This window comes from Salmo salar, chromosome 28, assembly GCF_965601325.2.
Source record: "Salmo salar chromosome 28, fSalSal1, whole genome shotgun sequence".
Taxonomy (NCBI): Eukaryota; Metazoa; Chordata; class Actinopteri; order Salmoniformes; family Salmonidae; genus Salmo; species Salmo salar.
The window spans coordinates 17612636-17756814 of NC_138318.1; the positions used below are offsets into that span (position 1 = coordinate 17612636).

The 144179-nt window shown below is 42.9% G+C and overlaps 8 protein-coding genes, 1 long non-coding RNA gene, 1 other non-coding gene and 1 pseudogene across 14 annotated transcripts in view; 5 read left to right on the forward strand and 6 right to left on the reverse strand.

Annotated features, from left to right (window-relative positions):
• Positions 1-906: 906 nt before the first annotated feature.
• On the forward strand, positions 907-5144 carry zdhhc4 (zDHHC palmitoyltransferase 4). 3 transcript variants are annotated; one of them, XM_014178879.3, is made up of 7 exons: positions 907-1034; positions 1349-1479; positions 1609-1682; positions 3065-3243; positions 3472-3597; positions 3793-4037; positions 4712-5144. In XM_014178879.3, the coding sequence occupies exons 2-7, from the start codon at positions 1357-1359 to the stop codon at positions 5006-5008; spliced, it is 1044 nt and encodes a 347-aa protein (XP_014034354.1). In that variant the 5' UTR covers positions 907-1034; positions 1349-1356; the 3' UTR covers positions 5009-5144.
• Positions 5145-5486: 342 nt separating this feature from the next.
• Positions 5487-10609, reverse strand: LOC106589246 (uncharacterized). 3 transcript variants are annotated; one of them, XR_014383037.1, is made up of 7 exons: positions 10332-10609; positions 9816-10079; positions 6537-9558; positions 6162-6326; positions 5905-5945; positions 5709-5787; positions 5487-5606 (listed from the first exon to the last, which is right to left on the reverse strand). It is a non-coding gene; the product is annotated as an uncharacterized LOC106589246 (long non-coding RNA). The 3 variants fall into 3 exon arrangements; XR_001324812.3 differs by having other exon boundaries at positions 6520-9558; XR_001324813.3 differs by having other exon boundaries at positions 5487-5609; positions 6520-9558.
• Positions 10610-10748: 139 nt separating this feature from the next.
• pgp (phosphoglycolate phosphatase) lies at positions 10749-13368 on the forward strand. Its single transcript, NM_001141174.1, is given in 2 exon segments — positions 10749-11213; positions 12653-13368. Coding segments are annotated over 2 exon segments (264 nt in total). The 5' UTR covers positions 10749-10971; the 3' UTR covers positions 12675-13368.
• A 259-nt stretch (positions 13369-13627) lies between these two features.
• Positions 13628-18351, forward strand: bricd5 (BRICHOS domain containing 5). Its single transcript, XM_014179693.3, has 6 exons — positions 13628-13861; positions 14475-14606; positions 14817-14957; positions 15147-15254; positions 16922-17066; positions 17855-18351. The coding sequence occupies exons 1-6, from the start codon at positions 13805-13807 to the stop codon at positions 17947-17949; spliced, it is 678 nt and encodes a 225-aa protein (XP_014035168.1). The 5' UTR covers positions 13628-13804; the 3' UTR covers positions 17950-18351.
• Positions 18352-18515: 164 nt separating this feature from the next.
• Positions 18516-26415, reverse strand: mlst8 (MTOR associated protein, LST8 homolog (S. cerevisiae)). The gene is made up of 9 exons (XM_014179695.3): positions 26269-26415; positions 25604-25760; positions 25265-25316; positions 25014-25176; positions 24848-24923; positions 22160-22312; positions 19839-19963; positions 19553-19716; positions 18516-19179 (listed from the first exon to the last, which is right to left on the reverse strand). Exons 2-9 carry the CDS (start codon positions 25736-25738, stop codon positions 19061-19063), a joined length of 987 nt encoding a protein of 328 aa, XP_014035170.1. The 5' UTR covers positions 25739-25760; positions 26269-26415; the 3' UTR covers positions 18516-19060.
• Positions 26416-33825: 7410 nt separating this feature from the next.
• Positions 33826-47537, reverse strand: LOC106589206 (meiosis-specific with OB domain-containing protein-like; annotated as a pseudogene).
• Positions 47538-60411: 12874 nt separating this feature from the next.
• On the reverse strand, positions 60412-83502 carry LOC106589565 (heparan sulfate glucosamine 3-O-sulfotransferase 6). The gene is made up of 2 exons (XM_014179696.3): positions 82859-83502; positions 60412-61176 (listed from the first exon to the last, which is right to left on the reverse strand). The coding sequence occupies exons 1-2, from the start codon at positions 83362-83364 to the stop codon at positions 60558-60560; spliced, it is 1125 nt and encodes a 374-aa protein (XP_014035171.1). The 5' UTR covers positions 83365-83502; the 3' UTR covers positions 60412-60557.
• An 11771-nt stretch (positions 83503-95273) lies between these two features.
• trnaa-ugc (transfer RNA alanine (anticodon UGC)) lies at positions 95274-95349 on the forward strand. The gene has a single exon. It is a non-coding gene; the product is annotated as a tRNA-Ala (tRNA).
• An 8913-nt stretch (positions 95350-104262) lies between these two features.
• On the reverse strand, positions 104263-106306 carry msrb1b (methionine sulfoxide reductase B1b). The gene is made up of 4 exons (XM_045710302.2): positions 106136-106306; positions 105713-105855; positions 105427-105544; positions 104263-104982 (listed from the first exon to the last, which is right to left on the reverse strand). Exons 1-4 carry the CDS (start codon positions 106188-106190, stop codon positions 104972-104974), a joined length of 327 nt encoding a protein of 108 aa, XP_045566258.1. The 5' UTR covers positions 106191-106306; the 3' UTR covers positions 104263-104971.
• A 222-nt stretch (positions 106307-106528) lies between these two features.
• neurl2 (neuralized E3 ubiquitin protein ligase 2) lies at positions 106529-107982 on the reverse strand. The gene is made up of 2 exons (XM_014178966.3): positions 107025-107982; positions 106529-106890 (listed from the first exon to the last, which is right to left on the reverse strand). The coding sequence occupies exons 1-2, from the start codon at positions 107833-107835 to the stop codon at positions 106775-106777; spliced, it is 927 nt and encodes a 308-aa protein (XP_014034441.1). The 5' UTR covers positions 107836-107982; the 3' UTR covers positions 106529-106774.
• Positions 107983-126753: 18771 nt separating this feature from the next.
• tex2l (testis expressed 2, like) overlaps positions 126754-144179 on the forward strand; it is a 17794-nt gene continuing 368 nt past the window's right edge. Inside the window, exons 1-11 of the mRNA XM_082970498.1 lie at positions 126754-128238; positions 129284-129484; positions 129792-130119; positions 130644-130894; positions 130994-131143; positions 131322-131421; positions 133630-133780; positions 135188-135319; positions 139600-139815; positions 143498-143618; positions 143830-144179. The exon at positions 143830-144179 is cut by the window's right edge and continues 368 nt beyond it. Coding sequence (XP_082826624.1) covers positions 126781-128238; positions 129284-129484; positions 129792-130119; positions 130644-130894; positions 130994-131143; positions 131322-131421; positions 133630-133780; positions 135188-135319; positions 139600-139815; positions 143498-143618; positions 143830-144009 — 3288 coding nt within the window. The 5' untranslated portion in view covers positions 126754-126780 and the 3' untranslated portion in view covers positions 144010-144179. The remainder of the gene's footprint in view (positions 128239-129283; positions 129485-129791; positions 130120-130643; positions 130895-130993; positions 131144-131321; positions 131422-133629; positions 133781-135187; positions 135320-139599; positions 139816-143497; positions 143619-143829) is intronic.

Genomic DNA, 144179 nt, shown 5'->3' on the forward strand with positions numbered 1-144179 from the left:
ATTCCCGGTGTCTGTAACGCCCGCCATTTGGTGTCATGCAGACCCGGTGGAGAGCGTGGTGAAACAGAGAAGACACTGTCTGTCCTGTTAAGTTTTGATGCTGAGTCTTTACCCGACAAAGTCAAGTTAGGATGTGTCAGTTATCCCATTAGAGCTTTTGTCCTGAACCCATTATGGTGTTTTAGGTGCCAAGCTTATGGTCATGTTGCAGCAGTGTGTAGGAGGGAGATTCCTAGATGTGAGAAGTGTGCAGGAGGGCCTGAGACAAAGGAATGTGTAGTATCGGTGGAAAAGTTTGTGTGTGTTAACTGTAGGGGACCTATAGTGTTGGAGATTAGAAGTGTCTGGTGAGAGAAAGACAGGTTGGGGCTCCCAGGATCAGCTCAGTGCCATATGCTGAGGCAGTAAAGAGTGTAGTAGAGGAAGATGGGTCCAGGGCGAGGGATCCTAAGAGGCTCCCTGTGAGTAGGCCGAGGCTAATAGAGAGTGATAGGAATAACATGTGCTTCAGAAAGGTTGGTTTATTAAGGTTGGTTTCCTCCCAGGCAGCCGGGCTGGTGTAGGATCAGATAGGGCCAAGTAGTGGAATAGTGGTGAGGTTTTAATAGGTGTAGGGTTAGTTGATAGGGCAATTATTCTTCCCTTTTCACCGGCCTAACACTACAGTACAATAGGTGGCGGTATATGCACCTCTCGGATGCGATCTGCCAATTCAAATTTAAAGTAGTAGAAGAACAGCTGCGCTATAAAAAAAAATGTTAGAAACGTTAGCTACATGCTATGGAAGTTTTCCATTTTGTATCGCAAAGTATAATGGATTTATACTATAGTCCAGTTGGGAGCGGTAATGCGACATATTGGATGCCAACCGCTGTTAAACTCCACCGATGAAGAAGAAGAATGCTACGGAAGTGAAGACACCCACACCGTGCAAGAGAATGGTCCAAGGAAGTAAATTAAGTTTACTGCAACGCTAGTTAAGGCACACATTTCAATGATGAATTGTACTTCCCACAAAGAGGGTAAGCAACAAGGTGACTCGATTAACTCATGATTAGATAAGTAGTTAACTCTTAGCTACTGTTAAACTTGGCTAGTTATGTCAGTGAAATGTGAAAGGAAGCAAGCTAGCTGCTAAGCTAGCTAGTTAACCTGTCGTTGCTAACCAACCTGAGTACCTGCGTCTTTTAACATTAGCAAAGGTTTAGTGTTATTCGTCATCATCGACTAACACTAATCATCGTAGTGTAAGTAGATGTAATTATAAGTTAGCTAGCTAACGTTAGTTATTTCTAGTCAGTGCTTGACAGCCAGTTATCTAACAGTAGGCTGTTTCCTACTCTGACAGGTTAACAAATGGATTTCCTCACACTTTTTGCTATCTATGTGGTGGTTGTGCTGACCTGCATTGCCTTGGTTTGTAAATATTCTGGTCAGCAACAAACTCCTTTTGGTTTACTTTTCGACTCGGTGACAAAGGTAAGAGACTGTACCAGAGTACGGCACTTCTCGAAACGTACACAAAGTGGTGCTATAGCGCCATTGTAATTATAGCCATAACCATAGAGATGTTCATTTATGAAAGTATGCTCTTATTTTGTTTGACAGGTAATAGCACCTTGGACACCACTATGGCTTCAAAGCTTTACACAGAGGACCTTGCACATGCTATTTCATCAACGGTAAGTGAACAACCTGGAAATCACTACTTTTTTCTTTCTTTTAGGGCTGTCCCGACTAAAAAGTCATCTGTTCTTTCAACCAATTCAACCATTTCTACCGATCTGCGTGCCAGTTATGATTTTCACATTTTCGTGGAACAGTTTCATTTGTTTTAAAATAAAGTATTCGTATCGCAAAATCATTGTCATGTGATTAATAAAAATGCTATCTAAATGAAAATCAGGCTAAACAAATCTAAAAGTAACTTCTATTGACATTACATAGTTGGCAAAAAATAGCCTACATAAAAAGCCAACAAATTAAAACATTGCAGCTTGCAGGTAGAACATATCCTGAATTTTTTTTATTATAATTGTTTTTTAAAATTACATTGGTTAAGCATGGCCTTTCTGCAAGGAACTTAAAACATTGTATCAACTTGGTCCATTCAGCCCTGCTAACAAACTTGCAACATTGTATAAAATATGTTGGACCCTCAGTTTCCCACACCAGTGAGCTCCGGACAGACACAGTTGTAGGCTATTTGTACAAGGGATAATAATTTCAGGTAGGTCTATTTTATGACTTTTCCACCTGGTCAGAGAATTACATTTTCTTTCTCTTTTACACCAAGTGGTTATCGCAAGGGAGAGAGCTGGAAAGATTGAGGAACTATTGTCATTCTCAATGGATGTAAAAAATAAAATTGAGAACTTGCTGTTTTGAGTTGAAAATATGTATTTTTAGAAGCTCTACAGCTCATTAGTGGTGTTGAGTTAAGACAATCAGAAATACTATCAGATCCCCAAATGGGCACATTTAAGCCTACATTTGACAACTCGTAAATGGAATGAAACAAACCTAAACTGGTTTCTCACGAGTGTAGCCTACATGTCAACAGTATGTTTATTTTATATACACTACCGTTCAGAAGAAATGTCCTTGTTTTGCAGACAAAGTTGACAATAAGAATTGTAAAATAATGACATTAACAGAAATTACAGTAACTAAAACATTGTAGATTAGAAATGATGGGAATTAAAGGGAAATGTACTAATGGTGTGCCATCCCCGCAGCCTCTGCAATGGATTGGACATAAAGAGCTGTTGTGTTGAACACTGTGCCATGTTTAACAGTGAGAATGGCAGAATGGTGAACTTACTAAATGACAGAGTTTGACTGTGTGATATTAGGTTGCTTCTTGTGTAAATATTTTCCGTCTGGATTTTAATTTAATGACTTGGTAGAATTGTTGTTTTCTTTGCAACTTCCCGACTGAAAAAAATATTGGTTGAACAGCCTGTCGACTAAATGGGGTCAACCTTAATTTTGAAAATTGTTATATTGAATAGATTAAAAAAACAGTCCCTCTGGTTAACTGTTTGCCATTGTCGCCTCATAGGAACAGAATGTTTATCTATCTCCATATCTTACTGGAGGGGGCTGTGTACACAGAGTTCACCTATGAGGTGTTTGGATACTGCAGGGACATGGACACCACTCTCTCCAGCCTATCAGTCCCTTATGTTCTACTGGTGGTCAAATCCTGCTTCTTCTACCTCTGCATTACCAGGGAACCTGGTAAGTCAACTATAACCCAGACTAGGGCCTATTTAGTAGACAGAAAATCACATCAACATAATACATTACTATCTGAAGTGAACGTTCTGTAAAGTTTCCACCTGAGGAATATCATGACCTCTACTGAACAGGCTCCTGCTAGTCCTTTTATAAACTCTTATGGATGCACATTGTATTGTGCAGTACAATCCCACCATGAATATAATTAAGTACGCTCTTTCTCTGTAGGTACAGTTACAAAGAAGCGACATTCTGGTCAGCTCCAGGTATACCCATATGACAAGAGGATGTTCCAGCCAGGAGTCTGCTGTCCAACCTGTCAGCTGGTCAAACCTGCTCGTTCAAAACACTGTAGTAAGTAGTACAGATTGGCCTTTGGCTTTTAGTCACAGGCATTAGATCTAATACTGTACTTCTGAATGTCTACTATATAGGCATAGTACAGTCTAAACTATACTTCTCAGAACAGTGTATAACATCCTAAGATGCAACTGCTATTATTGTCTCTAAACTGTATTGAATAGCCAATGTTCCCCTTGTCTTGTCCAGGAGTCTGCAATAGGTGTGTGCAGCGCTTCGACCACCACTGTGTCTGGGTCAACAACTGCATCGGCGCTCAGAACACCCGGTACTTCCTTCTCTACCTGCTGAGTGTGTGTGCCATGGCAGCAGACATGGCACTACTGACGGTGGACATGTTACTGCACGCTGTGGTGAGGTCAGGCATCCTACAAGCCCGTTACATAGATGATGATGGGCAGCAGCAGCAGGCAGGGATGCTCTTTGTCATACAGGTGAAAGACTGGACATACACACACACACACAGAATGATATCGGTGCCTGATGTTTACATGGAGTTAGTATTTCCTTCTGCCTGTTTAAACCCAGCAAGTCTGATTTAATTAATTTAAATATGAATGTCATGAATTAAATCCTATGTAGTTTCATTAATGTGCCACAGAAAGCACCACACTGTCTCAGTTTAGATGTACTATTTATTTTGTATTATATTTGAATTTAAGTTCACTTCCCACATATAGCTTGTGTACAAAACATTAAGAACTCTACCCCACGCCCATTTTCCCCTCAGAATAACCTCAATTCGGCAGGGCATGGACTCTACTACAAGGTGTCGAAAGCATTCCACAGGGATGCTGGCCCATGTTGATGCCAATGCTTCCCACAGGTTGGCTGGATGTCCTTTGGGTGGTGGACCATTCTTGATACACATGGGAAACTGTTGAGTGTGGAAAAACCCAGCAGCACTGCCGTTCTTGACACAAACCGGTGCACCTGGCACCTACTAACGTACCCCATTCAAAGGCACTTAAAAATCCTTTAAGCTGTCTCCTCCCCTGCATCTACACTGATTTGAAGTGGACCATAGCTTTCACCTGGTCAGTCTCATGGAAAGAGCAGGCGTTAATGTTTTGTACACTCAGCGTATATTTCCTCCACCTCTCCCCAGCACCTGTTCCTGACCTTCCCCAGGATCGTGTTTATGCTGGGCTTCCTGGTCTTCGTCTTCCTGCTCCTGGCGGGCTACGCCATGTTCCACTTCTACCTAGCTCTGGTCAACCAGACCTCCAACGAGTGGTACAAGGGACGAGGGAATGTCTGCCAACACTGCCACCCCTCACCTGACCACCTCTGTGGTCTGCCAGCCTCTGACCAGTCCAAAAGGTGGTTCTATAGTAGAGGGGTGCTTAGAAACCTGGGGGAGATATTTTTCCCCCTCCGTCCCGTGCAGAAAAAAGATCATTGAGTACAACAGAGGCAGTTTATAGGCCCACTAGCTACAATACTGAATGTTTGTCATTTGTATTTATTTTTTAAAAGATGTTGGTATGTGGATTTAAAATATTTTTCTAACTGGCAATAAAGCTTCTGTTTACACCTTTTCCCTGTTCTGTTCCTTGAGATGAATTTGCCTATCAAGTTTAATTGTGTATTAGAGGAAGCAAGGATGCATATCATGCCTACAGGTAATTCATTTTCATTCAATGCTGGCTGTGTATACACAGACATGCATTTGGAGCTTTGCGCGCTGCTTGCACAACATACCCAGCCATCATCAACCATGTCTTAAGACTAAAACGAAGACGTCTTTAGACACGTCTTGGAAATGTCTTGACGTTTTATTAGTTCTAAATACTAATCACTCACTCCAGAACTCATGCACAGCCATAGCACAAATTGACCTGCACACCAAATCAAAGTAATCTACATTTATTGACAAGAGGCAGAAGCAACAACAGGGGTTGATAAAGGTGTTTATATAGAGCTCCAAACGACCATCTTCAAGTCTATACAGCCAGATCGTCATCTCTTGTTTGGGGATCTCAGAGCTTCTATTGCTTAATCTGCTGGAAAGTATGTAGTTATGTATCATAAATACAGCAACATCAATAACAATACTGCCTCTACCCTGCTATTTTCTTGTACCTTAATTCTGAATAGCTCACCTGAAGCAGAAAGCCCTATCATCCACAAGGGCTTAATGTTTGACACCAGATAGGACCCTAGTTTTATTCTATGTCCAGTCTGAAAATAGAATGAATCATTTAAGCACTGTTCTCATGGGAAGAAATTAACATTGCATGTATCTTGTTCATTTTTGGATGCACTGCTGTCACTTGTATTTGCTGGGTGACCGCTTACCTTTGAGTCGGAGTTGTTGACATGTATTCCATCTTTATATACTGACAGAGAAATAGGCCATGTTCATTACACAATAACTATTAAAGCAGATACAAGCATCCAGTCATCATTTACCTCAGCCGATCCATGCATAGAGGTCAGCACTCATAAATCCGATCTACTCAGCGATTATCAAAAAATCTAATCCACCAGCCATTTATTTTGGGCATATATTTCATGTAACATTTAGATGTATTCTCTATTAAATAAAACCTCACAGAAAAGACAAGCATTGCAGTCGGCTGTTAGAGTAGATCAGCTTTGTCTCAACATGTCTTGAAACATCTTTGTATAATCAGATGGTGATGACTGAGCTATCACCGAGGTTGAGACATTTGACATGATCCCTTCTCTTTCTGATCCCGCACGGACTTCCTGGGCAACTGGAAAAAAAGTAACATGCCTTTCAGAGATTTAACTAGCTAGCTAACACGTTTTTTTTATTACTATAATTGCTATGCTAGCTAATGACAGTTGTTAGCTACTAGATAGCTAACCAGAGTCTGCATAATATAAAACAGGATGTCATTAACATATTTCTTCACATGGACTAAATATTGTTTGGGCTAAACATACATTACATATTAAAATACTTTTGTAACAGTTTGTAAATCCTCCAGGTCGTTTTTGAGTCTTGCATCATCTGTCAGTTGACTGAAGAATGATCCACGAATTTGAAATGTTCAACATTCCAAAATAAAATGTCTCAAAACATAACACTATTTTGCGTCCCAGAGCTGATGGGTGGGTATGAAGTTGATCCGCAAGGAACCTAGGGGGTGTGTTCGTAAATTCAGAGCGTTGCCGGATTGTCTGTTCATAAATTCAGAGCGTTTCGCTCTCGGAGCGTTCAGAGCGCACACTGGACGCTCTGGCGGAGTAGGGTTGATCCGAGCGTTCTGACCACACAACGGCAGTCAAGCACCCAAGCTAAGTGGCTAACTTGATAGCTACTTCCAGACACAAATGAGAGAACACCTCACTCTGACCATTTTACTCGCTGTAGCAGAGCCGGTTAGGCTGTTTTCATGACATCCATATCGTTGGTGACTAACTGTGCTGCTGGCAACAATTTAATTACGTTTTTTGCCGACGTTTACAGACAACGGTCATATTCAACGTGTTGCACGTTTGTAAATGCATCAGTTATTGAGCGCTCTTGCACACAGACGAGAGTGCTCTGAAATCGTACATAGCCAAAGTTAATTTACGAACGCACCCTTAACCTGTATATTTTGAACCGAGCAAGGAACATGGAAGAGGGCACATGGATGCAGTGGCGGTTCTAGACCATTTCAAGGGGCCAAGCTGTACTGTTCGAGGGGCCAGTTACATTAGACGTTATTGTTGTCATATCGTTTTCTTCACTGCATTGCAGGCAAAAGACCATGTTCATAATCATTCAACAATTTATTTGCATTTCCATTATAATTTTCATTTGCATTACATATTCAGTATCAGGTCACATCAACTGTATTCTCCGGTGTCTGTGTTTTTTTGCAAAAAGATCAGCAAATTCATCTAGACTCAAGGCCTTTGCCCTCCTTGACTCAATACTTAATACACCTAAATTGCTTAATCTGTCATCTGACATTGTGGACCCGAGATACGTTTTCACCAGCTTTAGTGCAGAAAAACTCCGTTCACAAGAAGCAGTACCAACAGGGATTGAAACAGCTATCTTGCACAGTTTAAAGAGCTCAAAGAAAACTTATTTATAAGGCTCAATGAATAATGCCAGCTCTACTACACTGGAGGGTCTCTGCATGCCACTCTGTATTCTCCTTTCTAAAAGTCTTCTGAACTGATGTAGTTCATGCCCCAAGTCCTCAATATTTGATTCATACATTCTAGCAAATGGAAACAGGGACTTCTCTTTGAGAAACACATCACTTGTAGGGTTTAGAGTTTGGATGCCATTCATTATGTCACAGTTTTTGCTAGGGAACCTTCTGTTAATCTCATTGAGCATATGATCTAAAACAGGGTAGAAAAGGGTTGTACGAAAACTGCCTTTTTCTTGTTCTGAATCTGACCCCCTGTACTGAGTACAGTCTCCATTAAATTGAGAGCTTAGCCTTTTTGGTCGTTTTGCAGGGGGGTGTATTGCAGTACCACATTGCTCAGCTGTGTTCAACACTTCATTCCATAGGTCATCAAAAAATGACTCATCCCTGTAGTCATTCAAAGTTTGAACTAAGGCTTCAACTAAATCCACAGCCTTTGACAGGTCAAGTGATGAAGACTGTAGCATATCTGATAGACATTTTGCTTCTCCAAACACTTTATGGAGTGTAACAAGGCACACAATGAATTGTAAATCTATCTGTGCAAGCAGACCTCGTGCCTCAACAGATCTGTCACCATTGTGTTCTTGGACTATGTCTTTCAGGACTCGCTTAATGGCAGGTAATCTATCCATAATAGTATGTTGAGCCATATATCGACATGCCCAGCGAGTGTCACTTAGTCTCTGAAGCTCTCTAGCTGCACCTGGGTACATCTCTTTTTGTATGCTAAGCCATTTTTGATGCACATATGACCCAGATGTGAAGACGTAAAGTCTTTCTAGTAAGGAGAAGAACTGTCCTACCTCAGGGACAGCTTTGACTGTATCCACTAAAACTAAGTTTCGACAGTGTGCACTGCAGTGGATGTAAAAGGCATGCTTTGCTTGTTCTTTAATGCGTGCCTGGACGTCTGAATGCTTGCCACTCATAACGGAAGCACCGTCATATGCTTGGCCTACTAGGTTGTTTTCGTATTCAAGACCATGACTTTCTAATATGTGTATGATTTTGTCAGTAAGCGCTGCTGCATCTAGTCGATCAGCCGATTCAAAGTGGAGAAAGCTCTCATGGACAGCTCCTCTGAAATAGTACCTGAGTACTAGAGATATCTGCTCCTTTTTAAAAAAAAAAACATTTTTTGTTTTGTCTGCCATTATGCTAAAGACCTCACTGTCTTTCACTTCTTCTATACTTTTTGTTCGAACCATGTCTGCCAAACAACTCAGAACCTCATTCTGAATCCCTTTGCTTGTATATTTTGCATTATGAATGGAAGTCAACCTTTTTTTCACAGTTGTGTCATGCTTAGCTATTGTTTCTAGGATTGCCATGAAGTTCCCTTTGTTATTTGACTTTGCAGACTCATCATGTCCTCTTTGTGCAATGTTTTGTGTGGCTGAAAGTAGTAGTACTTCTGTTTTAATATAGTCCCGATTTTCTTGAACCTGTTTGTTGTGTTCCTTGTTTAGGGCATTTACCAGTGTTGCATTACTTTCTACAGCTTTCTGATAGTCTCTCCATGTAATCATTGCTTGTTTGTGCCGCTCAGACCTTGCATGAATTGCAAATCCTCCCTCTTTGTAAGTTGCCTTCTTCCAGTTGTTAAAATCCAATTGTGAATCAAATACAGTCTCTGAGACTTTGGGAGGGCTAAAATGCCTGCAGGCGTAACAAAACACAGAGTCTGATTTTTTTGAATATTCAAGCCAGGGGTGGATATGGTACCGCGCCGCCTTGACGCTCCTCCGCCGGTCCCCCATTAGAGTTCTTGGGTTTATGTTCATCATTGGCTGCACCGGTGGTTCCTCCCGGGATTTGCTGATATCTGCCAAATAAAATATATATATAAAATTAAAAGTATCTATTTGGGTCATTTTAGATATACCATTGCCATCAGGCAACTTCTGAAATCCATCTGATATCTATATCACAAGCCCAATAGCATGTTAAATAAGAATTCATTTCAATCACAAACTGACTCATTTCTATACACCATATAAACTGACTCATTTCTATACACTATATAAACTGACTAATTGCACTGCTTTACAAGTAACCACAGATTTATTCAACATCACCAACCTGATGGTCCACTGCTTGTGGACGCAAGAGGCGCCTCTGTTGGTGTCACTCTCAGCCTCTTCCTCAGCCTCTCCATCTGTCTCACTTTCCTGCTCTACTATGCCTTCACTCTCAGTCTTTCCAATGGACAGGTCTTCCTGCTCTCTCTCTGCAGGCTCTCTGCTCTCTCCACACCTGAACCATCTGGCTCTGTCTCACGGTCTGCCTTGTCTTTTCTTTGGAAGAAGGACATGATGTCCTTCTTTCTCTTCATTTTGGTGAAAACTAGAGCAAAAGCAATGGGGACCACGCTTATTAATTCATTTACTTAAAATAACTGACTTGCTAGGTAACTACCCTTTATGTCTAACCGTTTTACGTTACAATGCGTTCAGCACCATGAGTTTGTTGATCATATATTTTATCCTTTTTCATACTGCCACAAAGTAACAACCGGCCAGGTTAAGATAAGCTGATCTAACGTTACACTTCTGTAATGCATTTAATACAAATCAACATATTAACAGTTTTACTCACCTCTATATTTCCTTCTTTGTGCTTAAACTATAACATTCGTGCGGAATTTCTTACAACTTCTGAATAGAAAAAAACTTGCAGATGCATGTGGTACGATACTGTTGTGTTCCGCCTAAAGCCGTCCCTCTAGAAAATGTGTGGGTTAAATTAGTGTTCCGCGTTGCTACTGTCTAATAACGGATGTAAAAAAAGAGCGATAGCAAAAATTAGTTATGTAAAAATGATTTCATACTCCACATTTAGGGGGACCACAAGGGGTCCAAAATTGTTGTCACTGGGGAACTCCCCCCCCCCCCCAGAACCGCTAGTGCATGGATGCTCGTGTCACTTTAAACCGGTGCGGAAGTGTGTTACAGTATGGATTTGATGCAATGATATAAGGTCAGGAAACTTCGCAATAAATCGTTATTGAAGACACCAAATGATCCAACTGCAAGATCAAACGAAATAGTACTCGTGCTTAAATTGAATGTCATATTTCTTCGGGGAGATTGTTCTCGTACATTTTGCGCTAAACATCGTGGCTAGTCTGCAAGAAAGTGGTAGCGTTCAGTGACGTTAGCTAGCCAGTTCTTTTTGAACACTGACTGATCGAGGAACAAGAGATACCGGTAGCTGACAGTACGCACACCTTTTCCCAATGGCTGTGTCAAAATGCACCCGGCTGAACGGTCCCTTAATAAAGCAAATGTTAGATTCTGTGGACAGTGTCCTCTTCGACTGTGATGGTGTCATCTGGCGAGGGGATCAGGCAATCCCTGGCGCCCCTGACGTTATCAACCTGCTCAAGAAGAATGGAAAGAAAGTGTTTTTCGTCACCAACAACAGCACTAAAACTAGAAAGATGTATGCAGACAAACTGGCATTGATGGGATTCAACGCAGCTGAGGATGAGGTGTTTGGGACCGCGTACTGCTCTGCAATGTACCTAAAACATGTCTCCAGACTACAGGGCAAAGTGTATCTCATAGGAAGCAATGCAATGAGGCAGGAACTAGAAAAGGTTGGGATCCAGCAGACGGGTGTGGGGCCTGATCCGATATCAGGTGTCCAGATTGATTGGGCCAACGTGCCCCTGGACCCTGAGGTGAAGGCTGTGGTTGTTGGGTTTGATGAGCACTTCAGTTACATGAAACTGAACAGAGCCCTGCAGTACCTCAACAACCCTGACTGTCTACTGGTGGGAACCAACACTGACACCAGACTGCCCCTGGAAGGAGGCAAAGCTGTCCCAGGTAAGTAGGATGTTGTCTGTGCAGAGGCAAAGCTGTCCCAGGTAAGTAGGATGTTGTCTGTGCAGAGACAACAGCTGGAGTATGAACCAACAAGACTGTGGTTACCGTACACATGGAGTGCGCACCATCTGTGGCAGAGTCCGTAGTGCTCACATACAGGGAGGCTACATGAGTGCTGTGTTAATGATCTTTAGTAGCTTCACATAGCTTCACAGCCAGTGTGATGCAATAACATGAGGGGTTTTCCACTGCCCCAAGCCAGATCTTTCATCTCTTACTGTATGTTTAAGCATGTGTCAACAACACTGAATGTCTTCCCCTCTCTGTCTCCACCAGGGACGGGCTGTATCCTGAAGGCTGTGGAGACCGCAGCCCAGCGCCAGGCCCAGACGGTGGGAAAGCCCAACCACTTCATGTACGACTGTGTGGCCAGCCAGTTCGGCCTGGACCGCACCCGCTGCCTCATGGTGGGGGACCGGTTGGACACGGACATCCTGCTGGGGTCCAACTGTGGCCTGAAGACTCTGCTGACCCTGACCGGGGTGTCCACTGTGGCTGACGCTGAGGCCCATCAGGAGAGTGGCTGTCCGGAGCGGCTGGGGATGGTGCCTGACTACTACGTAGAGAGTATTGCAGAACTCCTGCCTGCTCTACAAGGATAACCAGTCAGGGCGTGGAAAAGATAAATAGGTTTTTATCTCAATGAGACTTTAGCCTTGATAGATGATAATTCGATTAATATTGATTAATTATAAAGGACCGTTAAGGACTGTGTGCGTCTGAAAACCCAGGCTTGTTTCCGGGTTACGGATGTGAAAATTCAGGAAGGTACAGAGAGTTAATCAACTGCTTCGATTATACTAAGACTGCAACAAAACAAACCTATATTAAAGTTATTTTAACTACAGTATGCTATGGCTGAATATATATTCAAGATATACAGCCGGTGTAGCCGAACTCCTCATGGAGAGCTACTGGGTGTGCAAGCCTTTGTTCCAGCCCTGCTGTAATGCACCACATAGATTCAGCAGCAAAAAAGGAAACAAATAGCAGGGCTGGAACAAAAGCCTGCCCAGCACACCCAGTAGCTCTCCAGGACGAGGGTTAGCCACTCCTGATTTCCAGTGTTGATAAATGGATTTCGATTTTCTTTTCAAATGAGTTGTTCATGAAATGGTAGAGAAGTATGTGTTGTGTGTTTGGGTGAAAAGGAAGAAGGGCTATGCAAGGCCTGTGTTCTTTGCTCAATATCCCTCTGTAGCAATGATCTCAAACACAGAGGAAATGTGTACACACTGCTTTTGGGTATTTCCCTCATCTGTGTGCATACATTTGAAATCACGTCACTCAATATTTATCTAAGGCAGAGAGCTATGCAGAAATACAGTAAACTGGAGTGCACTGACAATTCATCAGGAATTATATATCTTATGTTGTCCACTCTCATGTTCACTGTACCAATGCTGTGTTTATTGCCATTTACATTACCCATTCACGTGAGGAAGTATACATAAACTGGGTTATACTCTTATTGTATCCTGATGTATTGTAAATGTAAAAATAGAACTACCTTTTGTTCCCATTCAATTAGAAGTTTAGGGGTTTGCGCAATAATCAATGATCTTGTTAAGTGTGTTTTAATGTAACATAATGTCAGTCTTAGTAACTGTCTATAATATGTTAGATTGTCTGTACTGCCAATACAATAATCAAACTACTGTATCATCCTCTGTCCTTGACAACAGTATTCACCTTGACTCAAGTAAATCAAACACTGATAAAAAAATAAACATACCTTTTCCAAAATGTAAGGCTTCCCTGTGGATTGTGTTAACTTCAACACAGTGGGCTGTGCTGGACCCTGGTGTTATTATCACAGAAGCTCTTAAAGTCACCTTGGCCTTTCATCGACTGGACGGTCCTTCAGTCCATTCCTCATATCACCCTGCCATGGCCGATGACAGAGCCTGTCCACAGAGGTGAGTTTGTCTCACCCCTTTGTCCATTGTCTGGGGTGAGGGTAGCCGGCCAAAGGGTTTGGACTGTCACGTGTGTGTCTGTGAGGGGGAGGTAGGCGAGGAGAGGGGGAGACGGGTCTACAGAGAGCGAGAGAGAGAAGTTGGCCAGGTGTATCGCAGAGCGTCTCACTCAGTACTGGTCATGACCGCAGCTCGATGCAGATAGGTGAGAGAAGAAGGGTGAAGTCGGAGTGAGAGAAGAGAAGTCACCGGACGCAGGATGGTGAGGTGTTGGAAACGTTCAGAAACCACCGGGTTGGAGGATTCACAACGCATGGTAGGAGTGGGACTCATCTATACCTCGCTCAGTGGTGGTTCAAATGATCTGTGGCAAAAGTCAGATTTTTTTGTTGTTAGCCTCAATGATTTTGTTGCTCTTGGAAAAGTTATTTTCATATAGGTAGAAAGACTTTTGGTAATGTTATGGTAATGTTATTTGTGCAATACTGACAGAGCAGGGTCCCCAACTGGCGGCTTTATTTGGCCCCCCAAGCAAAAAATACCAGGAAATCAGCTCCAAGTGATTGACATTTTGGAAATCTGTTCCCAAGCATTATATAGAGACATGATCGTATAGAAATGTAAGCAAGGTTTGAAATGATTATGTTTTAGTTAAATATGATATCTGTTTGGGCTTGCGGTCAATTTGCAGTCTACAAATGATTTGTCATTATGTTCCGCCCCCCTGACCATCCGCTCAAGAAAACATCCTCCGTCGGCCGAATCCAGTTGAGGATCCCTGTCATAGGGTATAGTGTGTCATTCGATTTCAAGTTTGAACAAACTTGTTGTTGAAGTCAACAATGTTGTTGAATCCAGAAACAGTCAGACACTCACCCAGACAAGTGGCTATGTAGATTGTGATAAGCTGTTGTGTATGGTCTCCTCAGGACGAGGGTCCAACAGTGTCCTGCCAGTTCCCACACAAGGCATTCTGGGTGACCCTCAGTGCCACTCTCCTCCTGGTCATCATCGCCCTTGGCGTCAGGGGGCATCTATGGGTCAGACAGCCCGACGCACAGGTGGGAGACACAACTCTCACCTGATTCACCTGTCGGAAACACGTTGCTTTGTATTTGGCATTAAAACTGTGAGGTGTTGTAGCCCAATCTAGCATAGATGCACACATGACTGTGGTTGATGTACAAAATATTCGCTCACACTTGTACAATCACAATGTTGATGATGAGTTTACATTGAGTAAACTTATCCCTCTACTGTGGTCTTTACAGGTTGTTAGAATCACAGTTCCGGATCTGACTGGAACCCTGATCAACCAATCAGCATTGGTTGACAAGCACAACGACCTGGTGACCTATTCTGTGACCTCACCGGCCAACCACACAACCACCGTGCTCTTTGACATCAAACATGTAAGGAGCAGACCTGTTGAAAGTGTATTGAACTGAGGCAAGCTGCAGTGAACCTTTCTGTTTGTATGGCTGTTTCCTTATTCAACATTGTTGCATTGTAAAAGGCTGGTTGTCTAGAAACAGTTTCCCATGCTAGAACTGAGCTTCAATGGATGCTGAGCTGACATTGTGTTATGTTTGTTTGTGCAGGGTTTGATATGTTACAAACCTATGAACCAGGAGACTTGCTACCTGAGTAAGATGGAGAGATCTGACTATGAAAACATGCAGTCCCTTCTCCAGCAGTCAATGCAAAAGGTAAAGATGTTTCACCTTTCCAACATATAACAGTGTATGAAACATACTATTTTGGATTTCACTTTATATGAGCCTGTTACCATGCAAAGGAAATATGCCACATAGGGACTTATTGGCATGGCAACAACTAAAGAGTATGCAGAAACACCCTACTGTGTGTCAGCTGGCTCTCAGTTGAGGGTGCCCCGTTACCTTACACTGTTGCTAATGTGTGAGTTGGCAGTGGGGGTGGATCATTGTAAGTGACTGATAGCTTAGTGTCACCTCTGTCTCCCTCCATGGCCAGCCAGACCCTATTGGACTTAGGAGTGTTGATTTTAGCATCCCTCTCCTCTCCCTGTCCAGAGAACGAGTGGGAGGTAATAGACTGAACAAGGCCTTAAATGTTTATAGTGTAGTGTCTCTCCAGGACTGAATTCCTCAGGGCATCTGATCCTCCTAGACCTCTCTCTTCCCTGGATCCCCTTACAGGTTGGGACAGCAGTGGGGCTCAGATCTGCACAATGGCCACTCTGTTTGGGGACTACTGGGTTTGTTAAGGCTTCACTGGGCTGGAGAAAGTGGCGAGACTATGGTTGGTTAGCGAGGGAAGGGCCAGTCCTACAGTGGACATCTTTAATGAGGTGTGCTTTTTTTTTGCTATGTTTGGTCAATGTCAATGGTCATTGCAGAATGGACGGGTTGCTTTTCTGCTGTGGTACCGTGTATCTACAGGGCCATGGCGATATCTACCGTTGTCCTTGCTGGGTATTTGTTAGTTATTTTATTTTGAGGCCCATTAGCTTTTACTTTATGAGTCGATTACTTGCTCATATCAGATTGAATCATGGTTATCAGGGCCTAGGATAATTCATTTATTCACAAGAGCTGGTGTATGATTACTCATGTCATTAGTTAATTACCGGTTCATTACTCCATAGTTATGGACCATTGTGCAGCTGGACTCGTTCAATCATTAATTGGTTGTACAGACTTAAGTTGCATATAAACTCAAAAGAGAAATATGCCACGTATGCCAAAATCCCAAGTGTTTCATCCTTTTCTCATGCTATCTGATAGAAACATAGTCGTTTGTGTTTGCATTTGAGTTCTGACTCTCACGGTATCAAGTATCTCGTAGAACTATACTTCAGCACGAGAACCACCCACTGATTGTGGTCATTAAGTGTCTGATTTAATGGATAGACTTCATCCACATAGAAAAGGCTGGGCCTTTCTGAGAGCAAAATATCTCTTCTGCAGCATAATGCTCTTTAGAGTGGAGGGAATCGGGCTGTTAGAAGGCTCGCTCAGGCATAACGGCACTTTAAGTGGTCCCTATCGGACTCATCACCAGTGTAAATGGTGCAATTACTAAATGGCCATTGTGCCAAATGAGAGAGAGCAGAGTTCAGCTGAGAATGATGCAGGGTTGAGTGTTTAACCTGGCATAGACCACTGAAGTGATCTAATAGAGATACTGCTCTATAATGGCAGCTTGAGTTTCATGTCTGCCAAAGAACACTGTTCTATCCTTATATAGAATCTTAATTGACACTTGTATTTGTTGTTAGAAAAACCACTGAGGTGACCTCACAAGCAGTGCAATCATAATTCCTCTTTTGCTGTCCCTTTAGCTTGCTCTCATCATTCATAATCCTGAGAAAAATGTGTTCATCTTCTGCCAGGAGGTGTTGTTGGGGAATGAGACCCAGAGACAGACAGAGTTCCTGGGGGTGATGGGGGGCAGTCAGGTTGATGTGTCCACCCTGGAGGAGCCTTTACAGGCCCTGTGTCGACACAGCTCCATCCACTGGACCAGGAGACAAGACGGTGAGAGTACCCTTCTTCACATCATTATAGCTTCATGCTAAATACACATTCACTTGCCTTGGCATTTATACAATGACATACATTTATGTAACTGTGGACTGTTTTATTTTAATGTGGGTCCAATTTTATATTAAATTCTGGGATAAATCAATAGTCATACAAAGGAAAGACCAGGGGCTCTTTTGTAAAACAAGTTCCTCAGACTGAGGGAGAGCTTTCTCCCTGTGTCTTTGTGTGTTGGCAGCTCTTTCCAGAATAGGGCAGAGTGAGAAACATAATCCTAAACTACTGTGCTGTGTGACCTTTGCAGTGCCGCAGCAGTAAACTTTCAGACTTTTACTCAAGTAATATTTTACTGGGTGACTTTTACTTGCCATTTTCTATTAAGTTATCTTTACGTTTACTCAAGTATGACAATTGGGTACTTTTTTCATCACTGCAAAACCCCAAAGTATGCAAGTCAACTACAGTGTTAATGGAACCGTATTTCCAGTTTTACTCACTTGGTGATTCAGAGGAGCCATCCTCTCAAACAGTTAGCTATCAGTGCTTTCTGCTATAGTAAGGGTTAGATATTGCACTAGTGATCTAACAGCTACAGTTAGTTAGCATAATGCTAAACTGCGGTGCTGTGTGACCTTTACAGTGTGCCAGAAGTAAATAAGAAGCACAACCTTCAGGCTGAACTCACTGCTATTTATACTTAAGTACTTTACACCACTTGGGTTTTGTTGGTCTTCGCTACCAAACTGCTTGTTCAGTAACAAACCCTCTCACTTTCTCTGAAGGTCCAGGTAAACACCGTCTGGTCTACTTCTGCATTGACATCTGCTTCCCTAGTAACATCTGTGTGTCTGTCTGCTTCTACTACCTGCCGGAGTGACCTGCCATCATCAACTCTCAGGCAGCACATACCAGCGCTGATCAGGGAAACAGAGTGCTCCTTCTCATCCCTGCTAAGTCGCCGGCTGCAAAAAAAACAATTTGAATACAACCGGGGAACAGCAGCCAGCTTTGACTCAATACTGCAGCTACCTTAGTCCCTTCTAAGCTTTCGCCTCAGTCCTTTCCATTCCGAGGGACGGAAACAAGCTGTCAAGTTTATCTGCAGACTCCCCTCGTCACCCTCCCTTGATGTTTAATACCTTCCCTTGTGGCAGAGTTTTGGAGATTATAAGAGTCCGTTTTTTTTGTGCTTGTTATTTCCTGTACTGCAACCCACAGCTGATGAGTCATTGTGTGTGTAACCATTCCTGTTTACTGGAGTGTGTTAAAATGACTTGATCCCTCCAATAAAAAACAGTTGTGTAAAACACGGATTGTCTCTTTTACTATAGAGAAATGAAATAGAATCTTTCCAACACTTCATACCAAAAAACAAAGCCTTCTTTGTGGTAGTTCCTGGTATGATGTATTAAAACAGAGAATCAAGACAAAAGCACCACAGAGTAACTGTTACACACCAGTTAGTCTTTACTGGAATTCATCATATCCTGTACAGTCACACATGAGACTCAGTCCACATTTCAGTTTTTCAAAGACCTCACATTTCAGACTTTTCACCTTTGATTGAGCTACTGAACCTAAATACATTATTCTAGCTATGGCCCAGAGTTTTTCATGGTAAGGAAACTCCTCGCCCAAGCTATAAGACACAAACAAGCCCATAGACCTCCTTGTATCCCCAATCTGTCAAAATGTGTTCCTTATGAGAAATATAAAAACAGCCTCTCTCCTCTCTCTTATCCTGATAAATCAAAAGCTTTTGTGGAAGCAGAGACAGATGGGTGTGTGGATATATATATATATATACACACACACACACACACACACACACACACACACACACACACACACACACACACACACACACACACACACACACACACACACACACACACACACACACACACACACACACACACACACACACAGTCACAGAGCTTCGCTGTAGTGCAGCTCCTCATCCACTGGAGTCCACTGCTGCTGTCTCCTCAGCCCAGCACGCTGTCGTTAAAGGCCAGACACACCACAGCTTTCTGATGGCCGCTGTACTCCCTCTTGATCTCACCAGTCTCCACACACCACAGCCGTGCCAGGTTGTCAGAGGAGGCTGGAAGGAAATTCATCACATTTACTGATTGATCCGTTGGAGCACAAGTCAGAACTGCCCAAACGTGAGTTAACTAATGAGTTTGAGGCTCCATGCCGTCGCGGCTCAGGATTAATCATCACAATCTATAGCCACACTAGAAAGGACGGAAGTCAGTCACTTTCCAACAGCAAAAACCAATCCCTTACCCTAGATCAGGGCTCTCCAACCCTGTTCCTGGAGAGCTACCAGCTAATTGTTAAAGTCGGGTGCACTAGATTAGGGTTGGAGTGAAAACCTACAGGAACAGAGCTAGATAAAGTGTAAATACACATGAATCATTTAGTTGTTATCGTGCATAATAAAACACACGGGGAAGAAATATAACACTGACCTGTTACAATGTACTGTGAGTCTCCAGAGAAGGCACAGTCCCACATCCAGCCTCGGGACGTCTCTCCAGGGTTGTTACTCTTGATGCTCAGCTCCGTCATCAGAGAGAAGTTAGATGTTCTCCAGATCTTACACGTCTGGTCCGCCGAGCAGGTCGCCAGCAGACTGTGGGGAAAAGACACAGTTAAGTCACATATACAAGACATGCAATCAAAGCTTCCTACTTCTAAATAGTTGATGTTGGATTATGCACACATTCCTTAAAGAAATGTGTGTCGTGTACTCACGTGGAATCAGGACTAAATTTACAGCGGAGGGAGTAGCGCTTGTGAGCGGGGATCTTGGTTTTGGGGATGAGCTGTGTCACCTCGTCACCCATCCCTCCTGCCAGGTTCCACACGTAACAGTTTCCCTGTGAGAGATGGACAGTGATCACAATTTAAACTCAAATTAGCACTTTTTTTTTTTTATTGGTTAATTATTCTGATCAAGAATATAAACGCAACATGTAAAGTGTTGGTCCCATGTTTCATGAGCTGAAATAAAAAAGATCCCAGAAATGTTCAGTTTTCTATACGCACAAAAAGCTTATCTCTCTCAAATCTTGTGCACAAATGTGTTTACGTCCCTCTTAGTGAGAATTTCTCATTTGCCAAGATAATCCATCCACCTGACAGGTGTGGCATATCAAGAAGCTGATTAAAATCTCTACAGGATCGGTGTCCCCCCTGCGGAACGGTTGAGCTAACATGCGCTAATGTGATTAGCATGAGGTTGTAAGTAACAAGAACATTTCCTGGGACATAGACATATCTGATATGGGCAGAAAGCTTAAATTCGTGTTAATCTAACTGCACCGTCCAATTTACAGTAGCTATTACAGTGAAAGAATACCATGCTATTGTTTGAGTGCGCACAGTTATGAACTTGAAAATGTATTAATAAGCCAATTAGGCACATTTGGGCAGTCTTGATACAACATTTTGAACAGAAATGCAATGGTTCATTGGATCAGTCTACAACTTTGCACGTACACTGCTGCCATCTAGTGGCCAAAATCTAAATTGCGCCTAGATTACTAAGTCATATATTGGCCTCTCTCTTGCATTTCAAAGAAAGAACAAAAATACGAGCTAACAGATCTAATGTGATATATTCTGCTATATTAATTTCACATTTCTACAAACTTCAGTGTTTCCTTTCAAATGGTATCAAAAATATGCATATCCTTGACTGAGGTCCTGAGCTACAGGCCGTCTACCGGAGCTGTTAGATTTGGGTCCGATCCTTATTAAACAGCATGATCATTACACAGATTCACCTTGTGCTGAGGACAATAAAAGGCCACTCTAAAATGTGCAGTTATGTCACACAACGACACAGATTGCCACAAATTGGCATGCTGACTGCAGGAATGTCCACCGGAGCTGTTGCCAGAGAATTACTGATTGATCCGTTGGAGCACAAAGTCATTTTAGAACATTTGGAAGTATGTCCAACTGGCCTCACAACCGCAGACCACGTGTAACCACCTGCAGGATTGTCTGAGACCAGCCACCCAGACAGCTGATGAAACTGAGGAGTATTTGTCTGTAATAAAGCCCATGTGGGGAAAAACGTATTCTGATTGGCTGGGTCTGGCTCCCCAGTGGGTGGGCATATGCCCTCCCAGGACCATTCATGTCTGTGCCCCTGCCCAGTCAAGTGAAATCCATAGATTAGGGCCTAATTAATTTATTTCAATTGACTGATTTCCTTCTATGAACTGTAACTCAGTAAAATCTTTGAAATTTTGGCATTTATATCTTTGTTCAGTATAGTTTAGCAGCCAGATATCTAAACTTATCACGGTCGAAATGTTTAGAATTGCATGAAATTAGCTCTAAAACAGCTAATTTTCCTCTCCGACCAATTGCAAAATGAGTACAATTGATTGAAATTAGTTATAAAATTGCTAAATCTTCTCTCAGCCCCATGGCAAAATGTGTAGAATTGCCGCAAACATGCTTTAAAACATTTGCTCTACACCCCATGGAAAAATGTGTCGTATTAGACAAAATTAACTCTAAAACAGGGATGGTTAACCGGCCATTCTTGAAGGCCCTCAGTCGGGGTTTCAACTTACTGTTTCGAGTTCGAATAGACACGACAGAAGGTGACATTTTGAAATTCGCCTCTTGTTATGTCAGTCAGCTAGCTTTTTTAGATTGCCAAGTTAGCTGGGCGCTAAACTATCTAAACTTGTTATCAGTGTCGAATTACCGGCTGGGGGGCCCCCATTGATTTGGTTATTGAGTCTCACTCAGATATAATGTATTTTGATTTGTTTAAAAAAAATGGATTACTACATGATTCCATATGTGTTATTTCATAGTTTTGATGTCTTCACTATTAATCTACAATGTAGAAAATAGTAAAGATAAAGAAAAACCCTTGAATGAGTAGGTGTGTCCAAACTTTTGACTGGCACTATAGTTGCACAGACCCGTGAGAAACTGTGGCACCTCATGATGAGTTCAGATTTTTTTTGGCCCCAACCCCATCAAAGTTGCCCATCCCTGTACTAGAGTGTCCAGCATAACTAAATTATATTTTTCAGCATACTGACCGAGCTATTGACTGCTGCCATGTAGCTGGCGTCTGGGTCGATGTGGACTGAGTTGATGGACACTTCTGGTTCAGGAATAAGCTGCTCGTTGTGATCGGTCTTCAGATCCCAGATATGGATCACACCGCTCTGGTCCCCCACGATCAATTCAGCCTGGAAAATACACAAGCCTGATTGAGAATCAATTAGATACAATAAGAAGAATTTAAAAAAAGGGGCAATATGCAGTTGCTACATACATTTTTGGACTTATAATTCATTTATAAGTACCCATGAAGTTCAACTTCCATACCCCATCAAAACCCCAAATAAGCTTGTTTTACTCCTATGTCTGTAAACAAAGTAAATGTAAACAGACACTGTAGAGCCTCAGAACATGGCTAAAACTATAATTTTGTTATCATGGATAGTCAGTCCTTGCGTTTATAGCTCTGTCCATGAATTTCAGAGTGGTTACATTTCTCCAGCCCAATCCCTCAGCTATTTACCAAAACAGTGGCAGGGACCAGCTGGCTGGATTGTCTACGGACATAGTCTGCTGTTCCCACTTGCTTCAAGATGTCCACCATTGTTCCTGTTTCCAGGAAAGCAAAGGTAACTGAACTAAATGACTATCGCCCCGTAGCACTCACTACTGTTATCATGAAGTGCTTTGAGAGGCTAGTTAAGGTTAATATCACCTCTACTTTACCTGACATCCTAGACCCACTTCAATTTGCTTACCGCCCAATAGATCCACAGACGATGCAATCGTCATCGCACTGCACACTGCCCTATCCCATCTGGATAAAAGGAATACTTATGTAAGAATCCTGTTGATTGATTATAGCTCAGCATTCAACACCATAGCACCCTCTAAGCGCATCATTAAGCTTGAGGCCCTAAGTCTGAACTCCCCCTTGTGCAACTGGATCCTGGACTTTCTGACGGGCAGCCCCCAGGTGGTGAAGGTAGTAAACAACACCTCCACTTCGCTGATCCTCAAGGGTGCGTGCTCAGCCCCCTCCTGTACTCCCTGTTCATCCATGACTGCATGACCACGCACGCCTCCAACTCAATCATCAAGTTCAGAAGACACAACAGTAGTAGGCCTGATTACAAACAATGACGAGACAGCCTACAGGGAGGAGGTGAGGGCCCTGATGGAGTGGTGCCAGGAAAATAACATCTACCTCAACGTCAATAAAACAAAGGAGCGGATTGTGGACTTCAGGATACAGCAGAGGGAGCACACTCCCATCTACAACGACGAGACCACAGAGAAGGTGAAAAGCTTCAAGTTCCTCTGCATACACATCACTGACAAACTGAAATGGTCCACCCACACAGACCGTGTGGGGTACAAGGCGTAACAGCGCCTCTTCAACCTCAGGAGACTGAAGAAAATCGGCTTGGCCCCTAAGACCCTCACAAACTTTTACAGATGCACAATTGAGTGCATCCTGTCGGGCCGTATCACCGCCTGGTATGGCAACTGCACCGCCCGCAACCGCAGGGCTCTCCAGAAAGTGGTGCGGTCTTCCCAACGCATCACCGGGGGCACTGCCTGCCCTCCAGGACACCTACAGCACCCGATGTCACAGGAAGGCCAAAAAGATCATCAAGTACATCAACCACCCGAGCCACGGCCTGGTCACCCCTCTATCATCCAGAAGGTGAGGTCAGTACAGGTGCATCAAAGCTGGGACCGAGAGACTGAATAACAGCTTCTATCTCAAGGCGATGAGACTGTTAAATAGCCATCACTAGCCAGCTACCACCCCGTTACTCAACCCTGCACCTTAGAGGCTGCTGCCCTATATACATAGACTTGGAATCACTGGCCACTTTAATAATGGAACACTAGTCACTTTAATAATGTTTACATACTGCTTTACTCATCTCATATGTATATACTTTATTCTATTCTACTGTATTTTAGTCAATGCCACTCCGACATTGCTCGTCCTAATATTTATGTTTCTTAAACCCATTCTTTTAGATATGTGTATTGTTGTGAATTGTTAGATATTACTGCACTGTTGGAGCTAAGAACACAAGCTTTCGCTACACCCGCAATAATATCGGCATGTGACCAAAACGTTTGATTTTAGTACGCTTTGTTTTTGTTATAACTGCTGATTGCCGCGTTAAAGAAGGCAAGGATTAACAAAGGTGTTTATCATCAGTTACAGTACAACCACAGAGTTTCTGAACTCAGAGGCGCAACATCGCAAGACTTCCGGGAACACTTGCAAAACAAACCAGGCAGAGCAGGCAGGGACTTGGGGTTTGAGAAGTCAATGTTGTTCATTTTCTGTAAATATAAAGGGACAACCTAGATTTGAGCCAATGTCTTAAGTAATTGAACATGTTATTACTCCAACCTCGTGAAAGTGACAAACTGATGTTTTCATTTTCGTCAAAACAACTTTTATATTGAAGGAGTGCCTTTGATTTGATGGCCTGCACATGCGCAGTTCGGCGCAAGACGACAGTTAGACCCAATGACGTGTTTCTACGCATGAGCCTAGCTAGCCAACGTCGCTATGACATCGCCTACAAGTGTGATCAGGGATTTATTTTGGAGAAGCAGTTTTAGCCTACCTTCATACTGTATCTTCTTTGGTACAACTCACAGTACTGTATCAGTCACAGTGCTCCCTCTAGTGGTGGCATATTTCAATCGCTTTTGAGACACTGACTTACCTGGTTGGGATGAAGACATACACAGTTGATGGGAGCATTGACCTGAAAGATCCTCTGGCATTGCAGGTTCCTTGACCTAAGACCAGAGCAATATATGTAGCTTGGTGAGAATTCCATAGCAGGCAGACACAACAGGAAGCGACAGTCGCCATATTATCAAGAGTACCTCAGGTCCCAGATGCGAGCCATGCAGTCCTCTCCTCCTGTGTACATCCAGCGGCCGTCCTCATGGAAGCCCACTGACGTAATGTTCTTACTGACGCCATCATAGTTTATGACCGGGTTTGGGTTGTTGGAGTTTAGATCATACATACGGATGTGTTGATAACCTTTGGAATAGAAGAAAAGATACACAGTCAAGTACCATGTTAATGATTATGATGAGTATGGGTGTGAATATTTTATTTCTGCACAAACCTGCAGCAGCAATCATACTTCTGTCGGGAGTAACTTCAAGGGAGTTCACTTGCTGAAAGTATTGGTTAAGAAAATAATTAAAGGTAGCTAAGCTACAATGATTGTGCAATAACAGCCTTAGGATCAAAATACGTATTTTTGTTTGAAAATATGTTATCAACATATTGTGCTCACTAGGGGATGTTAATTTAAAAAAAGATCTCTAATCAAGGAGTTGGAGGCCTTTCTAAGTTGTTACAACCAACAATGACATGGGATCTTAGAAATGGAATAAAGGCAAAACCAGCAAGAAATGTCTTTCTTGATAGATTTGTGTGAAGCATGCGAAGGTAAGGATACTGAGTCCTGGTGCTGGACTGTCCTGGTGCAGATGCCGCTGTGGGCCTGCCAGAACCGCACTGTGTGGTCATATCCTGCGGTGGCCAGAATCACCGGGTCACTCCCCACTGTCCCCTGGCCCTGGTTCACGTTCATGCTCGAGTGCTGTATGTTGTCACTGCAAAACGAGCGGTAAAAGTGTCAAATATTGGAGGCATTGAAGAGCAATAATGTCAGTGAGTAATAATGTCAGTGATCAATAACTTTATATCACTGTTACTTAGCTATCAAGTATTTCTGACAGCACGTCAACAACTTGCCAGACGTAAGCCGAGCTATCCTTTAGTAGCTCTGGTCCATTCTCATGTGTTTGATATTGTGTCAACCAGAGCTACATTTAGTGTTCTCCAGCACAGTAGTAACATCTTTACTTTGGTGAGTTTCTAAAATATATTAAATTCAGTCAGTCATTAAAAAGATATTCAATCCTCTATGAAATAATCAATTTAACTTGCCAGAGAGCAAGGGCAACTCGTATTGTCATCGCGCGATGGACTAGAGCAAAGTTAGCTAGCTATGCTAGCTAGTCGCCTTGTCTATTTAGTTTGTTAAACCATTTGGTGACATGGATGACATCCAGACAAATCGTGTGCAAATGGCACTAGCTAAGAAAAATATTATCTTACCTCCAAGATATGTAATATTTTAATGACAAAAGTGATGCGAAAGCTGTAAATAGCCTTGCTTGTGTTTTTTCCGGAAATACTGTAGGGCGTCGGACTAATAGTTCCCCACCACAATAAGTGCTTTACGCTAGGTTCCGGTTTCTAACTGGTTCCGGTTAGCTTCTTCCCTACTGGTCTATTACCACCTGGCTTCATAGACGAAAATGTGTCTGATAGCTAGGTAACTATATATGTTTGTTTAGTTTTTTTTAAGTAACAATATAATATAGACAAAGGGTGCGTTCGTAAATTCAATTTGGAGTGCCAATTTGGAGTCCGCGTTTGTAAATTCAGAGCGTTTCGCTCTCAGAGCGTTCAGAGCGCACAACGGCAGTCAAGCACCCAAGCTAAGTGGCTAACTTGATACCTACTTCCAGACACAAATGAGAGAACACCTCACTCTGACCATTTTACTTGCCCTCGGAGAGCTGGTTAAGCTGTTTTCATGACATCCAGAGCGCTGGTGACTAACTGTGCTGCTGGCAACAATTTAATTGCTTTTTTTGCCGACGTTTACCGGCACAGGCCATACGGGTGTTGAGCATTCATAAATTCGTCAGTTATTCTGCGCTCTGTCACACTGACAAGGGCTCTGAAATTGGAATAGATGGCTAGAGTGAATTTACGAACGCATCCAAAATCAGGCAAGAATGCTTCACAAAAAAAACACAAATATAAATAAAATAACGGAGTATACTACCTGTATAGTGCCCTTAAAAAGACACTACAGTATTCAAAAGTTATAATAGCCTTAACCTAAAATCTGCTGTATTTTGGTAAATTAAAGGTCTGTGGTATATAAACATAGCATAAGAGGTAATGGTCCATGACGAGATAATACAAAACATATACAGGAGAAAGCATTTTGCTCAATGGCCCCAACACAAGGCAATATGCATCACAATATGTGAAAAAAATTAAGGCATCTGAATTTCCCTTGCGCACTTGTGAGTTTTTGTCCTTTTTGTCCTTGACCACCTCATCATCAGTGTACTCAGTGGGTTCCTCTCCAGGTTTCAGAAGTTTGCCAACATAGTCATACTTTTCTGTGAAAGGGAGGAAGAAGATGTTCCTGAGAGACATTAGCTAGACACAACATCACAACCCTTCTCAAGGACATTGTAATCACTGAGTGGAGAATAGCCTTCGCTTAAAAAGACTCCCTCCCATGTGTGGGTTTGAATTCACAGCACTACTCAATGTAATGACAGTCTGGGTTGAACTGAAAGTGTTAATTTGATGCAACATAGTGTTTACGCCATTATGTCCTAGTATGGTGCCATATTGAATATGCTGTAGCTGCTAACTCTTCTATCGTAGTCAAGCAAAACAACAAACACAGAAGTTGGCTAAAGCATAAACAGACTGGACCACCATACGGCTAGGTGCATCAACACCAGTGGAGGCTGCTGAGGGGAGGATGGCTCATAATAATAGCTGGAACGGAGTACATGGAATGGTATCAACCACATGGAAACCACGTGTTTGATGCCATTCCATTGACTCCATACCAGTTATTATTATGAGCCATCCTCCCCTCAGCAGCCTCCATCGATCAACACCTTGCACTGCATTTTGTTGAGTGGAGTGTGTGCATGTGATGTTGACCGCAAGAAGTCCAATTTGCTTGAGGTAGAAGTTGAAAATACAGTATCTGACCAAGTGTTTTCTAGCAACTTCTACCAACGCCACCATCAACTCACAGGTGAACTGGGTCTCCCATTTGTTAAGGGTCTCCTGTTGCATGGCGCTGAGACTCGAGAAGTCGTTGTGAGTGTCATTCAGGGCCTCCTTCTCCAGACAGAACATGGTCAGGCCCCTGGAGGCATCTTTACCAGCAAGCACTCCATAGGGACACACTGGAAAACATCACACACAGACAGAGTTTGATTTGAAATTCTGACAAGTATTTTCACAACTAAAATGTGATTGTGAATAGACACAGGACCTAACAAACTATTTGTCAAGGCTTATAAATGGGACAATGACAACCATTTAATGAAAGTAGTATTCACTGTTTCTTAAATATGGTGAAAATAAAGTTCAACTTCCACATGAAGGGAAAGAATAATAGTGAAAACATCAAAACTATGAAATAACACATATGGAATCATGTAGTAACCAAAAAGGTGTTAAACAAATCAAAATACATTTTAGATTTAAAAATATAATAAAAACTGAAAAGTGGTGCGTGCATATGTTTATTTTATTTTACCTTTATTTAACCAGGTAGGCTAGTTGAGAACAAGTTCTCATTTACAACTGTGACATGGCCAAGATAAAGCAAAGCAGTGTGACACAAACAACAACACAGAGTTACACATGGAATAAACAAACATACAGTCAATAATACAATAGAAAAAGTCTATATACAGTGTGTGCAAATGAGGTAGGATAAGGGAGGTAAGGCAATAAATAGGCCATAGTGGCGAAATAATTACAATATAGCAATTAAACACTGGAGTGATAGATGTGCAAGTAGAGATACTGGAGTGCAAAGGAGCAAAATAAATAAATAACAGTATGGGGATGAGGTAGTTGGATGGGATATTTACAGATGGGGTGTGTACAGGTGCAGTGATCTGTGAGCTGCTCTGACAGCTGGTGCTTAAAGTTAGTGAGGGAGATATGAGTCTCCAGCTTCAGTGATTTTTGCAGTTCGTTCTAGTCATTGGTAGCAGAGAACTGGAAGGAAAGGCGGCCTAAGGAGGAATTGGCTTTGGGGGTGACCAGTGAAATGTACCTGCTGGAGCGCATGCTACGGGTGCTGCTATGGTGACCAGTGAGCTGAGATAAGGCGGGGCTTTACCTAGCAAAGACTTATAGATGACCTGGAGCCAGTGGGTTTGGCGACGAATATGAAGCAAGGGCCAGCCAACGAGAGCATACAGGTCGCAGTGGTGGGTTGTATATGGGGCGTTGGTGACAAAACGGATGGAACTGTGATAGACTGCATCCATCCATGTATTCACCCCCTTTGCTATGAAGCCCCTAAATAAGATCTGGTGCAACCAATTACCTTCAGAAGTCACCTAAGTAGTTAAATAAATTCCATCTGTGTTCAATCTAAGTGTCACATGATCTCAGTATATATACACACCTGTTCTGAAAGGCCCCAGAGTTTGCAACACCACCAAGCAAACGGCACCATGAAGACCAAGGAGCGCTCCAAACAGGTCAGGGACAAACAAAGTTGTGGAGAAGTACAGATCAGGGTTGGGTTATAAAAAAATATGCGAAACTTTGAACATCCCACAGAGCACCATTAAATCCATTATTAAAACATTTAAAGAATATGGCACCACAACAAACCTGCCAAGTGAGGGCCGCCCACAAAAACTCACGGACCAGGCAAGGAGGGCATTAATCAGAGAGGCTACAAAGAGACCAAAGATAACCCTGAAGGAGTTGCAAAGCTCCACAGCGGAGATTGGAGTAACTGTCCATAGGACCGCTTTAAGCCGTACCCGCCACATAGCTGGGCTTTACGGAAGAGTGGCCAGAAAAAAAGCAATTTCTTGAAGAAATAAATAAGCATACACGTTTGGTGTTCGCCAAAAGGCATGTGAGAGACTCCTCAAACATATGGAAGAAGGTACTCTGGTCAGGTGAGACTAAAATGTTGCTTTTTGGCCATCAATGAAAACCGTATGTCTGGCGCAAACCCAACACCTCTCATCACCCCGAGAACACCATCCCCAGTGAAGCATGGTGGTGGCAGCATCATGCTGTGGGGATGTTTTTCATCGGCAGAGACTGGGAAACTGGTCAGAATTGAAGGAATGATGGATGGCACTAAATACAGGGAAATTCTTGAGGGAAACTTGTTTCAGTCTTCCAGAGATTTGAGACTGGGACAGAGGTTCACCTTCCAGCAGGACAATGACCCTAAGCATATTGCTAAAGCAACACTCAAGTGGTTTAAGGGGAAACATTTAAATGTCTTGAAATGGCCTAGTCAAAACCCAGACCTCAATCCAATTGAGAATCTGTGGTATGACTTAAAGATTGCTGTACACCAGAGGAACCCATCCAAAGGAGCTGGAGCAGTTTTGCCTTGAAAAATTGTCAAAAATCCCAGTAGCTAGATGTGCCAAGCTTATAGAGACATACCCCAAGAGACTTGCAGCTGTAATTGCTGCAAAAGTTGTCTCTACGAAGTATTGACTTTGGAGGGGTGAATAGTTATGCACGCTCAAATTCATTTTTTTTTGTCTTATTTCTTGTTTGTTTCACAAGAAAAAATATTTTGCATCTTCAAAGTGGTAGGCATGTTGTGTAAATCAAATGATACAACCCCCCAAAAAATCTATTTTAATTCCAGGTTGTAAGGCAACAAAATAGGAAAAATGCCAAGGGGGTGAATACTTTCGCAAGCCACTGTATATACAATACCAGTCAAAAGTTTGGACACCTACTCATTCCAAGGTTTTCCTTTATTTTTACTATTTTCTACATTGTAGAATAATTGTGAATACATCAAAACTATGAAATAACACATGGAATCATGTATTAACCAAAAAAGTGTTAAATCAAAAGGTATTTTATATTTGAGATTCTTCAAAGTAGCCACCCTTTGCCTTGACAGCTTTGCACAGTCTTGGCATTCCCTCAACCAGCTTCATGAGGTAGTCACCTGGAATACATTTCAATTAACAGGTGTGCCTTGTTAAAAGTTAATTTGTGGAACTTCTTTCCTTCTTAATGCGTTTGAGCCAATCAGTTGTGTTGTGACAAGGTAAGGGTGGTATACAGAAGATAGCCCTATTTGGTGAAGACCGAGTCCATATTATGGCAAGAACAGCTCAAATAAGCAAAGAAAAATGACAGTCCATCATTACTTTAAGACATGAAGGTCAGTCAATCCTGAAGATTAAGAACTTTAAAAGTTTCTTCAAGTGCAGTAGCAAAACCATCAAGCCCTCCGATGAAACTGTCTCTCATGAGGACCGACCCAGAGTTACCACTGCTGCAGAGGATATGTTCATTAGAGTTAACTGCACCTCAGATTGCAGCCCAAATAAATGCTTCAAAGAGTTCAAGTAACAGACACATATCAACATCAATTGTTCAGAGCAGACTGCGTGAATCAGGCCTTCGTGGTCAAATTGCTGCAAAGAAACCACTACTAAAGGACACCAATAATAAAGAAGAGACTTGCTTTGGCCAAGAAACACGAGCAATGGACATATTAGACCAGTGGAATTCTGTCCTTTGGTCTGATGAGTCCAAATGTGAGATTTTTGGTTCCAACCGCAGTGTCTTTGTGAGACGCAGAGTAGGTGAAGGGATGATCTCTGCATGTGTGGTTCCAACTGTGAAGCATGGAGGAGGAGGTGTGATGGTGTGGCGGTGCTTTGCTGGTGCCACTGTTAGTGATTTATTTAGAATTCAAGCCACCCTTAACCAGCATGGCTACCACAGCATTCTGCAGCGATACGCCATCCTGTCTGCTTTGCGCTTAGTGGGACTATCATTTGTTTTTCAACAGAACAATGACCCAACACACCTCCAGTTTGTGTAAGGGTTATTTGACCAAGAAGGAGAGTAATGGAGCGCTGCGTCAGATGACCTGGCCTCCACAATCACCCGACCTCAACCCAATTGAGATGATTTGGGAAGAGTTGGACCGCAGAGTGAAGGAAAAGCAGCCAAAAAGTGTTCAGCATATGTGGGAACTCCCTCAAGATGGTTGGAAAAGCATTCCAGGTGAAGCTGGTTGAGAGAATGCCAAGCGTGTGCAATCACGGCAAAGGGTGAGTGCTTTGAAAAATCTAAAATATATTTGGATTTGTTTAATCCTTTTTTGGTTACATGATTCCATATGTGTTATTTCATAGTTTTGATGTCTTCCCTATTATTCTACAATGTAGAAAATAGTACAAATAAAGAAAAATCCTTGAATGAGTACATGTGTCCAAACTTATTTCATAGTTTTGATGTCTTCTCTATTATTCTACAATGTAGAAAATAGGACAAATAAAGAAAAACCCTTGAATGAGTACGTGTGTCCAAAGTTTTTCACATGCAAATATCACTTTTTTAAAATAAAGGTTAAATATATATATATATTTTTAAATGCAGTAGTGCTCAAAGCATGCCATTCCATAAACAACAGAGTAGGGCTGGCTAATAAGTTCTTAGTTTTGGGGTTATGCTCAGGCAAAACAATTTGGCTCATCTATACTTCCATATTTCCAAGTCCTATTCTTGAAAATCAAGGGGTATAATATTTATTGGAATGACTGGAATTCTGATAGACTTTGGTTTTCAATGTAAATATATAATTTAATCATATTATTATATGTAGAAGAAAGCGATGGGTTGGAAGAAGCCTACATAACCAACCCATAAAGTAAAATGTAACATCCATATTGCCTGCTATATAAACTTTAACATTGATTTATCCTGCAATAGATGTGGTTCAATTGGTAACATACATTTTTGTCTTATTCTAATGCCTCTTAAGGGGAAAGTAATCTAAAAGTTACATTACTGAGTTTTGGTAATCGAAAAGTGTCGTTACTGATTACAATTTTGGACAGGTAACTAGTAACTGTAACAGATTACATTTAGAAAGTAACCTACCCAACCCTGCCTAGATGTACATATTACCTCAATTACCTCAACTACCTTGTACCCCTGAACATTTACTTGGTACTGACTCCTTGTATATAGCCTCATTATTTGAATTTTAATGTGTTACTATTTCCTATACATTTTTTAGCTAATTTCCTTAATTTTTTTTACTCTGCATTGTTGGGAAAGGATTCCTAAGTAAGCATTTCACAGTGAAGTCTACACCTATTGTATTCGGCGCATGTAACAAAATGTGATAATAAAATCATGATTGCAAAGTCTCAAATGTAGGATAATACTAATACAGTCATAGTTGTTACATACCATGCACATCTCCAGGCCTGTCATCCTCATCCAAAAGATTCAGAGACCTCTTTGGCATAGCTGAACAGAAGGCTGGCTTCCTTCATGTCTTATGTATCTCAAAACATAATCACATTAATTACAGTATTAGGTACTGTATTAAATGATTAATGTGAACATTAAAATATGCTCTTAGAAAAACAATTGTCTACTGTTTCTCAATGCAGAAAAGGCACATGTGTTGTAAACAGATATGATCAATCCAGATAAAGTGATATCCTTACCCAGGTTGACAGTGATTATGGCTATAGAATTGACTGTAGCTGTCATGCAGTTCCGGAAGCTGTCAAAACCAATCCTAGCATCTGAGATAAAGAGCACTTGAAGTACAGAGAAAAGTCTAATTCAGTCAATTACCTTTTAAACAAACACAAACTCTCACACATTTCCATTTAACAAGTAACAGAGAATAAGAGCCCACTGTATACCAAACTGTTTCTCTTGGTATCAGAGTCTAAACTAGCTGAATCGCCTCTCTGTCCCAGCTGTGTGATACAGAGGTTGTTATGGTTACTCAGGGGAGAGGATGGGGATATTGAAGAAGAGGTAAAGTGGTACATCTTAGTTCCTATCATACTAAGGGAAAGGATTTGACAGAATCATCAAAAGCTTCACTTCCAGCCTCTGCCCTTTGCGTCCATCGGCCGTGGTGAAATACTTTGGCTCTGCAATCTAGAGGGCAGAAATAGTGGTTTGGAAATGATTTACAACACTTCTCTTTTTCTTGCTGAAAGCTTTTAGTGTTTCTAATACATATGGTACTTATACTGCTGGACATGTGATGACAGGGCCTAGTTTATGGCTCTTACACAACCCTACCAGATAGTACCCCACTCAAGACCTACTTTACTCTATGTACTCTCAGTACTTACCGACCGAACGGCAGCAAGTATGTCAATGACATTCCCGTCCAGGCTCTGTCCGCTGGCCACGATGTCTCCCAGAGAGTAGAAGTCCCTTCACAGGCAGGTGGAGCAGAGGCAGCAGCCTGTTCGTTATTTCTATGTCAGAGCATATTAATAGCTGGGAGTGAGCTTCACTTACCAGCAACCTGTAGAAGCTGAGACAGAGAAATTGGTTTTGTTACTTATATTACTTTGAGCGTAGTAATGTTTAAAAATATAACTAACCACTTTACTACAGTACCTGGGAGTTGAGGGGCAGAATCTATCCTCTTTCTCAGGATCTTTGGTAGCAACTAAAGGATTTTCTATAATAACTTAAGGGGGATATAGTATAGATAAATTATTGTAATTATAAATATCTTAGAAATATCATAAAGACTGACACATTGTATTTGTACATTATCTATTATCTATCTTCATAGCGAGATAATTGAATTGAATGTATAATCTCACCACAGTCTCCTATGCTGAAAGTGTTAGACAGCCCATTGATGTATTTATTCATCATTGCCCCACGAGGAGAGATTCATGAAATAGTCTGGCGAGTCCTTGATTGTGAAGCCAAAAGTGAATGTTTCAAAACCAGTGGCGATTTTAGCATGTAAGTCTTGGTGGGGGGAAAGTGGAATGCATGCCAGCAAAGCCACTACATAACACTAAACAATACATTAATCCTGCCCTAACAAGCAAAAAGGCAGTAACTGCTCATTTGGTCAAAAATGTGTTTTTGTCATTTTTTGCTACATTAAATACATGCTTAATCATGTGGACAAGTATCCTGCCTCTATTGTATTGTGTTTTGGAGAAAATGGGGGTCATGTTAGCAGTAACAGCATAAAGCTACTGTGAAACCAAGGTTAACAAAATACATTTTTCTCAGTTCCACGCTATGAGCAGTTCCTGCCTTTTTGCTTGGTAGGACAGAATTGCACTATAACGGTGACAAACGGTGCCCAGAAAATGTTAGGGCCTACATAAAGCTGTCCCAACACCTTACTACTGCTACACCTGGCTATCAGCTGAGCCTTGTCCGGCAGAGAAACAGTTCATTCAGCCTCATTTACTGCCTTTAAAAAAAACATAGCTGATATGGCTGACTTGCTTAAACAAATGTGGTTTCTAATGACAATTGAGATGTATAAACTATGGCATAAGGGGACGACAAGCAGATAAGAGGCAATCCGTATTTTCGGTTAAGACATTAATGAGCGAGCTAGGACGGACGTAGTCAATATAACGATTTGTTTAGAACTTTTGAAATGTATAGCGTGTAACACCCTGATCTGTTTCACCTGTGCTTGTCTCCACCCCCTCCAGGTATCAACCATCTTCCCCATTATCCCCTGGGTATTTATACCTGTGTTTTCTGTCTGTCTGTGCCAGTTTGTCTTGAATGTTCCAAGTCAACCAGTGTGTTTTTCCCGTGCTCCTGCCTGTTCTATTCTCTTTTGCTAGTCATCCCGGTTTTGACCCTTGCCTGTTTTCTGTACTCTGTACCCGCCTGCCTGACCATTCTGCCTGCCCTGACCTCGAGCCTGCCTGCCACACTGTACCTCCTGTACTCTGAAGCGGTTTTGACCTTTGCCTGTCCACGACCATTCTCTTGCCTACCCCTTTAGGATATAATAAATATCAAAGACACAAACCATCTGTCTCCTGTGTCTGCATCTGGGTCTCGCCTTGTGCCCTTATAAGCGACAGAATTCAGAACATGGGTCGTTCTTACAGTGTTCTCCCTGTACACCAAGTCCTGTACACCATGTGCTACTAACATCTTACTACACAACATACACTTAGTATTACTTTCTTAGCTACAGTATACATATCTCCCTGGCATATTACATTATTTATGCAGCAGCATACAAGACACTTTTGGACTCACCTTGTTGTGCTGTGCTCACTTGAACAGGAAGGTGGCGTAGCGGTCCTGTGTGGCCAAATTTTGTCATCAAAGCCTGTCATTCTCTGGATTTATGGTGCTTTCAGAACAACTGGGAACTAGGGAAAAAAACAAGGTAGAATCATGATGACGTCAGTGATCTTCAGGTTGTAGCTCTAGAAAGAGGACGGATTTACATTCTGAGTTGGATGACTGTTCAAAACGTATTTTCCCAGTCGTAGCTTGTTTATTCCCGACTTCCCAGTTGTCTTGAACTCACTGAAGTAAAGTTTTGAGTTAACAGTTGTTATGAGCGCGGCACAAATCATGCTTCATTGACAGTGTGGCCAATGTTGAATGTTTATCATTTCAAACTTGGAAAAGAGCTCCTTAATCTCAGATTTGGGACCACACAGCCACTGTCACTGATTCCTTCCAAACCACTCACTGTTGAATTTGCGATTTCCAACTTGTTGTGTAATGTTTATGTCCAATGGTCGATGAGCACCGATACGTTTTATCTTTAATTTTTCTTCATTATTTATCTTCATATGACAAGGATTGAAAAGGATTTGCCAGTAGATTGTCGACTTGATTCATGATGATGACTGCGGGCTAAGATTTTGAAACTATGATTTTGACATGATCAGTCTAATTAAAGCTACTGTACATATAATGTGATTTGATGTAATTGTATCTGTGGCCAATGATCTTGAGCCTTCTTGGATGGGCACTTTTAATGTAACTCTATGACAGCACCAAAGGGCTAGAATGTTTTAGGTCTACCCTTAGACTTGGTGGTGACGTAGTGTCCCCATGAGTGACAGAACACAAAGCCAATCATGGCGCAACGCTTCGTATTTTCTGCTGGCTTGCCCCACCACCACAGAAAGCACTGAGCTAGGCTGAAACACCTGCATTTTGGAGCTGCCTTACTCAAGAAAACAAAAAATACAGCATGTTTGTATGCGGCTTTATTAACTCAATTTAAAAAAATTTTTTTACATTGTTTGCAAATTGATATGTGACATGTATTAATGCCAAAATAACATGAAAAACAGGCAAGCCCCACAAAAATATATATATATACAGCCAGAAGAGGACTGGCCACCCCTCATGGCCTGGTTCCTCTCTAGGTTATATATATATATATATATATATATATATATATATATATATATATATATATATATATATTTATTTTGTATTTTATATTTTTAAATTTTTTTTTGGATAAAAATGTTGGGCTTTGCCTCACCTGTCATGAATGACGGGTCGCCACTGGTCAAAACCAATACCTGAAATGTTGAGAAACGAGAGAGTTCAGAAACCTGCCAGAAGATGATACTAGTGAGCAAGTAATAAACTTGAGCACATTAGGCTACAGTGCAGGCATGCCTTGGAGAAAGTTTGGGGAGGACAGTCAAGAGGCCTCACTGCATTTGATACCAATCATGAATACTTGAAAATGTATATAGACTATTTGATCCCAGTATTCCCCAGTATTAAATTATGGGGTAAATATAATTAAATTGAATCCTCAACTTTTCCTGTCTGGATGGCTTTTGACATCAGTTTTTCCAATGATGACTCCAGCCACTCTCTGAAAAACACAATATATATTTCAACATTTTGTAGGCTTCAAACCTATTTAGCCAAATCAATACAACAGTCACGATTCAAAATTATTTATGTAGTCTTGACAGTTTATTTCACTTCATGGTATTGATTTTCTTATGACAATGAGTCCACACAACTTAGGCTACTGTATCAATTGTATCATATCACATACATTTTTTTATTTAACTAGGCAAGTCAGTTAAGAACAAATTCTTATTTACAATGACGGCCTAGGAACAGTGGGTTAACTGCCTTGGTCAGGGGAAGAACAACTGATTTTTACTTTGTCAGCTTGGGGATTCAATCTAGAAACCTTTCAGTTACTGGCCCAACGCTCTAACCACTAGGTTACCTGCCACCCGAAATGATGTATTGTGTTTTGATGTAAATCAGAAATGGCAACAAAGTACTGAGCTTGGCCGTTGTATGCCATTTAAAAAAAATGTATCCTATTCTAGGGTGGAGACGCTGCTGAAATAAGATTAATAGAAAACACACCTGTGTGATATCCAACCTGTGTGAGTTAGTAAATAATTACTGGCAAATGTGACATTATTGGCCTAGCTAGCTAACTGCTCTGGCAACTGCTTCCTTCCAGATTACCTACCACAACTCACCTTTGCAGGCTAAAAGCCAGGTAAGGCAAACATTTTCTTGAAGGTCAATGAACAAACTATGTCAAATAAACTGTACTCACTGTCAACTGCGTTTATTTTCAGCAAACTTAACATGTGTAAATATTTGTATGAACGTAACAAGATTCAACAACTGAGACATAAACTAAACAAGTTCCACAGACATGTGACTAACATAAATTGAATAATGTGTCCCTGAACAAAGGGGGGGTCAAAATCAAAAGTAACAGTCAGTATCTGGTGTGGCCACCAGCTGCATTAAGTACTGCAGTGCATCTCCTCCTCATGGACTGCACCAGATTTGCCAGTTCTTGCTGTGATGTTACCCAACTCTTCCACCATCTCAATGAGATTGAGATCCAGGCTCTTCCCTGTCCATGGCAGAACACTGACATTCCTGTCTTGCAGGAAATCACGCACAGAACGAGCAGTATGGCTGGTGGCATTGTCCTGCTGGAGGGTCATGTCAGGATGAGCCTGCAGGAAGGGTACCACATGAGGGAGGAGGATGTCTTCCGTGTAACGCACAGTGTTGAGATTGCCTGCAATGATAACAAGCTCAGTCCGATGATGCTGTGACACACCACCCCAGACCATGACGGACCATCCCCCTCCAAATCGATCCTGCTCCAGAGTACAAATCAAATCAAATTTATTTATATAGCCCTTCTTACATCAGCTGATATCACAAAGTGCTGTACAGAAACCCAGCCTAAAACCCCAAACAGCAAGCAATGCAGGTGTAGAAGCACGGTGGCTAGGAAAAACTCCCTAGAAAGGCCAAAACCTAGGAAGAAACCTAGAGAGGAACCAGGCTATGAGGAGTGGCCAGTCCTCTTCTGGCTGTGCCGGGTGGAGATTATAACAGCACATGGCCTAGATGTTCAAATGTTCATAAATGACCAGCATTGTCAAATAATAATAATCATAGTAGTTGTCGAGGGTGCAACAAGCACGTCCGGTGAACAGGTCAGGGTTCCATAGCTGCAGGCAGAACAGTTGGAACTGGAGCAGCAACACGGCCAGGTGAACTGGGGACAGCAAGGAGTCATCAAGCCAGGTAGTCCTGAGGCATGGTCCTAGGGCTCAGGTCCTCCGAGAGAGAGAAAGAAAGAGAGAAAGAAAAAGAGAGAATTAGAGAGAGCATATTTAAATTCACACAGGACACTGGAAAAGACAAGAGAAATACTCCAGATGTGACAGACTGACCCTAGCCCCCCGACACATAAACTACTGCAGCATAAATACTGGGGCTGAGACAGGAGGGGTCAGGAGACACTGTGGCCCCATCCGATGAAACCCCCGGACAGGGCCAAACAGGTAGGATATAACCCCACCCACTTTGCCAAAGCACAGCCTCCACACCACTGGAGGGATATCTCCAACCACCAACATACCATCCCGGGACAAGGCCGAGTATAGCCCACAAAGATCTCCGCCACGGCACAGCCCAAGGGGGGGCGCCAACCCAGACAGGAAGACCACGTCAGTGACTCAACCCACTCAAGTGACGCACCCCTCCCAGGGACGGCATGGAAGAACACCAGTAAGCCAGTGACTCAGCCCTCGTAATCGGGGTAGAGGCAGAGAATCCCAGTGGGAAGAGGGGAAACCGGCCAGGCAGAGACAGCAAGGGCGGTTCGTTGCTCCAGCTTTTCCGTTCACCTTCACACCCCTGGGCCAGACTACACTTAATCATAGGACCTACTGAAGAGATATGTCTTCAGTAAAGACTTAAAGGTTGAGACTGAGTCTGCGTCTCTCACATGGGTAGGCAGACTATTCCATAAAAATGGAGCTCTATAGGAGAAAGCCCTGCCTCCAGCTGTTTGCTTAGAAATTCTAGGAACAATTAGGAGGCCCGCGTCTTGTGACCGTAGCGTACGTGTAGGTATGTACGGCAGGACCAAATCGGAAAGATAGGTAGGAGCAAGCCCATGTAAAGCTTTGTAGGTTAGCAGTAAAACCTTGAAATCAGCCCTTGCCTTAACAGGAAGCCAGTGTAGGGAGGCTAGCACTGGAGTAATATGATAACATTTTTTGGTTCTAGTCAGGAGTCTAGCAGCCGTATTTAGCACTAACTGAAGTTTATTTAGTGCTTTATCCGGGTAGCTGGAAAGTAGAGCATTGCAGTAGTCCAACCTAGAAGTAACAAAGGCATGGATTAATTTTTCTGCGTCATTTTTGGACAGAAAGTTTCAGATTTTTGCAATGTTACGTAGATGGAAAAAAGCTGTCCTTGAAACAGTCTTGATATGTTCTTCAAAAGAGAGATCAGGGTCCAGAGTAACGCCGAGGTCCTTCACAGTTTAATTTGAGACGACTGTACAACCATCCAGATTAATTGTCAGATTCAACATCTCTTTGTTTCTTGGGACCTAGAACAAGCATCTCTGTTTTGGCCGAGTTTAAGAGTAGAAAGTTTGCAGCCATCCACTTCCTTATGTCTGAGACACAGGCTTCTAGCGAGGGCAATTTTGGGGCTTCACCATGTTTTATTGAAATGTACAGCTGTGTGTCATCCGCATAGCAGTGAAATTTAACATGTTTTCGAATGACATCCCCAAGAGGTAAAATATATAGTGAAAACAATAGTGGTCCTAAAACGGAACCTTGAGGAACACCGAAATTTACAGTTGATTTGTCAGAGGACAAACCATTCACAGAGACAAACTGATATCTTTCCGAGAGATAAGACCTAAACCAGGCCAGAACTTGTCCATGTAGACCAATTTGGGTTTCCCATCTCTCCAAAAGAATGTGGTGATCGATGGTATCAAAAGCAGCACTAAGATCTAGGAGCACGAGGACAGACACAGAACCTCGGTCTGACGTCATTAAAAGGTAATTTACCACCTTCACAAGTGCAGTCTCAGTGCTATGATGCCGTCTAAAACCAGACTGAAGTGTTTTGTGTACATTGTTTGTCTTCAGGAAGGCAGTGAGTTGCTGCGCAACAGCTTTTTCTAACATTTTTGAGAGGAATGGAAGATTCGATATAGGCCGATAGTTTTTTATAATTTCTGGGTCAAGATTTGGCTTTTTCAAGAGAGGCTTTATTACTGCCACTTTTACTGAGTTTGGTACACATCCGGTGGATAGAGAGCCGTTTATTATGCTCAACATAGGAGGGCCAAGCACAGAAAGCAGCTCTTTCAGGCCTCGGTGTAACGCTCATTCCTTAAACGATAAACGCGAATCCGACCATCACCCCTGGTGAGACAAAACCGCGCCTCGTCCGTGAAGAGCACTTTTTTCCAGTCCTGTCTGGTCCAGCGACGGTGGGTTTGTGCCCATAGGTGACGTTGTTGCCGGTGATGTCTGGTGAGGACTTGCCTTACAACAGTCCTACAAGCCCTCAGTCCAGCCTCTCTCAGCCTATTGCGGACACTCTGAGCACTGATGGAGGGATTGTGCATTCCTGGTGTAACTCGGGCAGTTGTTGTTGCCATCCTGTACCTGTCCCGCAGGTGTGATGTTCGGATGTACCGATCCTGTGCAGGTGTTGTTACACGTGGTCTGCCACTGCGAGGATGATCAGCTGTCTGCCCTGTCTCCCTGTAGCGAGGTCTTAGGCGTCTCACAGTACGGACATTGCAATTTATTGCCCTGGCCACATCTGCAGTCCTCATGCCTCCTTGCAGCATGAGCAGGGACCCTGGGCATCTTTCTTTTGGTGTTTTTCAGTCAGTAGAAAGGCTTCTTTAGTGTCCTAAGTTTTCATAACTGTGACCTTAATTGCCTACCGTCTGTAAGCTGTTAGTGTCTTAACGACCGTTCCACAGGTGCATGTTCATTAATTGTTTATGGTTCATTGAGCAAGCATGGGAAACAGTGTTTAAACCCTTCACAATGAAGATCTGTGAAGTTATTTGGATTTTTACGAATTATCTTTGAAAGACAGGATCCTGAAAAAGGGACAGTTCTTTTTTTGCTGAGTTTACAATATAAAAAAACAAGTACCCTTAGTATTTTTTCGGAAAGCCATTGAGATTACCTGCCCGCTCAAGCCATGTTGTTAACCCACCCACTGCACCCTTGTGGATGGATGATAGACTAACACATGGTACTCTATGGCTGATGCTATTGTCTCATCTGCATTGAGAGAGCGCATCGTTTAACTTTTTTGTTGTTGTGAAACTGGATTTATTCTGATTCTTTCAACCAAGGTATTCTTTTAGGCTTTTACATCATGTGCTTGTTCTTTGATTGTAAGGCTTGTATCAGGGATGGGAAACTTTGATGGAAATGGGGCCCACAACAAAACTGAGCTCATCATGCCACAGTGGCTAGTTTGTCTGTGTACCCATATCCAGTGGTGTAAAGTACTTTACTTTAAAGTACTACTGAAGTAGTTTTTTGGGGTATCTGTTCTTTACTTTACTATTTATATTTTTGACTACTTTTACATTTACTTCACTACATTCCTAAAGAAAATAATGTACTTTATACTCCATACATTTTCAATGACACCCAAAAGTACTAGTTACATTTTGAATGCTTAGCAGCATAGGAAAATGGTCCAATTCATGCACTTATCAACAGAAGATTCCTGGTCATCCCTACTGCCTCTGATCTGGCGGACTCATTAAACACCCATGCTTCGTTTGTAAATTATGTTTAAATGTTGGAGTATGCCCCTGGCTATCCGTAAATTTTTAAAACAAGAAAATGGTGCCGTCTGGTTTGCTTAATATAAGGAATTTGAAATGATTTCTACTTGTACTTTTTACTTTTGATACTAAAGTACATTTTAGCGATTACAGTTACTTTTGATACTAAAGTATATTGGAAACCAAATACTAAAGTAGTATTTTACTGGGCGACTTTCACTTTTACTTGAGTAATTTTCTATTAAGGTATCTTTACTTTTATTCAAGTATGACAATTGGATACATTTTCCATCACTGCCCACATCCATAACCACACATGCAGTCAGAGCCGGCCCTAGCCTTTTGAGCTAACACAATTTTGTTTAGTGGGGCCCCGCACCATACGAGCAAAACAATTTAGCGGCGCTTCTCTTGACAGCGGAGATTATAATATTTTTTTTTCATGCAATTCTACACATTTTGCCATGGTCGTAGAGAAAATGTTACAGTTGTAAAGCAAGTTTGCTGCAATTCTACACAATTTATCATGGGGCACAGAGAAGATTTAGCCATTTTATAACACATTTCATGCAATTCTACTCATTTTGCCATATGATGGAGAGAAACACTTGCAGTTTTACAGCTAATTTCCTGCAATTCTACACAGTTTTGCATAGAGTGGGAAGAAATGTTAGCATTTTTTAATATGATATCTGAGTATTAGTGACTAACAAAATCATTTGGAGCCCCCCAGATGGTAATTTGACAATGATTACTACGTTTTGGATAGCTGGCTATAATTTACTAATCTAAATGTTTTTGCTGACATGGGTGAGTGACTGTCAATGACTGACATAGCAATAAAAAAATACTGATGCACAAGCAAATTTAGAAATTTTGCCCATCCCTGACTTATGTGATAAAACTGTTCTTTGGACACAACTTCCTCTCAGTAATGTTCTTCTCCACCGCCCACTTTTCTTGGCATTCATTTAAAAAATAGATAAACATTTATCAGCAGCATCCAAGGACTTCTCACTCCTTATTGATAGGATTTATGACTTGTGGTTGAGGATGAATAAATTCCCTTGGCTACAGACCTAGGCCTTGACATGGAGAATGGGTCTACTGCAGTAGCCTGCTACGTCAATCCAGACCCTTTTGAGACATGACCTTACTGAACTGTCATGATGTAAACCAGCCGGTTTCCACATGTAGACTTTAGGCTACCTCAGTAGTAAGTACAGTGTACGTTGTAATAGCCAGACATTACATTACACTATCATAGAGGAGGCCCATGATGTCCTAGAGCAGTTTATAGCCAGAGCATTAAAAGAGGCTACGAGATGAGCTCTATCTTTGTTATGAGGTAAATACATCTCAATCACTGACCTGTGTTTTGCAAGCAGCCCAATCCTTATAGACTATGGGCAAACCAAATATGTGAAGGCTCTGCCTCTCCACCTTTGACTCACTCAGTTTGAGATTTTATTCTAAATGTTATACTGTAGATCTAGCCACAGTAAGATTCTGGCTAGAATTAAGCTTTAACTTTCAGATACAACAATGTTTAATAAACCTTCCAAAGAACGGTCATGCAGAGCAGGCAGCTGTACAAACACAAAACCTACACGAACAATTACGAAACTGGCGATGATGCACAGGTGCGATCTACACTTGGAATATCAACGTCTGGCACGGCCTGGCTCTTCTGTTCCGTAGCATTGACATTTGAGATGTTTTCATTACAAAGAGAGGATAACAGCAGTGCCACAGGCTACGGTATTGTCCCTATTTTGAGACCGAAGATGATCGTACTTGCCTCTCAGTCGTTGGTGTCTGTATTTGATGAGACAGCTATGACAGCTCCTCCCTTCACCAAATGCTGGGAGCTGCTTTGATACACTAACCTGGAGCTGGAACACAATACAGTGTGTTTCACAGCTGAATGGATAACAAAAGGTGTAATTGGAAACCACATTGTTTGTCGTCAGTCAAGTTCCTTACTGTAATCCTTTTCGCTGTGTGTTGTGTTTTTGGATCAGATACTGACTGGTGGTGATTTTCATATGCCGAACCATGTTTTCTGTTTTTAGTTCACGTCATATTTGAAATCGGGATGTCATGCAAGATACAGTGCATTCGGAAAGTATTCAGACCCCTTCCCTTTTTCCATTTTTTTTTTATGTTACAGCCTTATCATTAAATGGATAAACAAAAATGCCTCATCAATCTACACCCAATACCCCATAATGACAAAGACAAAACAGGTTTTTGCAAATTTATAAAAAACAAGCAGAAATACCTTATTTACATAAGTATTCGGACCCTCTGCTGTGAGATTCAAAATTGAGCTCAGGTGCATCCTGTTTCCATTGATCATCCTTGAGATGTTTATACATCTTGATTGGAGTCCACCTGTGGTAAATTCAATTGATTGGACATGATTTGGAAAGGCAAACACCTGTCTATATAAGGTCCTACAGTTGACAGAGCATGTCAGAGCAAAAACCAAACCATGAGGTCGAAGGAATTGTCCAAGAGCTCCGAGACAGGATTGTGTCGAGGCACAGATCTGGGGAAGGGTACAAAAAAATGTCTGCTGCATTGAAGGTCCCCAAGAACACAGTGTCCTCCATCATTCTTAAATGGAAGAAGTTTGAAACCACCAAGACTCTTCTTGAGCTGGCCGTCCGGCCAAACTGAGCAATCGGGGGAGAAGGGCCTTAGTCAGGAAGGTGACCAAGAACCCAATGGTCACTCTGACAGAGCTCCAGACTTTCTCTTTGGAGATGGGAGACACTTCCAGAAGGACAACCATCTCTGCAGCACTCCACCAATCAGACCTTTATGGTAGAGTGGCCAGACCGAAGCCACTCCTCAGTAAAAGGCACATGACAGCCCGCTAGGCACCTAAAGGATGCTCAGACCATGAGAAACAAGATTCTCTGGTCTGATGAAACCCACATTGAACTCTTTGACCTGAATGCCAAGCGTCAGATCTGGAGGATACCAGGCACAATCCCTACGGGGAAGCATAGTGGTGGCAGCATCATGATATGGGGATATTTTTCAGCGGCAGGGACTGGGAGACTAGTCATGATCGAGGGAAAGATGAATGGAGCAAAGTACAGAGAGATCCTTGATGAAAAGACTGCTCCAGAGCACTCAAGACCTCAGATTGGAGTGAAGTTTCACTTTCCAACAGGGACAACCCTAAGCACGCAGCCAATTTTAACCGGTGTGAAATGGCTAGCTAGTTAGTGGGGTGCGCGCTAATAGCGTTTCAATCGGTGATGTCACTCACTCGAGACCTTGAAGCAGTTGTTTCCCTTGCTCTGCAAGGGCCACGGCTTTTATGGAGCGATAGGTAACGATGCTTCGAGGATGTCAGTTGTTGATGTGTGCAGAGGGTCCCTGGTTCGAGCCCAGGTAGGGGCGAGGAGAGGGACGGAAACAAAACTGTTACACCAAGACAATGCAGGAGTGGCTTCGGGACAAGTCTCTGTTTGTCTTTGAGTGGCCCAGCCAGAGCCCGGACTTGAACCCGATCGAACATCTCTGGAGAGAAAATAGCTGTGCAGCGACTCTCCCCATCCAGCCTGACAGAGCTTGAGAGGATCTGCTGAGAAGAATGGGTGAAACTCCCCAAATACAGGTGTGCCAAACTTGTAGCATCATACCCAAGAAGACTCAAGACTGTAATCGCTGCCAACGGTGCTTCAAGAAAGTACTGAGTAAAAATGTGCAATCATTTCAAAAAACCTGTTTTACTTTGTCATTATGGAGTATTGTGTGTAGATTGATGATTGAAAAAAAAAACGATTTAATCCATTTTAGAATAAGGCTGTAATGTACCAATATGTGGAAAAAGTAAAGGAGTATGAATACTTTCCAAATGCACTGTATACATAGGCTACTTAAGAGCCGTACGTTATAAATGGCTACAATGTATGCTAAAACACCTGTATGTTGTTATATGACAATATGCTATATTATATATCAAATATAGTTTATTTGACAGCTTTGAAGTTATGTTGATAGTGGCAGTGATCAACATTATAATTCCATGCAAAGGCATGTAGGCCGACATTCGAGAGTCATTTAGGTATTCAGTTATCATATTACAAATTAAAACTTCATTAGGCCTTTCCTAACAGGGTTTGTGATTCCATTGACTGCACCGAATACTAAATTACACAAAAATAAGTATGTTAAATCTACATGTATGCTAATGTACTATTATTTTGTATTCAACATAATGGGGAATCAACGTTTACTAGACTAGGCCCTATACACTTTAATTCATCATTTGTATGAATTTAGAAATCACATTTATCACCTATTGGATGCTTTGGAATGCCACTTGTGACATTGCTTACATGTCTCATTCTGAGTCGAGCAGGAAATACACAGGCTTTCAAACAGAGGCACTGATGGAATGCTCTGTGATTGGCTGGCCCCTCGTCTGAGGGTCGTCTGAGGGTCGTTTCCATAAGTCCTCACCAAGGAGGACTGGAGTGGTCTGCTGGCCCCTGACCATTGACCGTTCACCATCCTGAACTATTAATCAAACCAGTTAACCTACTTCAGTGGCCTAGAGGGCAGCCATGTTGCACCTGACCTGTGACTCTGACCAGCCCAGAGCCAGGTCCATGTTGTCCACTGGGACTAAAGCAGTTTCTATGGTAAGGCTATTGTCAGAGTTGTCCTCACTCAACCCTCCAGTGAAAGCATTTTATAGTAGGCATAATCGGATGATTTCTGATGATTTCATTGAACACTTGTCCAATGTAGTTTTTATCTTGGTTATATGAGTAATACCGTTATCTGTCACTCCATATTCCCAAACAGGGGGAGAGAAGCAAAGTTGTGGTACAGTCATGTGCCATTTGGAAACTGGAGGGAGAGCTAGACCACTTAACATTTCCAGGGGTTAGGTTACAGGTGGAACAAAGAGTTAGAATCCACAGACTAACAATGGAACTATTGTCAAGAGTCAAATCAGTGGTGCAAAATGGTAATACAATGACCACTACATCGATGCTGTAGAGTTAAAATCAAACCAGAAAATATAGCATTTTACAAGCACTGGCCAAGGAACATGGTGGTGCGTGAATGGGTGTGTGTTTCTAAAGTGGAAAAAGTCTAAAGTACAATAGAGGTACTCTATGTATACTTCTCTGGAATATTCCTAACACCTGTGCAACTGCTTTTCTTTAAGCCTACACTATAGTATGTAGCCATTTGGGCCTACACTACAGTATGTAGCCATTTGGGCCTACAGTATAGTATGTAGCCATTTAGGCCTACAGTATAGTATGTAGCCATTTAGGTCTACAGTATAGTATGCAGCCATTTAGGCCTACAGTATAGTATGTAGCCATTTGGGCCACCAGTATAGTATGTATCCATTTGGGCCTACAGTATAGTATGTAGCCATTTGGGCCTACAGTATAGTATGTAGCCATTTGGGCCTACAGTATAGTATGTAGCCATTTGGGCCTAATCCAGCTGAGAGCTTTATTAGAACAATGCTCCCTGTCTGTTGTCTATCAGGTTCAATAGACCTGGTATTATTTTGGAGGAGGCCTTATTAATAATGTTAATAAGGTGCTGAAGGAAACCAGTGCGGAGGTAGAGAGCAGTGACATTACACTGCATGATGTCAGCAATCAGCACATCCATGCTGAGACATTAGCTGGTCTACTTTTAGTGAGTGTGCTTGTGTATGCTTGCATTATGCATTAGTTTATACCTGTATAAACTGCTTTCACCTCACTCAATACTCACTTTTTGTCCACTCGAAATAAAACTCCAGCTTGTAATGCAGTGACTGCCTCTCAGTATGACGTTACCTAGAGAGATTTCTCTTCTGTTTTCATCTTTACTGTGGAAAGACCCAGTGCAGTATTTCACCAGCATCAAAGGTCCAGCCCGTCTCTGTCTGAGATGCATTCAGTCAGAACAGATCATGTTTAGGTTTGTTCTCCTCCGAATCGGCCTTGACAGACAGAACTATCTCACTTTGAGTTTGACCCCAGAGTTCTTCCTTTTCTAAAAAAAACAAGCCTTTGAAGTGCCAAATAAGAAGGAACACACATTTGTTCAATTAAATTTGTGAAAACATTTTAAACAGAAGCTTTCATTTCTCTCTGCTGCATGTGCTCCGCTGAACAATGAGTCCATTTAGTTCTCCAACACAAAAAGGGGGGAATGAAGTGGGACATGGTGAGTTCAGTTTCATGGTGAGTTAGGCTCTTACAATAATGTCATTCAATAACAGGATGTGGAATTATTACACTGTTTATGAGCTGGTTCGATATGCTAGCTTAAGTATGTAACATGTTTGAAAATAAGATTTTTTTACATGAATCACCAATTATATTTGTGCTATTGTGCATTAAGTTGCATAAGCGAAATCATGTGTAAGCCACTCTAAACTGAGGCAAGATGCAAGTGAGGTGGTGCCTGGACCCAGACATTGTGTTGACGCTCACAAAGGGTTAAATACATAATGATATGAAGGTCCCTTAACCTATTGATATTCAGTATTTCTAGCATAATCTGTCATTCACCCGAGCGACGCTATGGAGGGTTTTTCTCAGCATTTACTATAGATCTCTGCTGCCTGTCACCCGCAGCAGAAGATGTACTCCTCAGGGGTTGGTTAGGGGAGTCATTCAGTTTCACTGTTGATGTATCACACCAGCCCAAAACACCATGAATCTCCCAAGGACATCACAGCCTCTGTGTGCTATCTTTAGTCCAGGTTATCCATCCAGGTCTCAAGTCGTTTATTGAAGGTGGACGGTATCGGATTCTGTGGTACACTGGAAATAATGCTGAGAGAGGATCTGTGAATCTGTTATTGGTAAGGTTGTGAAAATGATATGGTAAAATATGGAATCCTGTAGTAGCATCGATATGTCTCTCCTCCAAGAACTAAATGTCTCACTAATTTGCCCTTTTCAATGACACATTGGCTTCTTTCAAATCCAACTGTGCTATTAGACCGAAAGGGTCGGTCTCAGCCGTCTCTTTCAGTTAATCTCATGCTGGATGGTATGCTGGTACTGGTCGTTATGTCACATATGGTAGCAATCACATTCTGTTATAGGCAACCCTTCATGAAGCATTAATAACAGTGTGGCTTGGTTTTTAATAAAAAAGCGTGGACCGAGTTATGGACTTATCCCATTGAAGTAGAGCACAAGTGTGGCCACAAGCCATTCCAGGGATTGGAGAGATGACAGAGTGCAGGAATTTGACTGGTGGAAGAGCAAGGCTTCCCAGTAATTACTGAGCAGGCCCTTGGGATTCGTACAGTGGTTGGGGGGAGAACACACAGCAAGTCTATAGACATCACAGACACAGAACTGACAGCGAGTCTACAGACGTCACAAACCCTACTACTGCAGCAACACACAGCAAATCTACAGACGTCAGAGACACTGAACACACAGCTAGTCTACAGACGTCAGAGACACTGAACACACAGCTAGTCTAAAGACACCACAAACCCTAGACAGGCTCCTCAGAATATAACCGGCTCCTCAGAATATAACCGGCTCCTCAGAATATAACCGGTTCCTCAGAATATAACCGGCTCCTCAGAATATAACACCTCCTCAGAATATAACACCTCCTCAGAATATAACAGGCTCCTCAGAATATAACAGGCTCCTCAGAATATAACAGCTCCTCAGAATATAACAGCTTCTCAGAATATAACAGGCTCCTCAGAATATAACCGGCTCCTCAGAATATAACAGCTCCTCAGAATATAACAGGTTCCTCAGAATATAACAGCTCCTCAGAATATAACAGCTCCTCAGAATATAACAGGTTCCTCAGAATATAACAGGCTCCTCAGAATATAACAGGCTCCTCAGAATATAACAGGCTCCTCAGAATATGTAAAGATAGTGTCGAATCAAAATGTATACTATTGGTCGCGTCCACAGATTAAGCAGATGTTATTGCAGGTGCAGGGAAATGCTTATGTTTCTAGCTCCAACAGTGCAGTAATATCAAGCAATACAATATCCAAAAAGAAAACCCACCCACAAAAAACAAGAAATTAAGAAATATCAGTGTAAGCGCTAAGCGGTGACCGTCTTTGTGGGTGGGCAGAGAAGACCTCACCCCTGTCCCTAGAGCGAGTGACATCTCTGTCTTTCAATCAGCCCCTACACACACATACCACCCCTACTGTACTCACTGTGCCAGTGAAAGTGAGGTTTCTAGTGGGTTGGCAGAGAAGCAATCACGGCTGCCCCTAGAGGGAGCGACATCTCTGTCCTTAAATCAGCATCCATTCTGTGAGGTGACAGGTTAGATGTACAGCACAATAAGTTGGGGCCCTGGCTCCGCTATCCCTCATAGACTGTCTGCGTCATGTTATATTTGGTCCCTAAATGTAGTATTTATGTCTTGCTGAGTGTCACATCATATTTGGTTAACAAATTGGCTTTCATGCCACCCTGGCTGTATGGATCCTTGATGCCAGTATGTTATTGCTTTAGACAACTTCTCGTTTCCTAACCAAATAAGAAAAAAATATGTTGCTCATTTTGTTGTCACGTTATTAGATGTCATGTTTTTACATGTAATAACGTATCACCAGGCGTGTAGTCATAATAACGTATCACCAGGCGTGTAGTCATAATAACGTATCACCAGGCGTGTAGTCATAATAACATATCACCAGGCGTGCAGTCATAATAACGTATCACCAGGCGTGTAGTCATAATAACGTATCACCAGGCGTGTATCACGTATCACCAGGCGTGAGTCATAATAACTATCACCAGGCGTGCAGTCATAATAACGTATCACCAGGCGTGTAGTCATAATAACGTATCACCAGGCGTGTAGTCATAATAACGTATCACCAGGCGTGTAGTCATAATAACGTATCACCAGGGTGTAGTCATAATAACGTATCACCAGGCGTGTAGTCATAATAACGTATCACCAGGCGTGTAGTCATAATAACGTATCACCAGGTGTGTAGTCATAATAACGTATCACCAGGCGTGTAGTCATAATAACGTATCACCAGGCGTGTAGTCATAATAACGTATCACCAGGCGTGTAGTCATAATAACGTATCACCAGGCGTGTAGTCATAATAACGTATCACCAGGCGTGTAGTCATAATAACGTCGTATCACCAGGCGTGTAGTCATAATAACGTATCACCAGGCGTGTAGTCATAATAACGTATCACCAGGCGTGTAGTCATAATAACGTATCACCAGGCGTGTAGTCATAATAACGTATCACCAGGCGTGTAGTCATAATAACGTATCACCAGGCGTGTAGTCATAATAACGTATCACCAGGCGTGTAGTCATAATAACGTATCACCAGGCGTGTAGTCATAATAACGTATCACCAGGCGTGTAGTCATAATAACGTATCACCAGGCGTGTAGTCATAATAACGTATCACTAGGCGTGTAGTCATAATAACGTATCACCAGGCGTGTAGTCATAATAACGTATCACCAGGCGTGTAGTCATAATAACGTATCACCAGGCGTGTAGTCATAATAATGTATCACCAGGCGTGTAAACATAATAACGTATCACCAGGCGTGTAGTCATAATAACGTATCACCAGGCGTGTAGTCATAATAACGTATCACCAGGCGTGTAGTCATAATAACGTATCACCAGGCGTGTAGTCACGGTTAAATCTATTGAAGTGAAGGACTAGAGTGAATCTACTGTGAATTACTTACTGTGACGCTTGTCTTCCATTACACTGTAATGGCGGCATTTTGCACTTCTGATGAGCTATCCCATTACTCAGATGGGGCTGTGGCTACTGTTCAATCAACTGGTTTGTCTTGAGTAAGAGCAAATGCACTGCTCTTATTAACAGCACACTCTCTGTCTCATTGATTTCCATTAGTCTGAACGCACCAATACGTCAGCTTGATCAACTCATGCAAGATGAAACAGAGTATGCAGTGGTTAGAAATACATGGGAATGTCAGCCTGTGTGAAGATACATTTATATTGTTAGAATACGCATTAAGATAAACACACACACACACGCACGCACGCACGCACGCACACACACACACACACACACACACACACACACACACACACACACACACACACACACACACACACACACACACACACACACACACACACACACACAGAGAGAGACCAACCCTTCTCCATATCCCCTTACCATCGGGAGCCCATCAATATCATATTACCTGTTCTTTTAGTTGTGTATTGATCCCAGCAGGCCCTGAGCCTGGCCATGTGTGGATTAGGACATGCTCTATTACCTGTACCTGACTGTCAGATAGTGGCCTGCACACTGGACAGCATTATGGTCATCAGGCTGCTAGCTGCTGATCGATCGCTGGGAGTGTGAAAGGTCTCTGATTGCAGTGTGTCTCGTCTCCATGGTATAGATGGTTACCTATTGTCTCTGGAGGAATTCTCTAAAACCCCTTGGCACTAGTCAGTGTGTTACAGTGGACTGATGTAGTTTTAAGATACTCCATAGTCAGGGTTCTCGGTAGCTAGCTTATATGCACATTGCAAATGCGGGCATAGCGTAATGCCAGAGCTTGATGCCAGTTTAAATAGTCTGTTTACAATTTTGTGTGGTGAAAGGATGTCATTGCAATTGTCTGTCTTTGGACATCTGGAGTGACAGTTAAAATATTGGGCAATTAGTATTCATATATTCAGTTTTTTGTCTATGTCAATTTGGTTTTTCTCATCCCTCAAATCACAGAATGTCAGAGTGATCTATTGTCTTTAGGGAACATTTGGCCTAAGGATGACTTTATTTCCAAAGTATGACAATGGCAGACAGAATGGGAGACAGAAAGACATGAATAATAAATAATTGTACCCTTCGTTCTCTTGTCATTTTCTTGACATCACAAACTGTTTAATGGTGAAGCCAATTGTTTCTGATCCTGATGGTTGTTGATGATGTCTATGAACATTATCATTAGGCGTGTGTGTGTGTGTGTGTGTGTGTGTGTGTGTGTGTGTGTGTGTGTGTGTGTGTGTGTGTGTGTGTGTGTGTGTGTGTGTGTGTGTGTGTGTGTGTGTGTGTGTGTGTGTGTGTGTGTGTGTGTGTGTCTGTCTGTCTGTATTTGACAGTGTGGGGTACAAATCTATGAAGTCTACTTTCCTCAATCCAGTGTCCCCTTCTCCAGAGATGATGATCCCCCCCACACACACACACACACACACACACACACACACACACACACACACACACACACACACACACACACACACACACACACACACACGCAGGCAGGCAGGCAGCAAATCCACTGCTCCAAGGCCATATGTGACACGGGTCTTATTGAATATCGTCATAAATCTCTGACCCCCAATCAGCCTTTCACACAAGCACTTTAATATTAAATAATGAGAGTTGGGGAGGTGTTCTCTGATATAGTTCAGACCCTGGGGGCTAGAGGACTTTTTCTTGACCTAGAGATGTGGTAATGAACCGAAGCCAAGGAATGCCCACAGGAAGTGGACATTGTCTCAGATTTGGTCACTAATTGCTTGAGAAAATACTTATTCAATGTGAGCAGAATGTCACCATTTTGTATGGGCCTGCCCATTTTGTCTGGTGATCTGTGAGGATAAATATTTAATATCTAAAAAAACAACATGATAAAATAACAAACACAGGAGAGGTCATTTTGAATGAATCATCTTTGACTTCTACACCATCTAGTGAATCTAGTAAATTGAAAACACTTATGTTTATACAACTGGCACCGAAGTGACCTCACTGTGTTGTGAATGAGTTTAAACATGCCCCTATGTCAGGTCTCCAGTGTTCTGCTTCATCCACTGAATGACCTTGGGGCTCCCTCTCTCCTTTCCTCCTCTCTCCTCACTTAGATGGAAATGAAGTGGCTGAAAGCTGATCGGGCACCATGTCTCCCTCCTCAGAGAGAACAATAGAGAGGCCATCCCATCCCGACCATAGAACGTTAGTCTGAGGCATCACCTTCCATCCACCAGACCAGAGGAGATCTGACTCCCTCTCCAAGGAACATTGAACATCTGTTAAGTGGGATTGGATCTAATTTACTTTTTGGAGGGTGACCAGTTTTGAAAGGGGTGAGGGAAGGGGGGTGAGGGAGTCCCTTGTTCCCTCTGAGCAGTGTAGGGGGTTTGTAGTGGGCAGAGTACAGGACAGGTGGTGAGCGTAGGCTTTGGAAACATCCATATAATCACAGGCTGAACACAGAGATGGAGGATAGTAATAATAGGTACTATAGGGAAGTGAAGCCACTCAACCATTCTATTGAACAGACATTGTCCTCGTAGCTTACACAAGCACACACACACACGCACGCACGCACGCACGCACGCACGCACGCACGCACGCACCCACACACACACACACACACACACACACACACACAAGGAAATCTGTCTCTGGGCATTAGTTTTGCTATAGTTTCAGATGGAGAGGGCAGGGATCTTCAAAATGCACTGAAGAGGTCAGAGGTCACTCATGAATATCCACTCAGGGGTAAGCTTCATTTACTATCAATGACTCTCCCTGAGGGCGAGCTGGCTGCTGCATTCTCTCTATCCCCTTTCCTCTCTCTCTCTCTCTCTCTCTCTCTCTCTCTCTCCCTGCTTCATCTCATGAAGGTTTGAATCAGCTTTTATCATGAATTAACTCAGATCCTCCTCTTGTCTGATGATCTGTTGATCCCTGTGCTGATATTTCTCCATAGCTCTTACTTGCTCTTTTTCATGTCTTTGATTCCTCTTTTAACGGCCAGTGAAGTAACCAGGCAGGCTGATATCATGGTCATGACACCCCAATGTCCACTGCTCAACATATGGACAAATCAATGAGAGGCCTTTTCATTAGACAAGCTGTCATCGGGGAGCCCCTTCAATAACAGCGGAAATGGCAACGGCAGTGCAGGACTCAGTTGTTTCTTTCTTGGTTGATTTATAATCACAGCAGATGTTTGACTGACTTTCTTCTTTTGATCAGCTAATTATAAAGGAAACACGGGTGCTAAATAATCTTCTGGTGCATGGAGGAATGTGATCTTAAGTTTCCACCAGCCTTAATGTCGTAATTATAGACTGAAGTCTTCAATAGAGAGAAGGAACCCTCATATTAAACATATCATCAGAGAGACATATTTGTTTGACATCTGCTCAGACTGCCATGTTCTTGCATCTGGAAGGGTACACGTGTTGAGGCCAGTTTTGATCTAGCCTACTTGTTTGGGTGCTCTGAATGTGGCTCTTCTTGTCCATAGCACATTTTACCTGTGTCTTAAAACACTTTACATGTTGTCCATAACTAACCATAAACACCTCCAATAGAGATAGAATACCTGACATGTTTATAATGTGGTACGTGTTTAGGATGGAGAGGATGTCGGACATATCCATTATAGTACAGGTATGTCTGACGGGGACTACCCATGACACTGCACAGCTGTTAAAGAGCAACAGTTGACTCAGAAACACTGTACATCTAATTAGCACGGTCCTTTGAATTATGTTTAGTTGACCTCACGTCCTGCATTCTATTTATTTCTGCTACATGTATGTTCCTGTAGCACGTGTAGAAAACTGTGAAAGAGTACCAGAATGCTTTACAGTAATGTTCAACAGTCTACAAAAAAAAATATCACATTCAGCCATAATATATTAGAAAAATACATTTCCCTCCAATTTCTCCCCCTCAATATTTCAGACAGTTAATCAGACTGCCTAGTCCAGAACATTCTCAACATATTTGTCACTTTCTCCCTGTCTCTCTGAGAATAGCCTGGCCTGTAGAGGGTATATGGGTCAGAGAGGTGACTTGGTGGTGGAATGCTCTCTCCCCATGAACTACAGGCTCCAGGGTCACCAGGGCCAGATCAGACTCCCACAGAGAGGGCTCTATCCTGGACCAGGAGAGACCGAGGAGTGGGCAGTTGCTCTAGTCAGTTGAGGGGTGAAGAGTGAAGACTGTGTATGGCAACTCAATCAGGGAAAATAATAGATTTGACCTACAGTATGTGGACAATGATATGTGCCCCTATATTGAAGCATGCTGGACTTACAGGCTGCTATAGATGGTGAATACTGTTATTGGGATGAGTTTAACATGAATTTCCATGACTGAACAAACCCAAAACAAACCTCCAGTCCAGTACCTGTATTGGTCACAGTGACATGAATTTTGACCAGTTGGTCACAGTTTGGAACCATTGGGCTGGCATTGTAGTGGCCTCTTAACAGTAATAATAGTCTTGCCAAACGCCCCTTCCTGCTACAACAGTAAGCTAAACGGTGTCCATAACAGGCAGGCAGGCACTCCGGAAGTGAAGAATGAGGATTGGATTAGCAGCCCTTTGTGATGTCTGTCACCTATTAGAATTCATACGAATTTTCAACAGAGGAGGACAGCATTCTTCTGTCTGTTCCTCGTAATGTCTTGTGTTGAAGCAGAGTGCCCATGGCAGGCAGACAGGCAGGCTGGCCTGAATTGGCAGCTACTTGACCTCCACTGCAAGGGTCACTAATCACTTTCATCTGAGGTGATCTGAGGGCTAGGGTGACTTCCAGGCTCCAGCCTTATCCGTGTTGGCTTCATCCCTGGACCCTGGCTTCATGGGCCTTATTCACCGACTATGGCTAAACCGCAGTCAGGCCTTCACAGGGAGCACTAGTGTGATGTATGGGGAGAGGTGTATGAGGAGAAATCTCAGGACCTGTCTATAAAAGCCAGCGCGCTCTACATTCCTTGTGTTGAGCCTGTCTGGCTCTTTGCATATTAATATGTCCAAGCCTCAATGCAATGTATCCAGTCAACTGGTGAATAGATGGCTATCCGCTTTCAGGGCTCCAGTACTGAAACATAAAGGGAACTTTTAGCTGGGGGAACTCTCAAATATATTCCCCTCCTTCTCTCCTCTCCTCTCCTCTTTCATGAATGGAATCCTCTGACTTTCAACATTCTATACCCAACGAGCAACAAGCCACTATTGTTGCTGTTTTTGTTGTTGTATTGTTATCATTTTTTTACCTTGTTCCCCTCTTGTTCATTCCCCCTCTTCATCCCCCACTTCTACATTGTTGAACCTTGGCCTGCCCATTCTAATCACCAGACTCTCCTTTTTAGTCAAGGCAATTTTATCATGTATCAGATTCCTTAAATCCAGTAAATTCACAGTGTTATGAGATACCTAGATTATAGAAAAAGAGGGACTGATGGCAATGTAATGAACATGCACAATTCATAGCGTAGCTTATAGTGTTCATAGTGTAGTCGTTTTTAGAATGGTGTTCATTGTGTATATCAGTGGAGGCTGCTGAGGGGAGTCCTGCTCATAATAATGACTGGAATGGAGTGAATGGAATGTTATCAAACACATGGAAACTTGTCACACCCTGATCAGTTTCACCTGTCCTTGTTATTGTCTCCACCCCCTCCAGGTGTCGCTTGTTTTCCCCGGTGTATTTATCCCTGTGTTTCCTGTCTCTCTGTGCCAGTTCGTCTTGTATGTTCCAAGTCAACCAATGTGTTTTTCCCGTGCTCCTGCCTTTTCTATTCTCTTTTACTAGTCCTCCCGGTTTTGACCCTTGTCTGTTTTCTGTACTCTGTACCCGCCTGCCTGACCATTCTGCCTGCCCTGACCTCGAGCCTGCCTGCCACGCTGTACCTCCTGGACTCTGAAGCGGTTTTGACCTTTGCCTGTCCACAACCATTCTCTTGCCTACTCCTTTAGGATATAATAAATATCAAAGACTCAAACCATCTGCCTCCCGTGTCTGCATCTGGGTCTCGCCTTGTGCCCTTATAAAAACCATGTGTTTGATACCATTCCATTCACTTCATTCCGGCCATTATTATGAGCAGGAGTCCCCTCAGCAGCCTCCACTGGTGTACATTCTGTACAGTATGTGGATTGTGTTAATTCTGTGTCTATATCTTGTCTGTATATTCTGTTTATTGTGGCAGCACTATTTCACTGAGTCAAATTCCTGTACATGCAAATGTATTTGTCAAATAAAGGTGATTCCGATTCTGATTGAAATAAGTTCTTCATGACTACATAAATAGCACACCAAATGAATGAAGTATAAACCACAAACAGTCAGTAAGTATATTAGTATGTAGGCCAGTAAAGATAAGGCTCCAAATCACGGGCCAAAATGATATCCTCATACATTTCTACTTAGGCCCTACATCGATTAGATGTGTATGAGCGATAAATCACACGTTAAATAATACTTTACAAATGTGTGATAGCGTCCTGTGTCCGACCTGGCCTAAATCACTGTGACAAGGGGACATGGTACGCATAAGCACATATGCCGTAGTCTATAAACTAAACAGGCAGTTATTGATTCAGCTCCCTTCAGCCCGGGGCCCAGAGGTTGAGTTTGCAATATTAATGGATACTCTAAAGTAGGGAGTATATCTGCATCCCAAATGGCATCCTATCCCCTATAAAGTGCCCTACTTTTGTCCAGAGCCCATATAGTGCACTATATTGGGAAGCACCCTGGGAGTATGGCTGGGCCTGGGCGGCTCCACTGGCCAACGCCGCCGCAGCACTGGGGTGGTCAGCAGTTTACGGAGGCGAGGCCTACAGGTCAACAGAGTGTCAGGGGTCAAAGATTGCCATCCCAAAGGTCTCCAATGACCCCGGCCAATTGATTGCTTACACATCAGAAAGCTTCCTTTCTGCATTAACTTCAAATGTTGCCTTGGAGGCTACAGGGCCTATGACCCCCACCACCACACACCACCCTATCTGCCTTCCCTCTCTGTGGTCTGGTGTGACTGAACAGTGTATCATATGGTGTGGATATTTCATAGAAAGCCATTTCATACTGAAATGTTGATTTATATGATGAAAAAATTATGTCCATTTTAGAATAAAGGCTTTAGCAACTTCAAATACAAAAGTAGCAGATAAAACATCTCAAAACATTGTCATTTTAATAAATTATACTTCCAGAAATGTACAGTCAAGGAGGGGTACATTTTATGAGTTTGGAATGAAACAAACAATGAAGAAAGATAAGGGATACAGATATAGCATATACCATAATTCTCAATAGCATAACACTTGCAACATAAATAATAGCAATTTTACAGCACACAGAGTAAATCAGTAATATATTTTGTTAACAAAAAAATAGAACACAGTCCAGCGTTTATACCAGCAATAGTCTTCTGCATTGTTAAAAATAATGTCACCTAAACATCTTTGCGATTGCATTTTAAAACATGAGAATGGGATAACAGTAAAAATGATGTGTCATTAATAAAATTATTTTAGAAACGCACTTGGCTTATTGTAGTCTAGTTTATTGAAATAGTATTAGCATATTTGGGATGAATATTTGGCAGGCTCGTGGAGCAGTTTTGTCAGAATATGTATTTTTTATTACATTGTAGTGACACAACAATCATACTTGGAAAATCACATCTGTTTATACAAGGAGATTTAAACCCTCTCTTTAAAAACCAAAATATACTAGTCTGTCTGTTTCCACCAGTCCCAGCCGAAGTCACGAGGACCTGTCATTTGGCAAAACCTCAGGTTAAGTGGCCATTACAAGGCCTGTAGATCCTCTGGAGACACATGTCTATGCTCTATCCCGTCCCATTTCCATCAGTCCCAGCCAAAGTCATGGCCTGTCATTTGGTAAAACTTCATATTGAATGGCCTATAGAACTCCCTGAGCCTGAGCAGCACCTCTGGAGAGATCTGTGGATGAGGCCTTCCCTTAGACTTCCCCAGACAGCGTGGCCTGCTGCTCCCCTCAGGCTTCTTCAGGCAGGGGAAACCCTTGGTCTGGTTGAAGTAGAAGTGTTTGTCCGTGACCACCCTTTTCAGCCCCAGGAAGTCCTGCACCCTGCCCATCTCCCCAGCCGGGTCCGTCACCAGCCGCTCCCCGCTGACGAAGAGGAACTTTGAGAGGGGGAAGTAGCGCAGCCAGTTCTCCAGGTGCTTGGCGTAGATCCCGATGCGCACGGCGCTCCAGGAGGTGTCGATGAGGCCCGTGGTTGAGTTCCGGAATGTCAGGCTCTGGAAAGACGGAAGGCCGGGTTGTTTGGACAGCGTCTGGGTGTAGTCGGACACGGCCCGGGTTACGGGGTCTCGGACCACCACGATCAGCTTGGTATGACGACTCAGGGCGAAGAGACGCCGAGGAGCCTCCTTGGTGACAAAGTAGCTTGGTGTCTTCTCCATGGTGATTTGGCTTTCCAACGTCCGAGGCATCAGGTTTCTGAGAGGAGAGGAGAGAAGAGGAAAGATTTGATTAGTGGTTCCCAAACATTTGGTAAACTAACCCACTAAAAGCTTCTGGGAATGCAACAAACTTTAAGACCTTTGGAACCTGGTTTGTGTGTCATAAACATGACCTGATCTGCTTCCACATGTTTTATATTACAACATTTTATGGAATATTAATATTCCATGCGTTAATGGAGTGTTCCAACCGTCCCCTTTGATGCTCCCCAGCCTTGAGGGCTTCTGATTTAGCTTTGTAATTAGTTGGTTAGGTCTGTGATTACATCAATATAAACATCTACATTAGACGCTGGCCTCGCTGAAATGCATGTCAGATGGAGAGGAAGTCAATGAGTGGGTGCTTAAGGGAAACCACAAAACCATAATAACCAGTGAAAAGTCATTTCCACAGGACTTCCTCCTCCTTCACAAGCCTGTCAGAGCACCTCTGAGAGCTGGGCTGAGAGCTGGGCTGAGAGCTGGGCTGAGAGCTGGGCTGAGAGCTGGGCTGAGCGGGCTCTCCTTCAGGCTGCCTGGACAAATACAGTGCATTCGGAAAATATTCACACCCCTTGACTTTTTCTACATTTTGTTACGTTATGTTTTTTTTTAATCCCTCATCAATCTACACTCAATACCCCATAATGACAAAGCGAAAACAGGTTTTTAGAATTATTTACATAAGTATTCAGACTCTTTGTTATGAGACTCGAAATTGAGCTCAGGTGAATCCTGTTTCCATTGACCATCCTTGAGATGTGTCCACAACTTGACTGGAGTCCACCTGTGGTAAATTCAATTGATTGGACATGATTTGGAAAGTCATCATTGAGGGAAAGATGAACGGAGCAAAGTACAGAGAAATCCTTGATGAAAACCTGCTCTAGAGCGCTCAGGACCTCAGACTGGGGCGAAGGTTCACCTTCCAACAGGACAACGACCCTAAGCACACAGCCAAGACAACGCAGTAGTGGCTTTGGGACAAGACTCTGAATGTCCTTGAGTGGCCCAGTCAGAGCCCGGACTTGAACCCGATCGAACATCTCTGGAGAGACCTGAAAATAGCTGTGCAGCGACGCTCCCCATCCAACCTGACAGAGCTTGAGAGGATCTGCAGAGAAGAATGGGAGAAACTCGCCAAATACAGGTGTGCCAAGCTTGTAGCCAAGAAGACTCTAGGCTCTAATCAACAAAGCACTGAGTAAAGGGTCTGAATATTTTGTATTTTTAATACATTTGCAAAAATGTATAAAAACTTGATTTTGCTTTGCCATTGTGGGGTATTGTGTGTAGATTGATGAGGGGGAAACAACTATATAATCCATTTAAGAATAAGGCTGTAATGTAACAAAATGTGGAAAAAGTCAAGGGGTCTGAATACTTTCCGAATGCACTGTATACTATGCCATGTACTGTCTATCGTATACCACTGACACTGCAATAAACTCCCCAACAGACCAGCACCAGTCTGACAAATGAGAAATAGACTGGCACCCAGGTTAGCAGTAAAGAATCTGATGATGAGCTAAAGAGATGAAAGACAGCTAATAGTCTCCAAATTGTTTCATTTTTATTTTATTTAACTATTATTTAACCTTTAAAAATGTGTCCTTTGACAGTTGGAACCTAATGTTGGAACACTATCTAAAGTGGAATCCCAGAAGTTCCATTTTAGAATCCTAAGGACAGAAAACAGGAATCCTTCCAACTCTCCTCAGAAAAGGACCACCTTCATTTCATTTCAAATGAGGGGATTCAAATCTTACGGCGGGTTTATGTTTTAGAAGTCCAAGCATGAAGGAACGTTCCAACTCCTCAGAAAATCCCTCATTTAATTTCCACGGATGGTTCCCCCCGTAGCATAGCCATGTGGTAGATACTGAGAGTGGGTCTCAAATGGCATCCTATTCCCTAGAATACGGTGCACTAGGGCTCTGAACAAAATTTGTGCACTCTATAAGGAATAGGGTGCCATTTGAGACGCATTCCAAAAGCTGTCATCAACGTGGTTGGTGTCTGGTCTCTAAATGCAGGGCTCTGGCCTGAGCTGTGTGGGGAACATACTCCTCTCTGATCCAAATCTGACATCCCCACCACGAATGTGCCATGAAGCTAATCCTGAAAACATGGCCTATGTTTTTACAACAGACCACCTCTTTTTTTTTTTACTACAGCCTGGGTATGAGTGGATATGAGGATCAGGTATATAGATAACACTCATACTACAGAACGAAATCTGTTAGGTGTTAGGTTTTAGAGAGGATTTATCTCAATGGGATCTCAATGGGATCTCCTGGTTCAATAAAGGTTAAGGAAAAGAAAACCATGTAGATAACGTTTCATTGGCTATAGCATGTTGATATTAATATTACAACATAAGAGGTCAAATAGTAACATAGAAAACCTCCTTTCAAGAGCAACAACTCCACTGGGATCCAGCTTTAGAGGGACATATCTCTACACATTCTCTCCTGTCTTCCTCTGTTCTGAACGACTCCCACGGTGGCCGATCAGTTACGTAGGACAGCATTGTGCTATAATTCTATCACTTCATAACTCTGTTCATTTCAAGATATAAAGGAGACCATTTCCTTTACAACTACCCCTACAACCCATGACAACTAAAGATTTATACTTATTTCATTTGATACTTCTTTTGCTCTTTCTTTTTATAATTTTTTTTATGTTTTACAATAATTATTTTGGGCTGCCATACAGAGGTGCCAGTCTGTTTGTGTAGTGTGTACTCAACAGTAACTGAATGTTTAATTCTGGACAAACAGGCTGATGGCATCCATGCTGGACATGTCCCGGCTTCCATTGCCATCATATTTACATTCTTTATTTAAATGTATTATTTATTTAAACTTTATTTAACTCGGCAAGTCAGTTAAGAACAAATTCTTATTTACAATGATGGCCTACCCCGGGCCAAACCCGGTCGACGCTGGGCCAATTGTGCGCCGCCCTATGGGACTCCCAAACACGGCCGGTTGTGATACAGCTTGGAATCGAACCAGGGTCTGTAGTGACGCCTCTAGCGCTGAGATGCAGTGTCTTAGACCACCGCGCCACCCGGGAGCCCCAAAACACTGTCCTGTAATCACGGAACTCTCTGGCTACAACACAAACCCAAGTGGGAGGGAGGGAGGGAGGGAGGGAGGGAGGGAGGGAGGGAGGGAGGGAGGGAGGGAGGGAGGGAGGGAGGGAGGGAGGGAGGGAGGGAGGGAGGGAGGGAGGGAGGGAGGGAGGGACCCACATTAACCTGGTCAGCCTTATCTCACAGTATTAAAGTGAGACCATATACTAGAGTGTATACCTATTCAACTGCTGTTGTTGTTCTTTATCAGATGTTGTTGCTCTCTGTATGGTTTCCAACGGCAGCCAGGTTAGCGGAGGCTAGCTAAGTGACCCGCTGTTTGTTTTGATCACACATTAGCCTAGCGGTAGCACTGCTAGCATCTGGCACAAGAATGCAGGTCAGAGGGTCCACAGATGTGTGTTTATCTCCATAGACCTGCTGTACTCACCGTCTGGGTGGCCCTCAGCTCTATTAGGCCCTGTTGTAAAATACCTCAGGTTAATAGGCTACTGTTTATGACCGTATTGTAGAGACTGAACTAAGTACACCGACCTGAGTGTGTGTCAATGTCATCTCAAAAACAAGGGGAAAAGACAAGCTACACACTAATTGTGGAAACTTTAATGTTGACAAATATTGACTTAATCGTTTTTGTACTAAGTAGGTGAGCGCACTCGTAAAACGCAGCATCTGGGCATTAGCATGCGTGTGCGTAGGGGCGTCATGCAGCTCCAACATCTGAGGGAGCACAACGTACGTGAGGATGGCTGGGGACACACACACACACACACACACACACACACACACACACACACACACACACACACACACACACACACACACACACACACACACACACACACACACACACACACACACACACACACACACACACACACACACAAAGTGCTCCAACCTGGGCTTTTAACTCTTATTTGTCTTCCTAGTGTTAGCTCTCCTCTCCCCATGTGTGTAAACATAGGACAGGAGCTTTGATTTAAAAGTTGGCCACACTCTCAAAAGAACACACCTAGACACACCCACCCACACACACACACACAAACATATGGGCATGCACATACACACCCTTACACCCTTATGCAGGAGCAGCTTAGACTCGGCACTGTTACCAGCAGGACAGGATGAGGTTCTCTGTGTGTGTGTCTGTGTCTGTCTGTCTCTGTGTGTGTGTGTCTGTATCTGTCTGTCTGTGTGTGTGTCTGTCTGTCTCTGTGTGTGTGTCTGTATCTGTCTGTCTGTGTGTGTGTGTCTGTGTCTGTCTGTCTGTGTGTGTGTCTGTGTGTCTCTGTGTGTCTGTGTCTGTCTGTCTCTGTGTGTGTGTCTGTGTCTGTCTGTCTGTCTGTCTGTCTGTCTGTCTGTCTGTCTGTCTGTCTGTCTGTCTGTCTGTCTGTCTGTCTGTCTGTCTGTCTGTCTGTCTGTCTGTCTGTCTGTCGGTGTGTGTGTGTGTGTGTGTGTCTGTGTGTCTCTGTGTGTGTCTGTGTCTGCCTGTCTGTGTGTCTGTGTCTGTCTGTCTCTGTGTGTGTGTCTGTGTCTGTCTGTCTCTGTGTATGTGTCTGTGTCTGTCTGTCTCTGTGTGTGTCTGTGTGAATGCGCACACATGCAAATGTTTGTACCAGTATGAGCACGTGTGTGAAATGCAGTAGAGGATATAAAGATTTGTTGCTAGGTAGGAAAGGTTTTCCCTGTTGGTCCCAGGGCTCAGACCCTGTATGCTGTGATCTATGTTGGCTCTGTGTAACTTTACACTGTGACCCCCGCCAGACCCCTCTGGGAGAGAACATGGGCCTTTCCACCCTGAAGGTCAGAGGCAGACACTTATGATTCAGTGGGTGAGACCATCGGGCCCACGGGGGATGCTTATAATGCAAGATGTCTTCAGCTCAGCATCTCTCTCTCTCCCTCTCTTTACTTATTTTCTCAGGGATACTTCCATAGGACATTGCAAGTTACATTATGAGTACACACAGTGTGCAGGAATGTTGAGAAGACATTTTGTAAACCAATTCCCATCACTGGGGGACTGCATTTCTGTCACTACAAGTTCATCTGGAGGCTTAAACACAGGGCATGTTGCCTCTGAGAGCTGAGACATGCCTTTGACTCTTTGTCCCCTGCGTTAGACTCAGTACTCTGCTACTCTGCAGAGGGAGAGGCTTGTCATTCCTGGGAGAAGAAAATGGAGGCCTCAGGAGTTAGTGAAGAGTAATTAGAAGTCAAAGTCAGCAGGAAACAACAATAAAACGTGTGTGTGTGTGTGTGTGTGTGTGTGTGTGTGTGTGTGTGTGTGTGTGTGTGTGTGTGTGTGTGTGTGTGCGTGCGTGTGTGTGTGCGTGTGTGTGTGTGTGTGTGTGTGTGTGTGTGTGTGTGTGTGTGTGTGTGTGTGCGCGCGGTACAGTAGCATAGCATAGTAGAGTCTAAGGGTGTAACGTACACACCAAGGCTGTCGGACAACACACCCACGCTGGTTTAATACAGCAGCCAGAGAGTGGTGAGAGTTCTATTTGTTGAGGAGGTTTAGGCCTACATCAGTGAGGTAGGTCGGTAAGAAAGACCTAAAGAATGTGTCTACGAGGGGGAAAAGTGAACATGACAGTTAATACAGAGATTATTACAGCAGGCAACTTTGAGAAGAGTCAGTGGGAAGCGGTCTCACAGTTTCCTCGGGAGAGATAATGACAGTGTAGAGAGAGACAGAAAGAGAGAGAGAGAGAGACAGAGAGAGCGAGAAAGGGGGAAACAGCTCAAGCCTCCAGACTGTCTACTGCAGGATAAAGCCTGACATTCCAACTCCAGAATTAAAAAGAGAGAGAGAATTGGAGAGATACTAGTGTGAGAGAGCAAGAGACGGGAGAGTATGTGTGAGAGAGAAAGACAGAAAAAAGTGTGTTCCTTGCTGTAATTGCCCCCCTCCGTCTTATCGAATGGGAAAATCAGCCTGCGTTCCTCTGTGTTCCTGCCTGGCCCACAGTGGGTTAGCTGTTAGCTGTGCGGCTTTATCAGTGGGTGACCATGGGCCAGGGGCCCACACCCTGAGATGAACAGATGAACAGACAAGAGGAGGAGGAAGAGAGAGATGGACAGATAACTGGAGGGTCACTTCCTTCCTCCTTCCTCCCTCAGCCTGACCCCAGTCATTCTTTACAAAGAACTACAGAAACCCCGTTTTTAAGAGAACCTCCACCTTTAAAACCATACTGTACTTCTTGTTCTAAATTAATATTTCATAAGGGCTTCTAATGATTCTCAGAGCCAGGTTGAAGTGTGTTTTTCTGTGCACTTCATAAAAGCAACTCCATCCCTTTTGAACCAAAGTTAAACATTATCATCTAATACTATACATCAAATCAAATCACATTTTATTGGTCACATACACATGGTTAGCAGATGTTAATGTGAGTGTAGCGAAATGCTTGTGCTTCTAGTTCCGACCATGCAGTAATATCTAACAAGTAATCTAACAATTTCACAACAACTACCTTATACACCCAAGTGTAAAAGGATGAATAGAATATGTACATATAAATATATGGATGAACGATGGCCGAACGGCATAGGCAAGATGCAGTAGATGGTATAGAGTACAGTATATACATATGAGATGAGTAATGTAGGGTATGTAAACATTATATAAAGTGGCGTTGTTTAAAGTGACTAGTGATACATTTAATTACATCAGATGGCAAGATGCAGTAGATGGTATAATTTTTAATTATTAAGTGGCTAGAGATTTGAGTCAGTATGTTGGCAGCAGCCTCTCTATGTTAGTGATGGCTGTTTAACAGTCTGATGGCCTTGAGATAGAAGCTGTTTTTCAGTCTCTCGGTCGCAGCTTTGATGCACCTGTACCGACCTTGCCTTCTGGATGATAGTGGTGTGAACAGGCAGTGGCTCGGGTGGTTGCTGTCCTTGATGATCTTTTTGGCCTTCCTGTGACATCGGGTGGTGTAGGTGTCCAGGAGGGCAGGTCGTTTGCCCCCGGTGATGCATTATGCAGACCTCACTACCCTCTGGAGAGCCTTGCGGTTGAGGGCGGGGCAGTTGCCGTACCAGGCGGTGATACAGCCCGACAGGATGCTCTCGATTGTGCATCTGTAAAAGTTTGTGAGTGTGTTTGGTGACAAGCCAAATTTCTTCAGCCTCCTGAGGTTGAAGAGGCGCTGTTGCGCCTTCTTCCCTACGCTGTCTGTGTGGGTGGACCATTTCAGTTTGTCCGTGATGTGTACGCCGAGGAACTTAAAACTTTCCACCTTCTCCACTACCGTCCCGTCGATGTGGATAGGGGGCTGCTCCCTCTGCTGTTTTCTGAAGTCCACGATCATCTCCTTTGTTTTGTTGACGTTGAGTGTGAGATTATTTTCCTGACACCACACTCCGAGGGCCCTCACCTCCTCCCTGTAGGCCATCTCGTCATTGTTGGTAATCAAGCCTACCACTGTAGTGTCGTCTGCAAACTTAGGCAAGATGCAGTAGATGGTATAGAGTACAGTATATACATATGAGATGAGTAATGTAGGGTATGAGAACATTATATAAAGTGGCATTGTTTAAAGTGGCTAGTGATACATTTAATTACATCAGATGGCAAGATGCAGTAGATGGTATAGCGTACAGTATATACATAAGAGATGAGTAATGTAGGGTAAGTAAACATTATATAATATAAAGTGGCTAGTGATAAATTGATTACATCAATTTTTCCATTATTAAAGTGGGTGGAGTTGAGTCAGTATGTTGGCAGCAGCAAGACATCGGGGTCCGCGACGGGGCTGGTTTTCTTTTTGTAGTCCGTGAGTGACTGTAGACCCTGCCACATACCTCTCGTGTCTGAGCCGTTGAATTGCGACTCTACTTTGTCTCTATACTGACGCTTAGCTTGTTTGATTGCCTTGTGGAGGGAATAGCTACACTGTTTGTATTCGGTCATGTTTCCGGTCGCCTTGCCCTGATTAAAAGCAGTGGTTCGCGCTTTCAGTTTTGCGCGAATGCTGCCATCAATCCACGGTTTCTGGTTGGGGAAGGTTTTAATAGTCGCCGTGGATACAACATCACCAATGCACTTGCTAATAAATTCGCTCACCGAATCAGCGTATACATTAATGTTGTTGTTTGACGCTATCCGCAACATATCCCAGTCCACGTGATCGAAGCAATCTTGAAGCGTGGAATCAGATTGGTCAGACCAGCATTGAACAGACTTGAGCACAAGCGCTTCCTGTTTTAGTTTCTGTCTATAGGCTGGGAGCAACAAAATGGAGTCGTGGTCAGATTTGCCGAAAGGAGGGCGAGAGAGGGCTTTGTATGCGTCGATGACGTTAGAGTAACAATGATCCAGGATTTTGCCAGCCCGGGTCGCGCATTCGATATGCTGATAACATTTAGGGAGCCTTGTTTTCAGATTAGCCTTGTTAAAATCCCCAGCTACAATAAATGCAGCCTCGGGATATGTGGTTTCCAGTTTACATAGAGTCCAATGAAGTTTTTTTCATGGCCGTCGAGGTGTCTGTTTGGGGGGGATATACACGACTGTGATTATGATCGAAGAGAATTCTCTTGGTAGATAATGCGGTCGGAATTTGATTGTAAGGAATTCTAGGTCAGGTGAACAAAAGGACTTGAGTTCCTGTATGTTGTTGTGATTACACCACGACTCGTTAATCATTAGGCATACACCCCCGCTCTTCTTCTTACCAGAGAGATGTTTGTTTCTGTCAGCGTGATGTGTGAAGAAACCAGGTGGCTGTACCGACTCTGATAACGTATCCCGAGTGAGCCATGTTTCCGTGAAGCAGAGAACGTTACAATCTCTGATGTCTCTCTGGAAGGCAACCCTTGCTCGGATTTCGTCTACCTTGTTGTCAAGAGACTGGACATTGGCAAGCATTGGAGTATACTCGGGAGCGGTGGGCGATGTGCCTGTCTACGGAGCCTGACCAGAAGACCACTCCGTCTGCCCCTTCTGCGGCGCCGCTGTTTTGGGTCGCCTGCTGGGATCCAATCCATTGTCCTGGGTGGTGGACCAAACAGAGGATCCGCTTCGGGAAAGTCGTATTCCTGGTCGTAATGTTGGTAAGTTGACGTTGCTCTTATATCCAATAGTTCCTCCCGGCTGTATGTAATAACACTTAAGATTTCCTGGGGTAACAGTGTCAGAAATAATACATAAAAAAATACGAAATACTGCATAGTTTCCGAAGAACGCGAAGCGAGGCGGCCATCTCTGTCGGTGCCGGATGTAGATAGCAGGAGGTTGGTGGCACCTTAATTGGGGAGGACGGGCTCATGGTAATGGCTGGAGCGGAATAGGTGGAATGGTATCAAATACATCAAACACATGGTTTCCATGTGTTTGATGCCATTCCATTTTATCCGTTCCAGCCATTATAATGAGCCGTCCTCCCCTCAGCAGCCTCCACTGCTATACATCATGCTGCATTACTCTTTCCCCAGCGTCTGCTACCGTTAACACTGTTGGTGAGGGAAAAATACCCCCCCCCTTCATTTTCCCATGAATTACCTACCTTTTCCAAATTAATTGAAATTACAAGTACACCTCAGAACTCTCTAATGGACTCCAACCATTGGCCATCTGGTGTCTACCCAACTCTATGAGAAGACTCAATACTGGACTGCAGTGAATGCCACTTCCTAAATTGTTAAATGTCCCACTCCTTGTGGTTGTTGCCCATCCTTGAATTGTTTTAACTGAGGAATGGGATTACAGTTGGCAGAAAACCGGGACTGCAGCTGCTGGGAAAGATAGTGTTTGTCATTAAGGGGCCAATCCTGACCCAGTAAATTGTGTGTGTGTTTTTGTGTGTAAGAGAAAGAGAGTCTCTAAAATACACAGCACAACAGAGAGAGAGAGAGAGAGAGAGAGAGTCTCTAAAATACACAGCACAACAGAGAGAGAGAGAGAGAGAGAGTCTCTAAAATACACAGCACAACAGAGAGAGAGAGAGAGTCTAAAATACACAGCACAACAGAGAGAGAGAGAGAGTCTCTAAAATACACAGCACAACAGAGAGAGAGAGAGAGAGTCTCTAAAATACACAGCACAACAGAGAGAGAGAGAGTCTCTAAAATACACAGCACAACAGAGAGAGAGAGTCTCTAAAATACACAGCACAACAGAGAGAGAGAGTCTCTAAAATACACAGCACAACAGAGAGAGAGAGTCTCTAAAATACACAGCACAACAGAGAGAGAGAGAGAGTCTCTAAAATACACAGCACAACAGAGAGAGAGAGTCTCTAAATACACAGCACAACAGAGAGAGAGAGAGTCTCTAAAATACACAGCACAACAGAGAGAGAGAGAGTCTCTAAAATACACAGCACAACAGAGAGAGAGAGAGTCTCTAAAATACACAGCACAACAGAGAGAGAGAGAGAGAGAGTCTCTAAAATACACAGCACAACAGAGAGAGAGAGAGAGTCTCTAAAATACACAGCACAACAGAGAGAGAGAGAGAGAGTCTCTAAAATACACAGCACAACAGAGAGAGAGAGAGAGTCTCTAAAATACACAGCACAACAGAGAGAGAGAGAGAGAGAGAGAGTCTCTAAAATACACAGCACAACAGAGAGAGAGAGAGAGTCTCTAAAATACACAGCACAACAGAGAGAGAGAGAGAGTCTCTAAAACACACAGCACAACAGAGAGAGAGAGAGAGAGCGATGTCGGCATATGAGAAAGCATTTATTTGGTTTTCAGATTTATTTTTTTGAACTTCCTAGATAATGTTCACATTCCGAACAGAAAAGGACAGAGTTCTCCTTCAGACAGAGTTCTCATTTTAATCAGTCACATTTCCTCACAATTAAACATAACTATTGTCCAAGAAACCAATTTGTCTTACATTATTAACGACAACCCATAAAATGTTTCCTTAACTGCTTTTCATAACAAAGAAAGGTGTGTTCCTATGATTCCTATAGCGAGTCTACGTTCTCACGCTCTCTCCACTTCACCCTCACCCTTCTGCCCTCCTTACCCTCTCACCCACTCACCCAGACGGTCAGTCGGTCAGTCGGTCAGTCAGTCAGACATTAAACAGAGATGGTCAGGCAGGGCATAAGGCAGAGGCCACAGCTGAGACAACAATACACACTGTGCTGTCAATGATTCACCAGCCTCTCCAGACAGAGGATGGTATGCTGGGTGATGTGGGTAGAGGGTCAACCTAAAGGGTCCTGGGTAAAATGATGCGCCAGACAGCTCCTGGATGAATTATAATCCAATAACTGCCCTTGTTGATAGACTAGGGCAAATAAGCAGACTCTGATTGGGACTGGACCCCGGTTAAAATAAGTTTAGACAGTTTGAAGTGTAGGGATTCATGTGTAACTAAACAGAGCAACTCTGGTGTTGTTGCAAAAACAAAGCTGCCCTTTTCGACTGTCACACTTGTATCACTATCCTACAGTCGCTACAACGACTAGGCCTACTACAGTCTCTGATAACTAGAATTTCATTCGTCCACAAATGTATAATCACAGCTTTACAGAAAACAGAAGACATTTCCCTCTGGTCTTCAGCGTTGACTGGGTGTGTATTATGATTCCAGAGAGGTGTAGTGCTATGTGAGGTTGTTATAGCTGTGACATCCATCTTGCTGTGACAGGGACATGGGAGGATGAGGTCGGGAGGGAAGGAGTGGGGGATCATTTTTTACACTCCACCAAACATGAACCCTAATCAGTCACTGTAACCTGGGAGTCATGTTAGAGACCTGCAGGCTGACAGGAATCCAGGCCACTGGATCAATACTGTCATAGCTCTGTTGCTCTATCTGTTTAAAATGGATTCGTTTATAATGAGGGGAAAGAAGGTAGAAAAGGCTTGGTAATGTGGCAGTGAAAACATCTCTGGGTTAGTCTTACATTATTATAGTAAATGAGCATCCAAGTAGCCTACATTTGCTAGTTAAAAAATAAACATCATACCTTTTTGAAAGTCCACAACAATATTAATATACCGTATGTGCGAATGCAGCAGTAATTGGTAAACTGTATAGGGAACACCGTTTTAACTAATCCATTGCCATGTGGTTCTATTCACTGAGCAAATGATCAGTTAGCTAATCATGTATATAGACCTAATTAGGTTAGGCATCTGGCTATTGAGGACATTGATTTGGAATAGTCAGTCCCTTGTTCTATCACACTAAGAGGGTTGGAAAGGAAGTCCAATGGACTTTTCCATTTGTCCAATACTAAATACTCATATTGTTATCATTTTCACATCTCCTATACATGTCCCTTTATTTCATTAACTATCATCTGATTGGATAGGGCATAACATGCGGAAGGTGAAAGGTCGTCCAATGACGAGCTGTCAAAATATTGAGTTGGGCGATTAGGTTTTTCTCCAGATTGAAAATCCATACCCATCCCAACAAAATTTATCAAATCACGTTTGATTATTCAGTTATATTTGCCCCATTTCATTTTGCATATTGACATCAGTCTTGAAGACATTCCTTTGGTTTCTTGAATGCATGCCATGCATGTATTGTAGATCTCTCTTTGACCGTACACCGCCATAGCCTGAAATAATGACACAGACTAGCCGACCAGTGGACCTTGTCAGGGAAACAAAGTCTCCTTTGTTCAGTCCAATTCTATATATTTGATTTATTTCAGAGACACTTTGACCATGAAAGGCCCTCCCAAAACCTTTTTGTTGGGCCAAAGAACTCTCTCTCTCTCTGTCTCTAACACTATTTCAAAACCTTAAAAATGTGCCTGGGAATTCAGCAGTGGAAGAATCCCTTGTGATTGATTTTAAAAAAGGCAGTCAAGAAATAAGAGCTGGACATTCCTGTCTGCATACTGTGACCAATGCTACACTGAATTATGCAAGAAAATATACTTCTGAAGAATCCTGTCCCCCCAATCCCCACACGTTTCAAAGTCTTCACAGTGTGTGTAGGGTATAAATGTCGTTGGTTGAAGGATCAACGACACCTTGTCAACAAGATTGAATATTCAGCCGTTAAGGAACCTCCCCTGCAGTGCCCTGGTAAAGGTACCAACAGCTGAATCAATAGGAAACCCTAGTTTAACAGATCAATATTGGAAATGACATCTACAGTATATCCAATGGATATTCATGGTGTCATGAAAAGGTGTGGTTTAATGGTGGATCGCAGAGTAGAATGGGGAGAGGGAGATGTGACACCTGACTGGCTTTGATCTGAAACGCTTATGCTACTTGCACACATGCAATGGAAACACACACACACAGTCACACACAGAAAGAGTAGAAAGAGCTAAACCCTTTAAACATGTTCTCTCCCACAAAACCACATAACCATTTCCAAATGCATCGAGAGGCCAAGTTTTTTCCACATATAAGCATTTCTTCTAAAACAATTTGCCAAATGCTTCTTTAACATGTCCATGTGTTTTATTTGGTTACTAACTGAAGACAGAGGACAGTGTTCATTTTCAAACTCAATGCAGTGTAATAATACACTTTGAAATTAAGAGCTCTGTCAAATTACATAATGCTTAAGTGATATTTTCCAGTCCAGTCTAAATGCTTTATGCTGCCGTCTTAAATGGTGCCTGGAGTGATTCCAGTCCAGATACGAATGTATATCCAATGGGTTTTTACTTAATTCTATGTCCATGTGAATAGCAACACTTTGCCCTTATGCCACAGAGTTACTCTATAACCGATTTGGTAACAAGAATGTTATTGCTCTGCCGCACACATAAAACAGTGATTGAATTGCTTTGAAAGGTCAGATTCTGTTTCATATCAGTTACTGTGTAGTTACACAAGTTACTATACAAGACATCATAATCCCTTGTGTAATACCTTGGTTAAAATCAAAGACCCCATCAATTAGGATACAAGGCCTTTCACACAAAGGAGAGAAGAGCGGAGGGAGGAGAGAGGATGGAGCTGGTAATGATAAGGGATTAGACTGACTGATTTGGGTGCTTTGACACTATTCTCATTACTCCAACACAGTACTACATACTACGTCTTAGATAAGAACCAATAAACCATCACATCCTTAGTCACAGATCTAGGATCAGCTTTCCCTCCCCAAATCCTAACCTTTACCGTTAGTGGAAAATACCCAATACTGACTTTAGATCAGAGCCTTGGCTTGGGGCAACTTCCCCCTACACTGACAAGCTGGTACTCCACAACGTTATGTCATCCCTGCTTCCCTGAGCTGTCTGAGCTAATGCCTGACCTGTCATTACAGCAGGCCAATCCACACAGTGTTGACAATGCCTGTCGTCAGATTAGGAAAGACTAAAACCACACTTATGAGATAGAAGAGAGACTAGAGAGCTGCTGTGCAGCTGCAACAAAGCACTACATGGACTGTGACAGTGTTAAAAGATGTGTTAGAAGGTCACTGGTCTCCCAACACCATCAAAGGCTGTAGCCAGTAACTCTTGTAGTGCCACAATGTAGGCTACTACCCAATCATCTGCCTGGACTCACAAACTACACTGAATAAAAATATAAACACAACATGCAACAATTTCCAAGATTTTACTGAGTTACAGTTCATATAAGGAAATCAGTCAATTGAAATAAATTCATTAAACCCTAATCTATGGACTTCACATGACTGGGAATACAGATATGCATCTGTTGGTCACAGACACCTTAAAAGAAATGTTGGGGTGTGGATCCAAAAACAATGCATCACAACACATCTCCTTCGCGTAGAGTTAATCAGGCTGTTGACTGTGGCCTCTGGAATGTTGTCCCGCTCCTCTTCAATGGCTGTGAGAAGTTTCTGGATATTGGCGGGAACTAGAACACGCTGTCGTACGCGTCGATCTAGAGCAGTGGTTCCCAAACTTTCTATAGTTCCGTACCTCGTCAAACATTCAACCTCCAGGTGTGTACCCCCTCTAGCGATTTCGATGAGGCTCTCTTGTTCAGATATCGGTAAGTGGATAGGAGGCAGGGCATGAAAGGGATAACGAATCCAGTTGTTTGTGTCGCCCGTTTCAGGAAAATACCTGCGTAATTGCGTACCCAGCTCACTCAGGTGCTTCGCTATATCACATTTGACCATGTCTGTAAGCTTGAGTTCATTTGCACACAAAAAAAATCATACAATGATGGAAAGACATGTGTGTTGTCCTTGTTAATGCAGACAGAATAGAGCTCCAACCTCTTAGTTACTGAGAGTCCCTGTAATCCTAGATTCAGATCATTCAGGCGAGAAAAAACATCACCCAGACAGGCCAGTCATGTGAGAAACTCGTCATCATGCAAGCGGTCAGACAAGTGAAAATTATGGTCAGTTAAGAAAACTTTAATCTTGTCTCTCAGTTAAAAAAAAAACGTGTCAATACTTTGCCACTTGATAACCAGCTCACTTCTGTATGTTGTAAAAGCATTACATTGTTGCTGCCCATGTCATTGCATAGTGCAGAAAATACACAAGAGTTCAGGGGCCTTGCTTTAACAAAGTTAACCATTTTCACTGTACTGTCCAAAACTTCTTTCAAGCTGTCAGGCATTCCTTTGGCAGCAAGAGCCTCTCGGTGGATGCTGCAGTGTACCCAAGTGGCGTCGGGAGCAACTGCTTGCAAGCGTGTTACCACTCCACTATGTCTCCCTGTCATGGATTTTGCGCCATCAGTACAGATACCAACACATCTTGACCACCAAAGTCCATTTGATGTCACAAAGCTGTCCAGTAATTAAAAAATATCCTTTCATGTTGTCCTGGTTTCCAGAGGTTTGCAGAAGAGGATGTCTTCCTTAATTGACCCCCCATAAACGTAACGGATATATACCATGAGCTGGGCCAGGCCAGCCACATCTGTTGACTCATCCAGCTGTAATGCATATAATTCACTGGCTATAATTCACTTTCAAAACATCTCCTGACATGTCACTGATGCATCATGAAACAGTGATGTTTGATGAAGGCATTGTCTGTATTGTTTTTTGGGCCTTGTCCCCCAGGATTGTCCAAGGCATATCCGCGGCAGCAGGAAAAATTAAGTCCTCTACAATAGTATGGGGCTTGCCTGTCCTAGCAACTCAGTAGCTCACGATATGAAACGCTTCTAGCCCCTTCTTATTAATGGTATCTGTTGCTTTTATACATGTCTTACTACTCGAAAGTCGTCTTTATTCTCGCTCAAAAAACTCCTTTGGCTCATTTTTCAAATTGTCATGTTTCGTTTCTAAATGTTTGCACAAGAGTGAAGGTTTCCTGCGAGAGAGTAACGGTCAATGTGATTGGATGTTAATAACTTGACGAGGCTACCTGTATTTGATATTGTGTTGTTATTTCGCTGAACCCTAGATGGTTTAATTTTATTTTGGGCTGTGAAGAAAAAATATATATATTTGGCGTACCCACGACGGCATTGTGCGTACCCCAGTTTGGGAATACCTGATCTAGAGCATTCCAAACATGCTCAATGGGTGATATGTCTGGTGAGTATGCAGGCCATGGAAGAACTGTGTCATTTTCAGCTTCCAAGAATTGTGTACAGATCCTTGCGACATGGGGCCATGTATTATCGTGCTGAAACATGAGGTAATGGCGGCGGAAGAGTGGCACTACAATGAGCCTCAGGATCTCATCACAGTATCTCTGTGCATTCAAATTACTATTTGTCCAGAGCTTATGCCTGCCCATACTATAACCCCAATGCTAACATGGGGCACTCTGTTCACAATGTTGACATCAGCAAACCGCTCGCCCACACGAGGCCATCTCCCCAGTACAGCTGAAACTGGGATTCATCTGTGAAGAGTGTGCCAGTGGCCATTGAAGGGGAGCATTTGCCCACTGAAGTCGGTTAAGATGCTGAACTGCAGTCAGGTTAAATCAAATCAAATTGTATTAGTCACATGCGCCAAATACAACAGGTAGGCATAAGCAGGTAGACCTTACAGTGAAATGCTTACTTACAAGCCCCTAACTAACAATGCAGTTAAAAAAAATATGGACAAGAATAAGAAATAAAAGTAACAAGTAATTAAAGAGCAGTAGTAAAGTAACAATAGTGAGACTATATACAGGGGGGTACTGGTACAGAGTCAATGTGCGTGGGCACCGGTTAGTTGAGGTAATATGGACATGTAGGTAGAGTTATTAAAGTGACTATGCATAGATGATAACAACAGAGAGTAGCAGTGGTGTAAAGGGGGGGGGGGGGGCAATGCAAATAGTCTGGGTAGCCATTTGATTAGCTGTTCAGGAGTCTTATGGCTTGGGGGTAGAAGCTGTTTAGAAGCCTTTTGGACCTAGACTTGGCATTCCGGTACTGCTTGCCATGCGGTAGCAGAGAGAACAGTCTATGACTAGGGTGGCTGGAGTCTTTGACAATTTTTATGGCCTTCCTCTGACACAGCCTGGTATAGAGGTCCTGGATGGCAGGAAGCTTGGCCCCAGTGCTGTACTAGGCCGTTCGCACTACCCTCTGTAGTGCCTTGCGGTCAGAGGCCGAGCAGTTAACATACCAGGAAGTGGTATGCTCTCGATGGTGCAGCTGTAGAACCTTTTGAGGATCTGAGGACCCATGCCAAATCTTTTCAGTCTCCTGAGGGGGAATTGGTTTCGTTGTGCCCTCTTCATGACTGTCTTGGTGTGCTTGGACCATGTTAGTTTGTTGGTGATGTGGACACCAAGGAACTTCAAGCTCTCAACCTGCTCCACTGCAGCCCTGTCGATGAGAATGGGGGTGTGCTCAGTCCTCTTTTTCCCATAGTCCACAATCATCTCCTTTGTCTTGATCACGTTGAGGGAGAGGTTGTTGTCCTGGCACCACACGGCCTGGCCTCTGACCTCCTCCCTATAGGCTGTCTCGTCGTTGATCAAGCCTTCCACTGTTGTGTCATCAGCAAACTTAATGATGGTGTTGGAGTCGTGCCTGGCCATGCAGTCATGAATGAACAGGGAGTACAGGAGGGGACTGAGCACGCACCCCTGAGGGGCCCCTGTGTTGAGGATCAGCGTGGCGGATGTGTTGTTACCTACCCTTACCACCTGTTGCAGAGGGGGGTGTTTAGTCCCAGGGTCCTTAGCTTATTAATGATAAGCTTTGAGGGCACTATGGTGTTGAACGCTGAGCTGTAGTCAATGAATAGCATTCTCATATAGGTGTTCCTTTTGTCCAGGTGGGAAAGGGCAGTATGGAGTGCAATAGAGATTGCATCATCTGTGGATCTGTTGGGGCAGTATGCAAATTTGAGTGGGTCTAGGGTTTCTGGGATAATGGTGTTGATGTGAGCCATGACCATCCTTTCAAAGCACTTCATGGCTACGACGTGAGTGCTATGGGTCGGTAGTCATTTCGGCAAGTTACCTTAGTGTTCTTAGGCACTGGCACTATGGTGGTCTGCTTAAAACATGTTATTACAGACTCGGACAGGGAGAGGTTCAAAATGTCAGTGAAGACACATGCCAGTTGGTCAGCGCATGCTCGCAGTACACGTCCTGGTAATCCGTCTGGCCCTGCGGCCTTGGGAATGTTGACCTGTTTAAAGGTCTTACTGACATCGGCTGCGGAGAGCGTGATCACACAGTCTTCCGGAACAGCTGGTGCTCTCATGCATGTTTTAGTGTTATTTGCCTCAAAGCGAGCATAGAAGTTATTTAGCTCGTCTGGTAGGCTCGTGTACTGGGCAGCTCTCGGCTGTGCTTCCCTTTGTAGTCTGTAATGGTTTGCAAGCCCTGCCACATCCAATAAGCGTCAGAGCCGGTGTAGTACGATTCCATCTTAGTACTGTATTGACGCTTTGCCTGTTTGATGGTTCGTCGGCGGGCATAGCGGGATTTCTTATAAGCTTCCGGGTAAGAGTCCCGCTCCTTGAAAGCAGCAGCTCTAGCCTTTAGCTCAGTGCAGATGTTGCCTGTAATCCATGGCTTCTGGTTGGGGTATGTACGTACAGTCACTGTGGGGACGACATCCTCAATGCACTTATTGATGAAGCCAGTGACTGATGTGGTGTACTCCTCAATGCCATCGGAGGAATCCCGAAACATATTGTTGTCTGTGCTAGCAAAACAGTCCTGTAGCTTAGCATCTGCTTCATCTAACCACTTTTTTATTGGTCTAGTCACTGGTGCTTCCTGCTTCAAATTTTGGAATCAGGAGGATATAATTATGGTCAGATTTGCCAAATGGAGGGCGAGGGAGAGCTTTGTATGTGTCTCTGTGTGTGGAGTAAAGGTGGTCCAGAGTTTTTTTTCCTCTGGTTGCACATTTAACATGCTGATAGAAATATGGTACAATGGATTTAAGTTTCCCTGCATTAAAGACCCCGGCTACTAGGAGTGCCGCCTCTGGGTGAACGTTTTCTTGTTTGCTTATGGCGGATACAGCTCATTCAATGTTGTCTTAGTGCCAGCCTCTGACTGTGGTTGTATGTAAACAGCTACGAAAAATACAGATGAAAACTCTCTAGGTAGATAGTGTAGTCAACAGCTTGTCATGAGATACTCTACCTCAGTCAAGCAATAGCTCGAGACTTCCTTAGATATCGTCCACCAGCTGTTATTTACAAAAATGCATATTCTGCAGCCCCTTGTCTTACCAGACGCCACTGTTCTATCCTGCCGGTGCAGTGAATAACCAGCCAGCTGTATGTTGATAGTGTCAAGCATTAGATATTACAGTTTTGAATGTCCCGTTGGTACTGTAGTTTAATCTTCCACGTAGGTCATCTATTTTATTGTCCAAAGATTACGCGTTTGCTAGCAGAATGGAAGGAAGTGGGGGTTTATTCGATCGCCTACGAATTCTCAGAAGGCATCCCGCCCGCCGACCCATTTTTCTCTGCCTCCTCTTCACACAAATCCTGGGGATCTGGGCCTGTTCCCGAGAAAGCAGTATATCAATCGCGTCAGGCTCATCAGACTCATTAAAGGAAAAAAAGGATTCTGCCAATCCGTGGTGAGTAATCGCAGTCCTGATGTCCAGAAGTTATTTTTAGTCATAAGAGATGGTAGTGGCAACATTATGTACAAAATAAGTACAAAAAATTGTTACAAACAACGCAAATAAACAAAAAAAACACAATCGGTTGGGGGAACGTAAAACATCTGCCTGCTTCTCCGGCTTCTTCTCACCAGGTCAAGACCCTGGTGAGGACGACGAGCACGCAGATGAGCTTCCCTGAGACGGTTTCTGATAGTTTGTGCAGAAACTCTTTGGTTGTGCAAACCTACAGTTCAATCAACTATCTGGGTGGCTGGTCTCAAACGATCCCGCAGGTGAAGAAGTCGGATGTGGACGTCCTGGTCTGGCGTGATTGCACTTGGTCTGCGGTTGTGAGGTACTGCCAAATTCTCTAAAACAACATTGGAGGCGGCTTATGGCAGAGAAATTAACATTAAATTCTCTGGCAACAGCTCTGGTGGACATCACAATTGCATACTCTCTCAAAACTTGAGATATTTATGGTATTGTGTTGTGTGACAAAACTGCACATTTTATAGTGTCCTTTTATTGTCCCCAGCACAAGGTGCACCTATGTAATGATTATGCTATTTAATCAGCATCTTGATATGCCACACCTGATTATCTTGGCAAAGGAGAAATGCTCACTAACAGGGATGTAAACAAAGTTGTTCACAAAATTTGAGAGAAATAAGCTTTTTGTGCGTATGGAACATTTCTGCGATCTTTTATTTCAGCTCATGAAACATGGGACCAGCATTTTATATGTTGCGTTTTATATTTTTGTTCATTATATAGTAATTATAGTGAAAGGCAGTACAGTCAGGTAACTTGCAGAAGACCTAGGTTACACTGTCAATGCTTAGAAAGAGTACTGTACATCATTATAGGCATTTTTCTGTGTAATCCTGATTTCTTTAGTAAAAAATAATAGGTGTATGCTTGGAGACTTTCATCCCTCCATTGATGCTGTTTACATTTGTACCCAACGTCTGCAATATTCATGAACAGACTGTATTGATTTCTCCCTCTTCTTGGCTCTGTGTCACATCCTTATGTGCTCTCCTGCCTTCTGCCTAACCAGCTGATATGGGTGACAGTGAGGACTCCCCAGGGACACACACAGAGACAGACACTTAGAAATGCAGCACATCACGTCAACAAACAGCATTTTATTGGCAGGGGACTGAATACCCCGTCGAACCGAGGGGCTCTGAGAGAGGGTCCTTATTGGCGTTAGGGGATATTAATGAAGTGACACTGAAGTAAGCAGGGGAAGATAGGAACCTGTTCAGGAGAGTTGATCAATGGCAAAAATAAGGCACCAAAATATACACCTGATATACAGTAAATCCACAGACATTCTTCTCTTTTGGTGGCTGTGATGACAGGCAGTTTCACACAATATTTTGGGATGAATTATGACTAAATTATGACTTGTGATTTACCAAGCACCTATGTCACAGTGCAATAACATGATTTTACCTGGGTATCAGGTAATCTGCATTGACTGATTCAAGTGAAACATTAGGCTATTTATTATAGAAAATCATATATCTTTCCATTTTTTGGCCATGTTCAATATGTTTTCACTGCTACTGTAAATTAAAGCATACAAGAAGAAACAGATTTAATTAAAATTCAAAACAGCCCTTACTCACCTGTACCATTCCAGTCCGTTATCATAGAACCTGTCGAAGAAGTGGGGTTCGGCGCCCACAGCTCTGACATCCGGGTGAATGCGCAGAAACTCCAGAAGCGCGCGCGTGCCTCCTTTCTTTACTCCGATGATGATTGCCTGAGGAAAAGTTTTACTACCGAAGTTATTGGCTATAGAGATGTTGTTATCCGGTCGCAGTTCGTTATCATTGCCCTGCAAGAGTGAGTCAACACTGTCAAACCCGGGGAGTTCGCGAACAACCGAGCCGGGAGAACTGTTCTTGTGCGGGTCGAGCTTTTGCTGCTTCAGTCCATCATTTAGGCCTAAGATTTTGTTGATAAAAGTTGTCTGTTGGTCGTATACAGGTCTAGGTAAGGATTCGCAGTACCCAGAGAGACAGTAAAATAAGTAAGTGAAAATGATGATCATGGTAAGGAAGACGGAAAGTTTGGACTGCGCCTTCAGGTGTCCAAAGTTGAACACAGCTCTCCATTTGCTACATCCCATGAGTCGCTATACTGAGCTGGAGGGTAACACGCAGAAAACATGCCTTTTTAAATTAGATAAATTCAATGCGTTTTAAAATAAAGATTAGGCCTGGTCTTTCTTTATAAAGTTACCCATAAAAACATCGTTCATTATGAAGTCGTGCCATTGCGCACTTAAAAAAAATCCATGAATATGTTTAATCATCCACTTAATAACACATAACTCTTGTTGAAATAAATATTTGTAGGCCTAACTGGGTCAATGTCAACTTGTCCAAAGTGCACAGTGCTCAGAGAAACGGAGTTTGTCCCATCTTGCTCCCTGCTCCTCTCCCTTGGCTCGCGCGCAGCCCTCTGGCCCCCATCACCAGACTACAGACACACCCCTTTCCTTCTGGGTGTGAATCCACGCCCTATTGGTCAAATTCCCTCCCCTTACATTTTCAGGCATGATTCTGAAAATAACACGAATAACTGGCACACTGAGATAAATCACAAATAATAATGTGATTGAATAGCTTTTTAAATTACTATGTAGGCTAATTCAAGAATATATAGTTATCTTCCAAGAAATAACAGTTTGTTTAGAAATATGGTGTTTTTCCATTTAAATGTAAAAAGGATAATAAAAAAATCTCTAGATTTGTCTATGTGAAGTGCTGTTTAAAACCCTCTGTTTGGGGCTTACTGTGGTCAGTGTGTCTGTGTGGGCTGTGGGGTAGGGGTTACCCCTGTCCCCACCCAGGGCTGTAAAAGGGGCTACACCCTATGGAGCCACCTGTCTGTCTGCTAGCCCTCCTTGGCCACACACCCTATGGAGCCAGCCATGCCCAACACACAAATGAACCTCTTCCTGCTATAACAGGGCCAGACAGGTGCAGTCAGTGGTCAGCTGAAGGTCTGTGTGTGTGACCAGCATGCTGTATAAACAAACCTTCTCCCTCTTCAAGAGACAATGGTGAAAATGCAGACAGACAACCATCAGTTTCTCTCAGGTCAACTTTCTCAAGTCAGCAGCCTACAGTCAGAGCAGTGTAGCTAGACTACAAGATGATCGTAGTCTGCAGTAATTTCATCTGTGGTATTACATATTCTTTCATCAGGTAGAATGCAGTAAGTATTGGAGGAAATCAAAGTACTAGAAACCCAGCCCAGCTGCTGCTGATAAAAGCGACAAGGAAGTAAATGAGTAAAGAAAACAACAAGTGTGTCACGCCCTGACCTGAGAGAGCCTTTTTTATGTCTCTATTTAGGTTTGGTCAGGGTGTGATTTGGGTGGGCATTCTATGTCCTTTTTTCTATGCTTTGTATTTCTTTGTTTTTGGCCTGGTATGGCTCTCAATCAGGGACAGCTGTACATCGTTGTCGCTGATTGGGAGTCATACTTAGGCAGCCTGTTTTCCTTTGGTGTTTGTGGGTAGTTCATTTCTGTTTAGTGTTTTGCACCTGACAGAACTGATTGGCTGTCGGGGTTTTTTTTTTGTTTAGAGTGTTCTATCTTTAATAAATTCATGATGAGCACTAACCACGCTGCGCCTTGGTCTAGTCTCTTCAACGACGGCCATAACGAAGTGGAGTAAAGGACTCCTGAAACTGGATCTCTACTACAATATAGATGTTTTGTCAAAGGGCTAGGGTTTCCTCTGTTAACTGAGAAAGGCTGGAGGATGGGCCAGTAAAGTTGATATTACCACAGACATTACCAATCAGAATGGTTGAAACTGAACACACACGTACACACGCACACAGTTAATAAGATGCAGACTTGATAGTTAGTGAACTTAGAAGGGGGAAAAAAAGGAAGCTGCACTCTAATACATGTTTAAGAAAGGAACAGCAATTAATGACACATTTATTTAAGGGCAGAAGTAATGCTTGAACATTCATATTCACATTCTGTCCTTGTTCAATCTGTGCTCCTTGTGTCTGACTGGAGCCCATCAGTCCATAGTCAACTCTACTGTGTTATATTGGAGACATGCTGTAGTGATAACATGGCTGCAGTTCATATAATCAGACTTGTGGAAACCCATTTCAGACGGATCTGGACAGCCCATTTAATTTCAATGCTTCCTTTCAGACTCAGTTCTCTCTTCATCAGCTACCAATGTCATACATCCAGTTCAGATAGAAGATGAGACAGGGATGTTTAGCGTATTCTATAACTCATTGATGTAAAAAGAGCGAGCAGAGACCTCAGAGAGGAGACCGATAGTAAGCTGTATGAAACATTTTGCTTATGATTTTGCCCACCGAAAACACTTAATGTTAACATAATGTGTGAGAACTAATCATCAGCACATCTGTTATCTGCAGCAGACTGTGGTGTTGTTGGGTCTACCATGTGAGCAGAGTGGAAAACAAGCCTCTGGTGACACAGTCTGACATGACAAAATGAATAATTGGATTAACTGCAATGCAAAAGTTGTGTTGTTATAGAATGTTAAAGTTCAGCAACATCCTTTTGGGATTTCAAAAAGAGGAGATAGGGTCGGGGATTCACTGATGTCAGGTGGGGAAGACTTTGACCTGTTGGTTGGAAGACAAATGAGTCTCTACATGACAGCCCATCTACACTGAATGGACAAAACATTAGGAACACCTGCTCTTTACATTAAATAGACTGACCAGGTGAATCCAGGTGAAAGCTATGATCCCTTATTAATGTCACTTGTTAAATCCACTTCAGTCAGTGTAGATGAAGGGGGGGGGGAAGACAGGTTAAAGAAGGATTTTTAAGTCTTGAGACAATTTTCATTGATGCTTTATTTAACTAGGAAAGTCAGGAACAAATTCTTATTTACAATGACGGCCTACCCTGGGCCAAACCCGGACATTGTGTAAAGCTACACACATACACCTGTGTGTATCAAGAATGGTCTACCACACCCAGAGGACATCCAGCCAACTTGGTACAACTATAGGAAGCTTTGGAGTCAACATGGTCCAGCATCCCTGTGTAACGCTTTCGACAACTTGTAGAGTCCATGCCCGGACTAATTGAGGCTGTTCTGAGGGCAAAAGGAAGCATTGCATGCGCAGTTTGAGCTACTCTAGGAAGCGACGTTGCAGGCTAGCTCAGTGCTGCCCCCTCTCATGGAGTAGCTGAAATGTAAGGCTGACTGAGGTACTGCAGACTGCCATTAGCCACAAATTATCCTTATAACTTTGTCTGTGTGTGAAAGTAATCGGTTCAAGGACATACATCTGGTGAAATAGAAGCAATTATTGGTGCCATGATTGTGTTTTTTTTATTTTTATATCCACGAATATTGACTACGAAGATCGACATTTCCCCATTCACTATAATGGGGGATCCTGTTTTTCTGGAAACAATGTCTGCAGTACCGCGGTCGGCCTTTAACTGGAAATCCTCAATGCGAGGGGGCAGTCATTCTCCCCTGATTGACCTGTTACTCTTACCTGGCAGCCTGTCAATGTGATCCAGTCGTTAAAGCTAAAATAAATGATTTAGCTCACTGACTCTTTGAGTACTCTTCCATATTGATCTGTTTTGAATGTTGAAAAACAGCAGGATTTGCTTCTCTGTTCTTTGCCTCTCTGCTACTTTGGTCAAACTGATAAATAGATAAATAATACTCAAATTAAAATATGTTTTATGGTCAGTTGTATTGCACGCACGCACACACGCACACACCTCCCGTGTTGAATTCCTACCAGCCTGTGTAAGGTGCTAGGTGTGGGAAAGAAAGCGGCTGTATAAAGCTTGGCAGCAGATTATTATGGTCTGTCGTCCTGGGTAAGTACCTATGACGATCTGCCCTGGCTCTTCAAAGAGAGGATCCATTTCAAACGTCTCCTCGACTCAGATCCCCTCAGGCTTAAGGAGGATAGACACAACTACAGACTTGTTTTATGATCATACTGACGTGTTATTGTTTACAGAAATATAAACGTTATCGCTTGTCGTGTCATGAGGAGCCAAAATCCTCTTTCATCGAAGCTGAAAGTGACATTGAGTTGGAATGTATGGATCAGGGTTTGGGAAGGAGGTGGCAGACTACCAAACAGTTCCGTTTTGTGATAGAAAAATACTTCTCTGTTTCAGCATAATAGCTTTGTTCAATGCTTTAAAGCTTTACACAATGGTTTAGAACTTCACTGTCTCTGGTGAAACTGTATGAGCAACACTTCTCAAGTTTAACGTTTTGAAGAGGATGACAGATAGGGAGCTGGTACAGTTGTCCCGTAGGAGAAAGACAGTATTGTGTCAATATGATACAGGTCTACAAGAGATACAATGCATGGGGCTATCTGCTGAAGAGGTGCTCTTGAAACTGGCCTATTGAGTCACCTGGATGGAATGTCTGCTCTGGCATCACTCTGAGGGACAGTAATCACACGCGCGCGCGCACACACACACACACACACACCTAGTGAGCCCTTCTGTCATAAGGGATCATATACAGGCACCACAGGACAAAAGGGGCCATGACACATCATGCTGAACCCGACAGCTCATCCCTTTCAAAGAACTGGAGCCTGCTGTAATGAAGGAAGCGATCTGGCTGCTCCCTGGTTGTTTATCCAGCAGAGAAAAGACAGTTGTTGAAAGGTGCAGCCATGTCCTATCAGCTTCCCCTGTTCTCACAGTCCTCTTTAGAAAACATCAAGTCAATATCATCACCCCCCTGAGGTGCCGATGGCAAGGGCTGCACTGAACACAGTGAAACCAGAGGGAAATATCCTTGTGGTAACACCTGAGTGAACTTTAGTGTGTCTCCATAAACTTTAGTGTCTTTCCAATCTCTGCAAGATGTTGTTTCCATTCAGCTTTAACAGTAGGCCTATGTAGATTTTATCTATAATGTTATGTAGGGCAGTCTTGCCAACCATGTTTGCTCAAAACAGCTGAATAGCAAACGAGCAAACTGCCTCTAAACTAACGAGTCTCTTCTAATTATGGAGGGGAGGGACTGAAGATCCCAGCATCCTCTCTCTCTCTCTCTCTCTCTCTCACACTCTCTCAGCCCTAACTGCAGGGCAAAGTACTGCGGTTAGCTGGCTAAGTATAGTTATCGCAGGGCTAGCAGGCAAGCAGCGCAAAAATGCTTTCAAACGGGAGCAGTTTTCAGGGTACAAGTAAGTGCCAGGCATGCCCATGCAGGAACATATTCCTGTAAGATGTGAGAATTTTGGGAATAATAACAAATATTTATCAGCCTGTGAAATGATTAAAGATGACAAAGAGGGCGTGGAGGCAGCTGCTGCTGGGAGAGCCAAGCTGATGCCTGACCAACCACCATTAACTGCTTTACTGCACTGCATTGTGGTTATGTACCCTCATTGTCTCTAGTAAAAGGAGAAGGGGTGAAGTTGACCCCTGAGATGTTCCCGTTCACTTCTGGTCTGATTGTTTCGCCGTACTCATTACTTAATGTAAACTAATATGTATAACTTTATGTAAATTGTTTGAGATCAGCCTTTAGGTTTGGAAAGAGAAATAGCTGAGGCCATCAGCTGGGTTATGCTGAGTGAAAACAGTCAGGGCCTCACGTTAAAACAAATACTTTGACCATGATTACTGGGTTAAGTCCTTATAAAACTGACATTCTATGTAGGGACTGGGGGTGAATGCACAGTGGTCTTAAATTCAAAGTTGAGTTTTTCTGTACCAGCACCATACCGTGCTGTCAGCAGCTTGTCACAACTAGAATCTGAAATCTAACCTCATTCCTTTGATTGGGATAAGATATCCCCTCAGGTGTGATACAGTTTGGAGAGCCAGACACAACATTGGGAGAGAACCACTGGAAATCTAGAGGCCTGAAGTACATCTCTACTGCTGCTACTACTGCTAGATGGAAAAAGCAGATGAATGTGACTGAGTGGCAGATTTACAGCAGTTACAGGAAGACTATGTTGGTACTTCTATCATTAGTCCATTGTTGACATAGTCCCAACATGTTTTGCTTGTCAGCACGCAAGTTTTCAAGGTATGTAACTTTCGAAATACAGAAATCATCCCAGTATGATGCATTTTGCATCATATGATGCTGTGTTTTGCATCATATGATGCTGAGTTTTGCATCATATGGGGATGATTTGTGTATTTTGAAAGTTACATATCTTGGGAACTTGGACAACTAAATTTGGACAATACGCACTCCCAGGAACGATGAAATCATGACGACAAGTCAAATAGAAAAACAACCGCAGAGGTAACAGAGCATCTGGCCTTTAGTCTACAGGAGTAAGCAATTAGCCCAGCTTTGATAGGTTGTTATCTGAAAGGTGTAATTCACCGTGATAAGACCACCCGTAACAACCTGCAGTGGACAGCATATGGACCCACATGAAGTGTGTGTGTGTAGTGTACCACATATACTGTGTGTGTGTGGCTGTTTGTGTACCTGCCTGCCTGCATGCCTGTGTATGTGTGCGGTATGTGTACATGCATGTATGTACACATGGGGTCGTTCTTGACCTGATGTTTCCCTCCAGCAACAAATCTGACCACTTAGCCTAAGCTCAACAATACAGTATGCATTTCATGTACATTACTGCATAGTGGGACACATACAGAGAGAATCCCAAACCACTCGATGATATGATCTATGATGTCATCTATGGAATAAGGAGAGGCCTGTAATCATGCTGGTCTCTTCTTCGTCTGTGATGGCTTCCACAGAGAAAGAGAATGTATCACAAACCAGCTTATCCATAAATAAACAAAAGTGTCCATGGTGGCTAACCATTTCAGAGAAACTTCTAGAAACCAAAATGCAAATAAAAATGAGTAACGAGACTGAGATTTATGTCAGTATGTTTTTCTTTGGAAAAGAGTAAATGTATCTCTATGTTTGATATTCAAATGTGATTACGTGATCCTGATTCTGCAGGACCTTGGGTCTATGAGTTGTATGATAATTTTTTTTTTTTTTTAATCATCAACCAAACTATTGTGAGCCTGTTCAACAGCTTGACTCAGAAAAGGAGCTACATAATGTATTTCTCCTCAGTTAAACTCCCACAAACGGCACCCTATTCTCTACATAGTGCACTACTTTGGACCAGAGCCCTATGGACACTATATAGGGAATAGGGTGCCATATGGGATGCAGACATAGTTCCAGGTTCCTGCAGAGGGAAGGAGGAGATAACCTGATTAAATAGTTTCAGGGCCCGCATCGCCATGGTCTGGGACATTGTTTCTTTTGAAGTCTTCCCCTGGTTCGGTTGATGTGTTTCAAGGTTATCTCTCTCATAGGAAAGATAACACTACAGGACAGGAATCAGAGGTGATGTTTACTAACATTCACTACCACAGCCTTCCTCTAAGTAGTGACAGGATGAGGCAGAGATACATGTCTAGCAGAAGCAACTCTGGAAACCCAACCTATTTAGTCTTGAATGCATTGAATACTATTTGTATTTGTATTTATTATGGATCCAAGGCAGCAGCTACTCTTCCTGGGGTCCAGCAATATTAAGGCAGTTAAACAATAAAAAAAATGTTTTACAATACATACACAGATTTCACGACACACTGGGTGCCCTCAGGCCCCTACTCCACCACTACCACATATCTACAGTACTAATCCATGTTTATGTGTGTGTATAGTGCGTATGTTATTGCGTGTGTGTGTATGCATGTGTCTGTGCCTATATTTGTGTTGCTTCCCAGTCCCCGCTATTCCATAAGGGTTTTTTTATCTGTTTTTTTAAATCTGATTCTACTGCTTGCATCATTTACTTGATGTGGAATAGAATTCCATGTAGTCATGGCTCTTTGTAGTACTGTGCACCTCCCATAGTCTGTTCTGGACTTGGGGACTGTGAAGAGACCTCTTGTGGCATGTCTTTCGGGGTATGCATGGGTGTCCGAGCTGTGTGCCAGTAGTTCAAACAGACCACTCGGTGCATTCAACATGTCAATACCTCTCATAAATACAGGTAGTGATGAAGTCAATCTCTCCTCCACTTTGAGCCAGGAGAGATTGGCATGCATATTATTAATATTAGCTCTCTGTGTACATCCCAGGGCCAGCCGTGCTGCCCTGTTCTGAGCCAAAATGCAATTTCCCTAATTCCTTTTTTGTGGCACCTGACCGCATGACTGAACAGTAGTCACGGTGCGACAAAACTAGGGCCTGTAGGACCTGCCTTTTTGATAGTGTTGTTAAGAAGGCAGAGCAGCGCTTTATTATGGACAGACTTCTCCCCATCTTACCTACTGTTGTATCAACATGTTTTGACCATGACAGTTTACAGTTCAGGATTTCTCCAAGCAGGTCTAAGGATGTGCATAGTTCACCAAGCAAATAAAGAATAGAATGTGGATAGATACAGTATACTCTATATATAATAAAAATTGTGATACTATATTACCAACAGCATCTACTGTGCATGTTATATATTACCTCCAACTGATCTGTGAACTGTGTCCCTAACTCACATCCTATAGAGACGAAACATCCTTAGACAAATAGACTGTCACTAATATGAAGGATCAACCACAACCACAACCAATCTCTGCCAGAGATAACAGAACTATTTTGATCCTTCCTCCAACTTCAAGTTCCTTGACTTGCACATCACTGAAGACCTGAAATGGTCCCACCACACCGACACCGTGGTGAAGAAGGCGCAACAGTGCCTCTACAACCTCAGGCGGCTGAAGAAATTCGGCATGGCCCATTAGACCCTCACAAACCTCTAGAGATGCACCATCGAGAGCATTCCATCAGGCTGCATCACCGTCTGGTACGACATCTGCACTGTGCGTCACTTGGGGCACGCTGCCTGCCCTCCAGGAAATGTACCCCACTTGGTGTGAAAGAATGGCCAAGAAGATCATCAAGGACATCAGCCACCCGAGCCACGGTCTGTTCACTCTGCTACCTTCTTAGCAGACAGAGACGGCACAGATGCATCAAAGCTGGGGCCGAGAGACTAAAAAACAGCTTCTATCTCCAGTCCATCAGACTGTTGAACAGCCATCACTAGCTGGCTACCTGCCCGGTACACTGTCCTGTGCCTTGAGACTAATGCCCCATGTACTGTACAGAACCATTTCATTCAGGTCAACTCATATTCTGTTTATATACTGTTGTTTACACACGGTGTATGTATATACTGTATTCTCGACATAGCTCATCCTAATATACATAATGTACTACTGTACATACCATTCTCTTTTCCAAATTATATACCTTCTATACACACCACGTATTTATATTCTGGGTGTATTTATATTCTGGTCTATACACACCATGCATTTATATTCTGGGTGTATTTATATACTGGTCTATACACACCACGTATTTATATTCTGGATGTATTCATATTCTGGTCTATACACACCACGTATTTATATTCTCGATTCTGACAAATGCTCACTCTATGTCTACTCTGGATAGTTAATTGGTCCCATTTGTCATTTCTTTATACAGTATCTTGTTTAGGTTTTTTGATTATTTGTATTGTATTTGCGTGACATTTACTGCACTGTTGGAGCTAGTAAGAGAAGCATTTCACTGAACCTGCTATAACACCTGCAAATCTGTGTAAGTGGCCAAGTGACTCCATATTTACTGTGGCCTACATGTACTCTGCAGATGTTTAGTTACACACATCTAAGCATGATGCATTCTGTGTGAAAACACATTGGGTGCCTTTACACTGTAGTATGACAAGCATATTGTCAATTATAAGTTCATTTGAATGTGTGAGTCTTTATATGCACACACAGTAGTAGAGTGCAGTGTAAGGTCCAACTTAGCCTTCTTGTAATAAAACTATGATTAAATCCACCTCAAGGACACAAAGGCGATAAGTCATCTTGTTCCGTTGTCGATTTCTAACTTCATATCAAATCCTATATGGATTTGAAATATGTCAATACTATTTTCTTTGACTGTAAATTGACCATTAATCAGGCACAGCCTGTCCCCTGTATCATGGTATTTGATGCATTGCTGAGTGTGTGTGGTCTTGAGGGACTATGCGGGTTACATGGGACTATGTGGTGCGGTCTGGGGCAGCATACAGCATGTCAGAGGATGAAGATGGATGTGGCTATATGCCAGCCACCCATTGGGGGAAATGGAGGCTAACGCAGCCCAGATGTGGTGTGATCCTGTCCCATTTGACAGGTGAGGGCCCCTGCAGGCTTAGAATGATGTGGATAGAGATGTATTTATTTAATCCAATAAATACCCCTCTATCCACTGTCTTGCTAATTCAAATGTTGGCGGAGTAAACATTTTCTAAAATGTTCTAGAATATTTTAGCATGTTAGTGGGATTAAAAATGACTGTAGGAATTACGAAAATGGCAGTTAGGATTTCTCTACTCAGGCTGAAAGCCACCAACTGCAAATTGAGAAATCATGTGACTAAACTGAAGAAAAGAAGAAGAAACAACACTATGAAACAAAGATAAATGCTTTAAAACTATTAAAATGCTTTGGATCACCTTAAATGAAATTTTGGGCAGAAAGGCAAACTCCACTCCATCATTCATTGAATCAGATGACTCATTCATCACAAAACCAACTGATATTGCCAACTACTTGAATAATTTTTTCATTGGCAAGATTAGCAAATTTAGACAAGACATGCCAGCAACAAACACTGACACAACACATCCAAGTATATCTCCCCTAATTATGAAAGACAAGCATGGAAGAGTGTGGAAGAGGTGAAAAAATTATTGTTGTCTATCAACAATTACAAGCCACTTGGGTCTGACAACTTGGATGGAAAATTACTGAGGATAATAGTGGACTATACTGCCACTCCTATTTGCCATATCTTCAATTTAAGGCTACTAGAAAGTGTGTGCCCTCAGGCCTGGAGGGAAGCAAAAATCATTCCCCTACCTAAGAAGAGTTAAGCCCCCTTTACTGGCTCAAATAGCTGACCAATCAGCCTGTTACCAACCCTTAGTAAACTTTTTGAAAAAATTGTGTTTGACCAGATACAATGCTATTTTACAGTAAACAAATTGACAACAGACATTCAGCATGTTTATAGGGAAGGATGTTCAACAAGCACAGCACTTACACAAATGACTGATGATTGGCTGAGAGAAATTCATGATAAAAATATTGTGGGGGCTGTTTTGTTAGAATTTAGTGCGGCATTTAACATTATCGATTATAGTCTGATGCTGGAAAAATGTATGTGTTATGGCTTTACACCCCCTACTATATTGTGGATAAAGAGTTACCTGTAACAGAACACACAGGGTGTTCTTTAATGGAAGCCTCTCCAACATAATCCAGGTAGAATCAGGAATTCCCCAGGGCAGCTGTCTAGGCCCCTTACTTTTTTCAATCTTTACTAACAACATGCCACTGGCTTTCATTAAAGCCAGTGTGTCTATGTAAGCTGATGACTCAACACTATACACGTCAGCTACTACAGCGACTGAAATGGCTGCAACACTTAAAAAGAGCTGCAGTTAGTTTCAGAATGGGTGGCAAGGAATAAGTTAGTCCTAAACATTTCAAAAACTAAAAGCAACTAAACCTCAACTAAATCTTGTAATGAATAATGTGGAAATTGAGAAAGTTGGGGAAATTGAAAAAGTTGGGGTGACTAAACTGCTTGGAGTAACCCTGGATTGTAAACTGTTATGGTCAAAACATATTGATACAACAGTAGCTACTGTAAGATGGGGAGAAGTCTGTCCATAATAAAGCGTTATTCTGCCTTCTTAACAGCACTATCAACAAGGCAGGTCCTACAGGCCCTAGTTTTGTCGCACCTGGACTACTGTTAAGTCGTGTGGTCAGGTGCCACTTAGGAACATGTCAATTGGCTCAGAACAGGGCTGGCCCTTAGATGTACACAGAGAGCTAACATTAATGATATTCATGTCAATCTCTCCTGGCTCAAAGTGGAGGAGAGATTGACTTCATCACTACTTGTATTTGTGAGAGGTATTGACATGTTAACCGGCCCCGTGTGGCTCAGTTGGTAGAGCATGGTGTTTGCAACGCCAGGGTTGTGGGTTCGATTCCCACGGGGGGCCAGTATGGAAAGAAAATGTATGAAATGTATGCATTCACTACTGCAAGTCGCTCTGGATAAGAGTGTCTGCTAAATGACTAAAATGTAAATGTTAAATGCACCAAGCTGTCTGTTTGAACTACTGGCATGCAGCTCAAAGGAAATGATTGTGGACTACAGGAATGTAGGGTTGAATACATTCACATCACCAACAAACTGTCTGCAGCAGCTAATGGGGATCCATAATAAATACAAATATAAACATGTCCTGGATGGGTGGTGTGGATATACAGATGTAGGATCTTAATTTGATCACTCTGTTGCTGGAGAACTTTCCTTCAAAGCAGAAAATGTAAAACATGTAGTGTATTTAAGGTTTAAAAAGGCATCTGAAGTAGTAATTTCCACTTTGAAATTTCAGGCTTGATTTTCCCTTACAAAAATGTATCAACCCCTAACAAAATATCCATTAATTATAATCCACATAATAATTCACATTTTCTGTTGCTGCCAGATTATTTTCCTGCTGTAACAAACTGGCTCAAATGAAGATCCTACATCTGTCTGTACACGCAGGTGTGTAAATACCCTTAGTGTAGAACCCCTATGGGACAAGGCATTTCCGTTTGAACCTTTACAGGTGTTTTTAACGGCAGTAATCAGACAACACAGTGCTTGAACTCTCCCATGACGACGGCATTGTGATGTAAGTGTGCGTCTGTGCGTGTGTGTGTGAATGATGGAGTATGCGGGTCCGTAGGTCCCATGTACACTAATAACCAAGACACACCTGCTGTCTCACTGCTAGGGTTGGTGACTTTATTTGTGTCCCTGTCCTCAGTGATACCGATTGGACAAAAGCAGCTGCAGTGTGTACTGTAATAAGTACAGTATAAGCGCATTAAGGTCCCGTGTGGCTCAGTTGGTAGAGCATGGTGTTTGCAACGCCAGGGTTGTGGGTTTGATTCCCACCGGGGACCAGTACGGAGAAAAAATGTATGAAATGTATGCATTCACTACTGTAAGTCGCTCTGGATAAAAGTGTCTGCTAAATGACTCACGTAAATGTAATCAAGTGCATATTCCTGTTTTTCTGGTGTGTAGCTAAGACTTTCACACTTCTCTGAATGTTACCTCTGTATCAAACATTAACCTCATCACCCCACTTTACCTGCCGTGTATTTGGAGTGTTAGATTTTCAGCGACTGTGGTTTCAGATGAATGCATGACAAGTCTCTGCTCTGATCAAGCTCATTAACTCAGGTTCAGCAGTGTCCTCAAATCACCTTCAACTCAAGTCCTGTAGATGACTCTGCTTTAACTTCTCTAGGGTAGGGGGCAGTATTTTGACGTCCGGATGAAAGGCGTGCCCGTAGTAAACTGCCTGCTACTCAGGCTCAGAAGGTAGGATATGCATATCACTAGTAGATTTGGATAGAAAACACTCTGACGTTTCTAAAACTGTTTGAATGATGTCTGTGAGTATAACAGAACTCATATGGCAGGCAAAAACCTGAGAAAAATCCAACCAGGAAGTGTGGAAATCTGAGGTTTGTAGTTGTTCAAGTGATTGCCTATACAGTATACAGTGACTTAGGGTTAATTTTGCACTTCCTAAGGCTTCCACTAGATGCCAACAGTCTTTAGAACATTGTTTCATGCTTCTACTGTGACTGGGGAGAGAATAAGAGGTCCTGGAGTCAGATGACTGAGAGAATGACATGAGTTCAGTGGCGCGCGATCACGTGAGAGTTAGCTGTGTTCCTTTTCTTTTTTGAAGACATTGGAATTGTCCGGTTGGAATATTACTGAAGATTTATGATAAAAACATCCTAAAGATTAATGCTATACATCAAACATGAACTTTATCTTGTATTGTGTAACATGAAGTCCTATGAGTGCCATCTGATGAAGATCATCAAAGGTTAGTGATTCATTTGAGCTGTATTTCTGGTTTTTGCCGCCCTGCTATTTCACTGGCTGTTGAATAGTGTGTCCCGCGGGTGGGACGCTAGCGTCCCACATACCCCAGAGAGGTTAAGAAGACTGAGAGAGTTGCATTGTAATGACTAGGCCAGAAAGTACTACGTAAACAATTGAACTTGACTCACATGCATACAGTATTCGTGGATTTTACTGCTAAGCAAATGTAGATTTGCATAATATCTTACACATAACTGTTACAGTTAATATGAGGGTAAATCCCTGTGGCTAAAATGTCACTGATCTCGGTGTGAAGAGCTACATGTCAGAGCACAACTGGTCGTCTACGTCTGCCTCAACAGAATACACTGTTCAAACCAGTTTGTGGCTTACCTAACAGCTTTGTGGTCGAGACGCATACTTCTCTGAGGCAGCCAAAACATTGCTTTGTGTCGGGCTGGCCTGCACTACCCAGAATTGTGAAGTGATGTCTATTTTCTTCAGCTGTACCCTGATTACACATTTCTGCTGCCCAGTTATCTAACGTTCAGATCATCCTGTGTGTGTGTGTGTGTGTGTGTGTGTGTGTGTGTGTGTGTGTGTGTGTGTGTGTGTGTGTGTGTGTGTGTGTGTGTGTGTGTGTGTGTGTGTGTGTGTGCGTGTGCATGTGTGTCTGCGTGTGCGTGCACGTGTGTGTGTGTGCGTGTGTGTGAAGGATGGAGTATGCGGGTCTGTAGGTCCCATGTACACTAATAACCAAGACACACCTGCTGTCTCACTGCTAGGGTTGGTGACTTTATTTGTGTCCCTGTCCTCAGTGATACCTATTGGGTAAAAGCAGCTGCAGTGTGTACTGTACTAAGTACAGTATAAGCGCATCAAGTGCATATTCCTGTTTTTCTGGTGTGTAGCTAAGACTTTCACACTTTTCTGAATGTTACCTCTGTATCAAACATTAACCTCATCCCCCCACTTTACCGGACATGTTAGTTTAAAATACTTTTAGATACATAATCTATTTGAAGTGTTCGATTTTCAGCGACTGTGGTTTCAGATGAATGCATGACAAGTCTCTGCTTTGATCAAGCTCATTAACTCAGGTTCAGCAGTGTCCTCAAATCACCTTCAACTCAAGTCCTGTAGATGACTCTGCTTTAAGAAGACTGAGAGAGTTGCATTGTAATGACTGGGCCAGACAGTACTGCGTAAACCATTGAACTTGACTCATGTGCACACAGTATTTGGTGCATTTGACTGCTGAGTAAACATTTATTTACGTAATGTCTTACACAGTTTCAGTTAATATGAGGGTCAATCCCTCTGGTGGAAAAATGTCACGTAGCTCTTCACACCGAGATCAATGTCAGAGTACAGCATGGCACAACTGGTTGTTTATGTATGTATGCCACAACAGAATACACTGTTCAATCCCGTTTGTGTCTTACCTAACAGTTTTGTGTTCGAGAGGCAGTCAAAACATTGCTTTGTGTTTGGCTGGCCTGCACTACCCAGGATTGTGAAGTGATGTTCAGTCTCTTATAGGACGAGCCATGACTAGAATACATTATATACATATAAAGTGGGTAAAACAGTATGTAAACATTATTAAAACCTTTTAAGGATCGGAACCTTAATCTAACTGCCTGTAGCTCAGTACCTGAAGCAAGGACATGCATATTCTTGATACCATTTGTAAGGAAACACTTTGAAGTTTGCGGAAATGGGAAATTTGTGTAGAAGAATATAACACATTAGATCTGGGAAAAGATAATACAAAGAAATAAACATGTTATCTTTTTTTCTTATTTTTTTATCATCTTTGACGTGCAAGAGAAAGGCCATACATTCAGATATTATTTACCTTCAGAGGTGAATGTATCAAACCAGTTGCCATGATAAAAGTGTTTTGTTGTTGTGCACTATCCTCAAACAATAGCATGATATTGTTTGCTCTAATAGCTACTGTAAATTGGACAATGCAGTTAGATTAACAAGAATTTAAGCCTTCTGCCCATATAAGACATGTCTATGTTCCGGAATTGGCTGTGTTTACAACGTCATTCTAGTCACATTATCGCATATTGAGAAACAACTGTCCCGGTTTAGGGACACCGATCCCACAGAGGTTTTAATGTGCCAGTGTTCAATGACTATGTACATAGAAATTTAAATGGGGTCCCATAAGACAATCTTTATTCTCATCAAACACATTTATTGTCACAACTGTCAATGAAGAGAGAATGGGACCAAAGCGCAGCGGGTTGCGTGCTCAACATATTTATTCATCAAAATGCAAACACCACGGAAAAACAATAAACAAATTACAGACAGGAACAGAGACGCAGGCTCAACAGAAGCAGTGCTCTCAAACAACTACCCACAAGTGAACAAACAAAACACACACCTACTTATAGGACTCCCAATCAGAGGCAACTAGAAACACCTGCCTCCAATTGAGAGTCCAACACCCAACCTACACATAGAAAAACTAACCTAGAACATACCCATAGAAAACACACATAAACCAGTGACCAAACAAAAAAACGTAATACATAAATACACTACCCTCTGCCACGTCCTGACCAAACTACAATAACAAAATATCCTCTATACTCGTCAGGATGTGACATTTATAACTTGTTTCTCTTCAAATGGGTATAGAATACAACATTTTATAGTCCACTAAGGGCATTTTACACTCGTGCACTTTATCAGTTTACAATATAGAACACTGAATTGCAGTGCAGCTCACTTAAGATACTAAGAGCATGAACGTAATTAAAAAGATAACAAAGTTGAATATAAACATCTGCACATCCTATTTTTCTGGACTTTTTTGGTGTCCAGGCCAAATTAACTATTTTGGGAGGGATGTGCATTTTGTGTCATTGTTAACTACAGGAAATTACATTAGGCCTTCTTGCCTAAAGACCTGCATGAAAATGCAATCAAACAATAGAGTTCTGAAAATGTAATATATTTTGGTTTATATCAGTGGTTGTTCGTCTTATCTCGATCGCCCACTGGAGTTTATAGTTTACCCACCTTTTTTTAGCACTACATCACTGGTTGTCAGTGATGTACAAGCCGAGAAACTTGACGCTTTAGACCCTCTCCGCTGTGGCCACGTCGTGCTCTCTCTGCTGTCTCCTGAAGTCCACAATCAGCTTCTTCATTTTGTTGATGTTGAGGAAGAGTTTATTTTGCTGGCACCACTCCACCAGGGCTCTCACCTCTTCCCTGGAGGCTGTCTCATCATTGTTGATAATCAGGCCTACCACTGTTGTGTCATCAGCAAACTTGATGATTGAGTTGGAGACGTGCGTGTCCACGCAGTCATGGGTGAACAGGGAATACATGAGGGGGTTGAGCATGTACCCCTGTGGGTTCCCCGTTTTGAAGATCAGCGTGGCGAAGGTGTTAAAGCCTTCCTTCAACATGTAATTAGAGTGAAAGTGCAGAGTCATGTGTTGGATCTGTCATCACTGCTAGGAACACTAGCCTCGTCGCAAAGCCTGGGGAATTTCCATGGCAGAAATAAGCTGAAGAGGGGTCGGAACCCTGTGTAAATCAGTGACACCTCGTAACAAATCAAATGGCTTGCATTTTACAATGTTTGCAGCACACTGGTTTTCACAGAATTTCTGTTATTACGAGATGAGCTATAGCTGCAGCAAGAGGGGAGAAATGATCTACAATGCTGGCCATATAAATATTTTACATTTTGACGTTTCTGAAGTGATATTTGGCTGTAAAGACTAGCATGAGGGACAGGAAGTAGATGGCAACAATGAGGTTTGTTTTGAGAACAGTCAGCTAACCTTGTAAGCTACCTAGGTATAAAGCTACCTAGGTTTAACTAGCTAGCTACTAGCTAGTTATATTTCTTTCATGATTATAAAGCCAACAAAATGTTAATAAAAACAGCATATTATTGACCTAAAAGGTTGGCTGTGTTAGCCCAGTCACTAGCTTATCCTTCAGTAAGGCCATTCTACTGCCAATGTTTCTCTATGGAGTGTGTGCTCGATTTTATACACATGTCTGCAACGGGTGTGGCTGAAATAGCCATATCCACTCATTTAATGGGGTGCCCACATACTTTTGTCTATATAGTGATTAATCAACATTGACAGAAGTTCATTTTGAAAAATAGTTTAACAATTAAAACAACTTTAAACACTTCACTTGAAAGAATCAAAATGTACAAATAAGCTAACTGGTATGTAAAGATTAGATATCTTAGTCTAAATAACAATAGATAATTGAGTAGTAACAAGTAGGATATTATTACTAAAGCATGATTTCTAGTGAACAAACAAAACTCCATACGAGCCCTAGCCAACCTTGCTCCACTCCCTGATCTACTGGGTGAGCAGACTTCTATTCCAGCCCAGCAATAATACACTTGATTATCAACTCATTAGATTTGGTAGCAAAGCACAGCCATGTGGACGAATGGAGACAAGGAACCCACCACTGCGACCTGTATGCTCTCGTCGGCTGGCCCTCGCTACGTATTCGTCACCAAACCCACTGGCTCCAGGTCATCTATAAGTATTTGCTAGGTAAAGCTTCACCTTATCTCAGCTCACTGGTCACCATAGCAACACCCACCCGTAGCACGCGCTCCAGCAGGTATCTCACTGGTCATCCCCAAAGCCAATACCTACTTTGGCAGCCTTTCCTTCCAGTTCTCTGCTGCCAATGACTGGAACGAATTGCAAAAATCGCTGAAGTTGGAGACTTATATCTCCCTCACTAACTTTAAGCATCAGCTATCTGAGCAGCTTACCGATCGCTGCAGCTATACACAGCCCATCTGTAAATAGCCCATCCAACTACCTACCTCATCCCCATATTGTTATTTGAAATTTTTTTTGCCCTTTTGCACACAAGTATTTCTACTTGCACATCATCATCTGCACATCTATCACTCCAGTGTTCATTTGCTAAATTGTAATTACTTTGCTACTTTGTCCTATTTATTGCCTTACCTCCTTACTCCATTTGCACACACTGTATATCGAATTTTCTATTTTTCTATTGTGTTATTGACTGTGCGTTTGTTTATCCCATGTGTAACTCTGTGTTGTTGTTTTTTGTCGCACTGCTTTGCTTTATCTTGGCCAGGTCGCAGTTGTAAATGAGAACTTGTTCTCAACTGGCCTACCTGGTTAAATAAAGGTGAAATAAAAAAATAACTTGAAAACTAGCATAGGCAATAACTACCTGGACGGAAAACAGTGACGCACACACACAGCACCCGTTCTAAGGTTCTTGAACTGTAATAAATCTTTCCGCTGGGTGTCAGCGGACCATTCAACCAGTTTTTGCAATACAACATTTTGGAGGTATGGCAACATGATTTTGGAGGTATGGCAAATGGACACTAGAAACAATATAACAAAGATGATTTATATCTGACAAGATACATGTCTCTCCGCCTTAACAATGGTAGTTGTTGTCCATAAAGCGGCCCGGCGGGCAGTCTAGCTCCCGCCTATTCTTTCTTCTAATTATTGTCATCCTTTTTTGAATATTCAATGAGGGTTTTTGACGTCACCTGCCTGTATGCAATGGAGAGAGATGCTACTAGCCTCATTTTATGAATATGCATAGCTACCTCGAGACAAGTCTGATATAAAGTGTTTTTCTCAAAGTTGCTGGGATGTCTTGTGTCCTACTTATATTAGTACACTCATAACAACTTAAACATTACTAAACTTCTATTAGATCAAATAAACCTCAAGTATTAGCCAAATTCAACATTCATTGACCTCCATGCAAACACTCCTTGCTTGGTGGGCGAAACAACGAAAAGACGTCACCTGCTGGAGGGAAACAGATTGTCTTCCTCTTCTTTTCTGACTACAATGACAACAGCCAGGTCAGACAGTTTAACCCTAATGGAGTTGAGATCATATGTTGGTTTTCAAAGGGCGTAACTGAGGGATACGTAGGTCAAAATGTATGCATTTATACTCATGTTTAGGTCTTCAGTGTGTTGATTATATAGGTTTAAAAATGTCTGAACTCTGCTTTGTTTTAATGGGCTCTAGTACACGCTCTTAAACATTGAGTCATACAGTAAATGTTCACTACAAGGATCAATCTTTTTAAAGAAAATAAGCATAACACTTGTGGTGAAATCCACAAAAACACACAGCAGCTCCCACAAGACACATACAGCAGAGTAGGAACTGCTTCAGATACATGATGTCAAGAGCGAGTATGTGATGCGTAAGAGGGCAGTGTGTCTGTTGGTAGTGCTGGTACAGTAAATGATACCCCTCTGAGTCTAGCTGGTCTGCAGGGCCACTCCTTCCCCCACAGGGTCTGTCTGTGCCACTGCCAAGGCCCACAGAATGACTTCCAGCTGGGGCACAGAGAAAGAGACCAACCCTGGCCCCTTGGTACATAATCAAATAACTAAAAGACAGCTTGCTGCCAAAATGTTGGTGACACACTATACACTGCATCACGAAGACGTTAAACACAGTACGGTGTGCAATGTTCAGCTACATTTTTTGTTAAAACGATCTACACTTCAAGTTCCACCAACCTAAATCTGGCCAATTCAGGTGAGTGTTTTCCTTACTTTAAAATACTCCTTTCCCACGACCAGGCATACAAAATCCGATGCGCCAAGCTGGGGGTGCTTTCAGTGGCTCATTTACAGAGAGATGGCCCCACCAGCTGGACATGAATTGCAAATGTCTATAACCTCAATTCGAACGGATTTCTCAATTTCTGAGTAAATAATGAGAGACAATGTAACAGAGGCAATGGTTTTAATAAACTATAGTCATTTATTGTTATCAATATAATAGAATCATGAGCATCTGCATTTCATCAGTGCAATTGTATTCATACCGGAAAAATCATTGTTTATTCCATTTGCATTGCCAGTTAGAACATGTATTAATTAAAATAATGTCATAGGAATCACACAACCGAAGACTCATAGTCATAAATGACATACGAGATCATATAAATAATAAGCAATCATGCTAGTCAATTCAAGTATGCCATTTTACATGGCTCAATGTGCAAATATACTGTAGCAATGTTAAATCACAAATGGTCCATTCAACCAAAATTCAGCTAATTGTTCAATATTTATGTAAATAATATAAGGAAGTGATATTTCAATGAGAATTATACATGTACATCAAATGCATAGATGTGATAGCAAGCCTGCGTATGTCTTTGGCTAAGTTGCAGAGAGTTTTTTTTCAAGAACATGACACCTTGCACCAACTGTGTCACCTTTTTACGGAATATATGGTAAGTATATTCAAACAAGTCATCAAATAATTAAATACAAAAAAAACTACAATTGCTTCACATGCTTGAGCTGCTACAAAGCAATGGAGTGCAGATTAGCATAAAAAGCATATAATCCACCATAGGCCTATATCTTAACGTAACCTATATCTTAAAGATGAACCAAATCTGCATGCTTATTATAAGAGGTTTTCAAGGAATGCTTTTATATCTGTAATGCACTGAAAAAACTACCACATCTATAGAACAACTATCTTGGGGAAAAATAATGTTTCTCTAGAATGTCCCTGTATTCCAGGCTGGTCATAGAGTCATCAGTGTACAGGGTGTCCCTCCTGGGCCTTGTTCCTGTCCACGTCACATACTGACCAGTCCCTTACACAGGGCTGTGATGTGAGGCTACAGCTACCTGCTTGGGCTCCTCAACTCGACTTACTGTTTGTCTGGAGCAAGGTGAGGAGAGCGAAGAGAAAGAGAGAGAGGAGAGTGCATTTTAGTACACACTCAAATAGAAAAGCAAATGTGAGTCCAAATTTTGACATTTTTATTTTGACAAAGGCAAATCCTCATTCAACGAGGTTAATATTAACACAACTATATGTAACCGATGTGAAATGGCTAGTTAGTTAGCGGTGGTGCGCGCTAATAGTGTTTCAATCAGTGACGTCACTCGCTCTGAGACCTGAAGTGGTTGTTCCCCTTGCGTTGCAAGGGCCGCGGCTTTTGTGGCGCGATGGGTAACGATGCTTCGTGGGCGTCAGTTGTTGATGTGTGCAAGGGTCCCTGGTTCGAGCCCAGGTTGGGGCGAAGAGAGGGACGGAACCTACACTGTTACATATACATAAACCAAACAGTTATTTTTTCCGATTAATCTTTTGGCACGTTACCTTTATTTGGGACAAACTTGAGCGAGTTGCTGAATATTCAGAATCGTGAGATGCCTTCCTCCGGACCGTCGTTGACAAACTCATGGCCCAGTCCGTTACCACACTTCCCACAAAGCACCTGGACACCATTACCACAACATTACACCACTATTGAGGTAAGAAGAGACACTGATTTTGGGGTAAACAATCCCATTAAAGGTCAACTCTGATATTTACAGCTATTTAAGATTGGGTTTAGAGGCACAATCTGGGATATTCATGTAAATCTCTAGGAGAGTCAGCCTACCTTGAAGGCTGTGAGTGACTCCATCATCTTGGTGACACTGTCCTCTTTGATGGTCTCAGTGAAGGCAGGCCATGGGGAGGAGTGGGGGAACTTAGACCTGCTGGAGAACAGCGGGTTGTTGCACTGAGAACACACATACATACCTAGAAAGAACCAGTTAGGGGGTTAAGTCATGATTAAGGAAAGATACACATTATGTATGTAACAAGATATTTATATTGCATTATAAGACATGTAATGGCTATTTTAGATGTAGTGAGGTTTTTATACAAACCTTGTATAACACATAAGAATAGTAGCCTAACCTGCAGCTTAGATAACTGATTAATTAGCCTGTAGTAACAGTTCAGTAGTATTTAATCCTGAAACAAAAGCAAGTTACAACACCAATCAAAGCATCACAGAAATCACAGAAATACTCACCTGGTTTGAAATGGTCTTTATAGACCTCGCCATCAAAAAATGAGCAAAAAGACATTCTGAATGTAAAGAGAGAACACTATTTGTGGAGATGAGCTTTGACAGCGACACTTAAATAAACTGCCAGCACAGAATGGATCGGGCTACAAGATAAGCTTCCGCACATGTGACCAAGTTGTATTACGCAAGCCTGCCCTCGGTTCAAATCTTGACCACTAGATGTCAGTGTTGGACAAACAGTGAGACAACAAGTGAATCTTGGAGAAAGTCCTGGCGAAGCAAGTGAGTTACAAGTAGCCTAAGTAAGTGATACATCTAGAATACTTTTCAGGACACACGAACAGCGGACACAAATAACTGTATGGTAGATATAGGAGGAAAATAGATCATAAGAAGTTGATGTCATCCATTTATTTACCAGTTTTCCATAAAAGCATCTCTGACATACCAAAAATAATATGTCAATCATTAATTAAAAACATAACTGGTAAGAGACCAGGGATTCATTGTAAAGAAGATCTCAAATATATAAACACATGAAGTACATTTATCTTTTCTGAAATGCATAAACCACTTGGATCTTAAGTTCGGCTCTCGTGAGAAGTTTCTTCAGGAGGTGCTCAGTCCAAAGTGCTCTGTCTGTCATTCATACTTGCAGTAGTGTTTGAGTCTCTCAGGCAGTTCCAGCCAGTCCAGAGCCATCCTGTGGACTATGTTTTTCTGGATGCACTTTCTACACAGAGTCTGCAGGGAGGAAACTGAAGCAAGGTATGAGAAAAGAGAGAAAGAAAAGCCTTGTTAAAACGAATTAATAGAAACTACAACGACCTCAATCTGAAATATTTGGATATGTATATTGTATATGTTTTGGTTTCATTCACTTGACACTTACATCCATATTCCACCTGGACAATGCGAACTTGCTTTGTAGCAGAGTACACATCAACCACAGCATACAAAGGCTGCAGCATTGGGATGCCCTTAGCTGATGCACCCATATCCTCTCCGTTAATGACAACATGCATGTCAGCCAGGCCCTGTCCTTTGGGCACATACAGCACCCCTATCCGACTACGTCTGGCAGTGGGGGGGAGGGCATTGGTCTTGTACAGGTCATCCAAGATGTGGCTGAAGCGTCCGGGTCGACTCCGACCAACCAGCTTGTCCATGGGGATTTTAACTTTCTCAATGTGCAGGTGGGAGTCAGTGAAGAACGTCTTGGGTTTGGGATTAATCGCTTCTTCTTCCACATCACCACCCCCCAGCCTAGGTAGCCTCCTACCTCCCTCTTCCCTACCGTCCCCTAACCTATGACCCCCGGCCAACCCTCCATCTCCTGCCCCCTCTCCCTGAGGTGCCACAGCCTCCTCCTCCACCACCCGGTTGTGGTTGCGTGTGATAGCAAACACCCAGCTGTCCCCCAGGTCCATGAGGTCAGGCAGGGAGTACTCAGGCACCATTTCGAAGGTCAGAGGGTCTCTGGCGGTCAGCCCGATCCGCAGGTGGCCACACCAGCCCAGCTCCTTCTCCTCGATCTCCACCAGGAAGATCTCCCCAGGACTCAGGGGCTCTCTGCTGAAGCACACCCCGTTGGCAAAGCTTTCCACTCGGGTAGCCTGGGTCCCCGTAGGGTCTAGCCGCACGTTGGTTCCATGGATATGGTGGAATTCCTGAAACTGGTCAAGAAAAGGTAAAGGTTCCATGTCACAAAGTGACTTGGTGGACTGGATACAGTCACTTCAGTGGAAATGATATGCCTAAAGAGTAGGCCTGTTGCCTGTGGATCTGAATAAAATAATAAAATAAACAAATACACTCCCAACCAAAGCCATACAAAAGGTGAACAGTGGCCCTCTATCCAAAGCTCTTACGGTGTCTTCCTTATTTTGAATAGAGTCGGTAGTAAACGCATGGTCATTGTGCAGACACACACTCGCATACACACAACTAGCCCTTAGCCTAGTGCCTATCTGTTGGCTACCTAGAGAAATTTCTGGTGCCATGGAGAGGGCTATTTTTGAACAGCTGCATATGTCAACAGATGGCAAGGTATGCAAGGGGAGACCCATAAACACACACATGGACGGATGGGGAGTGGTTAGTTAGAGAACCCCCTGGGCCCAAGTGCTCATTTAATTTCAGAATGTAATATTATACAGTAGTGTAATTATCATAACGCCTTTAAGCCAGATAAGACCATGGATCTACAGTATTATATTATTAAGTCTAAACAAAGTCTGAACAACATTGTCTGAATACAATTTGTAGGTAAATCAGTCATTAGGCCAATATACTGCAATATAGAGTTGTCTAATTGCTGTGTGATAATACCTAATTATCATAGTATCATATGTTAATAAATTCATATGTTGCTAGATGTACTATCTGATATCAGGTTTCTAAATATAGTCAGTGCAAATGTATTCTTATGTAAATCAGTCATTATAATGATATATTAATGTACCCCACAGAATCAATGTGTCTTTATTCATTTATATCAGGGACCTCTGAGGAAGCCATCGGACCATGTCTGCGTCCCAAAAGGCACCCTATTCCCTACACAGTGCACTGCTTTTGAGCCCTGGCTGAAGGTAATGCACTATATAGGGAGAAGGCTGCCATTTAAGATGCAGACCATGTCTATATAGGACTTGAAAGAGATGACTCTGCTTGATGTAGATGATGTATTCAGTATGTTGGCTCTGCTCCCATTGTAAGAAAAAAACATCAGTGTTGTGTTAGAGGAGAGGGATGAACGGTATGATGTCACAGTATCCTTGAGAATAGCTACAACAACAACTGTTCCTTTGGGCAGAGAAAGGTATCCTCTAATAGGGGGTTATCCTAGAGCGAGAGAGGGGATTGAGAGAGAAGAGAGAGAGAGCGGAAGAGAAGAAGAGAGAAAGCAGGAGAGAAAGAGCGAGAGGGAGAGAGGGAGAGAGAGATGGTAGAGAGAGATGGTAGAGAGAGATGGTAGAAAGAGATGGGGGGGGGGTATTCCCCAGCTGCAGCAGTGAGTCTGAACACTATGTATGCCCTGTTCCTTGTCATTTCCAGAGCTTTCTGTATCTAGGCCAAGATAGACGAGTGCCCTATTCATTATTTTCTCCCTTTCCCCTGCTTTCTTAAGTGTTCTCCTGCTCCAGGCCAGAGAGCTGACTCCTCCTCGTTTTATCTATAGGACAAGTTAATAAAGGTTTCTATAGAATGGGGTTGAGTGCATTGTCATAGCATCCATGGCCTGTGAAAAAATAGACTGACTCAAAATGTGATTGTATATTTTTTTATTGGCTTGCTTGTGTGAAATAATATATTGGCCATTTCATATGTGGTTTCACAATTGTTTGAATTCATATAATGACTTCAGAATAAAGCTAAATCTTCTATAAAAAAGAGAGGTAGGCTATAGAAGCAACACCAACTGAGCATCTCTGTTTCACTCTAGGTGTGTGTGCGCGTGTGTGTGTGAGAGTGTGTTGAGGCTGGAGTATTTAATCTGGATTAAAGTCCACTGCGGCCATGGTTTTTATAATCAGATTGGTGAGAGGAGCTCTAGAGCTTCTGCTGATGATGCTGGGAGCGCGTGTCATATCTAGAACAGAGTCCGCAAGTGGGAGGTGTGCACGAGCGCAGCGCGTGGTGGAACTGGAGTCACTATCTTTTCTATTAAAAGATCAGTGGGCAGCGCACCTTTCTCTTTTTAATAGACAGTCACTACACATCACTGAACACGAACAACCGACAATTATTCTTACTGTGATCCGTCGTGAAGAATTAACATTGTTGATACAAGTGGGCGCAGCAAACCAGGCTTGTGATGTGACAAGCGCGCACTGTGAGCATTTCGCAGGACATCTCTCTAGGTCGCATCTGACAACCTTGACAAACCGTTATTTTGGAGAATAAAAACTATCGAATTTTAAATCCTATTGTGAAGTTAATCGTGGAGACTGGAGTTCGCTTCTCGATGTGTCAGTGATAATTGAGCAATAGACGAGAAGTGGTGTGGTTTGTGTCCATGCTGCAGCGATAACCAGGTAAATTGAATTCAGTTTTGGTACTTGATATTATTGCTTTTTAATTGAATATGTTTTGGAGCCTCGAAATATTTAATTTCAAGTTCAAATACTTTAAAGGGTAACTGTCAACCGCAATCTCATGCATTCAGGTGAGAAGTTGTGGGTGAAGTTGTGGGTGGGAGGAATTGCTAATAAATATGAATTTTGTTGGTAGGTGAACGTAGATGTATCTGTCCCAAAACTTTCTCAGTAAACATACTTAGCAGAAGTCCACTGACACGCTCTGATAATGACACTGTGTGCATCGCTAGAAAAAAGCCCTCTGCACAGTTAGCTCACAGTGGTAAGGCGCCGCGTTCCTGACATCTGTTGCCACTTGAGGTGTAAATACGAATCCCTAATGGGGTATAAAATAAATCTTTCAAATGTGGACTCACATGTATTGTGTTGGGAAGAAAAGTGTAATCATCACCATGAAAATTAAGATTAGGGGCTCAATTCAACCTGCATCGCAGTAGCTCTTTTTCAAATGAACACACATATTGGTTTTGGGTTCTGTATACAACCTACAACTACTACCAGGGCGAGCTCTCTCACAGGTAGGCTTTCACTTTTCAGAATTAGAAGTGTGTGGGCATGGGGTGAATATTGTAAATAAAGGATCCCCAAATACACAGGTATGTACAGTTGAAGTCAGAAGTTTACATACACCTTTGGACTTGTGAACAACTGAGTTTAATTTTATTTGACTGACATTTAATCCTTGTAAAAATTCCCTGTTTTAGGTCAGTTGGGATCACCACTTTATTTTAACAATGTGAAATGTCAGAATAATAAGAGAGAATGATTTATTTCAGCTTTTATTTCTTTCATCACATTCCCAGTGGGCCAGAACATACACTATATTAGTATTTGGTAGTATTGCCTTTAAATTGTTTAACTTGGGCCAAACGTTTCAGGTAGCTTCCCACAATAAGTTGGGTGAATGTTGGCCCATTCCTCCTGACAGAGCTGGTGTAACTGAGTCAGGTTTGTAGGCCACTTGCTCGCACACACTTTTTCAGTTCTGCCCACAAATATTCAATAGGATTGAGGTCAGGGCTTTGTGATGGCCACTCCAATACCCTGACTTTGTTGTCCTTAAGCCATTTTTCCACAACGTTGTAAGTATGCTTGGGGTCATTGTCCATTTGGAAGACCCATTTGCGACCAAGCTTTAACTTCCTGACTGATGTCTTGAGATGTTGCTTCAATATATCCACATACTTTACCTCCCTCATGATGCCATCTATTTTCTGAAGTGCACCAGTCCCTCCTCCTGCAGCAAAGCACCCCCACAACATGATGCTGCCACCCCCGTGCTTCACGGTTGGGATGGTGTTCTTCGGCTTGCAAGCCTCCCCCTTTTTCCTCCAAACATAACGACGGTCATTATGGCCAAAGAGATCTATTTTTGTTTCATCAGACCAGAGGACTTTTCTCCAAAAAGTATGATCTTTGTCCCCATCTGCAGTTGCAAACTGTAGTCTGGCTTTTTTATGGCGGTTTTGGAGCAGTGGCTTCTTCCTTGCTGAGCAGCCTTTCAGGTTATGTCGATATAGGACTCGTTTTGCTGTGGATATAGATACTTTTGTACCTGTTTCCTCCAGCATCTTCACAAGGTCCTTTGCTGTTGTTCTGGGATTGATTTGCACTTTTCGCACCAAAGTATGTTTATCTCTAGGAGACAGAACGCGTCTCCTTCCTGAGCGGTATGATGGCTACATGGTCCCATGGTGTTTATGCTTGTATACTATTATTTGGACAGATGAACGTGGTACCTTCAGGCATTTGGAAATTGCTCCCAAGGATGAACCAGACTTGTGGAGGTCTACAATTTTTTTCTGAGGTCTTGGCTGATTTCTTTTGATTTTTCCATGATGTCAAACAAAGAGGCACTGAGTTTGAAGTTAGGCCTTGAAATACATCCACAGGTACACCTCCAATTGACACAAATTATGTCAATTAGCCTATCAGAAGCTTCTAAAGCCATGACATCATTTTCTGGAATCTTCCAAGCTGTTTAAAGGCACAGTCAACTTAATGTATGTAAACTTCTGACCCACTGGAATTGTGATACAGTGAATTATAAGTGAAATAATCAGTCTGTAAACAATTGTTGGAAAAATTACTTGTGTCATGCACAAAGTAGATGTCCTAACTGACTTGCCAAAAGTATAGTTTGTTAACAAGAAATTTGTGGAGTGGTTGAAAAACAAGTTTTAATGACTGCAACCTAAGTGTATGTAAACTTCTGACTTCAACTGTATGTATCTGCCCCATGCGGGATTAGAACTCACAATCATTGAATTTTGAGCCAACTAGGCAACTGTGCCCCCAGTCAGTCATAGTTGTGTGTTGGGAAACATACGAGTTGACATGACCACCATTGTCCTCTATTTCTTGTTAAGATGGATTTAGCTACAAATATAAAGGTATAATCCTCATAGCCTGCATGTTGTTGTTTTGTTTTCGTAAAACACATAGGTGTGTATGAAATGGTAAGCAAAAACATTGATTTTGGTCATATCTGGAAATGTGCCATCTACCAACATATGAATGTGCCCTAGTCAAGGAAGCATCATGCAAAATATATTAGCACACTCCATTTACCAAAACCATTGCCAAATAAAGCACGGTCACCTGCTTTTATAGTAAGCCTTGAGTTGGTACCACCCAGCACATCTAGAAGGGAGTGTATTTCATACCGAACCCCTCCCTTGAGATATTATTTCCATGACAGATTGACCAGGTGAATCCAAGTGAAAGCTATGATCCCTTATTGATGTCACTTGTTAAATCCACTTTAATCAGTGTAGATGACGAGGAACTTTGGGACAAGTGAGACTTGGATTGTGTATGTGTGCCATTCAGAGGGTGAATGGGCAAGACAAAAGTTTTAAGTGCATTTGAACGGGGTATGGTGGTAGGTGCCAGATTTTTCATGCTCGACTATTTCCTGTGTATATCACGAATGGTCCACCACCCAAAGGACATCCAGCCAACTTGACAGAACTGTGGGAAGCATTGGAGTCAACATGGGCCAGCATCCCAGTGGAGGCTGTTCTGTGGGCAAAAGGTGGTGCAACTCAATATTAGGAAAGTGTTCCTAATGTTTTGTACACTTAGTGCTATGTCATGTTTGCAACAAACTGTCAAAATGAAGACCAGAATTGACCTGTTTCTCTATAACTGAGCTCCTGAGTGGCGCAGTGCTAGAGGCATCACTACAGATCCTGGTTCATTTTGGCCCAGCGTCGTAAAGGTTTGGCAGGGGTAGGCTGTCATTGTAAATCAGAATTTGTTCTGAATTGACTTCCCTTGTAAAATACATCTGGTTTTTGATTAAAAAAATGTACTCTTTAAGGAATTATATAAACTTATTGCTTGAAATGTTCTATTTAATTTTATGTCATAACAGCATGTCAGCAACTTTTTGTCTTTTGTCTCCAGACAGGGCATAATTTGTAACCATAACTGATCACCATTTATTTATACCATACATGTATCAATGAGCTCACTAGTCATTATTATCCTGTACCACTTCCAGTTTATATAGAAGATATCCATAGGCCTCCGGTCACTCATCTCTCTCAGTGATGTTTGCATAAAGCAAACAGAGTCATCATGCATAAACACGTTTCCAGATTCCAAACATATCCGTTATTATTTTTGTCCATAATCCTCCTAGCATGATTTGTCTGACTTTACAGTGAAAGCCTGCATTATGGTTAATCCGGTTCTTTGGCACTGTCCCCCTGTCTGATCAGACTCAGACTGATCAGACTCAGACTCAGAGAGATGTATTGACACTGCATGGCCTGAGAGGAGAGCAGCAGTAGGACCAGACTTGCCTGCTTGTCTGTCTGTTTGTCTGTCTGGCTTGGTCTGCGCAATAATTCTCTCATTGCGATGGAGAATATTGACTTGCCCTAGGAGGAGTAGAATAACAGTCATCCTCCATAACTCCTATATAGACAGAATTAAATCTCAGATTAACAGGGCAAATACTTGCTGCTTCCTATGAAGTTTTTCTCTATAGCCTGTATTGAATAGTGCAGTACACATGAGATTTGGAATCAATTTTATGTCGAATTTTACTTTTATTGAGGGGTCAACCCCACAACAGAAAGTCCACGTACCACGTACCACTGCAACTGGCAAACTAGTTCATAATCATCTGGTTTGTTCTATACTGCCAGTGTGCACCAGCATAACGCCGCTCTTTGCATGTGCCACTGACTGGATGGACTCCTTCTTGCTCTTTACATCACGTCAAATCTTCATCATCGTGTGTCATGCAGTTGACAGGATCAGAGGCATTATATTAGCCAAGCCATGGTTGAGCCTGTCTAGGATAATGCTGATTGATAGATAATGCTGAAGCGTTTCATAACCATGGACGCTTCCCGAATGGCACCCTATTTTCTATATAGAGGGCAGAGTCCTACAGGGCCTTCATAAAGTATTCACACCCTGTCACATCCTAACCATAGTAAGTTGTTATTTTCTATGGTAGAGTAGGTCAGGGCGTGACAGGGGGTGTTTGTCTGTTTTTGTATTTCTATGTTCAGTTTCTAGTTTTGTACTTCTATGTTTGGGTTGATCTCCAATTGGAGGCAGCTGATCCTCGTTACCTCTAATTGGAGGTCATATTTATGTTGATGTTTGTCCCACCTGTGTTTGTGGGTGGGACATTTTGAGTAGTGTGTTTTCTCTCTGCGTCACGGTTCGTTGTTTTTTGTTAGTTCAAGTATTTAATGTATTGCATTACGCTCCACGAATAAATAAAGATGTGGAACTACAAACACGCTGCATTTTGGTCCGATCCTTCAGACAGCCGTGACACACCCTTTGACTTTTTCCACATTTTGTTGTGTTACAGCCTGAAAAATGTATTACATTGAGATTTTTGTGTCACTGGCCTACACACTATACCCCATAATGTCAAAGTGGAATTATGTTTAGACATTTTTTACAAATTAATAATAAATCAAAAGCTGAAATGTCTTGAGTCAATAAGTATTCAAAATCAAATCAATTTGATTTATCACTTACAAATGTATTGATCAGATACAACTGATGTAGACTTTACAGTGAAATGCTTGCTTACAAACCTTTTCCAACGATGCAGAGTTTATCAAATAATAATAAAAAATGAAATAGTAACTAACACGAGAAATAAAATAAAATACACAAGAATGGAGCTACAGTATATACAGGGAGTACCAGATCAATGTGGAGCTATATGCAGGGAGTACCAGTACCAGATCAATGTGGAGCTATATACAGGGAGTACCAGTATCAGATCAATGTGGAGCTATATACAGGGTGTACCAGATCAATGTGGAGCTATATACAGGGAGTACCAGTACCAGATCAATGTGGAGCTATATACAGGGAGTACCAGTACCAGATCAATGTGGAGCTATATACAGGGAGTACAAGTACCAGATCAATGTGGAGCTATATACAGGGTGTACCAGATCAATGTGGAGCTATATACAGGGAGTACCAGTACCAGATCAATGTGGAGCTATATACAGGGAGTACCAGATCAATGTGGAGCTATATACAGGGACTACCAGTACCAGATCAATGTGGAGCTATATACAGGGAGTACCAGGGCCAGATCAATGTGGAGCTATATACAGGGAGTACCAGTACCAGATCAATGTGGAGCTATATACAGGGAGTACCAGTACCAGATCAATGTGGAGCTATATACAGGGAGTACCAGTACCAGATCAATGTGGAGCTATATACAGGGAGTACCAGTACCAGATCAATGTGGAGCTATATACAGGGAGTACCAGTACCAGATCAATGTGGAGCTATATACAGGGAGTACCAGTACCAGATCAATGTGGAGCTATATACAGGGACTACCAGTACCAGATCAATGTGGAGCTATATACAGGAGTACCAGTACCAGATCAATGTGGAGCTATATACAGGGAGTACCAGTATCAGATCAATGTGGAGCTATATACAGGAGTACCAGTACCAGATCAATGTGGAGCTATATACAGGGAGTACCAGATCAATGTGGAGCTATATACAGGGTGTACCAGATTAATGTGGAGCTATATACAGGGAGTACCAGATCAATGTGGAGCTATATACAGGGAGTACCAGATTAATGTGGAGCTATATACAGGGAGTACCAGATCAATGTGGAGCTATATACAGGGAGTACCAGTACCAGATCAATGTGCAGAGGCATAAGGTATTTGAGGTAGATATGTACATGAAGGCAGGGTAAAGTGACTAGGCATCCAAATAGATAATAATAAGAGTTAAATAAATAACAGACTAGCAACAGCAAATGATGAGTGTAAAAGTGTGTATGTATGTGTGTTTGTGTTGTCTCGGTATGCGTGCGTGTTGTGAGTGTGTAGTATTTGTGAATGTGTGAGTGTGTATATGGTGTGTGTATATAGTCTAGTGAGTGTGCATAGGGTCAGTGCAAGATAGAGTCAGTGCAGACAGTTAGGGTACCATTAATGAACTATTTAGCAGTCTTATGGCTTGGGGATAGAAGCTGCCTCGGAGCCTGGTGGTCCGAGATCCAATGCTCCGGTACCGTTTGCAGGGCGGTAGCAGAGTGAACAGTCTATGACTTGGGTGGCTGGAGTTTTTGCAATTTTTTGTGCCTTTCCTCCGACACCAGCTGATATAGAGGTCCTGGATGGCAGGGAGCTCGGCCCCAGTGATGTACTGGGCTGTCCACACAACCCTTTGTAACGCTTTGCGGTCAAGGTTGGTGCAATTGCCATACCAAGCTGTGATGCAGCCAGTCAAGATGCTCTCGATGGTGCAGCTGTAGAACTTTTTGAGGATCTGAGGGCCCATGCCAAATCATTTCAGTCTCCTGAGGGGGAAGATGTGCTGCTATGCCCTCTTTCTGACTTTGCGGGTTAATGTGGACCATGTTAAGCTCCACAACAGCCCCGTCGATGTTGATGGGGGCCTTCTCTCCCCTCTTTCTCCTATGGTCCACAATCAGCTCCTCAGTCTTACTGCCGTTGAGGGAGAGGTTGTTGTTCTGGCACCACCCTGCTAAGTCTCTGACCTCCTCCCTGTAGGCTGACATCCATCATGTCGTCAGCAAAGTTGATGATGGTGTTGGAGTCGTGCGCGGCCACGCAGTTGTGGGTTAACAGGGAGTACAGGAGGGGACTAAGCACACACCCCTGAGGGGCCCCCATGTTGAGGGTCAACGTGGCGGAGGTGTTGTTGCCTACCCTCATCATCTAGGGGCGGCCCGTCACGATGTCCAGGATCCAGTTGCAGAGGGAGGGGTTCAGTCCTAGGGTCCCTAGCTTGGTGATGACCTTGAAGGGGACTATGGTGTTGAATGCTGAACTGTAGTCTATAAACAGAATTCTCACATAGTTAATTCCCCTCTTGTCTAGGTGGTAGAGGGCAGTGTGAAGTGCAATTGAGATTGCGTCATCTGTAGATCTGTTGGGGTGGTCTCCGAATTGGTGTGGGTCTAGGGTGTCTGGGATGATGATGTTGATGTGTGTCATGACCAGCCTTTCGAAGCGCTTCCTAACCCCTTTGTTATGGCAAGCCTAAATGAGTTCAGGAGTAAAATTGTGCTTAAAACTAGCATGGGCTATGTGGGACGCTAGCGTCCCACCCGCGGTACAGCCAGTGAAATAGCAGGGTGGCAAATTCAAAACACCAAAAATCTCATAATTCAAATTTCTCAAACATACAAGTATTATACACCATTTTAAAGATAAGATCCTCCTTAATCTAACCACAGTGTCCGATTTCAAAAAGGCTTTACGGCGAAAGAAAAACATTAGATTATGTTAGGACATCACCTTGACAAGAAAAACCACACAGCCATTTTCCAAGCAAGGAGAGGCGTCACAAAAACCAGAAATACAGCTAAAATTAATCACTAACCTTTGATGATCTTCATCAGATGACACTCCCAGGACTCAATGTTACAAAATACATGTATGTTTTGTTCGATAAAGTTCATATTTATATCCATAAACCCCATTTTACATTGGCGCGTGATGTTCAGAAAATGTATTCCCACCAAAACTCCCGGTGAATGAGCACATCAATTTACAAAAATACTCATCATAAACGTTGATAAACTTTACAACAGTTATTGAAAGAATTATAGATATACTACTCCTTAATGCAACCGCTGTGTCAGATTTTAAAATAGCTTTTCGGCGAAAGCACATTTTTCAATATTCTGAGTACAGAGCTCAGCCATCAAAGCAAGCTATACAGTTACCCTCCAAGTTCTGGAGTCAACTAAATTAGTATTATAAATCTTCCCTTACCTTTGCTGATCTTCGTCGGAATGCACTCCCAGGACTTCCACTTCCACAAGAAATGTTCTTTTGTTCGAAATACTCCATATTTATGTCCAAATACCTCCGTTTTGTTCGCGCGTTCAGGTCACTAATCCAAAGGCATAACGCGAGAGCGCAGAACCAGAGACGAAAAGTCAAATAGTTCCATTACCGTTCATAGAAACATGTCAAACGATGTTTATAATCAATCCTTAGGGTCTTTTTAACATAAAACGTCGATAATATTCCAACCGGACAATAGCGTATTCATTACAGAGGAAAAAGAAGGAGAGGCGCGCCAATGTGCCCGCGCAGTAAATAACTCACTGGTCCCAGGCAGTCCACTGATTGACTGAGCTCCTATTCTCTGCCCAGTAACAGTAGACGGATGACCCCACAGACACTGTAGTTTGAATAGGGATTAGATAGAAGAACTACAAGTCACTTTCTGGTTGGATTTTTTTCTTAGGTTTTTGCCTGCCATATGAGTTCTGTTATACTCACAGACATCATTCAAACAGATTTAGAAACTTCAGAGTGTTTTCTAGACAGATCTACTAATAATATGCATATCCTACCTTCTGGGCCCGAGAAGCAGGCAGTTTAATTTGAGCACGTATTCATCTGAATTTCTGAATACTGCCCCCTGTCACCAAGAAGTTAATTAACAAGTCACATAATAAGTTGCATGGACTCACTCTGTGTGCAATAACAGTATTTAACATGATTTTGTAATGACTACCTCATCTCTGTACGCCACACGTCATATTAGTTATCAGTCGAGCAGTGAAATTCATACACAAATTCAACCACAGAGAACAGGGAGGTTTTCCAACGCCTCACCAAAAATAGCACCTATTGATAGATAAACAATAAAATACATAGAATATCCCTTTGAGCATGGTGACATTATTAATTACACTTTGGAGGGTGTATCAATATAAACCCTATCACTACAAAGATACAGGCGTCCTTCCTAACTCAGTTGCCGGAGAGGAAACCACTCAGGGATTTCACCATGAGGCCAATGGTGACTTTAAAACAGTCACAGATAGGAGAAAACTGAGGATGGATCAACAACATTCTAGTTACTCCACAATACTAACCTAATTGACAAAGTGAAAAAAGGAAGCCTCTACAGAATAAAAATATAACAAAACATGCATCTTGTTTGCAATATGGCAGTAAAACTGCAAAACATGTGCCAAAGAAATTAACTTTTTGTCCTGAATATAAAACGTTATGTTTGGGGCAAATCCAACACAACACATCACTGAGTACCACTTTTTAATATGTTGAAGCATGGTGGTGCCTGCATCATGTTATGGGTATGCTTGTCATCGGCAAGGACTAAGGAGTTTTTTAGTATAAAATTACACGGAATAGAGCTAGGCACAAGAAAATTCCTAGAGGAAACCTCGTTCAGTCTCCTTTCCACCAGACACTGGCAGACAAATTCACCTTTCAGCAGGACAATAACCTAAAACATAAGGCCATATACAGTGCATTCGTAAAGTTTTCAGACCCCTCGACTTTTTCCAAATTTTGTTACGTTACAGACTTATTCTAAAATGGATGAAATAAATACAAATCTCATCAATCTACACACAATACCCCATAATGACAAAGTGAAAACAGGTTTTTAGAAATGTTTGCAAATCTATATATTTTTTTAAACAGAAATACATTATTAAGTATTCAGACCCTTTCCTATGAGACTGAAATTGAGCTCAGATGCATCCTGTTTCCATTGATCATCCTTGAGATGTTTCTACAACTTGGAGTCCACCTGTGGTAAATTCAAATGATTGGACATGATTTGGAAAGGCACACACCTGTCTATATAAGGTCCCACAGTTGACAGTGCATGTCAGAGCAAAAACCAAGCCACGAGTTTGAAGGAATCGTCCATAGAGCTTTGAGACATGATTGTGTCAAGGCACAGATCTGGGGAAGGGTATCAAAACATTTCTGTAGCATTGAAGGTCCACAAGAACACAGTGCCACCATAATTCTTAAATAGAAGAAGTTTGGAACCACCAAGACTTCCTAGAGCTGGCCGACCGACCAAACTGAGCAATCAGGTGAGAAGGGCCTTGGTCAGGGAGGTGACCAAGAACCCGGCGGTCACGCTGACAGAGCTCTATAGTTCCTCTGTGGAGATGGGAGAAACTTCTAGAAAGACATCCATCTCTGCAGCACTCCACCAATCAGGGCTTTATGGTAGAGTTGCCAGACGGAAGCCACTCCTCAGTAAAGACCATGAGAAACAAGATACTCTGGTCTGATGAAACTCTTTGGCATGATTGGACTCTTTGGCATGAATGCCAAGCGTCACGTCTGCAGGAAACCCGGCACCATCCCTACGGTGAAGCATGGCGGTGGCAGCATCATGCTGTGGGGATGTTTTTCAGTGGCAGAGACTGGGAGACTAGTCAGGATTGAGGGAAAGATGAACGGAGCAAAGTACAGAGAGATACTTGATGGAAAACCTGCTCCAGAGCGCTCAGGACCTCAGACTGGGGCAAAGGTTCACCTTCCAACAGGACAACGACCCTAAGCACACAGCCAAGACAGTGCAGAAGTGGTTTCGGGACAAGTCTCTGAATGTCCTTGAATGCCCAGTCAGAGCCCGGACTTGAACCCAATAGAACATCTCTGGAGAGACCTGAAAATAAATGTGCAGCAATGCTCCCCATCCATCCTGACAGAGCTTGAGAGGATTTGCAGAGAATAATGGGAGAAACTCCCCAAATACAGGTGTGCCAAGCTTGTAGCGTCATTCCCAAGATGACCCAAGGCTGTAATCGCTGCCAAATGTGCTTCAACAAAGCACTAAGTAAAGGGTCTGAATACATATGTAAATGTGATATTTCCATTTTCTATTTTGAATACATTTGCTAAACTTTCTAAAAACCTTTTCTTTCTTTGTCATGGGGTATTGTGTGTAGATTTATGAGGGGGAAAAAACTATTTAATCAATTTTAGAATAAGGCTGTAACATAACCAAATGTGGAAAAAGTCAAGGGGTCTGAATACTTTCTGAATATACTGTATACTCTGGAGTTACTTACCAAGACCAACATAGAATGTTCCTGAGTGGCCTAGTTACAGTTTTGTCTTAAATTGTCTAGAAAATCTATGGCAAGACTTGAAAATGGCTGTCTAGCAATGATCAAAAACCAACTTGACAGAGCTTGAATAATTTTTTAAAGAATAATGTGCAAATATTGTACAATTCAGGTGTGTGCAAAGCTCTTAGAAACTTATCCAAAAAGACTCACAGCTGTAATCACTGCCAAAGGTGATTCTAACTGACTCGGTGGGTTGAATACTTATCTAATCAAGATATATTAGTGTTTCATTTTTCATATTTTTTACAAATGTTAGAATTCTTTCTTCCACTTTGACATTACAGAGTATTTTGTGTAGATTGTTGACAAAAAAATGACAATTAAATCCATTTTAATCTCACGTTGTAACACAACAAAATGTGGAAAAGGGATGAAAGGGGTATGAATACTTTCTGAAGGCACTGTATGTGTTGGTTAAAAGTAGTGCACTATAAAGGAAATAGGGTGCTATTTGGGATGCAGAACATGTCTGTCACAGCACAGTGCTGCCACTGGTTTAGGCCATGGATTACTACAGACTGAGGAAAGGTCTTTATTCTCAGAATATGTGGTAACGCTTTATTTGGATAGATGCTCTACAGACTATCAGTAACATTTCAACTAACTATCTACTAACCCTAGCCCTAACTCTACACTTAACCCTTATCCTAAGCCTAAACTTAACCCTTACCGTAATCCTAGTCCTAACCCTAAACTTAACCCTTACCCTAACCCTTATTCTAAACCTAACCCTAACTGTAACCTTAGCAAGCAGTTACTTATCAACAGATAGTTTGTTGATAGTATGACCATCTGTAGAGCATGTTTGTGTGTGTGTTTGTGTGTGTGCACTCATGCACCTGTGTACATTTCTACCATTCATGTAAATGCACTGTGCACCCATTTACCCTGCAGAACTTGCCTTCTATCCCCCTGTCCCCAGGCTGGGAGGCAGGTCTAATGCTGTCTGCGACTCTGTGACTCTAATATCTGATGGCTCTCCAGCCCATTTTGTCTGAAGGGATTACAGAGAATCTGCCGCCAGATGCTGTAGAATTTGTGCCATAGCTCCATAATGCAGTTACATAACCAACCACAGATGGTAGACTTTAACTCACAGAGTAATTGACCTAGTCTGCATCTGAAATGGTATCTTATTCCCTGTCTATACATTACATGACTGAAAGTATGTGGACACCTGCTCGTCAAACATCTCATTCCAAAACCATGGGCATTAATATGGAGTTGGTCCCCCCCTTTCTGCTATAACAGCCGCCATTCTTCTGGAAAGGCTTTCCATAAAATGTTGGAACATTGTTGTGGGGACTTGCTTCCATTCAGCCACAAGAGCATTAGTGAGTTTAGGCACTGATGTTGGGCGATTAGGCCTTGCTCCCAGTCATTGTTCCAATTCATTCTACAGGTGTTCAATGGGGTTGAGGTCAGGGCTCTATGCAGGCCAGTCAAGTTCTTCCACAGAGATCTCGACAAACCATTTCTGTATGGACCTCGCTTTGTACATGGGGGCATTGTCATGCTTAAACAGGAAAGGGCCTTCCCCAAACTGTTGCCACAATGTTGGAAGCACAGAATCCTCTAGAATGTAATTGTATGCTGTAGCGTTAAGATTTCCCTACACTGGAAGTGAGGGGCCTAGCCCAAACCATGAAAAACAGCCCCAGACCATTATTCCTCCTCCACCAAACTTTACAGTTGGCATATGCATTCGGGCAGGTATCGTTCTCCTGGCATCCGCCAAACCCAGAATCGTCCGTCGGACTGCCAGATGGTGAAGCTTGATTCGTCAATCCAGGGAACGCGTTTCCACTGCTCCAGAGTCCAATGGTTTGGCTGAAATAGCCGAATCCACTAATTTGAAGGGGTGTCCACATACATTTTTATATATATACAGTGCATTCGGGAAAGTATTCAGACCCCTTGACTTTTTCCACATTTTGTTATGTTCCAGACTTGTTTTAAAATTGATTTTATTTTTATCTACAGTACCAGTCAAAAGTTTGGACACACTTACTCATTACAGGTTATTTTATTGTTTTACTATTTTCTACATTGTAGAATAATAGTGAAGACATCAAAACTATGAAATAACACAAATGGAATAATGTAGTAACCAAACAAGTGTTCAACAAATGAGTAGGTGTTTCTAAACTTTTGACTGGTACAGCAAACACAATACCCCATAATGACAAAGCTACATTGTTTTAGAATTTTTTGCAAATGTATTACAAATAACAAACATAAATACCTTATTTACATAAGTATTCAGACCCTTTGCTATGAGACTCGAAATTGAGCTCAGGTGCTTCCTGTTTTCATTGATCATCATCCTTAGAATGTTTCTACATCTTGATTGGAGTCCACCTGTGGTAATTATATTGATTGGACATGATTTGGAAAGGCACACACCTGTCTATATAAGGTCCCACAGTTGACAGTTCATGCCAGAGCAAAAACCAAGCCATGAGGTCGAAGGAATTGTCCGTAGAGCTCCGAGACAATATTTGTGCAGCATTGAAGGTCCCCAAGAACATAGTGGCCTCCATCATTCTTAAATGGAAGAAGTTTGGAACCAGCTGGCCACCTGGTCAAACTGAGCAATCCGGGTAGAAGGGCCTTGGTCAGGGAGGTGACCAAGAACCCGATGGTCACTCTGACAGAGCTCCAGAGTTCCTCTGTGGAGATGCGAGAACCTTCCAGAAGGACAACCCTCTCTGCAGCACTCCACCAATCAGACCTTTATGGTAGAGTGGCCAGACGGAAGCCACTCCTTAGTAAAAGGAACATGACAGCCTGCTTGGAGTTTGCCAAAAGGCACCTAAAGGACTCTGACCATGAGAAACAAGATTCTCTGGTCTGATGAAACCAAGGTTGAACTCTTTGGCCTGAATGCCAAGCGTCACGTCTTGGGGAAACCTGGCACTATCCCTACAGTGAAGTATGGTGGTGGCAGCATCATGCTGTGGGGATGTTTTTCAGCTGGAGGGACTGGGAGACAAGTCAGGTTCGAGGGAAAGATGAACGGAGCAAAGTACAGAGAGATCCTTGATGAAAACCTGCTTCAGAGCGCTCAGGACCTCAGACTGGGGCAAAGGTTCACCTTCCAACAGGACAACGGCCCTAAGCACACAGCCAAGACAATGCAGGAGTGGCTTCAGGACAAGTCGTTGAATGTCCTTGAATGGTCCAGCCAGAGCCTGACTTGAACCTGATCGAACATCTCTGGAGAGACGCTCCCCATCCAACCTGACAGAGTTTGAGAGGATCTGCAGAGAAGAATGGGAGAAACTCCCCAACTACAGGTGTGCCAAGCTTGTAGGGTCATACCCAAGAAGACTCTAGGCTGTAATCACTGCCAAAGGTGCTTCAGCAAAGTACTGAGTAAAGCGTCTGAATACCTATGTAAATGTGATATTTCAATTTTTTTATTTATATATTTGCAAATATTCTAAAATCCTGTTTTTGCTTTATCATTATTGTATATTGTGTGTTGATTGATGAGGGGGGAAAATTATTTAATCCATTTCAGAATAAGGCAGTAACGTAACAAATATGGAAAATGTCAAAGGGTCTGAATACTTTCCAAATGCACTGTAGTGCATCTCATAGGGTCCTTATCATCATCTTCCTCCTGTCCACTGATCTACACATGCTCTTTTCTTGGACTGACTTGGACTACTAGCTGCCTTTAATGCCTATAATGTTATATCCAGGCCTACTGCCAATTCTGCCATTCAGCTCTTTAATACCATGGTGTAGAATAGATGTTAAAATGCAGGCTGTCAAAATGGCTGCCCGGAGGAGGTGATTGAAAGCATCTCTGACTACCGTTCATCTTAGTATTACATAAGCTGCTCTTTAAGCTGCTGAAGCAGTCATCAGATCATGTTGGCGGGCTGCTCTGGACTGTTCTGGGTTCTGACGGCAGGGATCAGAGTAAAACCAACTGATGTCTCTTAGACGGATGAGTACCAGAGACACATACAGTACATCTTATTTTCTCTGAGAGTGGAATCTGAAGTGCCTTGATTGAGATGAATCTAAAAATCACTTGGTTGCATGGCAACAATGCAGAGACGTGTGTATAATAGATCCCCAATCATACGATTGGTCAGAGCTGAAGTGCACATAGGCTTACTCTATGATGTGATAGGCCAACACCCCTACAAACAGTGTTTACATCAGGCTTATATGAAAAATTTATTTTCCCTGTTCATATACATGAAATTATTCATATATTAGTCTAGCCTTGTGAATGAGTGTAATCTTACATTTTAATCAGTACTTCTTCCACCCAAAATCTGCATGGTATTTGGAGCAACAGGCCCCCAAAGTACAGCATTGGATTCAAGCCCAGTGCTCTGTCCTACTTTAAACAACATTTGGGGAGGAAACTCTCTTATCTATTTCGTTATAGGCCCTACTTTCCAAGCACACACCTACACACATACAGTACACACACACACACACACACACAAATCACTAGTCACTTTAATAATGCCACTTTAATAATGTTTACAATCTTGCATTACTCATCTCATATGTATATATTGTATCTATACCATCTATTGTATCTTGCCTATGCCGCTCGGTCATCGCTCATCCATATATTTATATGTACATATTCTATTCATCCCTTTACTTAGATTTGTGTGTATTAGGTAGTTGTTGTGGAATTGTTAGATTACTTGTTAGATATTACTGCACTGTCGGAACTAGAAGCACAAGCATTTCACTGCACTTGCATTAACATCTGCTAACCGTGTGTATGTGACCAATAAAATGTCATTTGATTTGATTTGAAATGTGAAGTGACAGCAGCGGGAGACAGAGAGGTTGTTATCGGGGGCCTAATTCAGATGTAGGCAAATGTCAACACAGAGATTTAAAATGATGTCATTTCCCTTTGCTTGCCAAGCTACATTCACACCTCCTTGCATGAACACGAAGGGCGGACTCTCACTGAAAGGAATGCTAATGATGAAAATGAGGCGTAACATATGAAAAGAAGCTCTCTCTCTTTCTCTTCTCCCATTCTCCTGGGATTTAATCAGGAACAGTAGCTGACTGGGTTGCTCTTTCTTTTGCTGACTCCTAGGTGCCTCGGGTCTACAATGATAAGACAATAAATGGCAGAGATAGGAGAAAATGTGGCAAGAGGAAGAGAAGGAGGAGATGATGGAGTGGGAGGTTTAAGGCCACCTCATGACCCCCAGAGCCCGGCCCACTTTCCCTCTTCTGCTCCCCCAGTTAGGGCCCACCATGGTGGGCTCAGGAGGGGCATCGTGATCCAGCTAACAGGCACAGAGGGTGAGTGGGACAGTCTGGATGACAACGAGCTCATCTTCCCCCTTGAACACAACGACTATGACGACCAGACTCCCTACATCTCCCTCTCCAAGGAGAGACAGAACTCCACGGAAGAGGAGAACCAACACTGCTTGCACTCCCCAGCCTTCCACGTACCCCTCTCCCCCTCCTCACCTGGGTCCCTGGGGGACTGCTCCAACTCAGCCCCCAGCTTCCTCTCCCCCAGCCTAGCCACCCCCACCCACCGGCCACTGGCTAGCCTGGTCAAGTCCCTGTCCACGGAGCTGGAGCTCCCTCATGGCTCATCTCTCAGACCCAGGCCCTTCCTCAGCCTAGTCAAGTCCATCTCTACTGAGATCTCCCGCTCAGAGCCAGAGGTGTCGCAGTCCAAGTCTGACTCCCGCCTCAACCTGCACCTGCAGTGGAAGAACCTGACTCAGCCTAAGGGAAGGAGTGACGGAGACTCCCGTACCGCGCCACCCTCGCCCATCGCTCTATCCCCGTCCGAGGGCACCAAGGCGGGCTTCTTCAAGATGGAGCTGGAGGACACGAAGCGGAAGTTCTCTGAGGCTATGCAGGAGCCTATGTTCAGTAAACCTATCAGTATTTTCAGTAAGATCATGGGGGATGAGAAGGATAATGCAGCAGCAGGCAGCCCCAAGCACCAGAGAGCTACAGGCTCCCCCAGCTCCAGAGGTGTCTATGTGGGGAAGATGGACAGCACGGAGGTGGGCGTCACAGAGTCTCCGCTGCGGAGCGCCAAGAGAGCGGACGGTGACTCTCCGCCGGTGTTTGACTGGCCGTGTGCCAGACATCCCAGGAAGGGTCTGCCCACTAGAACATGTTCTGTCCACGATCACCACGGTAACAAACTCAACGACAATTCAGAGGAACTGGAGATCTGCACCTATGATGAAGTCATGCAGGTCGTGGCCATTGAGAGTCATCATCACAGGCGCCCGCGGAGATTGCCTGGTTCGCTGATCTCCTCAGGATCCCATCGTGTGGTTGTTCAACCCACCTCTCCACCTCCTCCACCACACATGGTGTTGTTCTGTGTGGCTGTGTTGTCCTACGCCTACTTCATCCTTCCCCTGGGCCCCTATATGTCAGGCCTGGCTCTGGGCACGGCCTTTGGCTTCCTGCTGGGGCTGCTGCTCATCAGGCTGGGCTCAACCAGACACACAGCTCAGCCACATCCACACAGAGACGTTCAGGCCCTGACTGAGGTTGTTAAGCAGGCTGATGCCCTCGGCAACGAATCAGACATCCTCAAGGTAAGTTAATGTTCAATAGTGAAAACTTTTTCCCCAAAAAAAGATAAGAAGCTGAAGGTGAATTCCTTTTTGTACACTTCATTTCTCTCAGCACAAAAGACCAGCTAGGTCTGAATGGGAACTTATAACCATGGAGGCAGAAAATGGCCTTGGTCTTTACAGATCTTGACATCCACACAAGAATTGGCTGAATAGAAAACTATCTTTTTAAATCCTCCATACTGTGGCATGCACTTCTTAGAACTTTTGTTCCTAAAACAAGTCAGCACTTCCCATTCCCCCCTCTCTCCCTCACTGAGCCTGAATCCTTTCTAATGTAGTGCCTGTGCGATAGCTCAAAGTGCCAGGAATGCAATTAACGTCGGCCAATAAAAAGTTCCTCCAAACTTAAAGAGATACAGAGCCTCATTAGTGTTGTCTCCCTTGGCCGAGAACAGCAGGGCAGAGCACAGAAGAGCAGAGCACAGCCCTGCCAAATGCAGGGTATAGCTCCGACCCAGCATAGTCAGCTCTAGAGGCAATTAACTGAGCAAGAGAGGCTGGGGCTGTGCAATTTCACAGGTTCATTGGCAGGCAAAACATTCTTATCAGTGGTAAAGTGTAGCGCCACCGGGGGAAAGAGAGGTTATCTTCGCGAGGAGGGATAATTCTCTTGGTTAATTGGTGGGTTTGTTTATAAGGTGGATGTCAGACTGAGCCTTGGGGTGAACAGTTAGTCGTGGACATCAGTGCGAGGGAGTTTTGAGACTTTTCCTCTAACACTAACACCATTTAAATGACCTCGGCACCCCGAAGAGTCAAGTCTAATATTGATAGATATTTTGCTTTGTAGCTTTCTCTATGTGTCATGGTGTATGTTCACTCTTTGACTAACTGCATTGAGATGTGTTCTGAAGGACAAGCTATTATCAACATATAAAATAGCTGGTTACACAACAGCTTGTCTTAGTCATTGAAGCATGCTGTCTCAGTGTATTCCCATGTGACGTTCAGGTATTCGCTTACTGTCTCACTATATAACTGGGTATATTCCCATTGGTTTCAGGGCTGGCTGAACGAGATGTTTGAATACGACCCAGAGACCTACCACCTGTCCCTGACCCACTCTGTGTTCGCCACCCTGGAGGGGCACTGCCTTCGCCTGGACTACCCCAGGAACAACATCAGCCGCAGAGCCACCTACGATGAAAAGCCTCCCGAGGCTGTGGTTGTCAGCTCACGCTGCTTCCAGCTACGACACAGCAAGGTCTGTCTGCTTGGTCTGTCAACTTAGCCTCGCTGTTCAAAGCTTAACGCTTCATTTGAGGAAATATGACGCAAGGTTTTATATTTTATTCATTGACTTCATAAAACATTGAGATGTTTTTAAAATGTATTTTATGTGTGTGTTACATACAATAATCACATCAGTAGTGGTCCTCTGTAGCTCAGTTGGTTTAGCATGGCATAGCATGGCGCTTGCAATGTTTTTTGAGATGGTCTGAAAGCATAATAATCAGATGTATTAATGTTGTGTTATAAGAGGTTTCTAATAAGTCTAGTTGTAATACCAGGTGTTCCTGCTGCCCTCTGAGCTAGCCCGTAAGAGGCTGTGGAACCTGAAGTACCCTATCTGCATTGAGCTGGCAGAGGGAGAGGGGGTCATGGAGGAGGAGAGGGGCACAGTGGAGACCCCAAGAGAGGAGCAGGGGGGAGACCCCCAACTCCAAACACGACCCACCTCCAACCCCAAACCAGCAGCCAACCTCCCTACAACCATATACCTCTTCGGACGGACAGGAAGAGAGAAGGAGGAGTGGTTTCATCACTTCCTGTCCGCGTCCACGGTAATGGAGAAGGAGAAGGAGAATGAGAGGCCTGGCAGATGTGTGTCCAGATCAGGTAGGATGAACTGTTTTTGTTTGTTTTTGTTGTTTTGTATGGTTGTCTTTTTTCCTCATTTAATTGACTTTGCGTTAGTATTTTATTTGTGTTTTTTGCATAATGACAAAGCTTCACAGTACATATATTGGCCATGAAAATATAATGCATTCGCAATACATGTGGAAAGGGAAGGATAAATCAAGCAAATGTTACTCTAGTGGATTATATGCTCCAGTTCCATGTATTCCAGGATGATTCATTTGTAGATTACAGATGCGTGGACATGTAGGAGAATATAGTACTGTCGTGATGCTCTCAAAGCACTTAACCACACATGTTTCTGCCCCTGCTCTGGTCTGTCCTGGTAGTAAACTGAACAGTGTTGTCCTCCATCTTAGACAGTCCACTAAGTCCCCTGAAGCTAAATATATCGCTGAGAATATTACACATTTCCTTACAGATGCACTCTCATGTAACACTTAAAAGAAATGATCACAACAATGTAAAATCTGTGAACCGACAGCTGTCATGTCTGTATCTAGATGTGCCGGTAGTGCGAGGGGTGAGCCCCTCAAGACGGTCCCAGGACAGCAGAGGTTCCAGCAGGATTGGGAGCACTGAAGAGGATCTCCCCGTTCCCCCTTCTGCCCCTTCCATCCAAACATCCAGGGTGGGCTCTCCGCTGCTGGACTACCCCACCTACATGGCTCGTTTCCTGCCCTCAGAGCAGCCCAGCCCCCTGCCCAGTCCACCCCTCAACAGCACAGAGACAAGCCCCACCAACAAAGTGAGGGTGAGTTCCGCTGACCACCTGAATGAAACATCTAGAAAGAGATAGATTATATAATTAAATAGTGTGTTAATCTGTAGTGGCGTATCTATTTCTCTACAGTGCACCTGTGATTTCCCAGAGTTCCCGGGGGAGGGCCACACTGACTGGGTCAATGCACTGATTGGTCGAATATTCTGGGACTTCCTGCGCGAGAAATACTGGGTGGACATTGTCTCCAGAAAAATCCAGAAAAAGTTGAGCAAAATCAGAGTGAGTATGTGAGCTCTCACAGTGTAAAATCCCCTCTTCAGAAGTAAGGGGAGCTTGTACAATGTTTCTATCTGGTCATTTTCTAGTAGTATATAGCCAACGTAACCACAAAATCCACTGGAAACAAGTAAAACAGAGGAGCGAAATGACATTTCTTTGTTTGTTTGTGTGTGTGCAGCTGCCTTACTTCATGAATGAGCTGACTCTGACTGAACTGGACATGGGCTCCTGTCTGCCCCAAATCACCAGTGTGTCCAGACCTGTAGTCAACAGCAGAGGCGAGTGTCAACGACAAAGCTCACTCTTCTTTTTTACTCTCCCTGATGTTTCTGCCGTGATGACTAGGGCCTGGTGTTTTCCAGACCATGTGACCTGACCAGGAGAAACTCTGCGGCCCAAACATGGTCAGGAATAACTCCTGACCCTAATGATGACACAGCGATACAGCCCACTCTGCATACAGTACATGAAACTCTCAGAGCACCAATTAGTGAAAGACAATGACAGCGTGTCATACTTAGTCTAATCTAGATTCTGGAGGGGTACTTAGAAGCAGATTAAATGGATTTGCCCTGATTATGAAGGTCTGCAAATTACAGCAAATTACGACAGATTATAATTCCCCAAAAGAATGATGGTGACAAATGTGGACTGTGCAGGGGGAGCTCTGTATAAATCTGTAAATGGGATGGTGTGTGATTAGAGAGGCATGGATGTGACGTAGGTCATGTTGCCTTGCGCAAATTGTGATGCAAGCAGAGAGACATGAGGAAAGGGCTTATAGACTAACCCTCTTTGGAGGTACTAAGCTAACACATGGAATTGTTTTAAGATGGTCATACCATGGATAATTTAGCTATTTTAGGACCCCTTTATGTATAATAATAATAATAATAATATTTGCAAAAATATTTAATTTGGCCTTTAGTACGATCGCCCATAGAAACACATTGAATTCATAAATGGCAAAAAATATAGTAAAAAAAACTTAGCATAAGGAATAAGGTTTTGAAGTATCTGTCCTATATCTAGCAGATATAAGAAAGTTCAGGAAATATCTATATTTTTTGGGACACATATTTAACCCCTTATTTTTTGGGGCACAAAACTACCTCTATACTTCCATTCGTTTGTATGGGGTTCCTTCAGACAAGTCCCATGACTATTGTGGGGTTCGTATAGCAAAATGGAGAACACCATCGTGTTCCTGAGAGTCTTCCCTTTCCATAGAAGGGTCATAACGTTCGGACGCTACAGACATTTCTGTGAGAAGACCGATTTTCGGGATGTCTCATGGTCTGAGAAACAACGCTGTAGCTCAGCCACCTTCCACCGTAGATGTGATATCACTAGCATAATCTGACAGATTGAGATGTGATATCTCTAGCATAATCTGACAGATTGAGATGTGATATCTCTATCATAATCTGACAGATTGAGATGGGATATCTCTATTATGATCTGACAGATTGAGATGTGATATCTCTATCATAATCTGACAGATTGAGATGTGATATCTCTAGCATAATCTGACAGATTGAGATGTGATATCTCTATCATAATCTGACAGATTGAGATGTGATATCTCTATCATAATCTGACAGATTGAGATGTGATATCTCTATTATAATCTGACAGATTGAGATGTGATATCTCTAGCATAATCTGACAGATTGAGATGGGATATCTCTATCATAATCTGACAGATTGAGATGTGATATCTCTAGCATAATCTGACAGATTGAGATGTGATATCTCTATCATAATCTGACAGATTGAGATGTGATATCTCTATTATAATCTGACAGATTTTGATGGGATTGTTTTATTATGTTACTTAGATTGACGCACGGGTGCGTCAATAGACTATTAAGGACAAGCCAGCAAATCCTGTCCAAGCACTATAAATGCCCCCGTTTGTATGCGTTCGCAGATGCACACACTCAGAGACACACACACACATAGACACACATAGACACACACACATATAGACACACCACCACCAAACCAATATGCTGCATGTCCCCAGCAGGAGGTAACAGCTCCCTGGCTCACTGAGATTACAACAGATTACTGTAATAATATCGACTCATCTGATGCTCAGTACTCTATCATAATCAGATGACATGAGCAATGGACCATCTCTTCCCTCTCAATCATCTGATCTGTCTCTTAATCTCTGTTCTTGTGTGTGTGTGTGTGTGTGTGTGTGTGTGTGTGTGTGTGTGTGTGTGTGTGTGTGTGTGTGTGTGTGTGTGTGTGTGTGTGTGTGTGTGTGTGTGTGTGTGTGTGTGTGTGTGTGTGTGTGTGTGTGTGTGTGTGTGTGTGTGCATGCGTGTGTGTGTGTGTGCGCGCGTGTGTGTGTGTGTGTGTGCATGCGTGAGTGTGTGTGCGCGCATGCGTGTGTGCGCGCATGCGTGTGTGCATGCGTGAGTGTGTGTGTGTGTGTGCGTGCATGCGCACGTGTGTGTGTGTGTGTTCTCCAGGCTTGTGGCTGGAGCTGGAGGTGGTATACACTGGGGCCCTGCAGATGACCCTGGAGACCAAGATCAACCTGTCCAAACTGGGCAAGGAGGGCAAGGAGGGCAAGGAGGGAAGCCTGGACACTGACAGCCTCACTGATACTGGCAGCCTAGGGTCAGTCACATTACAGTTAGTACTGCACTATCATCTAAAATAAAATATATTGTTTACTGTACAACATGCATTTTACGTAGTACAACTAACGTTATTATTTAATTGTAAATTGAACTGCAAAATTACTAGCCTGGGTTCCAGTCTGTTTGTGCTATTATGGAATTTTTGCACAAAACAGATCTGGATTTCAGGCTACAATATAACCACTGCCTTGCGGCATCTATGCTGACATCCTGGTAATGATTAGCTGCTATGCTCTGTCAGAGGTGGCAGACAATTAATGATAATTAAGAGACCAACCTACAAAATCCCTCTTAATCTGTCAAACTCCTCTAATAGTGAATCTTTGAACAGAGCCTGTGGATGACAGAGCTCTCTATGCATGACAGAGCTCTCTATACATGACAGAGCTCTCTGTACATGACAGAGCTCTCTGTACATGACAGAGCTCTCTATACATGATAGAGCTCTCTATACATGACAGAGCTCTCTGTACATGATAGAGCTCTCTGTACATGACGGAGCTCTCTGTACATGACGGAGCTCTCTATACATGACGGAGCTCTCTATACATGACAGAGCTCTCTATACATGACAGAGCTCTCTATACATGACGGAGCTCTCTGTACATGACGGAGCTCTCTATACATGACGGAGCTCTCTGTACATGACCGAGCTCTCTATACATGACAGAGCTCTCTATACATGACGGAGCTCTCTATACATGACGGAGCTCTCTGTACATGACAGAGCTCTCTGTACATGACAGAGCTCTCTATACATGACGGAGCTCTCTATACATGACAGAGCTCTCTGTACATGATAGAGCTCTCTATACATGACAGAGCTCTCTGTACATGACAGAGCTCTCTATACATGACAGAGCTCTCTATACATGACAGAGCTCTCTGTACATGACAGAGCTCTCTATACATGACAGAGCTCTCTATACATGACAGTTGATTAGTTGGTCTGTTTCCAGATTTAAATAGATTCCTACAGTAGATCCTTGTTCTGTCATAAAAATATCCTCTTATTTGTTAAGCATGTATGAGCTTGTTTTTACAGCATGTTTGGCTCTGCTGAATATGGTTTTATTTAGGTGTCAAATCCATAAAATGTCTCTATTAGGTTTGTGGATAAAGCTAGGGTTGGGGCTGAACTGTGGACATGAAGCTAAGGTTGAACTCAGATGAGGATTAAGGTTAGTCTCAGTGAGAGCTGAAATCATTTTTCTCTCATGCTTAGCCAGAGCGACTTACTGTAATACATTTTCACTCTTTTTTGTATTAGTTGCCAATGGGAAGCAAACCCACAACCCTGGCATTACAAGTGCCACGGTACACCAGCTGAGCCACACGAAACACTCAGGAAACCTGTGTTGTTGTGTTTTGTGTCCAGGTCCAGACCCATCCTCAGTGTTTTGGCTGACAGCGATGAAGAGTCCTCCAGCGCCGGCTCTTCAGATGAGGAGGAAGTACTGCTCTCAGAGCACCAAAGCATTGTGGGAGAAAAGGGGACTCTACCTGGTGCTGAAGGGTAATTGATGTCTCTTTCTCTTACACACCAAATATAGTCGGCCATGTAGAATGATGCGGCCAAGACTTTTTCCTGACTGTGACCTGACTGTGACCTTGTGCTGTATTTGCCTCGATTCAATCCGTAGCGATGACATTCGGTTTTGTAGCTCGTTTTACATTTAAAGGCAATGTTCCCACGTTAGCAGAGACTGCATTCACGGTAAACGCTGAATATGTCGGCTTAATCGTAAATGATCTTGACATTTCAAGCGTGCTATAGCGCTGAACTTCGAGCCCTAATTTCATCTTCTATAGTCACAACCAGAGTTGTGGACTCGAGTCACATGACATGGACTCAAATATGACTCCAGTCACAAATTTGATGACTTTAGACTCAACCTGATAGAAAATAAAATAACTTGGGACTTGACTTTGACTCGAGACTGATGACTTGAACTTATCTGGCCAGGTTTTGTAATGTTTTGTCACTCATTTTGTGGCACAGAGTCTATGTGGATTACTGTACACCAAGCCAGAGACAGCAGCACAGCATCGCCCTTGCAAAAAAACCTGCAACAGATTGGCTAGTGAAACGCACACTCGGCACTGTGATTGGACCAGCAAACTGTCAATCAACACAGGTCGGGTGGCAAGCTAGTGAACAGATTGCTAAATTGCTGTACAGCTATGGGATCGGGTGCACCGCAAATGTCAAATTATAGAAGAGAGGATTGCCGTAATACATATACAGCTCCAAAAATTGCTTGGTGATTAAGAACACTTTGCAAGCTCATCAGTAATGGGGCAACAATTGCTAGCATAGGCCTGCTGGTATTTTGGTATGCAACAATTGCTTTAAATTGGTAATTTACATATCAAACTTGCATTTGGAATTAGTTTAAAATGTATTATTACTGTAGTAAAGATGCACCATTGCACACCTCTTCACTTATGCTCTCCAAACTGCTTTTTTTCTCTTGTTGAAGTGTTTGCTGTTGCTTTCACACGTTACAGTGCAGTTTTGCCCTCTACCTGTTTGAGCTCCTGTTAGACAGATTCCATGTGGTTTCTCAAGGGGAGGCTGTACAGTCTGGCCCTCTACCTGTTTGAGCTCCTGTTAGACAGATTCCATGTGGTTTCTCAAGGGGAGGCTGTACAGTCTGGCCCTCTACCTGTTTGAGCTCCTGTTAGACAGATTCCATGTGGTTTCTCAAGGGGAGGCTGTACAGTCTGGCCCTCTACCTGTTTGAGCTCCTGTTAGACAGATTCCATGTGGTTTCTCAAGGGGAGGCTGTACAGTCTGGCCCTCTACCTGTTTGAGCTCCTGTTAGACAGATTCCATGTGGTTTCTCAAGGGGAGGCTGTACAGTCTGGCCCTCTACCTGTTTGAGCTCCTGTTAGACAGATTCCATGTGGTTTCTCAAGGGGAGGCTGTACAGTCTGGCCCTCTACCTGTTTGAGCTCCTGTTGGACAGATTCCATGTGGTTTCTCAAGGGGAGGCTGTACAGTTTTGCCCTCTACCTGTTTGAGCTCCTGTTAGACAGATTCCATGTGGTTTCTCAAGGGGAGGCTGTACAGTCTGGCCCTCTACCTGTTTGAGCTCCTGTTAGACAGATTCCATGTGGTTTCTCAAGGGGAGGCTGTACAGTCTGGCCCTCTACCTGTTTGAGCTCCTGTTAGACAGATTCCATGTGGTTTCTCAAGGGGAGGCTGTACAGTCTGGCCCTCTACCTGTTTGAGCTCCTGTTAGACAGATTCCATGTGGTTTCTCAAGGGGAGGCTGTACAGTCTGGCCCTCTACCTGTTTGAGCTCCTGTTAGACAGATTCCATGTGGTTTCTCAAGGGGAGGCTGTACAGTCTGGCCCTCTACCTGTTTGAGCTCCTGTTAGACAGATTCCATGTGGTTTTTCAAGGGGAGGCTGTACAGTCTGGCCCTCTACCTGTTTGAGCTCCTGTTAGACAGATTCCATGTGGTTTCTCAAGGGGAGGCTGTACAGTCTGGCCCTCTACCTGTGTCCATTCAGATAGGACAGGTCACGCCTGATACAGAGGCTATTTATTTTGGCCTATTGCCCTTGTATATTTTGTATATGGCGCGTTCACCATTGGATCACCTGTAAATAAGACTTGTAAATAAATCTACACTCCGAGCACTTCAACCTGCCTTGCCTTCTGCTGATTTCATGCCCTTATGGCTGCTACAAATAAAGGGCCGTCTGGTAGCCTCAATAAATAGACAAGGATTTGTAGTTGAACAAGTAGATTTTATTTTTTACTCGACTTGAGACTTGACTTAAACTTGTGACTGGACTTGACTTGACTTGCTCTTAGAATGCACGATATGGACTTGACTCGAGTTTTGCCCCGTTCCGCTTGGGACTCTACTTGAGACTCGGACCTTGTGACTTGAGACTTGCTTGTGATTAGAAAAATAGTGACTTGGTCCCACCTCTGGTAACAACAGATACAGTGCATTCGGAAAGTATTCAGACCCCTTCCCTTTTTCCACATTTTGTTACGTTACAGCCTTGTTCTGAAATTGATTGAATAAAATATGTTCCTCATCAGTCTGAACACAATACCCCACAATGGCAGAGCAAAAAGAGGTTTAGATATTTTTGCAAATGTATATAAAAAAAACTGAAATATTACATTTACATAAGTATTCAGACCCTTTACTCAGTACTTTGTTGAAGCACCTTTGGCAGCGATTACAGCCTTGAGTCTTCTTGGGTATGACGGTACAAGCTTGGCACACCTGTATTTGGGGAGGTTCTCCCATTCTTCTCTGCAGATCCTCTCAAGTCAGGTTGGATGGGGAGTGTCGCTGCGCAGCTATCTTCAGGTCTCTCCAGAGATGTTTGATCGGGTTCAAGTCTGGGCTCTGGCTGGGCCGCTCAAGGACATTCAGAGGACGTTCAAGGACTTGTCCCGAAGCCACTGCTATGTTGTCTTGGCTGTGTGCTTAGGGTCGTTGTCCTGTTGGAAGGTGAATCTTCGCCCCAGTCTGAGGTCCTGAGCGCTCTGGAGCTGGTTTTCATCAAGGGTTTCTCTGTACTTTGCTCCGCTCAACCTTCCCTCAATCCTGACACTTAATTATTTATTTTTTTAAACCTTCATTTAACTAGGCTTTAAAACATCCCCACAGCAGGATACTGCCACCACCATGCTTCACCGTAGGGATGGAACATGATTTACTCCAGATGTGACATTTGGCATTCTGGCCAAAGAGTTCAATCTTTGTTTCATCAGACCAGAGAATCTTGTTTCTCAAGGTCTGACAGTCCTTTGGGATGTCATGTGCCTTTTACTGAGGAGTGGCTTCCGTCTGGCCACTCTACCATAAAGGCCTGATTGGTGGTGTGCTGCAGAGATGGTTGTCTTTCTAGAAGGTTCTCCCATCTCCACAGAGGAACTCTGGAGCTCTGTCAGAGTAACCATCGGGTTCTTGGTTACCATGGCCCTTCTCCCCCGATTGCTCAATTTGGCTGGGCGGCCAGCTCTAGGAAGTGTCTTGGTGGTTCCAAACTTCTTCCATTTAAGAATGATGGGGGCCACTGTGTTCTTGGGGATTTTAAATGTAGCATGAAATGTTTGGTACCCTTCCCCAGATCGGTGCCTCGACACAATCCTGTATTGGAGCTCTACGGACAATTCCTTCGACCTCATGGCTTGGTTTTTGCTCTGACATGCACTGTCAACTGTGGGACCTTATATAGACAGGTGTGTGCCTTTCCAAATCATGTCCAATCAATTGAATTTACACCAGTTGGACTCCAATCAAATTGTAGAAACATTGCAAGGATGATCAATGGAAACAGGATGCAATTTCAAGTCTCATAGCAAAGGGTCTGAATACTTATGTAATTTGCAAACATTTGTAAAAACCTGTTTTGACTGTCATTATGATGTATTGTATGTAGATTGATGAGGATTTTTTTAAATCCATTTTAGAATAAGGCTGTAACGTAACAAAATGTGGAAAAAGTCAATGGGTCTGAATGCTTTCCGAATGCACTGTACTTTGACATCACTTTCCCAGAATATAGCTTACATTTAAGTTACTAAGGCTGGATTCAATCCGTATCGCAAAAGATCTCTATTAAAATATGTGAATTGTTAATCGCGCTATGAAGTGGATCTTCAGTGCTATGGATTGAATAGGGCCCTTAGTTTTAGATCATAGCGGTGCAGGTCATAGCAGTGCTGTTTTCATTTGTGACCGGTGTGACATTTACCTCTGAAGGCATAAGTCCTCTCATGTATGTCCTCTCTCCTCCTCTCCTCCCCTCTGCAGGATTGCTGCTGGTGGCGGGAGGACAGGCAGGCGGATTTTGAGATTTGTAGACAAAATTGCTAAGTCTAAGTACTTCCAGAAGGCGACAGAGAATGAGTACATCAAAAAGAAGATTGAGGAGATGTCCAACACACCCCTGCTGCTGGCAGTGGAGGTTCAGGAGCTTTCTGGAACACTGGCTGTCAACATCCCTCCTCCCCCTACTGATAGAATATGGTACGGACCACACTCAACATCCCTTATCTCCCTACTGATAGAATATGGTACGGACCACACTCAACATCCCTCCTCCCCCTACTGATAGAATATGGTACGGACCACACTCAACATCCCTCATCCCCCTACTGATAGAATATGGTACGGACCACACTCAACATCCCTCCTCCCCCTACTGATAGAATATGGTACGGACCACACTCAACATCCCTTATCTCCCTACTGATAGAATATGGTACGGACCACACTCAACATCCCTCCTCCCCCTACTGATAGAATATGGTACGGACCACACTCAACATCCCTCATCCCCCTACTGATAGAATATGGTACGGACCACACTCAACATCCCTCCTCCCCCTACTGATAGAATATGGTACGGACCACACTCAACATCCCTCCTCCCCCTACTGATAGTATATGGTACGGACCACACTCAACATCCCTCCTCCCCCTACTGATAGAATATGGTACGGACCACACTCAACATCCCTCCTCCCCCTACTGATAGAATATGGTACGGACCACACTCAACATCCCTCCTCCCCCTACTGATAGAATATGGTACGGACCACACTCAACATCCCTCCTCCCCCTACTGATAGAATATGGTACGGACCACACTCAACATCCCTCCTCCCCCTACTGATAGAATATGGTACGGACCACACTCAACATCCCTCCTCCCCCTACTGATAGAATATGGTACGGACCACACTCAATATCCCTCCTCCCCCTACTGATCGAATATGGTACGGACCACACTCAATATCCCTCCTCCCCCTACTGATAGAATATGGTACGGACCACACTCAACATCTCTCCTCCCCCTACTAATAGAATATGGTACGGACCACACTCAATATCGCTCCTCCCCCTACTGATAGTATATGGTACGGACCACACTCCATATCCCTCCTCCCCCTACTGATAGAATATGGTACGGACCACACTCAACATCCCTCCTCCCCCTACTGATAGTATATGGTACGGACCACACTCAATATCCCTCCTCCCCCTACTGATAGAATATGGTACGGACCACACTCAATATCCCTCCTCCCCCTACTGATAGAATATGGTACGGACCACACTCAACATCCCTCCTCCCCTTACTGATAGAATATGGTACGGACCACACTCAATATCGCTCCTCCCCCTACTGATAGTATATGGTACGGACCACACTCCATATCCCTCCTCCCCCTTCTGATAGAATATGGTATGACCCACTCTCACTCAAAGTTACTCTATGACAGAGATCATGAACTCGATTCAGCCGCAGGATGATTTTTTCTTAAGCAGAAGGTCAGGGGGGCCTGAACATAATTGCAAATAATTTGTAGACTGCAAATTGACCGGAAAAAGCCCAAACAGATATAATATTTGACTAAAACATAATCATTTCAAACCTTGCTTACATTTGTATACGATCACGTGTCTCTTTATTATGCACGGGAATACTTGGGAACAGATTTCCAAAATTATAATCTCTTGGAGCTGACTTCCTGGTGTTTTTACAGAACGCTGCAACCTGCCTGGTATTCAACCTTCCCACGTTCTCTCATCTCACCCCATTCTGCCGCACACCAGGCTCGCATCCACTACAAGACCATGGTGCTTACTCCCCCCCCCCCACCTCCCCAATTCAAACAACCTTCTAGCTCTGAGTCACAGCTCTTACTCTACGTTATTGAGGAAAAATGTAAACTCAGCAAAAAAATACATCCTCTCACTGTCAACAGCGTTTATTATTCGGCAAACTTAACTTGTGTAAATATTTGTATGAGTATAACAAGATTCAACAACTGAGACAAACTGAACAAGTTCCACAGACATGTGACTAACAGAAATTGAATAATGTGTCCCTGAACAAAGGGGTGGGTCAAAATCAAAAGTAACAGTCAGTATCTGGTGTGGTCACCAGCTGCATTAAGAACTGCAGTGCATCTCCTTCTCATGGACTGCACCAGATTTGCCAGTTCTTGCTGTGAGATGTTACCCCATTATTCCACCAAGGCACCTGCAAGTTCCCAGACATTTCTGGGGGGAATGGCCCTAGCCCTCACCCTCCGATCCAACAGGTCCCAGACGTGCTCAATGGGATTGAGATCCGGGCTCTTCGCTGGCCATGGCAGAACACTGACATTCCTGTCTTGCAGGAAATCACGCACAGAACGAGCAGTATGGCTGGTGGCATTGTCATGCTGGAGGGTCATGTCAGGATGAGCCTGCAGGAAGGGTACCAAATGGTGTAGGAGGATGTCTTCCCTGTAACGCACAGCGTTGAGATTGCCAGCAATGACAACAAGCTCAGTCCGATGATGCTGTGACGCACCGCTCCAGAACATGACGGACCCTCCACCTCCAAATCGATCCTGCTCCAGAGTACAGGCCTCAGTGTAACGCTCATTCCTTCGATGATAAACATGAATCTGACCACCACCCCTGGTGAGACAAAACCACGACTCGTCAGTGAAGAGCACTTTTTTCCACTCCTGTCTGGTCCAGCGATGGTGGGTTTGTGCCCATAGGCATAACGTTGTTGTCGGTGATGTCTGGTGAGGACCTGCCTTACAACAGGCCTACAAGCCCTCAATCTAGCCTCCCTCAGTCTATTGCGGACACTCTGAACACTGATGGAGGGATTGTGCGTTCCTGGTGTAACTCGGGCAGTTGTTGTTGCCATCCTGTACCTGTCCCGCAGGTGTGATGTTCGGATGTACCGATCCTGTGCAGGTGTTGCTACACGTGGTCTGCCATTGCGAGGACGATCAGCTGTCCGTCCTGTCTCCTTGTAGCACTGTCTTAGGCGTCTCACAGTACAGACATTGCAATTTATTGCCCTGGCCACATCTGCAGTCCTCATGCCTCCTTGCAGCATGCCTAAGGCACATTCACGCAGATGAGCAGGGACCCTGGGCATCTTTCTTTTGGTGTTTTTCAGAGTCAGTAGAAAGGCCTCTTTAGTGTCCTAAGTTTTCATAACTGTGACCTTAATTGCCTACCATCTGTAAGTTGTTAGTGTCTTAACAACCATTCCACAGGTGCATGTTCATTGATTGTTTATGGTTCATTGAACAAGCATGGGAAACAGTGTTTAAACCCTTTACAATGAAGATCTGTGAAGTTATTTGGATTTTTACGAATTATCTTTGAAAGATAGGGTCCTGAAAAAGGGACGTTTCTTTTTTTGCTGAGTTTATTTCTTTGCCTGTGTTATGTGGTTGTCCCACCTAGCTATCTTAAGATGAATGCACTGTAAGTCTGGTTAAAAGGTTAAAAGCGTCTGCTAAATTACCAAAAAATATATACATTAAGTTACATGTTTTATGTCCAACAATGATATGTATTGTTTTTATTTATATTTTTTTATAAGAATAATTTTGCTCAGAAAACTCCCCAGTTGGGGAAGCTCTATGGCGTTGTCCTGAAACACCCCCTAGCCTCTAGTCTACATTCACTCCGATTCACTTTATCTCTTCATTTACGTACTTGCTTCTTCAGCATGAAAGAGCATTACTTTTCTTTTTGTGACAAGTTGAACAAAGGGTCAGGAAAATGATAGCAACCAATGATAAGACCACATTTTTTATAAAGGTTAGGTCAACATGGTAATTGCCTTCGGTTACTGTCTCTGTATTTATTGATGGTCCTATATTTGTGCATGTGTGTGTTCCAGGTACAGTTTCTGTGTTCCTCCCAAGCTGGACCTGCATGTCAGACCCAAGCTGGGGGAGAGGGAGGTCACTTTCTGTCACGTGACCGAGTGGATCGAGAAGAAGCTGCAGGATGAGTTTGAGGTTAGACTTCTCTTTCCATTCCTGCTGCTCCACCTACTCTTTTCCTCTCTCTCCCCCTCCCTTCCCTTGTATCTCTCACCTCTTGCCCTCCCTTGTCTTTTCTCATCCAGCTCTTCCTCTTTTACTCTCCCCTGCCTCCCCTTCCCCCCAAATCCCAAGTAAGACAATCTATCCCCAAAAAAACAATTAATCTATCTTCTCTCCATTCCAGAAAGTATTTGTTCTGCCCAACATGGACGATATCTACCTGCCTCTGATGCATTCTGGGATGGACAGTCCTCCAGCTGGGCTGCTGGAGGAGTGTCCAGCCCAGTTGTCACACTCACAACACTCCTCCATGGAGTCCATCGAGAGGATCTCTCAGGACAATACTGCTGCAGACTTGGACTAGTGCCTCTCTGTGGCCCAATGACACTAAGACACCCCTGAAATTCTCAAAGCACATCAAGTACACTGAACAGAAATATAAACGCAACATGTAAAGTGTTGGTCCCATGTTTCATGAGCTGAACAAAGGAGAATTTATATCTGTAATAAAGTTTTTGTGGGAAAAAACTCATT

What these genes read in the sequence shown, in the direction of transcription:
- zdhhc4 (XM_014178879.3), top strand. Translation starts at nt 1,357, where the DNA reads ATGGATTTCCTCACACTTTTTGCTATCTATGTGGTGGTTGTGCTGACC. An exon ending in TTTTCGACTCGGTGACAAAG is followed by an intron (nt 1,480 to 1,608) that starts GTAAGAGACTGT and finishes TTTGTTTGACAG; the next exon opens with GTAATAGCACCTTGGACACC. An exon ending in CTGCATTACCAGGGAACCTG is followed by an intron (nt 3,244 to 3,471) that starts GTAAGTCAACTA and finishes CTTTCTCTGTAG; the next exon opens with GTACAGTTACAAAGAAGCGA.
- bricd5 (XM_014179693.3), top strand. Translation starts at nt 13,805, where the DNA reads ATGGTGAGGTGTTGGAAACGTTCAGAAACCACCGGGTTGGAGGATTCA. An exon ending in TGGAGGATTCACAACGCATG is followed by an intron (nt 13,862 to 14,474) that starts GTAGGAGTGGGA and finishes TGGTCTCCTCAG; the next exon opens with GACGAGGGTCCAACAGTGTC. An exon ending in TCAGACAGCCCGACGCACAG is followed by an intron (nt 14,607 to 14,816) that starts GTGGGAGACACA and finishes TGGTCTTTACAG; the next exon opens with GTTGTTAGAATCACAGTTCC.
- mlst8 (XM_014179695.3), bottom strand. Translation starts at nt 25,738, where the DNA reads ATGAACGTGAACCAGGGCCAGGGGACAGTGGGGAGTGACCCGGTGATT. An exon ending in TATGTCTTCATCCCAACCAG is followed by an intron (nt 22,313 to 24,847) that starts GTAAGTCAGTGT and finishes TGTATTTTCCAG; the next exon opens with GCTGAATTGATCGTGGGGGA. An exon ending in AAATTTAGTCCTGATTCCAC is followed by an intron (nt 19,717 to 19,838) that starts GTGAGTACACGA and finishes TTTTCCCCACAG; the next exon opens with TCTGCTGGCGACCTGCTCGG.
- LOC106589565 (XM_014179696.3), bottom strand. Translation starts at nt 83,364, where the DNA reads ATGGGATGTAGCAAATGGAGAGCTGTGTTCAACTTTGGACACCTGAAG. An exon ending in AACGGACTGGAATGGTACAG is followed by an intron (nt 61,177 to 82,858) that starts GTGAGTAAGGGC and finishes CTCTCCTCTCAG; the next exon opens with AAACCTGATGCCTCGGACGT.
- neurl2 (XM_014178966.3), bottom strand. Translation starts at nt 107,835, where the DNA reads ATGGAACCTTTACCTTTTCTTGACCAGTTTCAGGAATTCCACCATATC. An exon ending in TGTCCAGGTGGAATATGGAT is followed by an intron (nt 106,891 to 107,024) that starts GTAAGTGTCAAG and finishes ACCTTGCTTCAG; the next exon opens with TTTCCTCCCTGCAGACTCTG.